The sequence below is a fragment of the Thermobia domestica genome, chromosome 8 (assembly GCF_964235325.1).
Source record: "Thermobia domestica chromosome 8, izTheDome1.hap1.1, whole genome shotgun sequence".
Lineage (NCBI taxonomy): Eukaryota > Metazoa > Arthropoda > Insecta > Zygentoma > Lepismatidae > Thermobia > Thermobia domestica.
The window spans coordinates 14,631,310-14,775,488 of record NC_137461.1 but is presented as its reverse complement, the minus strand read 5'-3'; the positions used below and the strand labels follow the sequence as shown (position 1 = coordinate 14,775,488).

The 144,179-nt window shown below is 36.6% G+C and overlaps 1 protein-coding gene across 1 annotated transcript; it reads left to right on the top strand.

Moving 5' to 3' along the window:
* Window positions 1-50,504: 50,504 nt before the first annotated feature.
* Window positions 50,505-136,447, top strand: Gld (Glucose dehydrogenase). The gene is made up of 2 exons (XM_081768109.1): window positions 50,505-50,652; window positions 129,330-136,447. Exon 2 carries the CDS (start codon window positions 129,395-129,397, stop codon window positions 131,297-131,299), a length of 1,905 nt encoding a protein of 634 aa, XP_081624235.1. The 5' UTR covers window positions 50,505-50,652; window positions 129,330-129,394; the 3' UTR covers window positions 131,300-136,447.
* Window positions 136,448-144,179: the final 7,732 nt, after the last annotated feature.

The window sequence follows — 144,179 nt, the reverse complement described above, 5'->3', positions numbered from 1 at the left end:
AGCATATATTTTTTTTTTTTTTTTTTTTTGATAAATTATACCAAAAGATTGCAATGTAACTGTTGCTATCAAAGCAGTTGCACGATTAGATGTTCCAAATCGGTCTGCCAGCATAACGAGAGGTCTAAGGACATGTCATTGCTGCTTGCTTCTTTTTCTCTAATTTCCTGTTATTTCGCAAAGTAATCATCAACACTAGACTCATCGCTATCAGAAGGTGATGTTTGGAGTTCATTAGAAGTACTTGTTTGTGATATGTAAGAAGATTGTAGGCGGATGGTCTATCGTGATTTCCTTTTGGTGCGTATGATTAGTTTTAAAGTCTCCTCGCAGTCAACTCCCTCTATTCTGCATACTGGTGTTGCTGTCTGATCTTGCCACTCCTTCCACTCCTTCGTAGGTACTTTCTTTCTCGATTCACATGAGCACATGGAAAGTTCATGACATTTACAGGAGCATATATCAAATAACTTCGTGTAATTTTGTCTAAATGTATCCATTTTTTCTGGCAACTAGCAGAAGCTTTCGTTTTCTTCTCAGATTTAACAAACTTCTTGTATATTTTCCGTGCAAGGCAAGTAGAAGCTGAACCATACGTTCTAACGACACAGTAGGGATGGAAGCCTTGTCCTAAACAGATTTCACACACTGAGCAACGTCTCTCGCCACCTTCTTTACAGATGGATCATACCCTTTCTCACACTTTTCAAGCCCTACCAATTGAAAATAATTCTTCATTACATCTGATTTTGTGCGCAACTGTACATCTGGAAGCTCAGCTGAATGTCCAAACACGGGGTAAGTCGTTCTTAATTTTGTTCTTATCTTCCACATGTTTAGAGTTTCAATATTGATATAAAATACAGATTTCACACACACTACATAAAGTTTAATTTACAGTACACAAAAAAACTGGCTATTCACTTACTAACTACGTACAACGAAGTAAATACTGAAACGCAATATTAACACCGCAAAATTACCTTGAAAAGATCGTCTTCCACACTCGAACAAAGTTATCGAATACTAAAGTTGTTTCCTTTTTACACTGCTGCTATCAATTGGACCAGTCCAAATTGAATTCTTACACAGGGAGGAAGGTAAGCTCTATAAAGCAGCACGAATATTTTTAAAGGAAAAATAGTATTAAAAGAAAAGTTATAATGAGCAATGAACACATTTATCGGCATATTCAATGCCAGAAACTTATATGAAAATACAAGTCCAGTATATAATACTTTGTTTTGCTAAAATGGGCTATTCTATGGTTTCAAATCTGCCTAAATCATCTACAAATTATTTCTTCAATTTTATAGACTGCTTAAGTTAAGAAATATAGGTAATACTTTTGTTCATTTACCGTAAAAACACAAAAGAGTGGTGTGTACGGCGGGTTTGCATACCATATAAAAACACAAAATCTTTTTTGCCGATTCGCCACCCGAAGATACTCTATTTCAGCAATGAAATTTTTACAGTATTTTATCAACATCAATTGGCAACTTTTCCGCACTATTGCGTTTTCGATATATAAAAAAGTGATTTTTCGCTCCGCCCTACTCAGCAGGTACCACCTATTGTCACGAAAAAAACCTGCTCGAATTTTAATACACGCCAGTTATTACAAATAATGTAATGAATTATTAAAGAACCACTTTCCATGTTGTGGCTGGAAGATCTGGTTTTACGTAAACACGAAAATGTAAGAGAGAATGCGCTTGGAACTGCAACGTGAGAAATCTTTATTAATCACCATATTGTAGTTCTCTTTTTAAGCTTTCATTTAAAAAATAATAAAAAAAAGTATTGTATCATAGCGTCGTATTATTTCACGAACACTTTATCTCTATTGTTCTTCTATATTTCCTTTTTATCTCGTTGTTTTTTTTTTTTTTTTCTGGGCTCAGTGAAGCGTACTGTTAAAAGCAAGAACCATCTTCAACTAGGTTAACATTTACATTTAATAAATGACCGCCAGCCACTCACTAATCCCCCTCTCCTTTGAGGACTTAACAAGGACTACGTTTTTTCATGTTCAGTGCACATTTATATTTTTTTCTCGACTCTTTTTTTCTGTAGGTATACACAACAAAACAAAACAAAAAAACCATAAGTTGCGTTGATTGCATAATAGGAGGTTTTTTTTTCTTGGAAACAGAATGTAACAGAAAAGCTTCCGGAATTTTTTTATTTATTATTATTTATTTATTTTTAAATCTCCAACAAGACGGTGCAACGGGCATACCTAAACTTTACTGGAAGATTTGCCTGAGTAAAATTACAGCATATCATTAGTATAATTACAATGAACTACACCGAACTTGTTTATTGATAACTAATTTTTTTTCCTTGTGTGTTTTTACCTGATTGCAGCCAAGTTATTAGAAAAGATTGTCAACGTTTTAAACAGGTACAGTCATGTGACAAAAGAATGGATATCCTTCTATCTCTTTTTAAAACGTAACTGTACGTAGAGAATTTTGACAGTGTTAAGTACCTTCATTCTTGGACCCACTGATTAATATGATGCATTATTCTTGTGTTTTCCTCGAAATAAACTGAAATTCTAATACTTTTTATACTTTTAATTTAAAAATTCTGTCCTTTCGTGTTAGGCCACGTTATCACGAAGTGTTTCATCTCCTCATCTGAAGTGAAGCGACGGCCTCCTAGGTGTTACTTCAAGTGCGGGAACAGATGAAAGTTGCTTGGAGCGAGGTCTGGGCTGTCGGAAGGGTGGTCGACGATGTCCTAGCGAAACTGCTTCAACAGCGTGGTGGTCTTTTGGGCTGTAAGAGGAAGCGTCTCGTCGATGACGTTTTCTCTACCACCCGCGAACTTTCGACACTATTCTGTGACATGCTGACAAGACATTACAGTCTCTCCGTAAACCGGTGAATTTCGGTGAATTTCAGCCGCGGTTACATGTTTCGATCACAGAAATCAAATAACTAGCGGATTTCTTCGCCAGACAGTTTTTCAAGCGAGTCGCCACTTGTGTTTACCCATAACTAGTGCTGTAGGTGACGGACTGCTGAAACTCTGAACAGTTGCCAACTCCATGGATTCAAATTACCGCACACTCTTTTCACTATAAGAGACGAAACTCCAGAAATATCGGCGTTGTAACCTAAGTTTCTGATCGTCCCTCGTATAAATTATCAGACATTTTTGAAGAATGGTGTGTGCTTATTTTGAGCCTTCCGAAAAGTGGGACTATGTTATCGAAAATAAGCAGCAAGGAGTGATTTCGTCCTTGTTTTAAGAACATATTTCAATGCAACTTTCGTAAAACAAAATTACCGATTTTTATGGGACATGGTGTGATTTTCCTTAGAGGCTAAAGAACCACTACTCTTGGGTGGGGTTGAAATCGGGCAAGTGTAAAATGGTTTAAAAAATCGGGGGGGAAAATCTTTACAATGCACGGCAACAGTAACATCTAAAAGATTCAAAAATTTCTAGGGGCCGTAGTGGCTCAGTGGTAGAGGGTTCACCTCTGGTACATGGGGTCCTCGATTCGATCCCAGCTGGCGCCCAGTGAGCTTCGTGGTGGACAAACACCGTATGCGTGGGTTTCATCGGAGTTCTCCTGTTTCCTCCCACTTTCTTTATTCCACTATTTCATTCATTTCTCACCATCACCGTTTCCTGTAGCCTAGCCGGCATAACCGTGGGACGTAAAACTTAAAGATTTCATTTTTCATTTCATAAATTTCTAAATAAAAAAAATTATTACATTTCCTGCAATGATGCTGTGTCTTATAGTGTAATTAGTGTTATATTAGCTTGTAGCCAACAGCATTTACTATATTAATTAGTTATATCAAAGCAATTAATATGTCATAATTTGATATGAAAATGAACTAAACGTGTGAGCTGTAATTGGTTGATAAATAAGCTGTGAAAAGGTATGATGAAATGTAATTATAATAGGTTAAACATAATAAAGGAAAAACTGATTTGAAAATTATACTTTATAAGATGAAGACACGTTGCATGTCTTTGATACGAAGTATAAAAGAAATGGAAATTGCTTTTTACGATACAAGAAAAACGTGAGAATGAAGAAAAAATGTGAAATCTCTGTCTGAACAGAGTACAGAACACGCTACCAGAGAAAGAATTTACATCTCGATCGTTGAACCTTCTTCCCCCTCTTGCCGAACATCATTTTTTTTTAATTTAAAAATAAAATTAAAGAAAAAGGAGAATGAATGAAATAAAAATGAATTTCGTGACATCATCACCAAAATATTGTCATTACAAGTTGAAAGAAGAAGAAACTAAATGCAAACAAAAGATTTTTGAAAGAAAATTTAGGTCAAATTGTAGAGAGAATCAAAGACGAAGGTGTGGCCAGGATTTTTTTTTTTTTTTTTGTGAAGAATTCCCCGAATTGGTCTTCCTAATGTTCGAGTTTTTTTTTTTCACTCATGATAATTCATTAAAAAAATTCTACGAGATTATTAGCGTTTTAGCGAAAAATAAGTGTTCCAGTCGATACATTAATCGATAGATCGAAACGAAATGATATTGGTGACTGAATCCGCTTGCGTAGTTTAAAATATATATATATATATATATATATATATATATATATATATATATATATATATATATATATATATATATATCTACAGTGGCGGATCCAGGATATGATCAAGGGAGGGGCTAAACCATAATTTGCCGTTTTATCCAGTGTAAAGCTGAATTGAAGCCATTTTAGCCCCGTAGCCCCCCCCCTTAGATCCGCCCTTATATATATATACTTTTTTTGTAAACTTAAAAATTGATTCAATATTACAATGATGTTATGTATTAAAACGAAAGTTACACTGAACACAGAACTCACTGACCGAGGCTATGTGATAACAAATATATACAAACACAAACACGTAACAGTTTCAACATACTAACTATGTCTTCATCAGAGAAGAGAGGAAGTCTGATGAACTGATGATACCAATCACTGTGGCTCAGTGGTAGAGCACTTACGTCTGGTACGTGGGGCTCCCTAGTTTAATCCCGATTCAAGTAAGTTTGTGTTGAACATCGTGTCCGTGGGTTTTCTCGGGATATTCCCGTCTTCTCCCACTTTCGCATTCCACCAATTCTTCCATTATCATCATTCACTTGTCTAAATCATCGTCTCTCTTCAGCTAAAGGGCATAACGTTGGAGGTTAAACTGAACAAAAAAAAAATTCATTTCATTTCCCTATTGGCGAATCGCTATCATACGGTAGGGAAAAATCGAGTCAGCGTAGGGTATTCAAGTAATGGAATAAAGTCAGTGGTGCAGAGGTTGAGATTTTAACGTGGAAGTATTTATTTTTATATTATGAGTATATTAGGCGTCATTTGTATATCCTCTTACTCGACGGATCGATGGATCCTCTTATCAATTGAAGGAAACTCAACATAACAAATATTGTAAGATTTAAAGTTACGAACATTTCAGATTTTCGAAACTATGTATAAAATAATCTCAAAACTTATGATTTGATGAGTGAATCGCATCTTAAGAAGGTGACCACTCACGTTGTATATTCAAGAAGGCAAAGAGGATGTATAACTTTTCATGCATGCACCGATTAGCCTACTCACCAAAAAAAATCTACTGTTTACAGAAAAACAAAACACAATTTACCGTCCGTATTTTCCAGCCAAGATTCTAGGAATACAATACAGCATAATTGCATTTACGTCAAGTACTATACCAATGTAGATAACAAGCACCTATTGAGTCCGCAATATAAACATTTACTTTCATCTTCAAAATACTATTTAAACATGCAATGCTTAATATTCCTGCGGGAAGATGACGCCACATGCATCTCTTGACAAGCTCATGAAAGCATCATGATATCAACACATTTATAAAGCACCAAAAGTGCTCTGTTATTAAAGCTATTACGACTAAGAAGGAATATATTGTTCTTCATGGGTTCATAAAAATAATAATCAAAAAGGTCAGGTGAAAACGTAAAAGCAAAATGTCTCAGTAAAGTGACCTTCCATGTTGAAGACAACATGGCTGCGCTGCGAATTACGGACTTTAAAAGAAGAAGACGATTCGAGGTTGACCTGTTTCTAAGAACAGAGGACGTAGATTATCTTGCAAACACTTCATGCTTCTCTTTGTATATATTTTTTAAAAGATAAAAGAACTGCACGATCACAACATTTGACATTACAAGAACCACGAGACAATATTTTAAAAGCATTACCTCCAGTTGAACGAGAACGCTTAGTGACTTTTTTCTTCAATCGATTCTTTTATAGTGATACAATCACTGATTCGATCTAAAGGCTAAAACATTTTTATTATTATCAAAAAAAAAAAAAAAGGTTATGTGTACAAATTATAGAATATAAGTGGTACGTATGACCTTCAGAAAACGTTTTGTTTGACGGATCAATAAATAGAAAAAAAGACTGTTCAATGCATGTCCTATTGTAAAAATAAATGATAGTATAATAACCATATGATTAACATGGTTGAAACATTTTCTTCTTTTCTCATGAGGCAAGGCACGAAAATCATGAACAAGGCTGTCGATTGCAGCATTGTAAAACTAAAAGGTTTAAAAAATGAAATGAAATCTTTGTTTTACGTCCCACGATTATGCCAAGGAGACAGTGATGATGAGAATGAAGGAAATTGTGGAATGAAGAAAGTGGGAGGAAACGGGAGAATCTCAAGAAAATCCAGGTACACAGTGCTTGTGAACCACAAAGTTTACTTGGCGCGAGCTGGGATCGCACCAAAGACCCTATGCACCAGAGGTGAACGCTCTACCACTTTTTTATTTTTTAAAAAAAGGAAACTTCATGACCTATTTTCTACTTCCAACACATGTCATGACTACTACTAGACTCAACAGGGACACGAACACAGAAACATCAAGGACAGTTAAAATTCCACCCTTGCTACTGCAGAGGGACTCGAAGTCCCAATGGGTTTTACCTCACCATCGTCAGCCTAACGCCTCAGACTGCTCAGCTACACCCACCGACAAACCACTGAGCTGCAGCGGCCCCTAAAAGGTTTAAAGCATCAACATAACATTCATAAGTTTAGTTCTAGGGTAGAACTTAAGATATTTAGGAGAGTTCATTTGAAAATATGTGTGTATGTATATCATAAAAAGTAAAAAGAAATATTTCATTTTAACGTCCCACAATTATGGTAAGTTTTAGGCTAAGGGAGAAGTATAATTAAGACGGGTGAATGCTGATGGAATAATTGGTGGAATAAGAAAGTGGAAGGAAACGGAAATTCCCGAGAAAACCCATCTTAGTTCCTGCAATCTTGTGTTAGTGTCCCAGAGCTTTGTCCCGTATGGGATACCGTCATAGGTATTCTGCTATTATTGGCAGGTCATTAGCCGCAACTGAGAAACTCAGATGCTCCACGATCTTCCATTAATCACTTCGTCTTCATGTACGATTTTACTGTTATTATATCGTCCATTAATTGTAGTCTCCTTCACCCCTCCCTCTCTTTCCTGCCGCTATATCCTCTAGCGCATCCCTAGTGATATATTTTTTCTTAGTCAATGTCCCAACCTGTTTCTCTTCTCTTTTTTTAGTAAATCTAAAAATATTATTTTCTCCTCACCGTTTCTAATATTTGTTTTCCCTTTTCCGTTCGACCCAGCTAATTCTGTCCGTTCTTCTCCACACCGACATTTCGAAAGCTTCAGGTCTTTTTAAATATTTTTTTTCGTAATGTTCATGTTTCTGTCCCATAATAGTACAATACTTCACACGAAGCATTTTTATGAGTCTTCTTCTCAACTTTTGATTCAAGGTCCCACAAAATACATTTTGCTTCTGATAGTCCAGGTGATACATCGTTCCTAATTTAAGTAGACAGAACTGGCTTTGTAGCCCCTCCCTTTTTTCAAGGGGTTTTCAAATCATGGATTGGACTGTTGGGTTGTGGATATATCGTGGAATCGTGGAATTTGGTGCCTTGTAATGATGAGACGTTTGCTGGTATGGTGAGGATAATATGCTAGTAAACGTCTTCTCTTGGAGCAGTTCTCTCAGTCAGTAGGTATAACTGGGAAGTCAGGTGGGTTTCGGTTTATCGTTGCTTGTCTGAAAGAAAAGGAACTTTCTACATGGCTGAGGGGACGTGCGCTTACCTGAAAGATGATGCAAAGTCACTGGATTCAACGGAGCTAGAGATTAGGTATGTGAAACATACGGAATATAAAGAATACTTGTAAATATGGAAATTTTGTCAAGATATGAAGTATGGAAATTTTAAAAAAATGCTATTTCGATTGGACATGCCATGAAACATTAAGATCCTTTTTCTATTGCCCTACGAGACACGGCTTTAAATATGAAGTTTTATATCTTGCCTCTCCCTAGTGATGAGAGATGGGAGCAATCAAAAACGGCTATGTAAGAAAAGCTGAAAAAGTGTGTTATTGGGGTAGATCTACAAGCATGAGAACATTAATTATCGAAGGAACTAATAGCAGTACTACAGAAGTATGTCGGAAGGTGATCCACAGAGGAACACAACGTGGATGTCGAAAGATGCAAAAATTAGACCCACAAATTGATTCCCTTCACATCAACATGCCTATAGACTATAGTAATAAGGGCCAAACCCCTTGGGACTCCTATCTAGATAGGTCTGAATGGTATTGAAAAGTTTTAATTACGTAAACAAAACAAGCGACAAAAAATGCCGATTCAACGACAGAAATAAGCGCGATTGTCCACAATAATCGGCTGACATGCTCGTAAATTCGAAACACTAGTGTTTTCGTTCTAGTGCTAGAGTGCTTACCTCTGGTACGTGGGGTCTCTGGTTCGATCCCGGACAATTAGGCCTAAGCTTGTTAAGGTCAACACCGTGTCCGTGAGTTTTCTCGCTGTACTCACGTTTCCTCCCACATTCTCATTCCACCATTTTTTCCATCGTCATTCACTTGATTTAATCATATCTTCTTTGATCTAAAGGACGTTGGATGTTAAATTGGAAAATTTCATTTTTTTCCTTATGAATAGAATAATCTCCAAAGTGTAATTGATCATTTAGTAACACCCCTATATAATGAAAAACCTGCATACACTCTTGGTCCCACTCAAACTGTCGATGCATGTCTCGTATTAAGTCAGTACTGAAAAGGGACATTACGAGACGCCATCAAAACGAAATGAAAATGCCGTTAATTTTACAGTAGACCTAATTAAGTGATATCTTCAAATAGATAAAAGATAATCGAAAAGTGGAACAAGAGCTCGCTAGACAATATCATTTTACATGTGATACTGTTATCATGACTCTCTTATCTGCTGTCGATTTCCAGCCATTTAGAAAATCGGAATGTCTGCAAACGGAAAGCTACTAGGTGACTCATGATAACGGTACCTCATGGAAAATAATGTTGTCTAGGGCGCTCTTGTTCCACATTTCGATTATCTTTTTATCTATTTGAAGATAGCACATAATTACTGTAAAATTAGCAGTTTTTTTAAAAAAAAATCGTCGTGATGGGGCCTCTTAAACCTCAACTACAGTTTTTCTTTTTTTGTAAAAAAAAAGAAAAAAAGAAAAAGAAAAATGAGAGAGAAAGAAAGCAAAAGAAAAGAAAGCTATTAATGATCTCCATGCACTTAGTTAAAACCATAATTTTTTGGGCCGCAACTGTGAAAAAAGAACTGTGAGAAGCACTTACGTTTCCATTACTTGGATTTTCCTATTGTATCCGAGTGATAATGACGGAACTAAATTTCTCCGTAATTACAAATCTCATTTAAAATAACAATATCTTCATTAACACAAAATGCTGTAATCTGTGTAATAAATATTGTCTATATTGCTCGATGATATAACAGTTGTGTTTTGTTGATTTAAAAAAAAAAAAAAAAAAAGATTAATGGAGGTGAAACGGAACCAGATGAGAAGGAAAACGCTGTGACCACATGGGAAGTCGTTCCTCCTTTCGCGGTTTGTTTATTTTGTTGTTTTTTTTCAGGTGTTTCAAATGCGTGATTGATTGCCGATGGCTACAGTTTGCAATTCCACGGGTTGTTTGGGCTGTTGTTGCTTCTAATGAAGAAGGAAGTAGCTTCATACAACTTTCTCCAGTCTCCCCCTCCCACTCTCTCTCTATGACCAGATGACAAAACTGGAGTAAAACATTTCAACAAATGCAAAGAAAAGCTGCAAATGCTCAAGAAGAGAGCTTTCCAACGCCGTTGCTTCAGTTTTCGGACGTGTTTCCACTATAAAAGAAGAAAATTAGATTTTTTAAAGCTTAACTTTTAGACGCCCGCCAGGGATTTTAACAAAATCGTAGACTCTCACATTAGGAGCTCTGGTGATCCTCTAATTAGCACAGAGCCATGATTCATACACCGTTAGAAAGTTTATAGACCGCAGATTCCAACGAGGTAATATTCGTACAATTCCCGCCATATTCGTAGAAGAAACCTGGAGGAAGCGTCCTGAAAATAGATGTAATTGACGTCAGAAAACAGGCTCAAAAATTTGGCCAACTTTGCCCCCTCCCTACGCCCCCCATATAAGCAAGAAGTTCAAATACAGGTTAGTACCATGTAGTGGTCTACTTCATTGCTTCACATACCAATTTTTATGAGTGTACCCCCAAGGAGGGGAATGTTTTCCAAAAAAAAAAAAAAAACTGTTGGAAGAAAAATCATGACCTTTACCCTCACCCCGCCGTGGTAACTCCACATACATAAGATGCACACCAGCAGAAAGCTATATTCTTGAAAATCATGGCTGACATTGATACCAAAATCATCTTCTTGCCTTAATTAGGGGCTGTGCTATTGAGTTTTAAAGCCCCCAACGCAGCAGTTGCGTCAATGGAAGTTTAGAGGTTTATATCTGAGTGTTATGTTTGAAAGCCTTTTCTAGCCCAGTTACCCAAACGCAGCTATATGGGGCTAGTGTTGTTAGTTGGGGGAAGTTCTTAACAATGGCAGGAATGCGGGAATTTTTCTTTAAAATGGGCAGAAACCTAACATTTTTAACTTTCTAACATTTTTAACTTTGGCAGTACTCTTATTTTTTCATTTTCTTTCACTCATTCCTTATTTCTTAAGAGTCTTCATCCCGGCGAAATTAAAATACCGCTAATTTTACAGTAATTATGTGATATCTTCAAATAGATAAAAGATAATTGAAATATGGAACAAGAGCGCCCTAGACAAAATTATTTTGCGTGAGGTACCGTTATCACAAGTCACCTAGTGGCTTTCCGTTTTCAGCTGTTTAGAAAACGGCTCGATAAATGCCGATTTTCAAAATGGCTCGAAATCGAAAGCAGATAAGTGAGTCGTGATAACGGTTTCTCATGTAGAATAATATTGTCTAGGGCGCTCTTGTTCCACATTTCGATTATCTTTTATCTATTTGAAGATATCACATAATTACTGTAAAATTAGCGGTATTTTAATTTCGCCGGAATGAAGACTCTTAAGCTCACAAAATACTCAATCATCCATCTCAAGGGACAAGAAGTTAGTATTTACATTAAAGGCCTAATTATCCGCGGAATTGGGTGGCAAGTGCACCGCGGAGAGCGAAAAAGGCCTAGCAAACACGAGATGCAAACATGAAACAAAAATTATTTGGTCTAGGAATTAATTCGTGCGGGTGGACAAGAGATGGCGCAACGAACGGAGCGTCCCACAGTTCCGTGTATCCACACATCACACATGTGTTGCAAACCCCTGTCATCGCGTATCGTTCGTAGTATAGGGCAGTGGATTAAAGCGTCAACAACACCAGTTTGTAGTTAAGTGAACATGGCGCAATTTGTGCCTGATAAAGTGTTTTTGCGGGTGTCCTGCTGCATTACTTTAACATGCAGAAAAGTGCGACTGAAAGTCATCGTATTTTGGTGGAAGTGTATGGTGACCATGCTCTAGCTGAGCGAACGTGTCAGAAGTGGTTTGCACGGTTTAGAAGTGGTGATTTCGGCTTGGCAGACCAAGAGCGAGCTGGACAGCCAAAAAAATTTCAAGACGAAGAATTGATAGCATTGCTCGAGCAGGATTCGTGTCAAACGCAGGAACAACTTGCAGCAGCATTAGGCGTTGATCAAGCAACAGTCTCCAAACACTTGAAAGCCATGGGAATGATTCAAAAGATGTCACATTGGGTTCCACATGAATTGAAAGAGAGAGACGTTGAAAGACGAAAAACCATTTGCGAATTGCTGCTTCAACGACAGAGCAGAAAGGGGTTTCTGCATCGAATTATTACGGGTGATGAGAAGTGGATCCATTACGAGAACCCTAAACGAAAAAAGGCCTGGGTGAAACCAGGTGAACCAGGTCCATCACAACCAAAACGAGATATTCACTGTGCAAAGGTTATGCTGTGCATATGGTGGGATATGAAAGGTGTGGTGTACTATGAGCTGCTGCAACCGGGTGAAACTATGAATGGAGAACGTTATCGACGACAATTAATGCGTTTGAAGCAAGCTCTGGCCAGAACACGACCAGAATGGGAGAACAGACATGATAAACTTATTGTTCAACATGATAACGCTCGCCCACATGTCGCAAAACCGGTCAAAACCTATTTAGAAAATGTCGGATGGGAAGTTTTACCCCACCCGCCGTATTCACCAGACGTTGCTCCTTCGGACTACTACTTGTTCGATTGCATGAACAACGATTTGATTGGACAGCGGTTTACTTCTTCAGAAGATATCGAAACATGGGTCTCTGACTGGATCGCTTCCAAGGATGAGGACTTCTTTCGCCACGGAATCCGTACATTGCCTGACAGATGGGCGAAAGTGGTGGCTAGCGATGGACAATATTTTTCTTAAGGTATTTATGTATTTTGTGTTTGTACTACAGCTTCAATGTGTGCGTACCAACCGCACGAATTAATTCCTAGACCAAATATTTAATCACAAAAACTATGTTTTGTTGTGCAAAAAAGATAAGAAAACATGGAAACCTCGTTTTCATATCTTAGAAGAATCGGCTTCTGCTTGTAAGAGTAGAGGTGCACATTGAAATGTGCACTATTGTTCGAAATGCTTTTTTTTAACCATACAATTTATTTTTATATTTTTGAACATACAGTACTTATTTGCAGGCGGAATGTCGGTCCGCAATCACTAGCGCGACTGCACCAGGGTTTTAAAAAAAAATCTCGGCCCTCGCGGATAATCGGGGCTTTACTCATCAAAATTGGAAAATGCAAAATACAGAAGGAGACCATAAGCTCTTGTTTCAAAATGACCCTGACTCAACCTCAGATATATTCGTTTTGTACCATTTGTTCGCGCGGAATAGGATTGTCATTTCTGTGACAAATAGGGAAATAGTCATCTGCTCTTTTTTTTTTTTTTTTTTTTCATTTTGATACGCGCACAGGTGCCAGTGTGATGTTTCAATGGTCAGAAGAAAAGCTGTTTTCGTTGAGGGGGAAATTTTGCACCTAATTGAGAAATTTCATGGTTTTCGGGAGGGAAATTTGCTGTTACATAACCGACAATTCTGGATGAGTTAACTAACCCAGTGGATCGGTGGTAGGGTACCAAATGCCGTTCTCCTGTTATCAGGGTTGCTAACTTTTCTTAATTAAAAATCGGGACAGGACAATCGGTGCTGGGACCCCCCTTCCCCCCCGGAGATGACTACACGTACGGCGAGTCGATGAAAAGAATGTAAATAATTAGCTCAATAACACGAACCTGAATGAATGCGGCACCTTTTTTTTTTTCCTGCATGGAATATACCTACTATCATCATAATCAACTCAAGACAATTAGGGAATAACTATAAATTAAAGACGAGCTGCTAACTATTTTTTCAGGAGTCAATTTAAAACACAAATTTGTTGAATTGATTCTATACATAAAACTGTGTGTGTAAAATAATAAGCTATTCCTTTGTAAGAATGGCCCAATAAAATATTAATTAATTTTGAAAATCAATAAATCGGGACAATATGCGTCCCGACGAGTGTCCGGTCGGGACAAGTAAGTCAGAAATCGGTACAGTCCCGACAGAATCAGCACGGTTGGCAACCCTGTCTGTTATTCAAAAATGATTATGGCAAACTGGAAATCATGAACTGAAGTAAAGAAATAGCAAGAAAATGAAGATTACAAATAATACCAGGTTAGTTGTAAGTACAGGACGAACTCGACAGTTGTTGAGGACGCAAGCTCTTTTTTTTCCAAATGGAGTCGTTCTTTGATGTTTATTTAATAGAGAAGCAAAACAAAATTTCAGGACTCGACATGAACCGGTTAATGCCTACAAGGGGCGCCCACAGAAAGGTTAAAAGGCATAAGTTGTGCCCATGAGATTATCTGGGGAGATACAATATACATTTCATGGAAGATGGTGTAGTCAAGTGATCAAGTTTCGGTTCAAAAAGATAAATTTGGGAGGAAAATAGTCAGTGTGGGAGGAAGAATTGTAAATTTTTGGGAAAAATTGTAAATTTTGAGGCTTGCGCTCAAGTCTGTCAAAGAAAATGGGATCCATGATGCCGATATTATGAAATACACAGGAGCCTCGCTTTTCTTTCTCCCCTGGGCAAATCTTCGAGTTTAACGTCCCACGATTATGCACTTTTAGGCAAAGGGAGACAATGATTAAAGCAATTGAGTGACGATGGAAAAATTAGTGGAATGAGAAAGTGAGAGGAAACGGGAGTATACCAAGAAAACTCACGGACACGATGTTGTCCACCACAAACTTACTTGGCTGGGGAACGAACCAGGGACCCCACACACCAAAGGTAAGCACTCTACTACTACGCCACCGTGCCTCCTAATATGAAAGAGTTAAAATGTTTAAGAATTTAATTTTCTAAATATTTAATTCATTTCTGCCACGCTTTTCAGTTGCGACTTAAATCAAGCAATATAAATTCTTAACCATTGAACGAACCTTACTTTTTATAAGTATACAGGGTGGTCCAAAAGTAGGTACACAGTCCCGTACTAATCAACTCATTACTTTTTACTATTACCGAGCGAAGTAGCTCAAGTGGTAGAGCGTTGGCTTCGCATTCGGGAGGTCGTGAGTTTGAATCCCGCTGCCGACCATCCTGACTGAGGTTTTCCAGGGTTTCCCTCAGTCCTACCAGGCAAATGCCGGGATGGTACCTACTAAACAGCCCCTGGCCGATACCTTCTTAAATCCTTTCCATTGTTATTGTTGTTGTTGCATATCCAGTGTAAAATGGCCTCTGAGCTGTATCTGGTGATTGTTAAATAAATAAATAAATAATTTTTATTGTTATCTATCAGATAAACTTAGTTTCTGTATTATTTGTTCTTAATGTGTTTTTACTTATATTTTAAGCTCAGAACAGCAGAAGCAAGTAAACCCATAAGCTAGAATGTTATACTTGATCAATGCAGGGGTGTATACCTACTTTTGAGCCACAGCTCTGTCAAGGAAATCTACAAATATTAGCCGAGTTATGAAATTGTGGGGAGGTCTGGACCCAGTGGACCGTTACCCCTTGTGGGTGCACCCTTTGTTTGTGGCATACCAGTAATAATTTATTTCCAAATTGGTCACTGCATAAAGTAACAAAATTCACGCAATTCCACGTTGTTTGATGAAATTCTGCATCTGTAGTTAGGAATTAGATTTTTATTATAAAATTCCTTTCTAAGTTCAAGATAACGCCTACAGCTGCTGAATTGCGTGTTCAATCTCTGGAACAGCCAAGTTAAGTCTCCTCCCTGTCACTTTAGGCTGGAATCACAAAATGAAAGGTCATTAACATTCTTTCTCAGAAGAAACACGGTCTGCTTGGAGACATTACAGCGTACGTACTGTCACTATTCAACTACCAAAACGTAAGGGGAAAGGGGGACAAAATAAATGGACATGCTAAAATGGTGATAACTACTTCGCAGAAATTACAATCGCCATGGAGTAGAAAAGAAATATTAAAAAGTTGTATTTTATTTTACCTTACTTTTCACTAGATGGCTGGAAGAAAGGCAAAAAGGTCTAATGAACAGTTTCTCTTACGCTGATGAATTAAAGTTAGTCATCTATTACAAATAATAACCCTTCTAATAACAAATAATAACGATGCTATCTTCTTCGTTAATAAAACACTGAATCCTCAGTTCCTCTGTTAGTGAAGATATTATATTCGTTCATAATTAGTAAGATAGCGACCATCTAAGGAAACATAAAAATGGTGGGATATCTAGAAAATCATTACGAAAAAGCGATAGTATAATTATTTGCCAAAACTACTAAAAAAAACTATCTTAATGAAATCTTCAGATTATTTCCAACATCCTTCCCGCCCTTTATTAAAGAGTGTCTCATAAACAACGCAACTTCTCATAAACAACACAACGGAAGAAATCAACCACTTCTGGGTTTAACGTTCTAGAGCCTAACCCGGGGCCGGGGGGCCCATTCCCCCAGTTTTTTGAGTCACAAAAGTAATTGAAGCTATTATTTACATATTTTTGAAAGTTTATAGTAAACTCATGATATACCTACCATAGTCTAGGTTCTCGCTGGCCTCTCCCCAAGTGTTTATCTTTTAAATCTACCACTGGTAACAGATAGCGAGAAGTGGTTTTCTGCAGTCAATTAAGCAAGCCAAGAAAAGATTCAATCTCCACTCTAATATATCTACTAAACCGGAAGTGGTAGAAATTTACAATCACTTTCGGTTTCAATATTAGTTGTCAAGCAATAGAACCTGTAGAAACTCTACTCCTTCATATGGTGTACACGTGACTCTCTTGCTTGTTCTGTCTCTGAAATAATGCAAATTGTGGAAGGTCCATAAGGACAGGTATCTAAGCCTATTTCTGCTCCGTGAAGCACAGTTTGAGGAACGCCTCTGTACGTGAATGAAATACTCTTTTTATGAGAAAACTAAACTATGAGTCAGGAGTGTGCATATATACAGTATATATATATATATATCCCCCCTCTCCCTCAACAAAGTTATATGTTGCTGAATCTGGATTTAAATGGCACTGGAAGTATCACTGTTAATCTCAACTACCCCGAAAACTATGGGTTCGATACTAATATTGGTTATTTTCGATCATTTATATATAGATATTATCTCCTCCTTCCCCAAGATGCGGGACTGAATTTGGATTTAAACGGCATCGGAAGTGTCACCGTTCATCTCAACGAACCCCGAAAACTATGAATTCACCACTAATATCGGTAATTGTCCATCATTTTTAAATAACTCCTCCTCCTACCCCTCCCCTAGGTTGCACCGTCAAAATGAAATGATAAAAATATCCCAGTCCCAAACCTCATCTATGTTGAAAGTTTGGTCGAGATCGGTTGGGTGCTTCAAGAGTTTCTAGTCACAAACATAGTCACTTTCATGTTTTACATAGATTAGTTGATTGATTTTTTTTTTTTAAAAAAAAAGGAAAGAAAAAAGAAACTCAAAGTGACATTTAAAGATAATTCGTAGAATAATAAAAATCCTGTTTAGATACCACTACATATAGGTGTGAAAATCTGCCTGAAAATTCACAGTGAAAAAAGTAATCACGTTTTTCTCCCAGTTAAAAAGATATATATCCGTCAAGAATGTGCTGTTTGTTAATGAATTGTAATATAGCACAGAGTAAGCCACCAGCCACTACAGAAATATTAAGAAATCTTTTTCTTGTTGGCGTGGGAATAAAAGTATGAACTATTACCTTCCTTGAGAAGAATTCAGAAAACGATACACTCATTCAATTCTCAAGTTAAAAAATAAAAAGCTGTTTGCAATACCGGATCGTGAATGACATGAGAAGATATGGCGTTGTGGAAGGGAAAATTGACAAAACGAAAGGTTAAGTTTACAATGATAAAGAAACAGTCAGTCATTTCCGCTTTTCTTACGTTCTGTTAGTTAGCAGCGATCGGAATGAGTTGGTAACGAGGAAATAAGATCCGAACAAGTTTCCTCCTTTTTTTTTTTTTCTTTTAAAAAATAAATCTCATTTTCTCAGCAGAACCATAAGCAACACGTGTATGGTTGTTTACTACTACTACTACTACTATTATTATTATTATTATTATTATTATTATTATTATTATTATTATTATTATTATTATTATTATTATTATTATTATTATTATTATTATTATTATTATTCATTCTTTCTCTAATAAATATTCTTTTAGATACTGATATTCAACGAATATAAAAAGTTCGTTACTGAATTCTCTATGTTTGTATGTTTGTCTGTCTGTCTGTCTATTACTTGTGAATTTTTCAGTTTTGAGTCCTCCATTTGATAGAGCATCAAAACCCTATCTGAGAAAGTAATGTAATTTTCGCATTACTCTTACCGTTACCTAGATGTTGGCCCAAAAAATGTCCAATTTCGAGAGATTTAAGGAGCCATATCTCGGGAACTGTAAGTTGGAGAGAGATGATATTGGCGTTGATTAATACCTAAGAGGATGGTGAACATTTTGGTACCAAATAGTACCCGGTGGCTAGTTAATATTGGTACCAAAATGTTTACCAATTCTCTTAGGTATTGATCAACACCAATATTATCTGACTTGCCGTATTGATCAACCACCAATGACTAACCGTTCCCGAGATATTGGCCAAAGCATAGTTCCGATTTCGGGAGATTTAAGGAGCCATATCTCGGGAACCGTAAGTTATAGAGACATCATATTAGTGTTGAACAATACCTAAGAGAATGGTGGACATTTAATACCAAATAGTAATCCGTGGCCACCGGACAACTGGCCACCGTTCCCGAGATATTGGCCAAAAATTTTTCAAATTTCGGGAGATTTAAGGAGCCATATCGCGGGAACCGTAAGAGATGATATTTTGCGAATTTATGCGAGAAACAGAAGAAGGTGCGGATAAAAGGATTTGCTTTTACATGTAGGAAAAATCACAATTATCCTTCCCAGTCCATCTCTCCATTCTTTTTAAGTTCATTCTGACAAAATACTCTTGGAGCATTTGCAACTGGTTTATTTTACTAAGACTACATGTAAAAGTAAGGGTTTGTCCCTTTAACTCTCTTGGATTTTTTTTTTAATGAAACAGAATTAAAATGTTTGAATAAATAATTGTTATGATTATCAGTTAGTTGTTCTAGGAAATGAAAGAAAAGAATAAAGAACGAAATATTGTGTTATCAATGTCATGAATCACTTGAAACTTATCTCAGTCATGAATCTGAGAAAGATCGATTTGGAAATTATATATCTTTGGGTTGACCTTTGATTTCCGGTGATGTTTTCTCTGCGAAGTGAAGAATAAGTCCCCTTCACTTAGTACTTCCGTTATCTTTAACAACAGTTCTTGTTTCCGATTGTTAGAACTAAATTCCCCGCAAACAGTTATGAAGGACTTGAGCTATCCAGCGATTTTTAAATAGACAAATATGTGGTGAGCACATTGCGTATCCCGTTGCGGTGTTGTTTCCTTTTTTTTTTTTTTACTGGAATCTACAACTTCTTTTTCTCAACTATAGTGATCGCAGGAAGTCGTGAAGCTTGACCTAGATCGATCTATTTTAGCACCCAATACAACGCGAGGATGTGTCCCGGTCGTCGACCCCTATCCATGAAATGTTGTGCACTACAGCAATCATTAGTAGCTCTATTGGGAAAGTGTACAAATGAATGTTGAGTTAGGAAGTATTTTTGGGGCGGGAGGGGGTCCGGACCTGCTGGACCCTTCCCGTGATTCCGCCCTTGTTTCGGATTAAAATTAGAGAGAGAGAGAAGAGTGAAGATTGCTTGTTTCTACACTACAGTTGTATCACCAGCCATTATTAACTGACCTTGACTTATTTCTGGTGCAATCCATTCCAAGGTGTTGACAGTCGTAATTGAAGTTTGCACTTTAAATTAAAAAAAAAGTGATAAAAATGCTTATAGCTATCATCTTATCACTTCTTTCTAATATGTGAAATTATCAAAGAGAAAAAGCAAGCATGTCCTAAATTTCATTATTATAATTTTCCGATTTTAAACTCAATGTAGTTATTACCATTTTTTTTTCTTACAAAAAGGAGAGAAAATGACGTTATTTCTAAATCCTCTTGCATCATTTTTTTAAAATTTAAGTTCTTGCAGTGAAAATAAGGATGCTGATGACACGAACTGACCTGCTTAAAGAATTCTTGATTTAAGAATTGTTCATCAGCCGTAACCAAGTTCGTAACGCCATGTTCGTTACGACTGAACAACTATGCCGTAAATGTAAATGTAACTTGGAAATTAATAATTCCTTTCAACACCAAGGATCGTCCTCTTATTTACGAGAGATAAGTGCGTAAAAGAGTGTGTGTGTGTGTGTGTGCCTATATGTCAAGGTTAGAATAAAACAAATAACAATGGATAAAACGTGCTAGTTAACAGAGCGTATGTTGTTACATATAGAGTACAGAGTGTTCGAAAAATAATGAACCCCTTTCAAAAAAAATATTCTCGGGCACTCTAGTGTGATATTAGAATACTTTAGCTATATACCAAAAGCAAGGTATGCAGAGTCCGCCAGAAAAAATGTATACACTCTTTGCCATATTGTATCAGGATACTGGCATTAACAATTGTTCTAACATTTAAGTATGTCGTAGTATGGTTTCTCGCCCAACAGATGTCAGCATTGTCAATTGTTTTCAGTTAAAATTATGTTGTAGTAAGGTGTTTCGCTCAACAGATGTCGGTACTGTCAGTACGATTAGTAAGATAAGAAAATGTTAGAAGTACGCTTGACGTTCGTGCAGCATAAGTATGTTTTGAAGTGTTTTATCAGGTTTAGGAATGCCATCGAAGTGCAGCGTCAGTGAAGAGGAGAGTTTGGTACTCAACTATCAACCCGCCTAACAATCAAATGCACGCACGCTCGAGAATCTTCGGCTGAAGATTACAGAGACATGTGCATCGGTTTCCATTGATGCATTGACTGCTGTACATGCAGCGACCGCTCATCGTTCTGTTAGGTGTTGGGCCTCCAATCGCCAACATTTTTTCAACATCTAATGTAAACATATGCTTACTTAAAGGTTTGTAACACATGTTTGAACAATAATTAAATGTAATTAAGAAATATGATATACCTGTACACGTTATTTCTTAAACAGTGTACTGGCATCAAAGCATATCAAAGTATATCTGTATATCAAAGTTTCTTTTTTAACTACCTTGGACGCCCTTCGTGACACGGTAGATAACTAGTCCACAGTCCATTTCCTCCCATATTCAAATCAACACGTCTCTTGTAAGAATAGGAAAGGAAGGCCTATGTTATCCGCTCTCGCAGCTCCGTCAGATAACGAAGCAATTGTGAAACAAAGATGCGGTCTTTGACAAAGCTCCATAAAATGAAGTCTCATAGTGACATGTTTGGAGACCTCGGAGGCCATCTCAATAACACTTTATCATCAGGACCAGTGCGACCTATTCAACGCTGTGTAAGATATTAATTCAGGTACCTCTCACATCATTATGGAGCTCCACCCTGTTGGAAATGATCAAGTTATGGTATTAACCACATCTGGAGCATGTCAAGATATGAATGTCCCGTTATAGTTACTTCTGCAAAGAAAAATGGCTTATAAAGTTTCGTTCTGCACATGGTAGCAAAAAAGTTCAACTTTGGAGAATCTCTGACATACTCAATGATTCGTCGAGGGTGTTTTGAATCCTAGATTCGAGCATAATGCCTGTTGACTGTGCCGTTGATATGGAAGGTCGCCTCATCACTGAAAACTATCCTGTCCATAAAATCATCATTTTCCAGGAATCCCAATATGTCTACACTGAAGACAGTCCGAAGTTGTCATCTTCAGTAAGTGTCTGTACATGTACAGATTGCAGCTTGTAACGCCTTGAACTTCAAACACTTACAAAGAACATCCCAGACTGGTGATCGAAGCAATGCTATCTCGCGGAGCACATTCCAAACTGACTTTGTGGGGCTGCGTTCGAAAGATTGTCGAACTCTATTTACTGTCTCCTCTCAATGTGAAAGGAAGTTGGTGCTTTTGGCTTTACATAGGACACTTTCTCTATGAGTTGTGTATGCCAACGGTTAACAGAGCTTTTGTCAGGTAGATCGACCGTTGCCGAAAGTTGCATTGAACTGTGATAAGGGATGTCTTTGCCTATTCCACAGCACAAAATGCCTTCTCTTGTGTGGACGCCATCTTAAAAATATTGTGCTATTGGGAATCGTTGGTCTTGCGGGTATCTCAATCAAAATCTGGAGTGTCTAATAGCAATCCTTATCACTGACACCTTTCTCCACACCTTGTGACCTAGGAAAAAATAAAGAAAAAGTACAATCTTTTTCGGACGCCCGGTAAATAAATAAATAAATTCTTTCAGCAAAATAAAAACTTGACAATGAACGACGTACATTTTAGCCCCACAAAACCACCTGTTTATTTTCTCGAAAACGACGCATGATATTATATCCTCATATTCCTCAACTATGCCATTTTGTTCATCACTATGAAGTCTATGAGTTTGTGAACAGTATTTTTTAGTTCAAAAGAAATCAAACTTTGAAAGTTAATAGTAATTCTGAGTTTTAGCTCATTAACCTGTTATATTGTAATGATGAACCTCTCCAGATCAATATTTCATTAATTCGAGACAAGTTTTGAAGACTTCCTCGATTGGTACAACTGTCAACATCAACATTTCATATTTGGTAAGCAATATCCGTATAAACATGCCGTTCTTAAATATTATTTAAGCGTTTCATATCATTTAATGACAGTTCTTCAGAGACGTTACAATGCACACCTTTCTTGCTAACATTTGGAAGAGAAAAATAAGTCTGTGCATTATACACAGGTAGTACTAATTCCGTATCTCTATTAATTATATTTCTGGCTGGCTGAAACACCTGTTCTTCTGGGAAGATAAGGTTTGCAAAATATCTGAAAGTAAAGAAATCAATATAATAAGTAGTGGACGAAGAACAACACCTTTTTTCCTTCTTGATATGTAAACTCGTATAAAAAAAAAAAGTGTAATGCGTGTTGCATAACTAACTGTATGGCCTATGGAACCCGGAGGTTCAATGCCGCGTTCACAAAAGCTCTCCACTGACTTCTATCCTTAGCTAACTGCATCCAGTTTCTATTTTGTATTCAAATCTCTGCAAGATCCATCTTAATATTGTCATTCCATCTGCGCCTAGGTCTCCCTAATGGTCGTTTTCCGATTGTTCTTCCAGTCAAGACTTTGAAAGCGTTTCTGCTTTCTTCCATCCTGGCTACATGACCTGCCCATATAAGCTTCCGAGACGTTATGACCTTAACAATGTTTGATAAACGGTATAAATTATGCAGTTCCTCGTTTTTAAGTTTCCGCTGTTCACCATTCTCGTTGTTCTTGGGTCCGAATATTCGTCTCAGAATCTTATTCACAAATACTTTCAGTCTACGTTCTTCCCTCAAAGTAAGCGACCATTCTCTTGTTTTAGGTCATTCTCGACGGAAAGCTTGTGGACAAGAATTTTTCTATTTGCACTTTACTTTGGAATTCATTTAAACATACCTTAACATATAGGACAACAAAGATGATTATCGTTTTATATATTTTAAGTTTCTAATTCTTCGACAAAATTCGCGGCAACAAAAGATTTAAAGTGAATAAATAACACGAATTCCTTGCTTTTAGTCGACATTTAATTTCTTCGTAAATATGATGTTGGTCTGTTAATATTGATAATAGATATTTAAAAGTATCCAGTTTGTCGAAAGTATTATTAAATACTTAATATTTTAACGCATCCGTAATTAGCAGTGTTACGATCCCGACGAACTTCCATATATTTAGTTTTCTCTGCATTTACTTCTAAACGCATGGTCCCTGCAAACGTTTAATAAGACCTCTGCATTTCTTTCTATTGTTCTCGTATCAAATCCTATCAGATTTATATCATCAGCATATGCCATTACCTGGTGAACACCATTCAACTCTATGCTCTGGTTGCTATCTTTGATTTTCCTTATAGCATTTTCCAGGACAAAGTTCAGTAATAATGGCGACAACGCACCTCCTTGTTTCAGGCTATTGTCGACCTGAAAGCTCCTGGACAAGAATTTTCCTATGCGAACTTTATTTTGTGATTTATTTAAGCATATCTTAATTAATCTAACTAGCTTTTTTGGTATTCCAATGTGTGTGTTGGATATCGGTAAGAAGTTTCTGGAAACAGTCAGAAACGTGTGTAAATTTTGACCTCCTCCTCTCCAAGCCAAAAATCAAAAATACGACTACGTACGCAGTTAGATCGGACGAAGATCTATTGGTATACGAATTTGGTGGCTGAAGGTGACTCCTTATTCTGCAAAAAATTGATAACGAAGAGACACCTACAAACAGCTAGATATTATTATTATTATTATTATTATTATTATTATTATTATTATTATTATTAGTAGTAGTAGTAGTAGTAGTAGTAGTAGTAGTAGTAGTAGTAGTAGTAGTAGTAAAGGTACAAAGAGAATCTTGATCTGTGAGTACGGCTAGTATGCAAGCTGCAAAACAGCTACGAGTTACGAGGTTGCCTAAACAAGTAGGCGAAAATATTTATAAATCTTTATTATAAACGCAAGACTCCTCAGTATCCGTCTCGTTAATTCTTAATAGTTCACAGTCAGGGTAATAGATGTCAGTAGCTGCTCTGGCTCCTACCTGATGACAAGATATGTCACTAGCATGCAAGCAATTTGTAGATTAGACGAGAAGTTGGTTATAGCAACCATGTTATTAATCGACTTCGAAGAAAGGAGGTTCTAACTTTGACGTGTATGTTCGTATGTGTGTATGTATGTATGTACGCGATTATGTCGAAATCTCTTGGTCATATTTCGATGCAGTTTTCAATAAGGTTTTCAATAATCGCAGAAGCTATTTCCAAAGAAGGTTTATAGATATATTTTTTAAAAAAGTAATGATTAATTAATTTTAAAAAATATCAAATAATTGCTGCAACGTCGAATATGAAAAACATATCCTAAAATATACTGCAACCAGAAATTCAACAAAGTGAAGTGGGTTGCCTACAACCAAGGTGGTAAAAACTTTTTTCAACTACTTTTCTTCGAATGGTTGAACAGTGATATTGAATGTTCACATTGGCGATGTCATGACTGTTTATATACCATTTTTGCTCACCTAATAAATGCCCCTATGTGTTACTGTGGCGAATATTTTGACTTCTTTCTTGTACACTTTTCATACATAATTCGTCTAAAGTTGATCTCGCACAAAATTCGAATGTCTCGTATGAGTATCTAAGTGAACCACCCCAACCCTTTTCTCATCCATTCCAGCTCAACCGTCTAAACACGCCGAAACACGTGTTTAATTATTTCACGTTTATAATCTTAAAAATATCGAGATATGAACACTTTATTATGAGAATTGCAGCCACACTCCTCTTCTAGGACAAATATCAGAAAACGCTCAAACAAGTGTCTAATTATGTTAAATAAATCTAAATACCAAATCTAATTTATCTAACCTTAATTCGAGGTCCGAGATGTTTTCACTATATTGCAACTCCGTTTTCCCGATCTTCCATTTTCGTTTCCGAGTAGTATGCAGTGTCCAATTTTCAATTTACCTTAATCATTTTGTCCCAGACGCTGATAAGTCACTTAAGATTTCATCTTTTATATGTACCTAAAGTTAGTGTTTTATCCAGATGTTCAAGGGGAGAAGGAAACGTTCCCCCCCACAAAGTTCTAGAATTCGCTTCTCAAAACATTGAAAATATTAGTGTAGCATATAGATGATGAATGTGGTCTCTTCCGTAGATCTACAGATTCACCCCGAAATCGAGGAGACCGGATTAAGTACTAAAATATTTAAAAAATGCAAAAGCAATACATTGTAAATAAGTATATAGGTAAACTGAATTTTTTAAAGTTAGGCCATGCAGCGCAATTTAAACCAACTTAAATTTTTGAGTGTTGTTAAATATTAGGGTTTGAAATCAGAACAAGAGGCCCCATTTAAAGTACAATTTGTTATGACTGAATGAAAATAACATTTTTGAAATTGAATTGTATAGTGGGTTGCGTGTTACCAGGAGACTTGTACCCACAATGATGAATGACTTTTCTACTCATATATGTCAGATGGCAGAGTTTTATTGAAACTCCTCTCCAAAGCGGAGAAGGGATATCATAGGAAAAGGAAAGGTACTTATAAAATGAAAATCTTTGAGTTTTACGTCCCACGGTTATGCCGGTTAGGCTAAAGGAGACGGTGATGAGGAGAGATGAGTAAAATGGTGGAATGAAGAAAATGGGAGGAAACGGGAGAACCCCGAGAAAACCCACGAGCACGGTGTTTGTCCACACGGCGCGAGCTGGTATCGAACCAGGGACCCCAATCACCAAAGGTGAACGCTCTACCACTGAGCCCCCCAGGTACTTATAAAGCAAGTGTTTTAAGCTCCATGGCGATTACTGAAAATTTGACTCAGAACATATAATTTGATGGAGGGGTGAATTATGATTTTATGCCTCTTGCCCGTGCTTTTTATATTATTCAACCTTTTGATGTAACATGCAGAAGCATTTTTAAAAATGTTTTTTAATAAGTATTTTTGTTGCTGCTATTTTTCTTTTGGGAAGTCCATGCATTTGTTTTTTTATATCACGTCACCAGATGTGTTTATGTTTGATAAAAGCAACGGGCCGAGAAGCTTACGTAGAGGTCGACTGGCTGTTGTTGCTTTTGATGGGAAAGTTTGTTTTCCTATTCACACAACTAACCTTGAGCACATATTATCACTTTCTATTTACTATTTTTTACCTTCCGTGTGCGAAAATGTACACTGAAAATATGATTCCAATTATTTTAATTTTATACTTTAAAAAAAAAAAAAAAAAACCTTATGCATTATTATGTGCCTATTTATTATATGACAGTACTCTATAGAGTAGAGCTCCCACATGTCTCGGTTTAGCCAGTATAGTCTCAGACTTACATCATTTGTCTTCCACAAAACTGTTCAAAATTCAAATTCGTGTTTTTCTCCGAAACGTAAGTTAATATCATAGGTGACTATTGACCGATTCTTGAATTATAAGAATGTTTTAGTAAAAAGCAACTACATGCATGACTACGACTATAACGTGAATTTTCATTACGTTTACTGGTCTGCAAATCTAGGTGCCTAATATAGAGATAGGTTTCCAAGGATTAGGATTAGGAATTTAGATTCCTGGATTTTCGGCATTTATGGCCATGTTAGCCCGTCACTAGGATTAGGATTAGGAATTTAGATTCCTGGGCTTTCGGCATTTATGGCCATGTTAGCCCGTCACTAGGATTAGGATTAGAAATTTAGATTCCTGGGCTGTCGGCATTTATGGCCATGTTAGCCCGTCACTAGGATTAGGATTAGGAATTTAGATTCCTCGGCTGTCGGCATTTATGGCCATGTTAGCCCGTCACTAGGATTAGGATTAGGAATTTAGATTCCTGGGCTTTCGGCATTTATGGCCATGTTAGCCCGTCACTAGGATTAGGATTAGGAATTTAGATTCCTGGGCTGTCGGCATTTATGGCCATGTTAGCCCGTCACTAGGATTAGGATTAGGAATTTAGATTCCTCGGCTGTCGGCATTTATGGCCATGTTAGCCCGTCACTAGGATTAGGATTAGGAATTTAGATTCCTGGGCTGTCGGCATTTATGGCCATGTTAGCCCGTCACGTTATGAGGGATGACGTCCTTCTGTGGTCAGACTGTCCGAGGAAAGGGAAGAAAGGAAGAAGCCTGGGAGCTGTATGCTAGATACCATGCCGGCATTTGCCTGGTGTGAATAAGAAAAACCCAGAGATATCTCACTCAGGATGGCAGGTTTGAAAACAGCTTTTAGTTTTTTGACCACAGAGAATCGAAGCCGGGACCGCTCGTACCAAAGACAACAGCATTAGCGACTACGCTACAAGGGGCCACTATAGTATTTCCAATTAGATAAAAGGCTAGTTGTATCAAAATAGTTAAAGGAAATAACGACTCTTCTGTCCTTTCTTCTTATATTTATCCTTTATTTACCCTCCTTTCCACAACGAAACTTTCCCCTAAAAAATCTTAGCTCTGCTGTATTTTTAAGTAAATAAGTTTAAAGTAAATAAAAGTGGAGTCAAGGTATTAACATTGACAAAGGTTAGTTATTACGTTAAAACAATAATATTTTTTTAAAAAAATAATTTCATTCACGCTTCACGGTCAATGACCTTCTACAAAAAATGAAAAAAAAGTTTAGCGTTTAGAAGAATAAATATAATAGCTATGACTTTCCGTAAACATTTGTTACTTATTTCATTACAACTCTTATTTTTCTTCCTACTAAAACAAACAGAAACGTCTTTGCCATCTACTGATTATATAATAAGCTAATTAATGAAAATTACTGTATTGTAAGTTCCCATAAAAACAATAATTAAAAATCGATTTGAATACATCAACACGCCACTACAAAAAAAGGTGTAGTAGCTACCAATAATAGACTCTCACAATAACAATTGATTAAGAAAGAAAAGTTTGTACAGATATCACGTTTATCAGTAATTAATTGTATGGTTATTAACAATTGATTACAGAATAATTATTTTCCTTTTTGTTGTTGCAAAATATATGATAAGGAAATTCCGTGATGTGAAAATTTTGGTTGAAAAGATGAAAACAGATTTCTATTGTCTTGTATCCATTAACTTTGCTAATATTCACAAAAGGAAACTTTTTTTTTTTTTCGTGATGTGAAAATACATTAAGTGTAAACCATGGGTGAATATTATGTAAATATTTTTTCTAAAGTTACTAAATACTGATGGCAAAACTTTCTGAATACCGTAGTAATTTAACTAATAATCTTACGCACATTTTTTATTAGAAAATTAGTTTTGGTATGCGTATATATTTATTATAGTAAAAACCTGATAAAACATTTGTTCTTTTAAACGTTCTTTGAGATATGTTTTCCGTTTCCGATCTGAAGGAAAAGAAATCTCACGGCATTTCAGAGTTTTGAAGATAAATTGATAATTTTTTTTTCTTAAAGTAGGAGGAAACACATATTTTGTTTTTCGTTTAAATTTTGTCGGAATTGAAAGTGAAATTTATACAAATCTTCTGCAAAAGTTTCGTCATTAAGTAGAGGATATACAGGGTTTGATTCTATGTATGGCACTCAAACAATTCGCTGAAAGAAAAACACGACTATCCATATAGCTAGGGTTAATAGACGTCCTGAATTTATATCATATACCCCTCCCGTCTCCCAGTGGCGGACCTAGCCCGGGGCCGGGAGGGCCTAGGCCCCCCCTAATTTTTGGAGTGACAAATATATATTAAAGCAATTATTTATATATTTTTTGAAAGTTTATAGTGAAGTCATGATGTACTTATCATAGTCTGGGTTCTGGCTGACTTCCCCAATTTTTACCATCTAGATCCGCCATTGTCTCTGTCATTAGGTTCTAATGATTGTTGGTCTAGCAAGGAGTAAGTGCATAACTAAATGTAAATGTTCCTAGACTGCCTGAGTTATTTAGTCTGAAAATCTGGAAGCCTTACTTATATCGCGACATGACCCCGCGTAGCGCAGTCTCTAACGCTCTCATCTTCGGTACAAGTGGTCCCGAGTTCGATCCCCAATGAGGACACTCGGTCGAAAACGCTTTCCAGGCCGGCTATCCTGGGTGAGGATTTCTTGAGTTTTCATCATTCACACCATGCAAATGGTGAAATGGTACTTAACATGAAGGTCCCAAGACGCTTCCGTCCGTTCCCAATTCCCCCCGGATACTTTGATCGCCGAGGGACGTCATCCCCCATACGTCACGGGCTACCATGGCCATAACTGCCGAAAGCCTAGAAGTCTAAGTTCGAATCCTAATCCCATATAACACAACATGTCCACGGGGCGTCTTTGGATGACCCAAAAGGCTCATACGTGTCTCAGGACATTCATACTCTCAGTAGAATCTTTAACGTTAAATTAAAATAACCACGAAATTTATCTTTAATTTAATTTCTTTAAATCCTTTAATTACTTTTTTCTTTAATAACGTGCAGAACTATATAAAACATAAAAGAGACAATTACATCTTTGGATTCCTGGGCTCACACAAGTGTGTTAAGTAATACCTAACATTTTCTCTTCTCATTTGAAATTTCGAACTTACACTCAAGATGGCTTCCATTGTCGTCATGTTCTTTTTAAGGAGCGAGTTACAATACAATGAGCTCCTTCTAGTGCTCGTCATTCATGTCTGTCTGTAATACGATATTGTGATTGGCGGAAATGTTGTAGACTCACTGTTGATTAGCTGTCCAGAATGCACATTTGTGTGAAACAAAATTTGAATATAACTTGAATTCTTTTGTATTGAATATTCAAAACTTTTAAAAAATAGAATCAAACATGTACCAATTCAGACGGCTGCAAATTTAACTAATTCTCGGTTATAGAAGAAGGAATTTAAATGCTAAAAGATATTGAAAAGCATGTCTACAAATGCAATTTTTTCTTCTCTACAGAATTTCAACATTTTATACAGGGTGACACACGGGAGATGGTCGGTTTTTAATGAAATAATACTCAGCCAATTTGAAGATTAATGCATGTTTATTTACACAAAATCAAGGCTCATTATTTGCCATTTTAGTTAACAAACCTCATTACCTGTCATTTCAGTTATTTGTAAAAAATAATGTCGTCAAGGTGATGTCCATCATTTCGAATGCAGGACTCAAGTCTCTTCTCAAAATCCTCCATCACACAGGCTAACATCTCTGCAGGGATGGCAGCAATTTCTTGAATGATTGCATTCTTCAACTCGTCCAAAGTTCGTGGTTTGTAATTAAAGACACAGCTCTTAAGGTACCCTCACAGATAAAAGTCACACACTGATAAGTCGGGAGACCTGGGAGACCAAGGAACATTGCCAAGACGTGAGATAATCTGTCCAGAAAACATTCGTCTAAGAACTGTCATTGAAGTGTTCGCGGTGTGTGACGTTGCCCCATCCTGCTGGAACCAAACACGTTTTAAGGGGATTCGTCTTCTTCTTAGTTCTGGTTTCAAGAACGTTTCAACCATTCAAATGTATCGAGCCGAATTAACAGTAATTGTCGCCCCGTTCTCTTCGAAAAAATAAGGTCCAATAATGCCAACAGAGCCAAGAGCACACCAGACTGTTACTTTTTCAGAGTGTAGAGGACGCTGGTGGGTAAGGTGTGGATGCTCTGGAGCCCAGTAACGTAGGTTTTGCTTATTCATGGTCCCGTTTAAATGGATATAAGCTTCATCGCTCATCAATAAAATTTCGTTTTCATTCGATCCCAAAATCACTTGCATTCTGTAAGCAAAGTCTTCGCGTACAGCAAAATGAGTTGCCTTAAGTTGTTGGACGATGAGCATTTTGTAGGGATGGAATTTTAATTCTTTATGAAAAATTCGTCTAACTGATTCACGATTGATTCGTAGCTCACTAGCATGACGTCTAGCTGACCGTCCTGGGCATGGTGGCCCTTCTGACTACCGCTTCCCTTGCCCTTTCAACATTTTCTGGTGTCATTACACTGCGTCTCGGGCCAGGATGTTTGTTATCCAGTATGTTTCCAGTCGATCTGAAGTTTTTCACCCATCTGAGGATTGCGTTACGGCTCGGAACAGCTCCATGTCGACCGACATTAAATCGCGCACGAAACAATCGCTGCGTAGCTGTAATAGAGTCACCACTTCTCACGGAACTGTCATAGACAAACAATTGACGTTGCAAGTCCCACTGCTCCATAGTGACTGAGTAAATGAAATGGCGTCTTGTGTAGAGCAGAACTATCCCCACCACGACCATCTCCCACCACCGCACTGTTAGTACTACGCAGTTCAAAACCACCCGTCTCCCGTGTGTATATCGTTTCTCCAGGATCCATATGAAATGAAAGCTTTTAGTTTAATGTCCTACATTTATGCCCTTTAGGCTAAGGGAGAAGATGATTAAAGCAAATAAATGATGATGAAAGAATTGGTGGAATGAGAAAGTGGGAAGAAACGGAAGAACCCTGAGAAAACCCACAAACAGTGTTGTCCACCACAAACTTATTTGGCCAGGGATTGAACCAAGGAGTCCACACAACAGAGGCAAGCTCTCTACTATTGAGCCACCGTGCCCCAAATCTATCTGTCTATCTGTCCCCCCCTCTCTCTCTCTCTCTCTCTCTCTATATATATATATATATATATATATATATATATATATATATATATATATATATATATAGGGTGGTAGGTAACTCCACCGACAAACTTTGGGAGGTAATTCCTTATATGAAATGAAAAAAGTTCTAAAAAACATGGGACAAAAAACGTCTCCTTTCAGAGTTATGAACCGCCGAAAATTCGAAAAGTCACATTTCGAAACGCTCTGCCTTAGAAACTTCAGGACCGATCCTCCGTTATCGGCGAAATGAACGCGCCTTTAGTATTTAAAGGATTATCCCTATACCTCAACTTCCTTTTTACAGTTCGTTTCGATAATGGACCACGGTAGGATTTAGATAGAGTGCATACTAGTTTCTTTGTAATTCTTTAAACCGCTTGGGATAGGTCCTATAGTTTCGAAGGCAGGGCGTTTCGAAACATGATTTTTCGAATTTTCAATGGATCATAACTCTGAAAGGAGACGTTTTTCGGCCTATGTTTATTTGAACTTTTTTCTTCCATTTCATATAAGGAATCACCTCCCAAAGTTTGTCGGTGGAGTTACCTACCACCCTATATATATATATATATATATATATATATATATATATATATATATATATACACGGTCCCTTATTTAGGGTAATTTCGGGTTGCGATACGCACACCCGCCTGGTAAGCCTATTAAGTAATGGAGAAAACAAATTATATATCTCCTCCCAGCAACTTCTTCAACCAATAATACCACGTAAACAGAAAAGCAGCGACTTTCAAAACAAATACTGTACATCATCAGACATGTAGCCAGTGATGCCAACCTGTGGTAAAAAAAAAAATGCCATATTGTGGGAATTTTTTGAGAATGATTTTTCGAAATGGGATATAAGCAAGGATATTATAAAATAGAGGATCTGCCTATATGTATCTTCATCCTATTAAATTAATGAAGCCAAAAAACAACCGAGCATCGGCAAGTCTGATTGGCTACTCTCGCTTTTGCCATCGTCTGATTGGCTACTTTCGTTTCCCCCATGATTGTTGCCTCAAAACATTGCGATCTTATTGGGCGGAGTGGGCAGAGTAGGGGTGGCAAAACTGTGACGTATGGCTTCAAGATTTTGTTGTAAGGGCAGATCCTCTATTTTATAAGATCCTTGGATATAAGGAATTTTCTTAAAAATTGTTAGGGATTATGGGATTTTTCATATACCTATTCCATTGACGACAGCAAAATTGTCTATGGGCGAGGAAAAGACAAATGAGTATTCAATAAACTTAAAATTACTGCTAATCATCAAATTATCACGTTACTATTAAATGCATATTTGTGTTAAAGTGATTTATGCAGTGAGTTATGAATTTCTGAAAACAAATACCAAGGAACGTTAAAAAAAAAGAAACAAAGAAATGAAAGAAAGAGCGTAATTAACGGAAGAAAATAAAACAAGTAAAGTTGACTTCCAAATCGTTCCATACAAAACGGTTGAAGAATGAATTTTATTTAGTTTTATTACGTTCATTAGAAGATTATGGCACAAAAACGTGATAGAAATAGTAAACTAACAACAAAATGTATTCTTTTCATCAGCATTTTCAATTTTGTCTTTCAATTAAAGAAAATATTTGTTCATAAGCTGTTTGATAAATGTAGATGATTGGAATTTTTGAATAATATCACTCATATATTGAATAATATGTCTGATATACACTAATTTCACCGTTCATATTTTCTAAGTACAGAAAATTTTGTTATTAGTATAGCGTTGGAAATTCAAGAGGAAAATGGCAGTTTCTGACTCTCGAGATGGAATTTTATAACGTTTCAGTTTGGCATCACTGCATATAGCACGTGGTGTATCATTAGCACTTCGCTGTGCTCGCTGAAGTAACTTAAAAAAAAGAAAAAAAGAACGGAAATTTGTTTTACTTTGAAGCCTAGAATTCAAAATAAATTACATAACATGTACTACCCGCCTTGTCCACGGTATAGAACCATCTTTTATTCTAGTTTCATTATTGGTTTCATAACAAACAACAGACCGAAGAAAGTCAATAGAAGAATTTCAATTGTTGACTTAGCCTAATAATGATTGTTATTAGTTTGTTATCGTTTTCATTCATAACAACAGCTATGATAAATAAAAGAGACAAATGAATGGGGGAAAACATGATGTATGAGGTAAGGTATTGTTCTGCGAAAACCACAAAACGGAAGATGGAAAAGGAAAGAAAAAGCCACGATTTTGGTTTTAATGTCATCTATCTCTGTTAATGTAACAGAGGTATGACATCATTCTGGTTCCACGAAGAAATTAATAAGAAAAAAATACACCAGAGGGAAAAACCACATGCGGATGGCTTGTAATTGTTATGCCTGGAGCGCCACTTACGGCATTTGAAAATAAAAAATAAGCAACAATAAAAAAAGAACAGATTGATGTGTCATCTGAGAAGCAAAGTAATAATGAAAGAAACTGGTTTGACCATAATGCCTTCTGAGGCACGCCCTGTGTGAGATTATCTGTTGCGGAATTGACAATAAACAACAAAACGTACTTTGAGATGCAACGATGAAATATAATATAGCATACGAAAGTGGGTTTGTTCATTCACGACTTGAGATCCAGGAAAGTTTTGCTCAGGAAATAACAATGCTTCTCTCTGTTACTCATTTGCATCATCACGTATTTAGGAATTACCCACATTGTCTCTGATGAATGGTTCGATTATATGCTTTAAGAAGTACTTTATGTTTCTGTCTGAATGTGAGTGATGCTTTATTATACGAATGAGTCTTTATTTCTCTCTTTCTCTGATATATCAAAAATATAGCTTCGGATATTGAGCACATAAGAGCCATCACATGTTTATTTTAATTCATATTTATCAATATAAATAAAAATGGAAGTGACTATATTTCTGACTTAATAACTCTTGAACCACTCTCGATCAAATTGTCAACATAGATAAGGTTTGGGCCTACGATGGTATTTATAATTTCACTTTGACGGTGCAACTTAGGGTTCGGGAGCGGAGATACATGTAAAAATAATCGAAAATTACCATATTAGTGCTGAATCCATAGTATTTGGTGTCACTGAGATGAATAGTGACACTTCCGATGTCGTTTAAATCCAAATGAAGCCCCGCAACTTGAGGGGGAAGATATATATATATATATATATATATATATATATATATATATATATATATATATATATATATATATATTCAGTGGCGCATTCAACGGGGACTATAGGGGCTACAGTCCCCCTTGACGCTCAGGTATACATTGGATAAAATGAGCTTCAGTCCTGCTTTACACTGCATAAAACGGCAAAATATGGTTTAGTCCCTCCCTTGATCATATCCTGGATCCGCCCCTATATACATATATATATATATATATATAATGATCAAGAATGGCCGATATTAGTGTCGAATCCATAGTTTTCGGTGTCGCTAATATGAACAGTGACACTTCCGATGCCGTTTAAATCCAAATTCAGATCGCAATAGTAATATTTAATTTTTATTATTTTCTGATTTTTCATTATATTTTCTTTATTTGTATTCATTTAAATTATTGTTTTAACCCAGCAAAGCGAGTAATTGACGTTGGTTAGTTAACAAAGTAAAATTTTTACAATTCTACGTAATATACATTTGTATATCTGCTTCTGTCCATCTCCTTCACGATAACTTGCATAAAATTTATCCCATTTTAATGAAGCTTGGTTTCTGCTTTCCTGAGCAGGTGTCCTCAACTTTTCTACTAGCGTACCACTACAAGTAGTACGTACCACAGCTTGGAAAATTGTGTTCTAGAGTTCAAAAATAAAGGCGCTGTTTCGGATTAAATCCGTCAAGACTAAGAGAAATTCTTTTCAGTGTAACGTCCTACTTTTATGCCCTTTAGGCTAAAGGGGGACGGATAATTAAGACAAGTTAACGATGATGGAATAATTGGTGGAACGAGAATGCGGGAGGAAACGATTAAGTTGAGTTGATTTTAAGTTTAACGTCCCGCTCAGCAGCGAGGCTATATGAGACGTCGACCTACTGATTAACGTGGAATCCGAACCACATGAGCTCCCGCCGGGAATCGGGAGGAAACGGAAGTATCCAAAGAAGAAACCCCACGGCCACGATGTTGTCCACTACAAACTTATGTGACCGGGGATCGAGCCAGGAACCAAATGCACCGAAAGTAAGAGCTCTATCACTATACCAAAGTGCCCACCTCAAGAAAGAAATGAAATGAGCTTCATGTTGCAAGTTTGTTATTATACATACTGTGATAACAGGAAATTTTCCAGTATAAGTTCGGTAAACATTATTTGATTTTGACGCAAATATGGCGCGTATTTTCTTTAAGGCCTTCCGATTATGTCTATCGATAGTCTTTGAAATTGGTTTAAGGATAGATGGAATAAAGCAGGTAAATTCGTCCAATCCAACCAACTTAGAAGTTTCAAAGTTTTGGCGTAACTAGGATATTTTGCTAGAGGGCATGCCCAGTCGCTCACCCAGAAAATTTGTTCGGAACGATTCAATACTACAAGCAAGGGCGCCGATTTCTTTGTAAATTTGGGGGCACCCATTCAGATACAGAATGTATATATATGAGAATTTTAAGACAAATTCAATTCAAATTATGCAAAATATTGTATATTCATAAATACAAAACGAGAGACCACATGAGCTTTTGGGGGGCCAGGCCCTCTCAGCCCCCTCAGGATCGGCACCCTTGGCTACAAGCTACTACGTCTATGTAATATTGAACGGGTATCATTCTGCACCTGAAAAGACGATAAGTAGCTGTAAAATACAGGGTGTTCAATATACAACGCAACCTGGAGTTTGGGATAGTAAAACTTCTGAATTTGAAGTGATACATAAATAATGGTTATACCAGAATGAAGCCTTGTTCATGCATATATTTTTAAACTAGGAAGCAACGATTGAAGTACACTAGGAACAACACAGTGTTGTCAGATGTAACCGAAGGTATATATATATATATATATATATATATATATATATATATATATATATATATATATATATATATATATATATATATATATATATATATATATACATATATATATATATATATATATATATATATATATATATATATATATATTTGCAAAACATGTAAATTGACTCATAACTCATATGTATGGATGTTCTATCGTTAATTCTCAGTTTGTTTAGTTGGAGAAGCTTGGAAACTACGAAGCAGAAAAAAATAATTTTTCATTTCCACCGATAACTAATCAGATGAGGCCTCTCTAAGGGAGAACTAGAGAAATCGTAATTTTCATAAATTAACACTCTGAATTGGCAACCCTGCTAATGTTTCAGTGCATTAAAAGGTGTGTTAAGGATCTGTCTACATTATGCAATTCCTGAAAACAATGAAAAACAAACTTTTAAATTATCGTGATAAAATTTTTACTTACGTGCACCCGGCAACACTGGTATTCATTTCTATAGGGCTATTTAACGCAAAAGGTATAAAAAAACAATTCTCGAACTATTCAAGACCTGTAAACGAACATTCGCAGATCCATTGAGAACATTAACACTTCCAATCTTCGTAAAGTTGCTGCCAACCTGGTGAAACGTGTGAACCAGTGTTTGAATCAAAACAGGGGACACTCCCAGCCAGTGGTGCCCACCCCCCTTATATCCATGACGCACCCCCCCCCCCAATTGTCTATCCGAAGGTGTTCTTCCATGAAAAAAATCTTCTTTTCGATTAATTTTTAAACACCCTCAAATATATTTATATAGATTTTACCCCCCCCCCAATATTTCAATGACGCAGTTTGTGTCATAGCCTCCCTCTGTGAGCATCCTTGCTCCCAGCAACCGCTGTAGATCTGGTAACTCATTTCTGATAGGAGCAGTGTTCCCGGGTGCATGTAAGTAAACGTTTTGTCATGATAATTTCAAAATTTGTTTTTCATTGTTTCCAGGAATTGCATAATGTAGACAGATCCTTAACACATCTTTTGATGCACTGAAAAATCAGCAGGGTTGCCAATTCAGAGTGGTAATTTATGAAAACTATGATTTCCCTAGTTCCCTCTTACAGAGGACTCATCCGATTAGTTATAGGTGGAAATGAAACATTATTGTCTGCTTCGTAGTTTCCAAGCTACTCCAACTGAACAAACTGAAAATTAACGACAGAACATTCATACGTATGAGTTATGAGTCAATTTACATGTTTTGCAAAACAAAAAAATGATTTACAGCTTCGGTTACATCTGGCAATACTGTGCGGTTCCTAGTGTACTTCAATCGTTGCTTCCTAGTTTTAAAGACAAGGCTTCATTTTGGTATAACCATTATTCGTGTATCACTTCAGGTTCAAAAGTTCTACTATCCCAAACTCGGGTTGCATTGTATATTGGACACTCTGTACTTTCACCTATATCCTAACTAAATATAAAACTACATGAACTGGCATAAAATATAGGGGCACTTCCGGTTGACATGGAAAGTTGAAATTTGGGGTGATTGTAGCTTTCCGGGACTAACCTACAGAAAAAAACTACAAAAGTGAATATTTTTAATTTTTAGGGTGTCTAAAGGAGGATGAGGAAATTCTTCAGTTATTTAAATGGGCCTTTCTCTGGACATATAATCTTATGTTTTAGGTACATGGAATTGGAATAAAAAACTTGAAATTTGGTATGCTTATACGTTTGTTATACGATTATTTAACAAATTCAATAAAAAAATAATAATTCTGTTGATTGTTTTTGCATGTATATTTCTTAAATAATAAAGCGGCAGAACAATAAAAAAAAAAATTAATTTGAACTGTGTACAATAGAAAATCATGTATACCCATATTGTGGAGTGTGTACTCTCTAATAAAAAAGTTTTAACAAATAAAAAAAAATAAACTTTAGAGTGGTTTTATGTTGCAGTGAAAAATCTTCCCAATATTATTTGTATGGGACATCTTTTACACCCCAAAATGTTTAGGTAATTCTGGGAGAATTAGAATGGTCAAGTTTGATGTGATTATAGCCTTCCCAGACTAACCCACAGGAGAATTGCCAAAAGAGAATATTTTTAGTTTCTAAGAGGTCTAAAGATGAGATGAAGAAATTCCCGTGTTATTTAAATTGGGGTTTTCTTGAGATACAAAGTCATATTTTTTAGATTGTTGAAATAGGGGGGGGGGGACTTGAAATTTGGTAGAATTGTAGGTTTAAGTGGTGAGAGGCCGTAGACCGAGTAAACGCTGGGGTCAGGGAACGAAGTCCCAAGCTGGGCTAAATTCAGGAAATGTCAAGAGACAATGCACCAAATTCACTCTTAATTCAAAGACTGATACGTAAGACATACGAGGCCATATGTCGAATAAACGCGAGGTCTGGGGCGGAGCTAGTGAAAGGCTAATTTTTAGAATAAAGCTGATACAAGTAGATTGTTTTTATAAGAGAAAGAGTACAGATGAAGTGTAAAATCAAAATTTCATGCTACATCAATCATTTACCTGTTAAACAAGTAGAGTTTTGTTGAGAAACTGTACAAATGTATGCTGAGTTAGGAAGTTTTTTTTTTTTGGGGGGGGGGGTCCGGATCTTATGGACCTCCTTATGGATGCGCCCTTGTGTCAGATAATTTTTTGTACAGACCTTTGGTTCCGGAGATATGGACTATGAAAACTGAGGTTTGGACTTTCTCAAATATTTCAATGTCAAGAGCAATTCACTCAATGCTATAGGTGATAACCGAATAATCTATGATAACATCTTTTCGTAATAAATATTTGCTACAATCTGTGAGCTCAACATATAGCGCGTAATCGCATCACAAAGAAACATTTTTTCTTATTCCATGTATCATATGGGTTCTCATATATATGCTTCGGAAGTTCAGGGTTTGCGTGACTTCTAAATTGCTCTCTTCAACATTTCAATCTCTTGTTGAGTACTGACGAGTAGTTTAAGTTAGATCCTGGAGAGACTTGTAATACCACCAATTGTTACCTGCTTTATTGTTGAAACGTTTATCTCTAAAAACACTCATGACATTTTAGTACAGACAGCCTGAAATTTACTGAAAGCTGTTTCCGATGATTTTGGCCTACATCAGCCAAATAATACGTCCTTTTTACCTTTCGCTTTCTTTCATTTATTGCATTACAACATCTTGTGTTTCATGTGAGATATCTTCGAAAATACTTTCTGTTGTGCATGCAGAGACATTTACGAAATACGAAGCCTTTTCGTGGCGAAAGGAAGTGTCACGATATATCTTTCGGTACAAATAAAATTCTTTTACTGTTTGCTAATGGGGATAAAACCACAAAAACAGATTTACCTAAAATCTATGCACTATATAGCAATTAATTGAATACATTATTACTTTCTTTGATGGAAACGTGTATTATTGTTCGCGCTACTTATACGTGATTTATTGCTCGGAAATATTTCATGGTAGGCTCTATACAAGCCCTTTAGGCTAAGGGAGACGATGATTTACGCAAGTAAACGATAATGGAAGAATTAATGGGATGAGAATGTAGGAGCAAATAGAAGTACCCTGAGAAAACCCACGGAAACGATGTTGTCCACCACAAATTTACTTGGACGTGGATCGAACCAAGGACCTCACGCGTTAGAGGTAGGTAATAGAGATGTAGTGGATGAGTGTGTCGTGGGTGAACTGGGTCCAGATTCGTGAATGAGTCGTGGGTCAACAGGACCTGCCCCATTATGACCCACTGACCCACTCTGCTCAGTGCACTCTGCTCACATCATCTTCTGAACACTGGTAAATTTGTCTAAGTTTTACTTTCAAGGCTTCCATTTTTCTTCTTTTTTTATTTCTTTCTCTTTACCTACCAGAGATGAGTAAATCTATGTGAAAAAAGAATTTTAGGCACTTTTAGATATTCATATTTGTAATTGTAATAATAGCAATAGGACTTAGTACTGGGTTTTTCGAGATACAGTCAAATTTTACACTGCTTTTTCTTCTTTACGTATCCTACTTTATCGTGATTTAAGACTTTTAAATTTCATCCTGTTTTCCAGTGAAAAGTATCTTGAATTCAACAAGGAAGTAATTATATATGATAATTAAATGAAATTCATCGTAGTATCGCCCATGGCAATCACTTCACTATTTTATATCCTAAAGTTCAGCTCCACCACTATTGTAATAGATCGGTGCTTGAGCGATTGACGGTAGAAATTCAAACTCCGATTGGTGATAATTTCAAAGCTTTGTTTTATTACAACTGTGAACTCTTTAGTCAGCGGAAAGGAGGGCGAGGATCATGAGTCAGAGTTGTTGACAATGGGTTCTAGTGGGTGATGGATCAGAGAGGGTCAGGTTGGGTGGTGGCTCAGAGTGGGTCGCAGTGGGTCGTGGGTCAAGCTTTCAATGTCCTACGTCATCTATCCCTGAGCCACCAGCCCCCAATTAAATATGTTTTCATGGAAATAAATACATGGATTATTTTTGGCCAGGGCCCGGTAAACGTTATTTTAATACCAGTGTTGCTAAGGATAATGTATCGTCTGCTATGAGTCATTAAGTAAGTCTGTAAACTCTTTTTAATCCTGCATCCTGCAAGCGTATATTTATCAGGCTCCTAAGAGTAATAGAATTTCTAACGTGTGTGCTTTCTGGGTGTGCAGTCGCAGGTTCGATGTCCATTGTGGTAACTGTCTCGCACCTAAGTCGTGATTCATATCCCATAATTAACAAGTAACTGTGTCGCGTGTACAAAACGTCATGAAGTTTGGTTTATACAGCGTGATATTTTCTCAACTAATTCTGAAACCGAGAGTGGTAATAGATTTCCGTTTTAACTCTATAGTGATCAACATTAAAACCATAAGTGGTTGATTTCTGTCACTTTCAGTTTGAATAAAGGATTAATAGAGAAGGCGGTATCTTCTCTAAAATGCTAAGTCAATTCCAAAAAATTGCTTCTCGCTATATTTTAAGATTTTTACTACGTGCATCAATATTGACACCGGATGATTTACTGGATTTTTATCACTTCCGGTTTCAGGATTGAAATGAAAAGTACTCTTGGGTCGTTTCCATTATTTAAAAAAACGCTTCTCGCTATCTATTTCCGTTTTTTTATCTATAGTGATGAATGTTAAAACTGAAAAGGGTTTATTTCTACCACTTGCGTTTTTTTTTTTTTAATCATCTCCATGAACGAGATAGATTTTTAACTTTTGACCCTCTATACTGTACGTCCTGGACAAAATTGATGATGATCCATCAAGTAGTTCTTCAGATTCTTTTGTGTCCTGGAAGGATGAGACACGGATAGAACATATATGTGTAAATGAGTTTTTTTAAACCACGCTTCTTAATATAAAAAAAGAAAAGTCCTACCTCGTATATTTGTTCGTGTCAGTCTAGTCTTCAATTTCGTCTGAGATCCCTTCCACAAACAGCCGAAATCATAGCAGCTCTATTAATTAACTCCAATATTTAAGAGTATTCATCCCGGCGAAATTAAAATACCGCTAATTTTACACTAATTATGTGATATCTTCAAATAGATAAAAGATAATCGAAATGTGGAACAAGAGCGCCCTAGACAATTTTATTTTACATGAGAAACCGTTATCACGACTCACTTATCTGCTTTCGATTTCAAGCCATTTTGATTTTCGGCATTTATTTTCGCGTTTCTAAACGGCTGAAAACGGAAAGCTACTAGATGACTTGTGGTAACGGTACCTCATACAAAATAATATTGTCTAGGGCGCTCTTGTTCCATATTTCAATTATCTTTTACCTATTTGAAGATATCACATAATTACTGTAAAATTAGCGGTATTTTAATTTCGCCGGGATGAAGACTCTTAAGGGTTCGTTTATCCTCGTGTTTGCGGTAGCGACTGTTCAACCGTTGCGTTTTTCTAACTACATTGAATCAAATGAATCTCCACCGCGGTCTGAGCCGCTGTGGATAAAAGGTCCCATAGGTAAGCATGCCATATTTCTTTCATGAGAATACGGGACACCCCCAGTCTCCTCTGCCCCCAAACTTTTCAACACAATTGAATGAAGTGTAGCTCTGGTTATGAACAATAGTATAATAGACGGAAGTTCCCTAAGCTGCAGCTATTTTTCTCTGATTGTTCCCTACAGTTAATTGTATGGAGTGAAGATATTTACAATCCAACTACAAAAGAATAGTCTTAAAAACTCAGGATGGCGTCCTATAAGAATGCTTTACGGAAAAACAATACGCAAATAATCTCGTTTTATTTAAATCAGTGATTCAATCTACGGTTCAATATTCTTTGCACGTTTAGTAATATTTATTTAGATGGCTGTGTTAGACAAAATTACGTTTAACAGTTTAATCTGACGAAAATTTAGCTGGTTTTTCTCCTTCCGTCGTGTTTAATTGCCAGGACCTGATTTACATATTTCTAAGTCCTAGATCAAAGCACAATTCTGTGTCCCTAGCCCCTCAAAAAAAGATTATTTATAATCCTTGTTAACTTATCTAATGTGTTTCTGGAGAAAAAGTCAGCTCATATTCCTTTTGCTACACCGGGCATCTTATGTTGGCATGTTTCTTTGATGTTGGAGAGTGTCTGAGTTTCCACCAGGTGCAATGGAAAAAGTAGCATTGCAAATTTTGCAGTCAACTTCGTAGTTTAACTTCGTTGCTTTCAGAAACGGGTACTTCTTCAAATTGGAACGTGCACTTCAGTTGAGGCATTCTTGCTGATACAAAATTGGATCACTTCACTTGTAATGTACCGGTAATTATCAACGACGACTCAGCTCGTGCACTTTATCAAGGATTGCAGGCCCGTTTGACTGCTAACGGACAACTGCAATACTGAGCTACGAGTCTATTGGCTTGCTTCCTATCAAATAGAGTTGTGTAATGGCTTGCTCGAAGCTGTTACTCATTACAGCTTATTGTTCATTCACTAATTAAAGGGTTTCCAGCCAATGTCAGTTTTTTATTATTATTAATCACTTTTCGAATAAGCTGATATTGATAGCAGAAATGGAACGGGATTAAAATATGGGACATTTGCTTGTCCCGACAGAATTTATGGGGACGCGAGACACTCGAGCCCAAAATCGGGACTGTCCCGTTTTATACAGGACGTATGGCAGCCTTACCCATAGGATACAACGTAAATACAAACCGCCCAACCGCTAGCGGTGGGATTTTCAGACTGCTGTGCTCGGAGATCCACTCCAGTGTGGATAAAAGAACTCGTTTAACGTAATGTAATTAGAAAACACGTCGATTGAGCAACCACGATTATAAAAGCAGTCTAGGCGTCTGTTTTATGATGCTACATTATCCGTTAATCATGATGCTAGATCTTCGAATGTTTCAATATAATTCAGTGTTTATTCGTTTTCTCACTTGGAAAATAATACGAAAAGTTTGAGCGCAGACAATGCAAGTAAATTTAAGAAACTCGCGTTCAGCGGCATGGCTCATGGTATTCTACAAGACTTAACACAGAACGTTGATGAACTAGATCGACGAATTGTATGAGGGGATTACTCACATCAAAATACATGTAAGAATAACACCTTTCATATGAGCTTATGGAGAAAATGCATATTTCGGAACTAGTGCCGTCCAAAAACGTTTAAAAAAATACAGCTCACGTTAATTTGAACATGAGAATTCGTGATGATCACGGCTCACAACACGTTCCGACTTCCCAATAACGCTTCCTTGTTCCTTGCTGTCAGGTCTTACTTTTGCTTAATTTGGACCCACCTTTGAACAAAGTACGTCTGGAAATTCCTTATGGCTTATGAGGAATTCCTTGCATACCCATTACGCATTGCTTAAATATGTATTTTTGGACACGTGATGTGACTTCCTTTACGCTGTCATGAACCACCATCTCCACGGTTTCTCGTGTTGATGCTTGAGCGGTTTAATTCATTAACATTGTACACTAATGTCCAAAATGATTGTCGCATATCTATAACTGTTTTCTTGTAAGAATATAATTTGATAATGATTTTGCAAGGTACTTTTAATACTGATACTGTGTGTATAATCGGGAAATGTATATTTGTGTTAAATTTCATAGGAAAAGAATTATAAATACGAAAATTAGAATGAGTAAAACAAAATGTTGCTAAATGGACAAGAAAGTTTTATTTTCGTTTTATTGTTTTTATTTATTGCTCTTTTGACATGAAATTTGTCACATACATGTCTTTGCCGATTATGCACATACTAACATTATAAGAAATACCGGGCTAATTCGTTATCAAATTATATTACTACAACAAACATATTTATAGACATGCGATAATAATTTTGGACATAAGTGTACATAGATTTTAATTTATATGATTCTAATAGCCGTTGCAGTTATATTTCAGTGTAGAGATTTGACAAACATGTATACACACACCAAATTGTCTAGAATTACTTTAGCAATCTGGAAGTTCCATGAGAGTATGACGAAGTTTCATGTCTCTTGGTTATAGCGGGTTACGATTCGGTCAGGGACAGACCAAGCCCAATCTTGTTCGGGTCAACGAGGATGGCTGCTTCTGAGTCGCAGGTTACGAAGTACATAACTCGTTCCATCACGGCTATACATACAAGCAAATTTTAGTAAGGAACTAATGAACGAGAAAACTAATCTAAACGTAATTAAAAAGAACATAAAATTATTTTATTGACGAAGAGGGAAACAGGATGAGTTAAAATTTTCCTTGATAGAAAGAAAAAGCAATTGTAAATATATTTAAATACTTAAGTAGCTCGATATCCTCGGAGAAAAGAAATGAGAAATACAGAATTACGATAACACAGGTACCCAGGCACTTTATAGAAATAAAGGACGAGAAGTTTTTGAAGAACGTACTGATTAGTGCTGTCGAATTTTTGCGGGTTTTGCGACATTTGCGGTTTTCGTTTTTTGAGGAAACCAGTTTTCTGAAAACCGAAACCGCAAATGCGGTTTTCAAAACCGACATTTTGGTTTTATAAAATTTCACTTTTTTCAAAAACCGATTTCGACAGCACTAGTATTTATAGCTGAATGGAATAGATTGATTAAGATTTGTGACTGAAATCAGAAACATGGAGAGCTTGGAAACCAGAAAGAAGAAAATGGTTGGCATTCGACATGTGGTGCTGGACACAAATAAGAAGTAACAGAAATGTATTTTTGACTCAAAACTCATCTACTTTTATGTACTGAAGTATATAGGGAGCAACCTGATTTGGAACACGAAGAACAGATGACTTGGAAAGTACCAAGAAAATAGGACCAAATCAACAAACGCAAAAAAAAAAAAAAAAAAAAAAAAAACTTTCAGGTTACCCGCCAAGCGTTTCTTGAAGACAGAACACTTTTAGTTCGCATCTTGTGGTTCAGTGGTGTATTTCATGAACAGTGTAGGTCGGACATCACAAAGACACACGTTGACATGTTCTGCTGTTGTCTTCTTTATTGAGTAAACGAAGTTTTTCCCTACAAGTAATGTCGTGCACGAGACGAATCAAGGCGAGATATAAGGTGTTATCATCCTGTCTTAATTCTCGAAAAAGCTTCTCTCGTCTTGTATATTTATGTACTTATTTTTGGAAGCAGTTGTGGTAGAATTTTGGAACTTAGTGATAAGAAATTCAAATGTTACAAGTTATACGAATAATTGTTGAATAATTCGCTTTAATTTTAAAAAAAAAGAAAATACAAATCTCTCATGTTCCTCCATCAATTAAGGTTCACATCCAAATGAACATAAAATTCGTTCATAGCACAGAACTAGTCGTAACTCGTAACTAATTTTAACAAGGAAAATTTTGGAGTTTATATTATGGAGTTCATAAGTTTCCCTACACAGAGAAAAATCCGTTCTCCGGACAGCGGTATATTGTACAAATATACGGTATCCTCTTGCTTACTATAGAAATTAGTACGGAGCATACGTTACCCGTATGCTACATAGGCACTACCCTTAGATGTTACATCATGCCGTTGCAGGATGTCTGACATCTAACAGTTTCCCGTATATCACGTACATATACTTATGCTAACTTCGTCGGCTATATATTATATACGTCCATTTGTTTGTGAGGTCCTGGCCGCCTACATTGTTTCATACAGAAAGTACGTATAGATGGAACACTTATACAGAAAGTATTATAAAACATGCGTTTTCAGTTATACGTCTGCTGTACATTAAGTCCAAAACTACAGGAATTACGCATATAACCTATCTTTTTAAGTATGCCACCTACAATTTTTTTCTCAGCATAAGATTAAAAGAATTAGTTTTTAATATACACTAGCAGCGTTCACCCCGCTTCGCTGCGGTCACCCCGGAACGCAATAAACTTTGTTACTTAGATAATTTTTACTTTTTCGCTTTCAAGTGATATGATAAAAACCATAGAAGATTGCAGTAAATCTTAACATTATATCGCCTGTCATTTATGTTAACTCGCCCCGCTTCGCTGCGGTCATCCCGGTGCTGGCATATTGTAAAAGTGTCTGTAAAAATAAGCAAATCAATTAAAAAATTTTAAACAGAAGATTCAAGCTATTTTCCGCTGTATATCGCCTGTCATTTATTTTAACCCGCCGAGTGACACGGTCATGCGGGTTGCATATAAATACGTTTATTTTTACCTATGATGAACTAATAACAAAGGATTTGTACGTTATGGACACTTGAATGGTCAATTATCTCAAGACACTGGTAATTAAAAATTAAAGTGATATGATAAAAACCATCTAGGGTCCAAATCCTAATAACCCCCCAAAAATGAAAGAAATTGGTTCAGCCGTATTAGCGTGATGAGCGGACAAAGAATTGTACGTTCTCTTTTATATATATAGATTTGTAAGCTATATATACATATCTAGGTGCATCCTTTTTCACTTTTCCACATAATCTCGATTGAGATTCAGGCATTTGTCTCACCGTTGCATCAGTTAGTGCAAACCCTTTGCAAAAAAAAAAAAAAAAAAAAAAAAAAAAAAAATCAGGGCTGTGGCTAGTTAGTACTCTCCTCACATTTTGCTTCACTTCTTTATCACCAGGTGGCAGGAGAGCAGGTCGCTTATGTTGAACCTGAACTCTTCTTCAGGGAAACGCAATTCGACATAAGCAACCTGTTCTCTTCTTGACGATAACACCTATCACCACACACCATGGAAACAAGACACAATATTGAAGAATTAGGATGAAAACGGCTGCTCACTCCCCATACAGCCCCAATTTAACGCCGAGTTGCTTCCATCTTTTTTCCAGTGTTAAAGTCTGCATTGCAAGGCGAAGGTTTCAAAACAGTTGAAGTGAAGCGGAATGCGAGCAGAGTGCTGAATACCCAGAGCCCTGATTTTTTGCAAAGGGTTTGGACAAATTGGTACAACGGTGAGACAAATGCCTGAATATGAATGGAGATTATGTGGAAAGGTAAGAAACGACCCACTTACGCATATATGTATAGTTTATAAATATATCTTAAGAAATACATATTTTGCAGCTTCGAGAAACTTAAACGTATATTGAATGATCCACGTAAAAGCAGAGATACTAAGTAAATGTCTGATAACAAAGGTATAAGCTGATTTTCTGGCGAAACTCGTGACATTTATCGACTTGCCTCGAATTTAAAACTATTCTTCTTTTGTCGACTTTAGTTGTTTTCGAGACGAGAACTGAGAAGAGACGAGACATTTCTCGTCTCGTGAGAAACACCATCTACAACCAACTTTTGAAAAAAAAGTGTACAACGATGGTCATCTGAATAGTTTTTTTTGGGGGGGGGGAGAGCCCTCTCATGGCTAAGCGGTTGGCATACACGCCTTTGGCTTGGGTGACCCAGGTTCGAATCCGATGGGAGTTCATGTCCTTTGGATCTCACGTTAAGCTCTAGATGCACGTCTCATATAGCCTCGCTATTGCAAGGAACGCTAAATATCAAATCAAAACAAAACAAATAAAAACCAAACCAAATTTAATCAAACCAAACCAAACCAAACGAAATAAAACCAAGTCAAACCAAACCAAAACAAATAAAAAGCAAACCAAATCAAATCAAATCAAATCAAACCAAACCAAACCAAGCCAAACCAAATCAATCCAAACCAAAACAAATAAAAACCTAACCAAATCAAATCAAACCAAACCAAACCAAATCAAATCAAACCAAACCAAAACAAATGAAAACCAAACCAAATCAAATCAAACCAAACCAAGCCAAATCAAATCAAACCAAACGAAATCAAACCAAACGAAATCAAACCAAATCAAACCAAACCAAAACAAATAAAAACCAAACCAAATCAAATCAAACCAAACCAAGCCAAACCAAATCAACTCAAACCAAATCAAACCAAACGAAAACGAATAAAAACCAAACCAAATCAAATCAAACCAAACCAAACCAAGCCAAATCAAATCAAACCAAACGAAATCAAACCAAAACAAATAAAAACCAAACCAAATCAAATCAAACTAAACCAAACCAAGCCAAGCCAAACCAAACCAAATCAAAACAAATAAAAACCAAACCAAATCAAATCAAACTAAACCAAATCAAACCAAACCAAATCAAATCAAACCAAATCTAATAAAACCAAACCAAATTATTTTGGAGGGTATTGTACGAAAATTCAGTATATATCTGTCCCCCTAAGTTTCTGAGATTGATTTAATAGTACTTTATCGTAAGTGACTTTTGATCAATAAAAAAGTAGTCAGTAGCTATACAACCCAGAGCCCACGGTATATACTGAGTGATGTATGGTCAGCACATTAGCTGTCATCACTACTTGTGGCTTCCTGCATCAGAATCCTCTACTTGTTGATTTAAATAGTTCTGTCGTTGTCTTGCGATGCTGAGCATCACACAAATAAAAATTACTCTCACCGGGAATGGAACCTGCGACCGTGCGTTGTTCATTCATCTACATGAGCATTAGTAAAATGTTATATCACATGTGTGTATATGTGGAAAATAAAAGTAAGAGTGTGTAAAAAAGCAAAAGTGGGGGAGGGAGTGTAGGGGAAGGGAAGGTACCACGCCCATTGCGAACAGCTGACTGTGAGAAGGTCGGTTCAGGAGAATAATAGCAAGAACTGAAATGTGTGTTAGCAGTGAAGGAAAGATGCCTGCGAGGTAGAGCGGAGAACTCGAGGTTCACCGACACACGATTTTTACACACACACACACACACTTTCAACCATAATACGTAATAGAAGAACATTACACGCGGTGCAGCCAGTCATTCGGTTCGGTGGTTGACGGGTGCACACAAAAAAAACTCAGTGGTGCAAAAAACATCAGTTGTGTCTTTACAGAGAGATGGAGCATATCATCTGTGCAATCAGTGTGAATCATCTGTGAATACATAAAATTAAAAACTGAAACAAAGAAGCAGGTAATATTTTTTTTATTGTGAATATTATTTTTTTAAATGTAATAATATGCAACTGAGTTAAATGGAAGTATAGTTGACTCGCAGATAAAAGAAATTCGCTCAAAATAACCTAATATTTGATTAAGCCTTTTTATTTTATTTTATTTTATTTATTTATTTTTTATAATTTGGTTTGACTTAAACATACTTGTCTATACATACCAACTAGATTAGTAAAGGAACTGTTCGATTTATTTCGTGGAACAAAAATATTTGGCGGAAGACCTCCTAGCGGGTATTTTGTACGATTTTTCTGTACTTTAAACAAGTCAACGATACAATATTTGAAAGTATTCAATTTTCAAATATGGGAGCCACTGTGGCTTAGTGGTAGAGCTTTCACCTCTGGTGCATGGGGGTCCCTGATTCGATCCCAGCTTGGCGCCAAGTGTACTTTGTAGTCAACAAACACTGTGTACGTGAGTTTCCTCGGGTTCTCCCGTTTCCTCCCACTCTCTTCATTCCACCATTTCATTCATTTCTCATCATCACCGCCTCCTCTAGCCTACCCGGCATACGGTAACCGTGGGACATGAAACGCGAAGATTTAATTTCATTAAATTATATTTTCAATTTTGAAACATGTTGGGAGAAGAATCAATGCAGGTAAAAGTTAGGAAGACCTAATTACTGGAGAACTGAATACCAGTGATTATTTCAGAGAATAAAATTAGGAAAATTTCCTCCCGGAGCCAACCGCGCCGACTTTCCAAAATTTATGTGGGTGCATATCAATGTTGGGACACATCAGCCTACATATATGTTTTCAGGGAAGTCTCGATATTTGATTGATTAAATTTTAGTTAGAATCTTTTATAAACACTGTCACAAAGGAATGTGCTCTCATAAAGTAAAATATACCAGTATTATAAGGATAAGTTGGGGCTGCCCTAGCTCAGTCGGTAGACGGCTAAGTTAAACGAAAGAAAAGCGTGTTCAAACCTGGGTCGTGGGTGTCGGAGCCCTGGAGCACCTACATAGTCGGCGCGCATCTCCGGAGCTGAAATCTCAGTTTATATTTTAGATGAAGGGAGCTAAATGTTTAGATGTTGTAAGTGCTAATTGAAAATACCAAACCTAATCTAAGCTAATATTAACAGAAATTAGTGAAATTTTATTTTTTTTTTTTTTCGATTCAATAAAACGGAGGTTGGTCCCGATCAACTAAACATTGGCCGAAGTTTCCCCTGATCCAGTTCTGCAATAGTGCTCAACAAGGGTCATCAATGTTTTCGCAGGGGGCGCGGTGGCTCAGTGGTAGAGCGTTTAACTCCGGTGCTTGGGGTGCCTGGTTCGATCCCAGCTCTCGCCGTGTTGACTTTGTGGTGGAAAAACACCGTGCTCGTGGGTTTTCTCGGGGTTTTCCAGTTTCCTCCCACTTTCATCATTTCATTCATTTCACACAATCACCGTCTCCTTTAGTTTAACCGGCATAATTGTGGGACGTTAAACTGAAAGATTTCATTTCATTTTACTAGTTCATAGAATGTTATAGTGTTACACTATTATAATTCATATTATTAATAATTAAAAAAATAATTAAGTGTGTCCCTACATCGTAGGTATTCAGTAAAATCTGTCGTCAGTTTAAAAGATTGAGAACCACTATATTAGAACAAGGTCGAGGGAACGCTTGAGTAGCCCCATTAGTATAGGATTCCATTCTCCTCTAATACAGGAACTAGTCTTTCTGCCAGTTATTCTCCAATATTCATGTGGTTCACTGTTCATAATAATAATAAGACCTGCTAAAGACAGCAAAGGGAATCATGTGATTCCGTGTATGGGACATCCACAGAGGCATTTTGTAATTTAAAGTTAAATACCCCTTTATTATAGATAACCAACGTTTCTTGGCTACTGTGCAGGTTGCATAGAAGGTAGGGAATATTATAGATTTTAAACGGGATAAGGATAGCCACCGTTAACCATGAAGATATTAACGGATTCACTATATTAACAAACTCGGCCGAGATGCTTGCAGTAAGGAAAGCTTCATATCCTTCCATTATAGGCAACCAACGTGTCTTTGGTATTGTGCAGGTTGCATAGAAGCCAGAGAGTGTTATAGATTTTAATGGGGATATGAATAGCTATCACCAAAGTCACCGTTAACAGTGAACATTTTAACATATTGACTCCACTAACACACTCCACTCAGATAATCACTGTGGTTGTGTATTACAAGAAGACAGAATTCCAAAATGTACTTTCGTTCAAGAGTTATAAGACGAACTTATTAAGAGTACAGTATTAAAAGAATGACTGCGTGATCCTAGTAGCAATAATAATTGATTACACATTTGCATCGAGATTACTTTAAGATTTTGAGTTCGTTGTACTAACTCTATATTCTTATTTTTTTTTTTACCCGACTTGTACGAGGGCACTGTGGCTCAGTGGTAGAGCGCTTATCTCTGGTGCGTGGGGTACCTCGTTCCATCCCCGGTCAAGTATGTTGTAGGTGGACAATATCGTGTCCGTGGGATTTCGGAGTACTTCCGTTTCCCACCAATTTCTCATGCCACTAATTGTTCCATCATCATTCACTTGCCTTAATCATCCGCCTCCCTTAGCCTAAAGTGTATAATAGTGGAACGTTAAATTTAAACATGTACCCAACTCGTTTCCTCAAGCTTATCAATGCCCTGTAGTAAATAATCTCTCTTGTTGAGTGAACTAAGGTGTAGACTAGTGTTGGCTACGAATACGAAAAGAGACGTAACAAAAATTTTCGTTAGGAAATGCAAGATCATAGAGTTGTTCCAATAGAAGAAATACTGTATATACTGTTTGAGAAGAGAAAGTACTTTCACTACATCTCTCCGAGACGAGACAGCTCTAAAATTCTAGTCTCGTGAATAACAAATCTGAAAATCATCTGTTGCTGAGCTAGACGTACTTTCGGAATTCAAATCTCGCTTTCACAACATGAAATACATGATTATTTCCAAACATCAAGTTATTTCCGTATAAATCTTTTGAATATTTTTGTTTATTTTTCTTTCTGCTTAATTTCACAGCGTGTAATGTTTAGGTTTAAAGTGGATGGACCCTCCGCTCTTTTTTTTTTTTTTTTTTTTTTTTATTGGTTCGTGTAGAGTTTAATGTCCTTTTTCAGTACTGAGGCCAAATGAGATAATGTTTAAATCATAACGTATAAGAAATTGTGCATCGTTAGTGCTTTTCCTTTGCAACCGTGGAGTATTATGTTCGAAATTGGAAGCCAACATGTTGACCTGATGTTTTTTAAACTCTTCCGCCAGCTTCATCAAGCGAATTCGGGGATGTATTTCTTTTGATTACAGACCCTGACAGTGTTCATTTGTCTTTTGACCCTCTCTTGATAATATTATTGATTTATTGGTGATTTTCTACAGCAGTGTAAACTGGTCTCGAAGACTGTTTCTGGAAGTTTATTAAACAAATAAATAACATGTATTTAAACGGGATCTGAACCCAGAAATCCAGTAATAAAGACGAGAATCTTGTATTTGGTCACAAGTGAGCCACTTGATGCTTTATTTAAAATATCAGTCCTGTTCGCTAATCAAGTGGCCTATCTCACTGGCTTGAATGCGTTAGGTCACGAATTTCATTCCTGGTGGGAGAATATCAAATGTACTACACTGACTCACATTCTACATTCAACTATTTAAATAGAGATCTCATCCGATACAGTATCCTTATCACAAATGAATACAAATCAGTCCATTTACGAAAAGATTGAAATTAACTATTATTTTATTGGCTTGAAAAACACAAGAATAAGCACTTTTTGTAGTGTTCGATTATAATTATATTCATTACCGGATTGGGGGCGCGGTGGCTCAGTGGTAGAGCGTTCACATCCGGTGCTTGGGGGTCCTGGTTCGATCCCAGCTCGCGCCGTGTGGACTTTGTGGTGGATAAACACCGTGTGTGTGGGTTTTCTCGGGGTTCTCCCGTTTCCTCCCACTTTCTTCATTCCACCATTTCATTCATTACTCATCATCACCGTCTCCTTTAGCCTAATCGTGGGACGTAAAACTGAAAGATTTCATTTTATTTTCATTACCGGATTAACAAATTCTAGTGTCCTAGGCTGTTTTCGGAATAGCTTGTCTGTCTAGAGGTAATCTAATGTAATCTCAATTATAATTTTCCTTACTAAATTTGAAAGTGCTGTTGTCTATTCTGTTTTAATTCGTGAGGGAAATTTTACTCGTACATTTGGTAAAGCTTCTTGATCCAGCTATATTTTGATCTCAGAAAAGGAAAAAGCCTAATGAATCCGTAATGCAGAAACGCCCATATCAGCAATTTCTAGTCCAATAAATTAGTTTATTTTGTAATATAATACTTAAGGCAGGGGAGAAGGGAGTTCCATCCAATCTAGTAAGCGTAAACGCTAATCCAGATCTGATTATACCTAGATAGCAACAAATTAAAGTAAACAAGTCCTTCTTGGCGTTAACAGGAATGGATGGTTACTATCATTTGATTTTTTTTCGTTAAGGTGTATCAATACATTACTGGCTCTAATCACTTTTAACTCTAGCTCTCCTGACCAGGGTTCAGTGCCTTTTAATTGAAACAGTTCCACAATTGTCTTACAATGATGAGTCAACAATGAAAAAAATCTGTTACCTCGCCCGCAGTGGTGTCCACCCCCCTTATGTCCATGACGCACCCCCCCACACACAATTGTCTATCCATAGGTGTTCTTCCATGAAAAAAAAAATCTTTTCGATTAATTTTTACACCCCCTCAAACATATTTATATAGATTTTACCCCCCCCAAATATTTCAATGACGCAGTTTGCGTTATAGCCCCCCCCCCCTTGCGGGCACCCCTGCCTCGCCGGTAATCCAATTCTGACACTATTCACATTAATAGTATTATGCTAAAATACCAGCCATAAAACAGCACACGAAAAATGTAACTGTCAATTTTATTTTCACTGTCGTCTATTTATTATATTTTTTAAGCAATTAATGCTACTTTACCTGATAAAAAATTAAATTCTTAGATATTATATAAAATTGGCAGCGTCCATAATTGTACTTAATTAAGCTGTAAATTGTTCACATGTTATTCTAAAATATTACCTTCATCAGAAGAAAATTTAGTTCTGAGATATACATTATTTAGCTCTTATTCTTCGTAAAATAGGGGTCAAATTATTTTTTTGCTATAACTCAATAAACCACATTACATCAAAATATGGAAGGCATGGTGGCTCAGTGATGGAGCCCTTACCTTTTGGTATGTGGGGTCCACGATTCGATTCCTAGGCAAGTAAGCTTGTGGAGGACAACATCGTGTCCGTGGATCTTCTCGGGGTACACCCACTTTATCATTCCATCATCACCATATTGCCTAAATCATTGACTCCCTTAGCCCAAAGGACATAGTTGTGGAATATTCAACTGAAATATTTAATTTCATTTCATTATGAAAGATTAAGTGGAGGAAGGATGTGAGATGAAACAGAAGAACTCGGAGAGAACTCATAAATACGACGCTGTCCATCATAAATTCACATACTCCGGAATCGAAACAGAGAACCCTCGCACCAGAAGTAAACGATCTACCACTGAGCTACCATTCCCATGGTCGTTCGAGTTTGTATGTCTTTATGCCCAATTCGAACTCAAGAGGATCGGAACGCGGGATTGCGGAAACTTCGTAACGAGGGACTACATAATTTACATCGTTTACCAAACATAGTTAGGGTAATCAATTCTAGGAGGCTCAGGTGGGCAGGCCATGTAGCCAGGATGGAAGAAAATAGGAACACTTTCAAAGTTTTTAACTGGAAGTTCAATCGGAAAACGACCATTAGGAAGACCTAGGCGCAGATGGTAGGACAATATTAAGATGGATCTCGCAGAGATTGGAATACAAAGTAGAAACTGGATCCAGTTGGCTAAGGATAGAAGTCAATGAAGAGAGTTTGCGAACGCGGCATTGCATCATAGGCCATACTGTTAGTATCTTTATGCCCATATGGAACATCAAAGTTCTAAAAGACAGGGCATAATATTGAAGAAGGCTTCGAACCACAGGTTTTAATTCGATGCATTTCGCTGACGCATTAACCATCACGCAAATTCACTCAGGCAGTTCCCCAGTACTATCTCTTCTCCAGGACTATGCTACTGTTACATTCCCATATGTTACATAGCCATGTAAGATTTAGAGGCCCTTCAAAACTCAATTTCCATCCTGTGCATAATAGAATCTGTGAAGCTCTCATTTATGCCCCTGTTTACCCAGATGATAACCAAACCATTGATATTGCAAGTGGCGTTGGAAGAAACAAGAGAACGTACTCGAAGTCCTTGAGGGTTATTATTTAATATTAGGCTTCGGGGCAGACAATTACGTTATATGAACGGATGCTCTTCCTGAATTGTATCCACTTCTTTTAACTCTTTTGTTCCGGCTTTCAGTAGCCACAAGACACAGCCTCCTTCTGTGGCTTTTTATTACCTTCTCTGTTCGATTTCCCTTCCAGCCGTTTCTCAACTCTTCTTTCCCAACGTTTAAGACAATTCTCATTGTTCACGGCTTTTACTCAAGCAGGTAAATCGTTATGAGTAAGTGAACTTCTATCATTCAGCTCAGCCGGCATTGATATTTGTATATATGTATATGTTTCACGAGAACTTCCGTAAAATATTTCCGATCTTAATGGAATTTACCCGACGCACAGTGGTCGGAATGACGAGAAAACGCGGCGAAACTATTTGCGGGAGTATTAAAAGCGTGGCTTTGTCAATGTGGTATTTTTTTGAAGGTACATTACGCTATTTTTGATTGTTCTGCTGTAATGTGAAAAATAATTTACCGTTTATGGTCAGTGATGCGGGTTGCCTATATAGGTGGCGAAAAAGTCCACATTTTCAAAATCAGGTTTTCAAGCATCATCTTGGGTCGTTATGAAAACAAAAATAATTTAGAACTTGTGGTAATGTTATTCTTAATAAAGTTGCAGATATCTCACTATGTGGCATATTGTTATGATTTGGCGCATAGTGGGTCTGAGCGATAAAATTATGGGGTCAGACGATGACAAAAAATGTTTAGCAAGTCTGGATTTGTATCATTCCTAGATTTTTTTCCAGCACCATTTTTCGCGATACCAGTGGAAATCTGTTTCGAGACTTCTGAGCTTCCTGACTTAACATCTCTATTGGAAGAGAAGCTACAGACATAGTAAATCCTCCAGCGAAGATTTGTCTAGGTGACAAGACGACATGACACAACGGAACTAGCAGTCAGTTTCTGTGAGCATTGAGCGCGCTTCCAGACTCATTGAAGCTCACTTCGTTTGCCAGGCAGCAGGTACTAGCAATTAATTCTAACAAGAATCATTAATTGAGAGACCACATAAAATATTAAAAAGTAAAATGAAACTTTGGACTGCTAGAAAAATTTTAAAAATCTACAAATATATAGTAAAGAATTGATTTTGAATATAGTGTTGTAAAAATGCCCCCAGAGCGCATATGAAGTACCTCAAAGGCCTGCTATTGGCCTTAAAGGATTGCTATTGTTCCAATCAGCAATACCAATATTTAATATCTCGTAACTATCAACATACTTAAAAGTAACAGTTTCATCATACTACCACATACGAAAAGCATATTTACAAAGACGGCCAATTATCCACTTTCGACAGGTGTTTTTTCCATGAACGAGAGACGACAGGATGAAAAACAGATCCGTTCTATATAGAGTGGACATTCCTCTACTAAACGACTATAGACGTTCGTACCAGTGATAGAGTTCATTTTCGGGTTTTTGTCCAGCTTTTTTTTTTTTTTTTTTTCTATTTCGACCACTGTGCGACGCCTCCGTCGAACTTAGAAACTATTTCTATTGTTACAGGTTTGAAATCCGTCAAGAACTTGGATATAATGCAAGGAATTTGGTTATCAGTCCAATGTTGTCAGCCACAGGCGTGCGCAGACTCTTGGATTAGGGGGGGGGAGTCAATAGCGGTACTTCTGAAGATATGCAACACCTAGTAATCATTACTTTCTTTATAATTATGTAAGAGCAAAACCCCTCTGTTTTTAGATTGGAGAGAAGGAACAGAAAAGCTTCTCCCCAACTCCCTTTTAGAGTCGGCGCCTACAGATAGTATGTTAGGTGTGTGTGTGTGTGTGATAATATACTGCTCGGAGGAAACAAACGGAAGAAAGACTAAAATATAACTAAATCGGGAAATTTTGGTCGAGTATTGCAAAGTTCAAAGTGTTATTTTGTATAGCGATGATTACAGACGTCTTTCAGGGTCCGTTTTTGTGAAATATAATTCATATTAGCTGAGAAAATTATTTTAAAAAATCGAAAAAATCGCAATGCCAAAACATTAGGTTTACAGCGCCCCCACTTGTCCCCACGTGCGCACGCCTATGTTGTCAGTATACACATAAATACAATGTAATAACTAAACAAGTAGGGGGCCATGAAGGCTCAGTGGTGAAGCGCTTACCTCTGTAACGGGCACGATGTGGCCCACAGTAGTGGACAATTGTGTCCGTGAGTTTTGTCGGGGTACTCCCGTTTCCTCCCACATGCTCATTCCACCGTTTCTTCCATTGTCATTCACTTGCTTTAATCATCGTCTCCCTTAGCCAAACGGTCATAATCGTAGGACGTTAAGCTAAAAGAAAGAATAACTAATTAATTTAACTTTGTGTGTAGCAAAGCACTCAAAAATACCAATTGGTGATTGGTTAGTTTGATATTGCCACCTCCCTTTACATTCTATTCAATAGCTTTCTCCTAACGAGACTGCACTGAAGCGAAAGTGACGTCATGCTGTATACATTTGGTGATCCTTGTTTAATTACGAATATTACAGAAATAAAATGCGGCAAAGGAGAAAAAATGTGTAAAAAGATGATGATATTCAGAGAAGGGGCAAAAAATGTGTTTGTATTTAAAATAAAGTGTTAGAAGGTGCAAACAAAATACAGTTTAGAATATGCATGTGATGTTTTCTTTCCAAGATAAGCTAATTTGGGTATTTTAATTGCCAAATAAAATTAAGTTGCAGCATCTAAAATTCCTAGTTCTAAATATATTTTTTGCGAAGTTGTTAAATGGCTATTAGTTTATGCACGTTACATACTGGATATCAAAATTACTTTAATCTTTTGTTCTGCAGCTCAGGAGCTCTATTAGTTACTAGATCTCTCGACTAACAAGGAAGTCGTTATATCGGCATCATAGATACAGTAACTACAAATTACGTGTCAGAGAAAGACATTCTCCTAGTGCAGTAACCACAAGCAATGTAATTGCTTTGAAGCATATTACCTGGACTGAAGTGACATTTAGCGGGGCTATCGGGGTCAAGCTTACCCCCTCCCTGAAATAAATTTTTCGCATTTCATATACAACAATAATCCTTCTTACCATTTCTAAGAATTTCATTGACTTTCCATTTTCTTATGTTCTTTCTTCAGAAATAACAATGTATTTCTCAAATTCCATTCCATGTAGGAACTGCGTTCTTTTTTTTTTTTTTTCGTATTCTACTCTTCTGTTTCTTCTTCTTAGTTGGTACTTTCTTTCGTTTCTCCTATCATACTACGACCATTGTTAGTTATGATGCAAGTCGTCAGTCGTCAGTAACACCAAAACTAAAAGGAACTAAAAAGCGAAACTGGCGCTCCACACCAAGTTGCACGGATATCAACATAACGGGACTTTAGTTATTATTAGCAAAGGAATATTTACGTCGTTTAGTTATAAAGAATGACAAATGTTTGAATTAAAGAAACTCAAGAGAAGGGAATAAGTATTCCGGGAAATTAGGTAGGCCAAGAAAATGCTTGCTTTTTCTTTTATGAATAGAGTTGAGTTGATTTTGTGTTTAACGTCCCGTTCAGCAGCGAGGCTATATGAGACGTGGACCTACTGATTAACGTGGAATCCGAACCACATGAGCTCTCGCCGGGAATCGAACCCGGGCCACCCACGCCAAAGGCGCGTACGCTAACCGCTTAGCCACGGAGGAGCCCCTTTTATGAATAGAATAAAAGGTTATATTTACTGCTAAATTTTTGTGTGTATCATATCACATAAAATTCACCGGTCTGCAATTCTTGCCATTAAAACTGCAATCAGTATATTTCAGCTTCAACTTGTCTCAACATTTTCTTTCAGGTAAAAACTTACACAGATAAAACTGTATATTTTCACATTCTAAAAATTGAAATCAGTTAAGTTGAAATGCGATTACAAATATTCAACATGTATTTACAGAAGCGTCTTTCAGATTTGCCTGGGGGGGGGGGTAAGATCTTCCACCGGCATGCGAGTTTCACGTTTCTTCCTAGTACATTAATAGACAATCGATTAAAATACAGGCCTATTTAATTCTCAAGCTCAGGTGGGTATTGCTCCCCCATCCCTGCTTCCCCAATGACGCCCTTGTGTGTTTGGGTATTAAAAGAGGAAAAGGAAAAAAAATATAAGTGCTTATTCACTTAACGTGCATAGCCCTCCCTCCGAAACAAAATCCTAAATACGCCACTGCCTGGACAGTACCTTTGTCTTATTGTCAGAACGGAAATGTTAACAGTTTCATTCAATGTTAGACGACAATGTTAAAAACCTACAAACTTTACATAACTGTCATCAAAGCATTTAATTCCTCTCATAAAGTTAGAAAATATTGCGAAATTTCTTAAACGTCATTTAAAAACCTATTTAGTTGACTATTGACAGTAATTTTACTTTCAATTTCTTTCCTTTTTTAAAAAAGAAAATGGAAAAAGGACACTGTTTGTAATGTGTATACTTATTTTTACCTTCTTGAATTAAGTCATACCCATATGAATACATACATACATACAAGACATATGAGACTACGCCCTGTCTTGGCATATGATTACCAACCACGTATGCAATGGTAGATTGTATGCTTGAGTAAAACACACTCTGTGGTTGGGAAAATGTATGTTCGTACGTAAATATGTGTTTGTTGTTCCAGTTCGTTGTTTCTCTCGCGTGTTTGAGAGGTGTAATTTCTTAGACAACTGTGACATCATACATCAGAGATTTTGTTTCAGTGATTTTCATCATAAACTACTGTATTTTTAACCCGTTTCCTTTCAACTATTCTTGCTTATTTAAATAATTGCAATGCCCTTCACCTTTCTTTTTTTTTTTCATATTAGCATACAATACTTTTATGGTCATTTAAATTCTATTGTTTATGTTTACTTTCCAAGGCTAAATTCATGTCGAATTTTATTTTTGCTTACGATCCTAAATTATTAAAAGGAAAAATAATATACAAGGTCTGTGTCCGGAAAGTAATGTCACCAGGTCTACTAGTATATAAAAAAACATTTATTTACATAATAATAAGAATAATAATATCAGTATATTAAAATTCTTCAAAATATTGTCCTCCTGCATCGATTTATCTTTGCCAACGGGATTTCCAATCTGCAAAGGCATCTTGGAAGGCTTGTTCAGGAAGTGCGTTTAAAGCCATGTCACAAGCTGCTTTCACGTCGTCAACCTTTTTGTAACGATGTTCGTTCAGGGCGATTTAAAACGGGGAAACAAAAAATAAGTCTGAGGGATGCAAATCGGGACTGTAGGGTGGCTAGGACAGCGTTCTCACGTTAGATTTGGCTAGGTAGCTTCATCTCGACTTGTACAAGAGATGAAAAAGAGGTTTATGAAATTGCCTGTCCTTTACCTCCAGAGAGTTTGGAGAAAACTGAACAAACACTAGCTCGGTAGTTGACTTACACTATCATCGATCAGTTGCTTCACAATAAAAGGTATATTACTTTCCGAACAGGCCTTGTATGAAATAGTAAAATGAATTTCCAGCGCCTTATCTGCGCTGAATACCCTTAAGGTTGGTTTAAAGGGACAAGTTTTGCCGATAGATGACGCTACAGTCTTCACATCTCTCCCATGTATTTTTCGCCTTTCACGAAAATTCACGATTTCTCTTACAAATTTCAACCTACAGACTTCAAATTTTTAGAAAAGGTACTTCATAATCTATCGAAGGCAATAATCCGTGCCGATTTTTTATTTAAAATTTTCTTCATTGTTGAAATGCCTTGATCATTGAAATGGATATTCAAACCTTTAACAATAGAACTGTTTCAACAATGAAGAAAATTCTAAATAAGAAATCGACACGGATTGTTCCCTTTACTAGGTTATGAAGTTTCTTCTCTAAACATTTGAAGTCTCTAGGTTAAATTTTGTAAGAGGAATTGTAAATTTTCGTGAAAGGTAAAAAAAAAAAAAAAAAAAATGCATAGGGGAGATTCGAAGACTGTAGTGACATCTATCGACAAAACTTGTCCCTTTACACTAACCTTAATGAAGGTTCTCTCCACTGGCAGAGACAGGGCCACACAGACTGGCGTGCAAGAAGTAACGGTGCTGAAGAATGGAATTGAAGTTGGGGTGAATTTATATTGATATGACTTCCATGATTAACAGCTAATTCGTTATTGTCATTGCACACAGGGTTGTTAATGGTGCCGGAACCTAAACAAAGGTTTTAATTCGGTGTGCTTCAGTAAGAGAACCAAAATGCATTTCAATATAATTGTTCAGAAAACCTAAAACCACAATGTGGGTCGTTCAGAAAGCAAGAGAATCAAGTTTAATTGCCTGTAAGAAAACGAAACAAAATTTGTACGGCATAATTAAGTACATGGGAAAGTAATACTTTTGATGACATTACAGTAGTTATTTACAATGTGTGGACTTGAAACTTTTAAGCTCCGATATGAGTTTCAAACAGAGATCTTAAAAGTGAATATTATATACAAAATGACCAAAAAGTGAACTGAATTCCCTTGTGCACTGGAAGCACCGTGTTTCGACAAGACAACCGAAATACTTTTTGACATCATGATTTGGAAACGTCATTAGCTCAAGATCACAAACTACAAATGCTGGTGAAGAAGTGTGAAATGATAACTCGAGGGAATCACTTAACAGCAGTTTTGTTACAGAACTTAAGTAATTTTGCTTCCGGTTTAAGTTCCAGAACAGAATCAGTTTTGGTATTCTTAGAAAATCAGTATTCTTAGAAAATCAGTTTTGGTTCCGACCCCGGAACAAATTTCCTTGGATATTTGGTTTTCGGTATAGAGTACGAAACCATTTTGATCAGATAATTTCATTTGATCCGACACCGAGAATCGATCTTTCATCTCTCTCACTCGAGTAAAAAGGTTTTGGTACAGGAATCAAAACTCAGTAGAACTAATATCAAATAAGTCTAGGATTCTACACTAAAAAAAAAGTCTAGGAATTACGGTGAATTCCTGGATAATATGATTTATGGTGGAATCACCATACCAAGATTGGAGTGCGCTTTCCTCATACACTAGTGTCAAACGAAACATGGGTGAAACATTTCTATATACGATGGTGACCTACATGCGGCTTCTTCAGACAGTAGTGTCAAACGAAATAGGATGAAACACTTGTATTTATGATGATGATCCACGTGAGGCTTCCTGAGACAGTAGTGTGAAAGCAAATGTGGGTGAAACACCTGTATTTACGGTGGTGACCCTCGAGCGCCTTCCTCAGACAGTAATGTCAAACGAAATATGGGTGAAACACTTGCATTTACGATAGTGATCCAAGTGAGGCTTCCTGAGACAGTAGTGTCAAACAAAATGTGGGTGAAACACCTGTATTTACGGTGGTGACCCTCGAGCGCCTTCCTCAGACAGTAATGTCAAACGAAATATGGGTGAAACACTTGCATTTACGATAGTGATCCGAGTGAGGCTTCCTAAGACAGTAGTGTCAAACAAAATGTGGGTGAAATCCCTGTGTTTACTATGGTGACCCACGTGCGTCTTCCTCCACAATAGTGTCAAACGAAATGTGGGTGAAACACTTGTATTTACGACGGTGATCCACGTGCGGCTTCCTCAGACAGTATCAAATGAAATATGGGTGAAACATCTTTGTTTAGGATGATGACCCACGTCTAAAGGTAAATTATTGTTTTCGCCTGCTGACGTGCATTACTATCTTAAATACGGATGTTTCATCTGTACTTACGTTGGATATTACCGTTCAAGGACACCGCAGCCCAGTCTTGGCATAGTGGTACCACTAGAAAGCATATTGTTCAAGAGTTCGTCGTGCAGATTTTTTTTCTGTGTATTGGACAAATGTTTTGACCGCTCAAATAGTTGTTGAACATGTTATTATATATCTGAATAGCCAAATAAATTACCTACGTGGACTGGGTTCGATTACTGGTGAGGACGTGCCTCAAATACAAAGTGGCTTGGAATTCAACTTTAACCAATAGATTTACTGTCATGCGATATTGAATAGAGATTAAATTCCCATCTAAATATCTATTGACACATGCTTTGTTTGTTTAGAGAGATTTATAATTAATTTTGAAATTCAACCAGTTTCTCATGTTTGGTCTAAAATGTATGGTATAGCCGATCGGACGGATTGGCTTTGTAACGCCACAATTATTGAACTATAATTCATTTTTTTTTGCCGTTTGCTATGTTTCGATAAGCGGGATGTTATCAGTTTAAAGAAAATACTAGGAGTTGAAAGGTGTCTGGCTTGAGAACGGGCAGGTGGTGGCCGCAGCTCTGGGTCGATGGTGGTTATGTGTTATACAGGAGACACCGTACTACGTGAAGAGCAGTAGAACAGGTGTGCAGTATAAAAGCAAATGTGGTAGTATAAAATGGACGACCTCTTCTAATTTTCATAGGGAGTAAATTGCTAGCGCTAGGTTACGTGTCTGTGATCGTGATGACAGTGACAAGTATGTTGGGAGTGTCATGAGGGATAGTATCCTACAAACCTCACGGCAAAACCACATCCGCAAAGAGGAACAACCGTCGGAAGAAAACCATCAGCGACAGGTCCCGCCGAGCATTAATCATGTCGGTCTTGGCGTCCCCCACAGAGGACATAAAATATAACGACATTATTATTGCTTTACAACTTAAAAATCAGATTGGCAACATTGAAAACTTTTTGCAGGGGATAATCATAAATAGATCATCCCTTGTAAACAGTTTCTAATGTTGTCAGTCGGATTTTAAAGTTGTAAAGCAATAATAATGTTGTCATATTTCATGTCCCCTGTGGGGACACCAGGACCGACATGGTTAAAGTGCATTGTCACCTAGAACCGTTGTAGCAACAATATATAATAAACTTACCTTGTAATCTTTAAATTCGAACTCCAAATCGGCGCCAATGTCTTCACCAATTTTTTAAACATCCTTATTAACACTATTCTGAAAAAGAACAATATTTCCACTCCCTCGTAGAAGAAGTTGAATTTAAAGAATAGATGCAGAGTTGCCATTTGCCAATTCCCATATCGTTATTGATTTATTTTTAGCAGAAATGACTGTTAAAAAACCCCAGTATGTATGTTTCTTATAATTATTTCATGTACAATTTATTTGCACATTTAAAAAATGCAAAAAAGTGCACATTCAAAATTATCGTGTATTCACCTATTATTTATCCACAAGGACATTATTGTATAGAGGATTAAGGGTTAAATTATCATATATCACGATAAACTATCATATGGTTGTAGGATTGTCAACCGTCCGGTATTTTTTACCGAAAAGGTCTGTTTTTGACCTTTTCCTATGTCCGGTACGATCTGAAAACCGGATTTAAATGTCCGGTAATATTTCCTCTTACTACTCATATTTTGTATTCTATTCAGATTATTTTGGAGTGACGAAAGGAATCGTTTGTCGATTAACATGATTAAAGCAGAGCATATGATTCACTTTGGTATCGATCTGTCGTGCAAGGAATTAGCTGAAGAGGTGAAAGTAAGAAAATTTACTGAAATTGTCAAAAGCTCTTTAAAGGTCAAAGAAAGTACATTTTCAAGAGCGTAGCTAGTACTGCTTCATTCTCAGCTACATCTTTCAATTAAATAACGCATATAGATTCAGTAAAAGCATTGAAAGTATTGTGAGACATTCCCAGCCCCAGCGAAGCTGGTAAGACTTATATTATTCTTCAAGTATATTGTGTGCATGCCATAATTATATTGTCAATTATATTTGCTTTTCTGTTTTGAATACAATGTATTATTGATGATAGACTACAAACATTGCATGTGTCGACTCGATCAAAACTGCAATAAATAAGTTTAAACCCTGTTCGGCGCAAGCTCTAAACTGCGATAAACAAAGCCACGTGAAACTAAATCTCGCTGATTTGCTGTTGGTCTACCGACGCTTGTACTCCTCCGCAAAATAGTTCATGTGATTTGATTATTAATTTTACTACGAAGTAAAAGTAATACTGCTACATTATTACAAATGACAAAAATATAATACGAATTATGAAATAATACTGCAATCGAGTATGGTTAATGAAACAATAGAAATAAATACTAAGCATGCGCAATAATTATGGCGCCAATTCAACTGTGGGGGCGTGTTCTGCTTCTAAGTCTGAAAGATGGCTGACATGAATCCCAGTTCCGCAAGTGTTGTGGTGAAACACCAACAAAGGAAACCTTTACTCACTAAGCAACAATTGCTTCCCAGAGAAATTCTAATATATATTTTTTTTTTAATCTTTTGATTTTTTTTTCTGCTGCTGCTGTAATATCTGGACAGCACGAGACAGTATTGTCAAAATGCACGTGTATAATTTGCTCCTCCCCGTGGGGAGTGGGAGCGATACACCACTAGCCAATCGTATTTGTGGCAAGCGGAAGGATACAAATATTTTGTTTATCGGAGTTTAGAGCTTACGCTGAACAGAGAATAGTAAATATTTCAAACATAATTAAAGTTAGTAAATTCGTACCCCGAATCGCTCAATTTTATGCGAAGTAACCACATTCCGATTTTTTTTTTTTTTTTTTTTTTTTGACAAGCGATGATGGCACAATCTTAAGAGTATATGTACTGCAGGACGATCTCCGGCTAGGATCACCTCTACCATATGTGCAACACGTGCCTTTGCACATGGCGGCAAAATATGTCGGAAGTATATTATTTAAAATAAAGATTTCTTGTTGGAAACAGAATTAATGATTAAGGTAGTTAAATTTACTAAGCTGACCTTCTATTTGAATACTACATTCATAAATCATAATTAGCTCGTATTAGTTTAACTTCACATGGACAGTGGTAAAGCAAATGGTCCCAGCATAACTTGTTTGATTCTTGTCAAATACAAGAACTTAATTCTCGAACAGTAGCAAACATCTGTTCCATTTAATTAGTTATCATAGTTTTGATATGAAATTTAGTCTTGTCTTTGTTAGCAACAAGTGCCTTATCATTGAAGGTAGAAATAAGTTTAAAAAAAAATAACATCTCTAGAAGGAAAATTAAGAAAGAAAAATAAAAGAGCTAGGAGCACTGGGATTGCAAACTAATACATTGAGATTGAAGCTCGATATTGAATTCTATATTGAATTTCCTCTGGAGGCGTGTTTGCTTTATCTTTCAATAACGTAATAGATTATTATTTAAAGAAAGAAAAAACAGACAGAACGAGATTGTATTTGTAGTGTTTAGGCCTTTCTGAGTGAGGGTGCTCTTTCCCTCCCCATTGTTGTTCATGATGGGGTAATAAATCGGGGATTTTAAGTTTTTTTTTCTTTCTGGAGAAAGAGGGGGCAAATGATGCCATTATACAGGGTTGCAAATTGCCTAGGGCCGGCCCTGTGTCCGGTCTTTCCATTTTCAAAAGTTTACAACCTTATATGGTTGGCAAGCCTGGACCAAAGCGTTCTACACTTTATATAAAATGTAATATTTGGATTTTTATATATATAAAAATAATAAGAAGGAAGGAAAAGAGGGAGATTTATGGCTTCCGAATAACAACAAGAGAATTTTTAGTTATTGTAGCGAACTTTCTTTCCTTGTTAGCAATGAAAAATAACATATGTAATAATATAACCGCACCACTTATATGCATACAATGCGGTACACAGAAGTACGAAAGCAGAAACACTGTAATTCCCGCCAAACATAACAATGTAACAAGCCTTGTTTCTTTCCCAATGCAATTCAAAGTTGTTCATTTTTCTTTTTAACGCGAGACAATATAATCTACTACAAACGTACACTTTACTCGCTCTGAAATATATATATGTATACGTATTTTAACACATAAAATTACATATAGGAAATAACATGTAATGTCCGTCTCGCTTTAGATTATATGTTCTTTTTTTTTTCTTTAACTTGGCGGAAATGGATACTGCTTATGTCGTCACTTTAAGCAGCCACGTTAAGAGAAAAAAGAGCCGAGTTTTCTGTCATTTACAGTTTCTGGAACGCTCTGCATCTTCGACAGTGGAACGAGCTTTCGGAAAATGGGTTCACATTTGGAATCAGTTCCACCAATTTGCCGGCAGTGATGCCAACTGAGACATTATAAAATCCTATGTCGAGAAAATCCCATTATTATTATTATTATTATTATTATTATTATTATTATTATTATTATTATTATTATTATTATTATTATTATTATTATTAAGTATTGTGCCTTTTGGCAGGTCCTGGGACTAAATGAGGTTTTATTTTCTATTCTTCTTCTTAATTTTCAGTTTGGACCTGGAAATGTTTCTTCCATGTTTCTCGGTCTTCAGCTCCCTCTTTTAACTCTCAATATTTTGTTCTATTTTTCAAATCATCGATCACTTGTGTTCTTCTTCTTCCTATTCCTCGCTTTCCTTCCATCTTTCCTTCTATAGAGGTATAGAGAAGACAATTTCTTCGCAAGATGTGTCCAACACAATTGGCATTTCTACGGAAAATGGTGGCTAGAAGCGTCCTCTTCTCTCCTATCCGTTTTTAAAGATATCCGTTTGTTACCGGTACTCTTTCTGTCCATCTTATCTTTTCCATCTTCCTCCAACACCACATTTCGAAGCTCTCTAAATATTCCTTCTCTAACTTTCGTAATGTCAAAGTGTCGAATTATACAGTTCAATACTTCATATATAGCACTTGACCAATTTCTTCCTTAGTCCAATATTAAGGCTGCTAGTTAAGAGTGACATTTTCTAGTTGAATGCTTCTTTGGCTATGACAATTCTCGATCTGACCTCTCTGGTGCAGTACGTGTCCTTAATCAAAATTTAGTTATTTATTGTATATTGAACACAATAGGTGTATACCCATTGACAGTGTTCAGTATTATGCATAAATGATTACATTGCATAATATTTGTTCTACATGCTAAAGTATGTATCAAAGAGTTCTTTATACGTACATCAAATATATCTATTGTAGGGCATTTTATTTGGACATTATTATATATTGTCCATATTCTCTTAATAGGCGATATACTTAACTCGCCTATTACGAGAATACCCTATAAAATACTTCCCAGATATTTGAAATGATCGACCTCTTCAAGTCCTGTTTGTTCTACTTTGGTCAGCAAGGGCGCATTACCATGGGATATTCTTATGAATTTCGATTTTCCATGTTATAGCCCTACTAATTACAAAATTAGAATATCAATTAAAACGTATGAAAAATGAAACTTTTGTATATCACACATTTTCTTTAATATATAAGTTAAATACCCGTTAAATCCGATCTTCTACGTTTGTAAAGTAGTTGATGAATAACTATTTTTCTTAGTTGAAAGAGACAGTTGAAAATGTTTCTCGAAAACAGACTAGGTCCTACATTTTGTCTTTAGGATTTGGTACTTACGTAATTGCTTTGTGTCATCATGATCTAATGAACACAAGGGTACCAGAAGAACTTTATTCTCCACTCGTTTTGGTAGAACGTTTTCAAAGTTATTTGTTTCTCATTTTGAATAATTTTTTATTTTCTTTTTCAGTTAATTATATTCTTTGTATTTGAAAAGTAGCACAGCACGCACAGTTTACATTTCTGGAAGCTTCTTTTTTGAGAATTACAGGTTACTTCTGCACTTGCATGCATTTTTCTGGTAACAAAATTTGTCAATCAATAATGATTTCAAGATTATTAAGAAGTCATTGGTTTAATTTCCACACATAGAGAATTTTGTTGTTGATGAAACATCTCATATTTGCTGTCACGTGTGAGGAAAATTCCGTCTATCCCTTTACGAGAAATTAATGTGAAAAAAATTCCACAAAATGGTATTTTCCTCATGGATTCGCATCACTGTTTGCCGGATCATTTTTAATACCATGACATCGATAGAATCTAGTGTAAGGAAGTACCTCTCTCTCTCCTGATAATAAAATCAGATATTGAAAAAGAAACAGCCTTCAGATTCAAAATCGACATCATGAATTTAACAAGCTGTTTTCAATGCTATTACATAGACGAGAATCTCTTTTTGAGGAATTTCAAATTACCTCGAGAATGAAATACGGCATAAATAGATAATCTTCAGATTTGAACCTGTACTCTTGATTGAGCACGCTGTTTTCAGTCTCATAATACATCATCATGAAAGGTATTCTGGCAGTATTGGCAGGTCATTTCCCGCAACTGAGAAGCTTCCATGCTTCGCAATCTTCGTCTTTTCATACGATTTTTCTGTTTTGATATCGTCCATTAATTGTAGTCTCCTTCACCTCCTCCCTCTCTTTCCCACCACCATACCCTTCAGCACATCCCTCACGATACAGTTCGTTCTCAGCCAATGTCCCAACCAGTTTCTCTTCCTCTTCTTAATAATGTCTAAAGTTGTTCTTTTCTCCCCCTTACTATTTCTAATACTCTCTCATTCAATTTCCGCTCGACCCAGCTAATTTTCTCCATTCTTCTCCACAACCACATTTCGAACTCTTTCAGTCGCTTTTCATCATTTGTGCATAATGTTCATGTTCCTGATCCACACAATACTTCACAAGAAGAATTTTTATGAGTCTTTTTCTCAACTTTTTATTCAAGGTCCCACAAAATATCATTTTCTTCCTAGTATTTGTGCACGAGACGAGATGAGAAAACCTTATTTCTAGTTTGTCTCGTAAATTTTTTAAAATGAAATTTTCGTCTCGTCTCAATTCTCGGAAACCTTTCCTCGACTCGTTTTGTAAATGTATACACAAAATTTGGCTTTTAATTGTCTCATTAATTTCATCTACATGCTGGAACCTGTCTATTGCACCTATGCCCTCGGAAAATATACGAACTATACTTCGGTCTCACACCCACCACCCTTTGGCCGATGAAACCCATGCTTTGCGTAGGGAAAAGAAGTGAATGACCTCAGCTGTGTTGCCAATTTGTCATTCAGCCGTTTGGTCTTCACGAGTGAAGATCGTAGGCTACTTAGAAAAGTTAAGAAGACAGAGCACAGCGAAGTCTGTGAAGTAATTCATTGTGGCAACGCTTCCGCATCGAACAATTGAAAGGTCTCGGCAGCAGCAACTTGTTCCTCCTCTTTCGACGGAGGTACGAGAAATCACACATCGACAGCAGCACCAGAAGGAGCACAGTTGAAATAGAAAAGCTCTAGCAGAATCCATTCGTGTCATGAGAGGTACACTCATGTCCAAAATTATTGTCGCATATCTATAACTGTCTTCTTGTAAGAATATAATTTGATAATGATTTTGCAGAGTAATTTTAATACTGATACTATGTTTATAATCGGAAAATGTATATTTGTGATAAATTTCATAAGAAAAGAATTATAAATATGAAAATTAGAATGACTAAAACAAAATTGCTAAATGGACAAGAAAGTTTTATTTCCGTTTTATTGTTATTATTTACTATTCTTTTCACATGAAATTTGCCACATACATGTCTTTGTCGATTATACACATACGAACATTATAAGAAATACCGGAAGAATTCGTTATCAAACTATATTCCTACAAAGATATATTTATAGACATGCGACAATAATTTTGGACATGAGTGTACATATAACAACATTTAAACCATTGTGTATCTTTAAACATTGAAAGTGCTCTTCACTGTGTTCGTACAATAACTTCATCAATTAATACTTTCATACTATGAATCATGTAACACTAACAGTGTTTCAGATCTTGGGTAAATTAGGGTTGCGTAATGTAACACTAACAGTGTTTCAGATCTTGGGTAAATTAGGGTTGCGTAATGTAACACTAACAGTGTTTCAGATCTTGGGTAAATTAGGGTTGCGTAATGTAACACTAACAGTGTTTCAGATCTTGGGTAAATTAGGATTGCGTAATGTAACACTAACAGTGTTTCAGATCTTGGGTAAATTAGGGTTGCGTAAACGAGATGAGAATTGTAATTGTTTTTCATCTCGGCTCAAATTTTAAGATGTACTTTTCCTTTCGTGTGCAACACTAATTTTATGGAATTTTAATTTACCTGGAAAATGAAAAGACCTATTAATAATAATTTCCAGATTTCAAATCAGTACCCTCGATTACCCTGCCAATTCCTATGTCATGACGTAGTCAGGAAATTGCTTCAAGAAATTTCAAATTTCCTTGAAAATGAAATCAAAGGATAATATTGAGATTCGAAATCAGTACCCTTGATTTAACCGGGAGTTTTTATGACCGGGACCGGGAGACAAGATAAATTGAAAAAAAAATATTTCTTGCAGTGGCGGATCTAGAAAGTAAAAACTGGGGGGAAGAACCCAGACTATGATAGGTATATCATGAATTTACTATAAACTTTTAAAAATATATAAATAATAGCTTAAATTATTTTTGTTACTCAAAAAAACTAGGGGTCTAGTCCCCCGGTCACGTCTACATCCGTCACTGATTTCTTGCAATGAATACAGTAATTGTACAGAGCAGAAACATAAATTCCAAGTTAAAACAATTATTCTGTTTATTTTAGTGATATTTGTCGTGTTTGAATATTCACACTATTATGGACGAAAATTCTAAAGAAATTTCTTTTTTATTATTATTCCAGAACTAATCACACACATTGTAAAGTATTTTTTAAAAGAAATAAATTTGGATAATCTTTCTATACAGAAGATTCAAATTGAACTGCATTCATTTACAGGACAAATCAAAATGATGAACCCGATTTCAGAAATTTATTCTGTGAAACCTAGTAAGCATATGTTATTGTGAGAGATGGGGCTTCGAAAGGTTAACTTTTCCATTTTTAGTTTCTACGCAGTGTTTCCACTTCCTGCCGTTGAATCAGCAGCGAGTAGTTAAGGAAAATGGCGTTGACTAGAGAACAGAGATCTTTCTGTGTCCTTGATTTATCATATATAAAAAAAAAGTCTGCGATTAGTGTGCAACCGTATGTCTATAACAAATATCGAAGAGGACCACCTACGGGGAACGCCATTCGTGAGTGGTATGAACATTTTCAGAGATTCGGGGCTGCATCTGTAAATGAAAATCGACTGGGTCGATATTGAACCCACCATGTTATAAAAACATTTTGCAGGAAATAGACTATCGGCTAGATACGTTCCCTGTTACGCAAGATGCTTACATAAAATTCTTGTGATATGTTAGAAGCAAGGGCGTCGATTTCTCTGTAAATTTCGGGGAGGCCCATTCAGATGCAGAAGGCATATATATATATATGAAGATTTTAAGAAAATTGCATTCAAATTATGAAAAATATTGTATATTCATAAAAACAATGGGGGGCCCACATGAGCTTTGGGGGACCCAGCCCCCGGCCTCCCCAGGATCGGCGCCCTTGGTTAGAAGCAAGTTTTAACAGTTTTAACTTTCTTAGCAAATGTTTTCCAATAACATATGTTTACTAGATTTCACAGAATACATTTCTGAAATTGGGTCCATCATTTTGACTTACTCTGTATATATATATATATACACACATTGAAACGAAAGTATATATAAAATAAGTTCAAGTTTTAAGCTTCTATTATGTTAAAATTTTGTACTTCGGAGTGAAGGGCGGTAAAATATTAAATCCATCCCTGCTCATGACGTAGACAGGAATTTCGACTTTTATTCTCCACACGATTGCGTTTTATTGGTATGCAGTTGGATAAATCGTGTAATGCCAAAGATATCTAATGGATTCTTACATGAAAATTGTAAATCACATTTGTGAAATAAATCTGAAAATTAATATAATAGGTCCAAGGAATAAAGTGAAATTGAATTATCTCATTCTTCCAAGAACAAATATGTGAAAATTTTCAAGAAATCGGGTTTTTTCAAAACACATAATTGAATTACTGAATACATTAATTACTTTTCAAAATTTTACAATTGAGAATTTTCGTATTGGTTCAGGACAATAATGAGAAAATCCATTCAATATGTCCTTTCACTTTTATGTTAGTTCAGAGAGGAGAAAAAAAGATAACCATCTTTTTCAGCATAATTACTTTAAATAACGTAATTGCCAAAAACTGCTACCTTATAATTGTACTTCAGATCTTTCAAAATAAACTGGTCATAATTACACTTTTTGTATGTGAAATCCAATTTCCTTCTTAATCACTTATTTCCGAGAAACATACATGCATGCTACATTCGTATATATGAAGCAAGTCTTCACGGACTATTAAACACACATTCACATATGAAGAGAACAAACGTATGTCTATTCATTTCCCTCTCACTTCTTCCTACGGCAATCGGTAGTTAGGGCTTCGTGCGGATATTGATGTAAAAATTCGATTATCGAGAACAAAATGCTGTCTATCACTTTTTTTCTGAATCTGGTTATAGCTAATAGGTATACAATATTTGTTTGTGTGTTTATTTGTTTATTTATTGGTAGTGAGATCTGGTAAAGGTTTCGTACAGCATAACTTATTTACAAGTAGTAACTATGATCGTCATTATTAGGAATATGTATGAATATTAGAACAAGAGAAACAATAACAGACACGATCTACTGCTTAAAAGACATTTTATATATACCGGGTGTATCAAAAGTCTAGGGTCGTAGGCCAACTCCGTTCAGTGTTGCCAGATTGGGCTACAAGTAGCAGATAGGACGATTTTTTTAAGTGCTCCTTGCTAACCAAAATTTCAAGTTGGGTTACACGCTTCTTTTTAAGTTACTTTCAATTATCTGCAAGTTACAACTCATTACTTTTTTATTTTCACATATAAAATCACAGATTATTAGTTTTATATAATATAACAAAAAGTATTATATTCACAACGAACATTTTTTTATACCCAAATCTAACATGTTCGATACTAGTACTTTTTAGTTACCAGACCTGACAACATTAGACTTCTGTTGGATTTCTGCTGGTGCAATATCATTCATCGATGCTTCAGTTAATTCCTAGACGGAATAGTTGTATACGGAGCTCTGTAAATGTGAACATCTCAAATGTAATCGTCTTACTGTATTATCGATATTAGCGTAATGAATGAATGGAGTTAACAATAAAAAAATAATAATCGAAAATTCATGGCTCACAGATAAATAATTTAGCAAACGAATTAAGGAAGTGAGGTATAACAGTGAAAAAGCATACTGTAAACGTTGTAAAATATATTTCACAGTAAACTAAAGTGACTTAAGTAAACATGTCTTCTTGAAAATCAGGAAGGTCACAAATTTTATATTATCACCGTCTGCCCAATTCATTGCACATTCTAGTTCTGCTGTTCCTGACGAAGTATTAGTTTGCCCTAGAAACGCACTACTGAGAACATTGCGAAACTGCAATGCCGCCTGTCCATTGCCAACTCAAACATCCTACGTGTTTCCAACTCCACATGTCTGCATCCAATCGGTAAATATTATATACATCTAATTAATAAAAGCATATGACTGCAAAATAATTCATTTTTATTTTTATGTTTGAGCTACAAATAGTTTAAATCCGCTGCTTTTGGAGCACAACCTTCGTACTTTTTAATCTACATATTTGGCAACACTGACTCATTATGAGAAAAATAGAGGAGAAACTTGTTGGAAATAGGCTATTTTCAATCTAAATTGGTGAATTTTTTCCAATCAGATCACCCGTTTTTGCATCACACTCGACAAGCGCTCTGTTAAATCAAAAAGCAACGTTTTCTAGTTTAGCACACCGTTCGAACGGAACGTTACAGGCATCTAAAAATGCCACGAGGTGAACATGCACATTGTTGTGTAAGGGAACCTCGAACCCTTTTCCCAAAACAAAGCTGTATGTATGATGAGGGTCAAAGGGAGCCTGTTAAATCTCGCAACGTCAGTTTTTTTTTTTTTTCATTTAATATAGAGCTCCCTTACCTGTGTATGGAACCCAAACGTCTCGTGCGATTGGGGAAAATATCCATTACCTTGATTGAAACCTACCTATTTCCAATAACCTTCTTCTCTTTCCAGGTTTTCGTACTTTCACTCATACGATATACGATATACACCAGTAGCGCACAGGTAAAAGTTTCTGTCTTTCATTAGTTTGAGTAACGATCTGAAGCTGGCCTGGAAGTTCGTGAATAACTCTTATACAATGTCTAGCAAGTATTCTGCTGAGTTTGCTAGAGGTGTGGCCCATGGAAGGAATAGGGTAGTAGAGAGACAATCCTTACTGTTGGGTGTTTTTATCAATTTACGTAGGGAAGCAACGGCCCTTTTCATGGCCATGTTGATATCTGTAAAACTGTAGCCATTCTCTTGCAGCATCGAACAAAGATCACTGAATTCCTGTTGCAAACTTTCCTGGTCACATACGGAGAGTGTTTTGTGGGCCAAGGTGTTTAGCACTGTAAGACGTTGTGACTTGTGATGACAGCTTCTAATAATCAGATAAAGATTTGTACATATCTGCTTCCTATACACGCTGTATCCTAATGTCCCGTCAGGTTCACGGCGAACAAGAATATCAAGAAACAGAGACATCCATTCCCCTCCAATTCCATGGTGAATTTGATTTGAGGGTGAGAACTGTAGACAAATTCCAGAAAATCCTGTAGCGTTTCATGTCCATGTGGTGAGACATCAAAAGTATAATCAACGCATCTACAGAAACAGGACAGCTTAAGAATCGCCACATCAAGAGCTTCATCTTCAAACCACTAGATGTAGAAATTGGCAATGGGAGGAAAGAGAGGAGACCCCATGGCTACTTCATCTGTTTATTCATATTAACATCCATCATACAAAAAGTACGTGGAGGTCAGTGTGTGTTAAAACAAGTCACTTAGTTTCAAGCTGAAGTGATTTCGTATCATATCAGTGCATCATATCCTTGACAGAAACTCGAGAAACTACGTCGAAACTGATGAGGAGGTTGTTTGGATTCACTTTCAGGTTTTTCAGGATTTTAACAAAATCAGAGGAGCTTTTAATGTGATGTTCACAGTTTCTATCCAACGAATTTAAAGTTGACGTGAGGTATTTTGAGTGGCGATATATTAGTTTCCCTATAGAACTGACAATAGACCTCAGAGCTACACTATTCTTGTGAACTTTTGATAAACCATAAATTCGAAGTAGTTGGTTTCCGTATGGGGACAGGCTCTTGCGCAGATCTTCAGGAAATCCATATTTCTTCAGAAACAGATTGGTTTTCCCCTCAACGTTTGACGTCTGATCTTTGGTTAGTTTCTTGCATGCAGAGTCCTCTAGTAGGTCAGCTATTTTCTCTTTATAAGCTTATGAAGACACTACAACGGTGCAATTACCCTTGTCAACTGGCAGTATTGTTATGTCTGGGTTATCACGAAGCGACTCAAGAGAAGCACGTTGTATGTTGGATTTTGGTAGAATGGTCCTAAAAAGGACCAGTTTGGCTTCCCCTCCTATCTCATCACACGCTGGTAGGTGGCTGCCGGCTCGTTCAATTACGGCTATGATCTCCACGGTGCAGATGTACTTTGGTGTAAGTGCGAAGTTCAGTCTTTTTCTGAAGCACGGAGGTTCTGGCGTCGTCAAACTGTTTATCTGTTAGGTTAACGATGTCCTTGTGATTAGAAATGGTAAATGGGCTAGAACTCGCTTTGGGCAATCAGGCAATCGGGAAGTAGGAGATTGGTGGAAGAACAGTAAGAAGAAAGAATTTTTTTTTTTTTTTTTACAGAAAACTGAAATATGCAAACTCTGTACTCCTTTGAGCTCTACGCAGGAAGTGGAGAGACTGCTGTGGGTCACCGTTAGTGTGTGAGGTCTTGGGCTCGATCTCAGCTCAAGCGGTCCTTGTGTTAGACAAACAATCCCGTTTCTTTCTACTTTCCTCATTACACCATGTTCGTTTATTACTGATATCTCCGTCTCCCTTAGCCTCAGTACATAACGAGGGACGTTAAAAAATTAGAAGTGGAACGAATTTTGTACACTGAGAAAAAATGTAGGTGGCGTACTTAAAAAGATAGGTTACATGCTAATTCCTGTGGTTTTTGGACTTAACGTACACCAGACGTATAACTGAAAACGCGTGTTTTATAATATTTTCTGTATAAGTGTTCCATCTGTAAGTACTGTCTGTATGAAACAATGTAGGTGGTCAGGATCTCACACTCAAATGGACGTATATAACATATAGCCGACGAGGGTAACATAAGTATATGCATGTGATATACGGAAAACTGTTAGATGTCAGACATCCTGCAACGGCATGATGTAACATCTAAGGGCAGTGCCTATGTAGCATACGAATACGGTATGCTCCGTTCTGATTTCTATAGTAAGCAAGAGGATACCGTGTATTTGTACAATATACCGCTGTCCGGAGAACTGATTTTTTCTCTGTGTAGTCCATAATTAAAGAAGTATTAAAATGCAAATGAACTATTTCGTTTCTTGCAGTTACGAATGTCCTACAGAAATTGTTTCAAGAATAATTGGAAACATTGACCTTAGTTTGAATCTGTTTCATAACCAACATTATGTTTCTGAAAAATATATATATATATATATTTCGTTTTCCTTCCAGAAAAGAAATTGAATCATGTCTCAGTCCGCCTACATAATGGACGACTCAACTTCAATATTTTTTCTTGTGTTTCCATCCTTCCAATTTCATGTTAAGTTTTGTTTCGATAAAGTAGAAAGCTATTATGCCAATATTAAGCTCGTTAACCATACCTTTAAGCGAATTTTCTTCCTTTTAATATTGTTATTATTATTTTTTTGTTTATAAAAGTAATAAAATATTGTTGAATGGAAGAATCAAGGTTTGTAGAAAGTAATCGTGCCAGGGTCATTGCCGTCACGAAATCCTGATAAAAATGATTTTAATCGAGTTCCCTTCCAGCATAACACACTCACTCGCACCGAACTGGTTTCACATAATCTATGAAGACAAATTCAACATTGTAGATAATGTTTTGGTTAGTTTTGCTTATGGGCATTTTACAAAATCTGTTATAAAGTTATTTGTTGAAATTGCGAATGAAATTTCATGTAGATATGAGCCGCGATGGCCTTGTGTTAGAGCGTTCACCTCTGGTATATGAATCGTCGATTCGATCCCAGCTCGCGTCAAGTGAGCTTTGTGGTGGACAAACACCATGTGCGTGGGTTTTCTCGTTGTTCTACCGTTTCCTTCCACTTTCTTCATTCCACTATTTCATTCGTTTCTCATCATCACCATCTTCGTTAGCCTAGCTGACATAATCGTGGGACGTAAAAAATAAAAATTTCGTTTAATTTTTTATTTAGGATTTGAGTATTTTTTCGGTTGACGGGCAGTGGCGTAGCAGCCAAACCAGTAACTCTACCCACAACTGGGAGTTTTAAACAGAAATTAGTGTTGTCCTCGAGACGAGAAATTTCATAATGTCATCTTCAAAACGAGACCGAAAGTACATTTTTTTTTTAATTCGAGACGAGATGACAAACATGATAAATTCTCGTCTCTGAGACGAGAATGGAGATCACACGAGAAATTTCATGAATCTCGGGGTCAATACTACTTCTCCAAAGTATTCTAGACCTCAAACACTGATTTAAAGTTACACGACTCAGTTTAGAAAAAATAAAGTAATATAAATTGAATGAGTGATTGTACGAACACAATGAAAAGCATTTTTCACTGTATAAAGATCCGGAAGTGATTATATAATAAAGGGTGTCCCAAAAGTCACGCAAGATTTGAATTTTGCACCATTTGTGCGGTAAGGTGTTTGTCAGCGAAAAAAAAAGCAAGCGTGACAGCTGACAGTTAAGGGTTATTGAAAACGGAGCGCTAAATGAAAAAATAACGCATTTACACTGTTAAGCAATATTTTTAAAATAATAAAAATTTGGCAGCTATAGTTTGCAATTTTCGTATGAAATGTGGTCGGAATAGTGATTTTTCATCAACTCTGAAGAGATTAATTTAAAAACGTTAGGGAGACTGAAATTCATTGATTTCATTTGAGATCTTAAACATTTTGGTTGTGCTTCAAGTAGTTCGTGAGAGTGTTGCTGAGTTCAAGAACGTCAATTCCGCAAGAACCGGACATTTTGAGAAGCTCTTTACAGCATATTCAGGCAATAACAGTTAATGGTGCTCATTACCGTGATATGATAAACCAGCTTTTGTGCCTAAATTTTAAGATATGGATCTGAACGACATGTTGTAACGATATTTTCGTATTTTCATTACATTACCCAGTTCGATATACAATGCATATGATATTACGTTAAATGAAGTCACACAATATTATCAAACACTTGTAGTTTTATATCTATATATTCCGCAAGAAATATCAATTGCAATACACTGAAATAATACAAATCGATTTTATGCAATGTCAACTTTTTAATAACTATATTTTCAGTCACCTAATCAACAAGAACAGGTTATCATAGCAACCCCAAAACAGTAAATCTGTTGTTACAATAAAAGCTGATAGTTAAAAATCATACAACAACCACCAAGGATAATATAAATAGAGGATCTGCCCATATGTATCTTCATCGTATTAAATCGATGAAGCCAAAAAACAACAGAGCATCGGCACTTCTGATTGGCTACTCTCGTTTTTGTCATTGTCTGATTGGCTACTTTCGTTTCCGCCATGATTGTTGGCTCAAAACATTGCGATCCTATTGGCCGGAGTGGGCAGAGTAGGGGTGGCGAAATTGTGACGTATGGCTTCAAGATTTTGTTGTAAGGGTAGATCCTCTATTTTATAACATCCTTGACAACAACATATTGTTCTATATATATATATATTCCTCTTCATCGTAATCACAGCCTGTGCCCTTTTAAATAGCACCTTTTGCCCAAAATAGTTAAAAGAGGAATGGAAGTAACTTACAAATATACAATATCGTTGTAATGTGGTTACAACAAGACGGTGCTATATGCCATACAGCCCGAGAAACAATTCAATTACTGCAGGAGTAAGTTCCTGGTCGTGTAATTTTTTCGTTTTTGTAATCAGAATTGGCCGCCCAGATCATGCGACTTAATGCCGTTGAATTTTTCTCTTTGCTTTTTTTTTTTAAAGTCTATGATTTATGCCAACAAACTCACGACCACCGACGCCTTGAAAGATGAAATTAAGCGCTGTATCAAGGAAATTCAGCCACGTTTACGGAAACGGATCCCTGAAAACTTCAACAAAAGAGTATGTATGTGCCAGCAAAGCCGTGGAGGCGATTTACCCGATATGCTATTCCGTACATAATATTCTATACAATATACTTTATGAATCAATACAAAATTTAGAATTTTTAATTATAAAAATGTGTTTTCAATCAAAATTACTTCTTATGTGAATTTGGGGACATCCTTTATATTCCTATAATAAATACGGTTCAAATTATTCTATCACATGTTACTTCACACGATGATTCTTGAACGAAAGAGAATTTTTGAAATTTGTTTTCTTGCAACAGATAGCTGGAACGATTATCTTGGCTAATAGAGTCAATTCTTGAATATTTTTACAGGTGGTGGTATTGACTTCAACGGTAGCTATCCATTGCCTATTCATTCATAAAATGTTTTTCATAACACAAGTATGCAACCCCCTAAACATCGAAGATTTGCAGGTTGCATAAACATCTGTGCGAAAATATTTCGGCATTCTTAATCCTTATTATAGATGCAAACCCAAAAACCAAATTAAACCACTTAGCGTAACAGTCCTTTCTGGGCCTGATCCGATCCAACGCCATCTGTTAGCGACCGGCTGTACTATGTGCAGCCAAGCTACTAACACGTGGTCAACGCACTGTGTCGCCCTATCTCTAGCAAGCGTATCAGGATCTCTAACAGGAGCTTTCTAGACTTACTAGTAGTGGCTATCACGTCTTTCCTTCACCCAAGTCCCCAGTTTGCTTGAGTTGAGTTAAATTTAGAGTTTAACGTCTCTTTCCGCAGCAAGGCAATATAGGAAGGAACCTACTGATTAACGTGGAATCCGAACCATATATAGAAAAATCCGTTCTCCGGACAGCGGTATATTGTAGAAATATACGGCATCCGCTTGCTTACTAAAGAAATCAGTACGGAGCATACGTTATCCGTATGCTACATAGGCACTGTCCTTAGATGTTACATCATGCCGTTGCAGGATGTCTGACATCTAACAGTTTTTCGTATATCACTTACATATACTTATGCTACCTTCGTCAGCTATATGTTATATACGTCCATTTGTATGTGAGATCCTGACCGCCTACATTGTTTTATACGGAAAGTACGTATAGATGGAACACTTATACAGAAAGTATTATAAAACACGCGTTTTCAGTTATACGTCTGCTGTACGTTAAGTCCAAAAACTATAGGAATTACGCATGTAACCTATCATTTTAAGTACGCCACCTACAATTTTTTTCTCAGTGCATATGAGCTCCCACCGGGAATTGAAACCCGGGTCTCCTACGTCTTCCCAGTTTGCCTCATGATACTGGGTAGATCCCGAAAATTAAGAAGCACCGACCGGGAATCAAACTGAGAATCACTCGGACGTGAATCCAACGCTGTAACCACTTGACTACAAGGTTCTATTTAACGCAAACCTTTTAATTCATAAATGCACGTGTCACCTGATCCTCCATATAGCTCTACTGTCTTTAGTATAGTAGAGTTTACTGTATTATTTAGTTAAATTCAGTATTTAAAGCCATTTGCCATCACCTGTTATAGTTTTTCTTTAACTTAATTTGAGGGTTTAAACATTGTTTTCCGTAATACTTTATCTTTTTTTTTTTTTTAATTTTATTTTTAGTTCAAGCACAACACAACAGGCTCTAGGCCCAATTATGCGTTGTCTTTGACAACGAAATACATATTAATACAGACAGTGAAATATACAAATAATTAAAAGAAATACACATTACAAAATTGACAATTTAAAAATACACAATCATATTGTCTTTAGCATATATGCTCTTTATATGCTGTTTCCAAAACATGCCTGTTTAATTGTTCTTTTGTACACACTTTCCGACATGCTAAATATATCAATATTGAAGTCTTTTTCGACCTCGTTGTGGAAAGTGCTTATCCTCCATATAGGAGATTTCCAAAGGATATTTGTTCTTGCCTTTCTTTGATAAAACGTAGATGTGTTTCCTATTCTCGTTCTGGTTGATGGGACTTGGAAACAAAGCAACGAACGCAGCTCAATAGAGTCAATCTTATCATGTATTAATTTATATAAAAATATTAGATCATTATATCTTCTTCTTTCGTATAAAGTGGGTAGTTGATAATTTTCCTGTAACTCTCTGTAAGATTCATATTTCGGGTAAAGCCCAGTTTTCCTGTACGTTAGAAATCTTAGGAATTTTTCTGTATTCCCTCAATCATATTACAGTATTTTTGCATACTTGGTGACCAGACAACAGTAGCATATTCTAATTTTGACCGAACGTAAGTGAAGTACAATTTCATTAAAGTTAAATCATTACCAAACTCTTTACGTAGCCTTATGATGAAACCAAGGTTTTATCTTGAAATAAAAGGTAACGACCATCATACTTTCTTGCTCAGGTTTCTTAAGTAAAGTCATGTTGCATATATATATATATATATATATATATATATATATATATATATATATATATTGCGAAATGTGAATATGAATAACATTCTAATCTGTGTTTTCAGAAAAAATCGAAGGAAACTCTCCTCCTGTCCACGGGTAGTCTTTGCTTGTTTTTAAAATGAAACTTAATTAAATCTTTCCGTTTAACATCCGACGATTATTTCTTTTAGGCTAAGGGAGACGGATGATTAAGGCAACTGAATGATGATGGAAGAATTGGTGGAATAAGGGTGTAGGAGGAAGCGGGAGTGCCCCAAGAAAACTCAGAAAGACGATATTGTCTACTACAAACTTACTTGGTCAAGGTTCGAACCAGGGACCTCACACACCAGAGGTAATCGTTCTATCACTGAGCCACCGTGCTCCCGTTTTTTTTTTTTTTTTTTTTTTTTAATGAAAAATGATTTATTCTATATTGAAGAGTTGTCACTGAAAATTTTATTTATGAAACATGAGCAAAATTGCCTTAGTTCCTTTCCACAAGAACTACTTACACTGAAGAGCAAATTACCCTTCCAGACTTCTCCTAGAGAAACATAATATTTATACCAGATTATAAAGTCGGTAACGGAGTAATGACTTATGAAATATAAACGAAATCGTTAGACAAATTTCCGAGAAGATAAAGAGTTAAGTAACTAATTCTATCGCCTTTGGAATCCGGAAGCTCAATATCGCGTTCACAAAAGTTCTTCATTGGCTTCTGCACTTGCCCAATTGAATCCAGTTTCTACTTTGAATTTCTATTTCTGCGAGACCCATCTTAATATTGTCCTCCTATCTGCACCTAGGTCTTTCTAATGGTCGTTTTTCAATTCAACTTGCAGTTGAAACTTTGAAAGCATTCCTACTTTCTTCCATTCTGGTTACATGACCTGCCCACCTGAGCCTCCTAGATTTCATGATCGTAAGAATGTTTGGTAAACGATGTAAATTGTGCAATTCCTTGTTATGAAGTGTCCCTCTTCGGTCCGAAATATTCCTCTCAGGATCTTGTTCTCAAATATTTTCCGTATACGTTGTTTCCTAACAGGCGTAATTATCGTTTTATACATTTTAAGCTTCAAATTTTTCGACAAAATTCGTGACGACAAAAGATTTTGAACTCAATAATAACACGAATTCCCTGTTTTTTTTTTTTTTTTTTTTTTTTTACATTTAATTTCTTCGTGAATATGGTTTTCGGTTTGTTAATATTGAACCTAGATATTTAAAAGTATCCAGTTTGTCGAAAGTGTTATTTGATATTTTAACGCATCCATAATTTGTAATATTACGATTCCGACGAACTTCCGTGTATTTAGTTTTCTTTGCATTTGTGCTTTTAAATCCATCTCCCTGCAAACGTTTAATAAGACTTCTGCATTTCTTTCTATTGTTCTTCTATCATCCAATATTATATTTACATCAGCATACGTCATAACCTGATGAATACTATTCAACGCTAGGCTCTGGTTGGACCGCGATGCCTCAGTGGTAGAACATTCACCTCTAGTTCTCTGGTTCGATCCGAGCTCGCGCCAAGTGAACTTTGTGGTGGACAAACACCATGTTTGTGAGTTTTCTACTTTCTTCATTCTACAATTTCATTCATTTCTCATCATCACTGTCTCTTTTAGTCTAGCGGGCATAGTGGGACGTAAAACCCAAATATTTCATTTCATTTTTCCTCGGCCCTGGTTGTTGTCTCTGATTTTCTTTATAGCGTACTCCAGAACAAAGATGAATAATAATGAATCAGAAAATCACGAATTCTGATTCTTATTTGGGAGGACCCGAGAAAATTACAACCTGTTTGGATAAACTAGGGTTTTAAATTCAGTCTCGATACAGTAAACAGTAACGGTCTCTAGGCAACTGTAAATACATTGAAATGATCCTTTCTTTGGCATGTCATCATCATCATCATCATCATCATCATCATCATCATACGTATTCTGCCATTATTGACAGGTTACTTGCTGCAGCTGAGAAACTTCCATGCTGCATGATCTTCCACTAATCTCTTCGCCTTCAGATATGAATTTTCTGTTTTGACATCGGCATGAAGCTGCCATGAAATGTATGAATCTGTTTAAATTTACAATCATTTTTCTTTCTTTCTTTCTTTCTTCAAAATCACCATATTTCTTTTTATTCTTCTTATCGTCGCTCTAAACTTTCGAGTCGAAAGTAATAAAGATATTATTTGACCAGAAGGATTCATGTTTCTTTGATCTGATTTCATTGGGGAGGGCAGTGTGGCTCAGTAGTACAGCGCTTACCTCTGGTTCGATCCCCGCCCAAGTAAGCTGGTGGTGGACAACATCTTGTCCGTGGGTTTTGTCGGGTACTTTCATTTCCTTCCACATTCTCATTCCATAAACTCTTGCATCATCATTCACTTGTCTTAATCATCCGTCTCCTTTAGTCTAAAGGCTATAATCGTGGCATTTTAAACTGAAAGATTTCATTTCAATTTCCACCTATAGCAGGCAAGGCTCTCAGTGAAAGATGAGTCCATATTTTTTCTATTAAAAAAAAAAAAAAAAAAACCAAGATGAAAAAGATGAATAAACATTGATATTGTATTACGCAATATCATGTGCGGACATACACAATGTAATTTTTGCACTAATAAACAAATGTTAAAACTTTCTGTCCTGGATTTAAAATACTATATTTTGCGTTCTTTGCTTGTAAAGCATATGCTTCCATTTAATATTTAAGCGTACACATTAAATTTTAATAATTCGGGACAAGCATTGCGTATATATGTAGTTTAATTACTGAGCTTCGGTTACTATATAGGAAATAATAACAGGGTATATCTATATGTGAAAGCATAGTCATAAACCAGTAATATCATTAAGACCATGCACCTGCGACAGAATTTAATGATACGTCGTTAACGGTTAAGAAAAAAATAAATACAAAAAAGTAAATCATATTACATTAGCTTTCCACACAACCTGATAAAATTATTTATTAAAGTCCAATAATAACATAATCAATCGTCTTACGCTGCGCTAAGATGCAGTTGAAACTTCTTGTAGTAAGAGCAGAGCAGGTTTGATACAATTTCTCTGTTACATAACATTTTAACCAATCTACCGTGCAGTAGATATACGTATATATATATCAGGAGACCTGACATCAAAGGTTAACTCCCAACCAAAGTGGGCTCTTATTTCCGCTTCAGATATAATAACGGTTTCTGAAGCAAAGCATTTGAGAATGTCAAGGTTTCTATTCAGAGCACGTGCACTCCAAGCCTCCGCCTTTTGATACAGTCTACACTTCATCCAATAGGCCTCCCTCCATCTTATTAAAAAGTTGTGTTTGGATATTTGTGTTTTCTTTAACGTTTGTTAGTTGCGTAAACAATTTCTTTGTGATTGTCATCATGTAACAATTCAGCAAAGGGCGTGTGCGTACTACATGGAAAAATACTTTAAATCTCACTTCTGTAACATTGCTACATACATCTTTTCTATATAGCTCTTACAATATAGAACTTCTGTATGTTCTTTTATGAATAAAATCAGTTCTTTTTGTTAGCATATGCGGAAACAGTATAGATAATTCATTATTTAGCTACGGTTTGCCAGTGACGGATCTAGCCCGGGGCCGGGGGCTTAGGCCCCTCCAGATTTTTGAATGACAAAAATAATTTAATCTATTATTTATATGTTTTTGAAAGTTTATTATAAACTCATGATATACATATCAGTCTGGATTCTGGCTGCCTCTTCCCCAGTTTTTAGCGTCTACACACAGAGCCCGAAGTATGTTGATATGGCATAAAAATATAGGTCAAACCTGTCCGTAATAGGGTACACACACATGTCGTAATGATACTAAACACTGCCAACAACGTGAATAATACTGCCATTAAACACACTGCAAGAAGACGCTAGAAATATTAACTTTAGTGGAAATAATGCTAGTTTAGTCACTAGACAACATTTAAAAGGTGCTAAATTTCTATTCTAACAATGATAAATAAACCAATTGTTTTTGATTTAAAAATATCCTTAAAAATTTCTAGATCAAGCGACAAAGTGCTACATTGGTAACACTGATAACAAGAGACAAACTAGAACCGCCTCACGTTTCCGTACAAGTATATCATCTCAAACAATGATATAATTGCCCCAATGATCAAAACATAACATACTAATCCGTCAAAACTAATGAAAACAAGGCAGTAGATCATTTTGGACATATTCGTAATGTCAAAAAATCGACATATTTTCTTATGTCCACCATTAGAAGGCAATTCATTTGTACACATTAAAGTACGTCCAAATTTGAAGACATGCATTTTTGTGTCGTTTTGAGTCATTTCGGGCTCTGTGTGTAAATCCTCCACTACGGTTTGCACTGAAAGAGCTTTGCACGCCTTCAAATTGTCCAAATAAAATCTAGACACTAATAGTGTAGAACAGTGGTTCTCAACTTTTCTTGACTGACGGCACACTTTACAAGATATCTCGACTAACGGTTATTATTATTATTATTATTATTATTATTATTATTATTATTATTATTATTATTATTATTATTATTATTATTATTATGTGTTATAATTGTAAAATCAATTAGATTTTATCATGACATAGTACTGGAGCTCGTTTGTGGCTAAGTAGTTAGCGTACGCGCCTTTGGCGAGGGAGACCCGGGTTCGATTCTTGGAGAGAGCTCCTGTGGTTTGGATTGCACGTTAATCAATATCCACGTCTCATATAGCCTCGCTGGCGCTGCTGAACGGGACGTTAAACTCAACTCTATATAGCACTGAGCAGTATTGCTAGCGCTGAGGTATTGACTGGTACAGTCAGTCCCAATTTTAAGTAATTATTATTAATTTTTTCAAGATTTTTAAATTCTAAAATTTCGCGACACATCTTATGAGACTGCGTGACACACCAGTGCGTCGCGACATATCAGTTGAGAACCACTGGTGTAAATCTAAAAAGCTATAACATTAATTTTTAGGAGATCGAATGAAAAGCAATATGTTAAAAATGCCATTAATTCTTCCCAGGCCCGTATCTACGGGGGTTCTAGCGTGGCTGCCCCCTCTAAATTTTTGCTGCTCCCCCCTAAAAGTTTCACGGTAGGCTTGCAAATAAACTATAATACGGTGATGAACTATAATATGGTAGGATCTCCCCCCCCCAATCATTTTTGGGCTGGCTACCGGCCTGATTCTTCCTCTATTACATACACAAAAGAAATACTGTTTTTAAAACATATATTTCTGAAAAACATCATAATCGTCATTTAGTTGAGCAATATACCGTAGAAACAAAAACACAATAGTATTGCAAAGACTGCAAATGATAGAGTTGCAATTCTTTAATCTGGAAACAAAATCTCTAAATAACGCTAACGTAGCGGAGATGTTGTAAGAATTTTCTTTCTTTCACTAGTTAGCTCATCCGATTCATGAACTGCACAACACCGGAAAATCATTAATATCCGGATTTCTCTAAAAAGGATTGACACTCACTCATATACATCCTTCCTCTCCATCTGCCATTTCTTGAATGTGTATATATATATATACTTTATAGGTATATAGTTAATATCAACGGAAGTCTTACGAATATCACGGCCATAACTTAACTTACAATCATTTACCTACCATCTCTTTCCTACTAATTAAGAAGCAGCATAAATCGCTATATTGTTCTGTTTTTAATCAGTGTTTACACTACCCACCAGTATTCCGAAAAGTTTCGGTTTTAGGTCTCGGGGGTTTTAGGTTTCGGTTTCGGGGGAGGCGGTTGTGGCTATAGACTTGGGATGTAATGCATGACATGACATCTTTGAGTTTTATATCCCACGATTATGCCGATTAGGCTAAAGGAGGCGGTGATGATGTGTAATGAATGAAATGGTGGAATGAAGAAAGTGGAAGGAAATGGGAGAACCCCGAGGAAACCCACGAACACGGTGTTTGTCCACCACAAAGTTCACTTGGCGGGAGCTGGAATCGAACCCGGTACCCCAAGCACCAGAGGTGAATGCTGTACCACTGAGCCATTGCGGCCCTCAGGGGATGTAATGCAGTTTCCGAGCATAACGGTTTTCGAAATTTTAAAATGAAATATTTCAGCTTAACGTGACAAACTTACTTGGCCACGGCCACGCAACTTTGTCGTGAACAACATCGTGTCGGTTGGTTTTCTCAGGTAACTCCCACTTTCTCATTCCACCAATTCATCATCACCGTCATCATTCATTTGCTGTACTCATCGTCACTCTTAGCTTACAAAGGCATTATCGGGGGACGTTAAAGTGAAATTCTTCATTTCAAAGATTTTCGAAATTTTTAAAGGCTAGAATCATAAAATGTGTTATTGAACTTTTCGTTTAAAATAATTTGAGCGTTTCAACGTTTGTTGATACTGTGCAACACAAGGGAAGAATATTGGTAGGAGATACCATTATTCTTTTAAGATGTTTGTATCTCTCAATGCCTTAAGATTAGACACATAAAATCTGGTATTTAAACTTTAAATTTAAATTAATTAAACATCTCTTTCAGCCTTATTTTTTAAAAGGTACAGTAGAATTCCTAAGACTCTGCTCTTGATGACCCAGCAGTCCGGATAACTCGGGCAAACCCTGGCAGGCAAGGGCGCTCATGTTGTGGTTTCCAAGGGGGGGGGGCAAGTATAAGCGACGTTTCAAAAATAGTTTCAAATTTTGCTGTAACTAATGTAAAAATTCTATTGGATTTTCGATATTCTGATATTTGAATTTCCTCTGGGAGGACGAGCGCCCAACCTTGTCCTCCTGATGGGCGCCCTTGCTGCCAGGGCGAAGAAACCCCGCATAAACACGTTCAAGGACATTGCAAGGTATCATTCTGAGATCTGTCTTTCAGGTAAATCACTGTACAATGTGAATTCATTAATTTTCATTTCCATGTATAGTAAAGGCTCTATGCCTTCATAAAGTACGTACTTCTTTGTTTAAAGGTAATTGGGCAGTTTATTCGCTGTTGTATTCTTAAGCAACTAATACACACAAGTATAACATAACCTGTTATATACAGGTCCTGTCATATTTTTTTAGCTATATTATATCACTAAAATCACTCAAAACTGTATACATGACATCTATCTTTACGTGCTTTATTGTGGCACACAATTATTGAAATAAAATACACCTTTATGATTATGCATACATACTTTATATGATGGTGCTTGGATTATTATATCGTTTATTTATAAAACGTTGTTATGACAACCTGAAGACAAAAACTCATCAAATTATTATATCCAAGGATCTTATAAAATAGAGGATCTGCCCTTACAACAAAATCCTAAAGCCATACGTCACAGTTTCGCCACCCCTACTCTGCCCACTCCGCCCAATAGAATCGCAATGTTTTGAGCCAACAATCATGACGGAAACGAAAGTAGCCAATCAGACGATGGCAGAAACGAGAGTAGCCAATCAGACGTGCCGATGCTTGGTTATTTTTTTTTTTTTTTGGCTTCATCGATTTAATAGGATGAAGATACATATGGGCAGATCCTCTATTTATAACATCATTGATTATATCAGAATCAATTTTGATTCGATTCTTTTTCGTATTTTCTTCTTCTTCTTCAAACTGGTTAGTGCATATTTTAAAATCATACATTGCCCGGAAATATAAGAAAAGATATTTAAAATAACATTGAAAATACAAGATAATGTTGCACACTGGGGCTGAGAGGTAAACTATGCCAAGTCACTTTTTGGCTGAAATTGAGTTATCATATTTTTTTTCTTACTTACATTAGTACGAGGGACACTAGGAATGTTTTGAGATGTAGACAACTGGAATGCAAGAAGTGAACAGATTTTTCTGTCAATAAACAATCAACGCAATTCAACAAAATATTGTCTTAAAAACACTTTTACGCTTCTTCTGTGATACTACTTTACTTCTCAGCTCCAGATATTTTCTTAGGATACACTCATACTTATTCCTTTTTTTACTCCATCCCGATTACCCGGCATTTTCACAAACTCGGCCACCTTTCGGTCAACATTAACTCGAATTTTCGGGACTCTACAATAATATATATTTGACTTAGAAATGAAGATAGAGGTACAAGTTAAAGAGAATTGCGGGTGTAATAATCATAATAAGTTCACCACATATCGGAATCCTTTAAGTTTCAAGACATGACATTCGGTATTTAAAGTTTTCATTTAAAATAATCCAACATGGCTTTAACAGTTAATTAAATATGAGACTATATGAGACGTGCAATTAAAACGTTTAAGGTAGAATCTGATCCGTGATTTGCACTTGATGCGAGCATATATCTTATGAAGTATGATATACTGAAGTAAAGCTAATATACAGGGTGTTCCAAAAATTTGTCAATATTTTGGGAATAGATTACTGACATCAAAATAAGAAAAAAAAATGTTCATATGGACCTATGGTCGAAAGTGCATACTTTCGTAGTTATGGGGTTCCGAAATCGTGAAACAAGTGAACTTTGAAAGTTCATAGGTCCACTACTATAGGACCGATCGTATTCGGGTTAAGACATCACTAAGGAACTAGTATGTGAACTATCCAAATATCCGTCTTTCAGAACTTCCAGTACTTGCACAATCATATTTAGAGAGGCTGTTTAGGAGTACTTGGTCACTCTCCACCTACCTCTCTAAAAATGGTGTGCAAGTACTGAAGCATTCTTAAACATGGATATTTCGATAGCTCACATACCAGTTCCTCAATGATGTGTTAAACAAGGGCGCCGATTTCTCGGTAAATTTGGGGGGGGGGGTCCCATTCAGATGCAGAAGAAATATAGAATATATATATATATATGAGAATTTTTAGACAAATTGCATTAAAACTATGCCAAATATTGTATATTCATAAATACAATAGGGGGCCCGATATGAACTTTGCGGGAGGGCGGGCCCCCCAGGATCGGCGCCCTTTGTCATAACCTGACTACGATAGGTTCCATAGTAGTGGAGATATGAGCTTTTAAAGTTCACTTGTTTTACGTTTTCGGCACCCTATAACTCCTAAACTATCCACTTTTGAGCACAGGTTCACATTATTATTTTTTTCTTATTTTGATGTGAGCAATCTGTTCCCAGAGCAGGGGCGGATCCAGCACCGACTTCTGGGGGGGGGGCGGTGGGTTGTCATACTGCTACTTTTAAGGGCTCCAAACTTTGGGATGATTTTTATTTATATATATAAAATATGAAAGTCTACTCCTCTGGGGGGACGATCGCCCCGATCGCCCCCCCTGGATCCGCCCCTGTGCCAGAGGAATGTGTTTTCTTATTGTGACATATTTTTGTAATACCCTGTAGTATGATTCTTGTAGAATAATGTATTGATAAGAGATACGAAGAACAAATAAAATCTACTTACCTTCTGCGTAAAGAGTACTGTATTTGGCAACAATATATGAACCTTTCATGATTTTGCAACAATGGCACTGAACACATTCTCTTTTAACACATATTATTGTATGACAATCATTTGTCACGCTTCAGCGCCTTCCATTGTCTCCGTTCAACACGAGAATAAGCATAGCAGACATAATAGACGAACTTGAAAGTTGTATCGTTACTTCAGATTTTTTAAAAGAACACAATATATTTTTTTTCGTTAGTTCTGCCAGTTAATGCTATGACTTAATACAAAGGCAGGATTTATACCATTAGCATAATTGACCTTAATGGAGAAGGAACAGAACAATTAAAATGTTATAATCAAGATATATGGATTATCACAGCTTGTCATTTATTATTAATAAAAAGTAATAATGACACTCGGAAACCTTTCCTGTCTTGTTGGCGGTTTTGTTGTAAAATGTTACATATTGTGTAACAATGTTACAGTAACGGGATGTTAGTTTGCGTTCATATGTGTGAAATTTCGGAGACAAAGTGTTACAGTTTCCGACATGTTAGGAAACTGCACATTACCAATGCGATAAAAACATTTAGCCAAGATTTTTCTTTAAAAAAAAATCGTAGAGGCAGAGAAGGTAGATAATACGGTTACAATGTCGTATTGTATATTTAAGGCGGTACACTTAAGATGTACTGAGGGCAAGAGCGCCCATCCGGGGGGGAGCAAGGTGGGGCGCTCGCCCCCTCCTAGAGGAAATTGTACTTTGGAATATCGAAAACCCAAAAGAATTTTTACATTAGTTACAGCAAAATTTGAAACTATATTTGAAACGTCTCTTATATTTGCGGTCCCCTTGGAAACCACAACATGGGCGCCCTTGATTGAGGGATGGAGTGGGTCAGTGAGTCAAGATTTGAATGGGTCGCTGATCAACAGTACGTGACCCACCACTCACCGTGACCCACTCTTACCCATCGTGCCCCACCGACCTCCTGTGCTTAGTGCATTGTAGACAGCATCTTCTAAACACTGGCAAATTTGTCAGAGTTCACATTCCAAGGACTCCATTTTTCTTCGTTTTTCATTTGTTTCTATTTATTTACTTGAGATTAGTACGATCTAAGTGAAAACAGAACTTAAGATACTTGTAGATATTGATATTTGTAATTGTAATAATAGCTTTCAAGGCATAGCCTGTGCGTTTTACGCTTTTTACCTTTACGTTGATCTACTTTACTTACCTTGGTTTGAGACTTTCAAATTTCATTTTATTTTCAACTGAAAATTATCTGTAATTCAACAAAGAAATAATTATATATGATAATTAAATTGAAATTAATCGTAATATGATCCATGACAAATCCTTTACCATTTTACATCGTAAAGATGCACTGGTAATCGTAACAGAGCGGTGTTTGAGCGATTGACCGTACAAATTCAAACTCCGATTAGTGATAATTTCACAGCCTTGTTTTATTACAAGTATAAATTCTTTGGTCAGTGGATCGGAGGGCGTAGATCATGGGTGAGAGTTGATGATGATGCGCTTTTGTGGGTGTTGGGTCAGACTGAGTCATGGTGGGTCGTGGGTCAGAATGGATCATGGTGGATCGTGGGTCAGAGTGGATCATGGTGGATCTTGGGTCATAGGTCACGGTGGGTGGTGGGTCAATGGATCAAGTTTTTATTGACCCACGCCATCTCCGGATCGAACACCTTACTATACGATCTGCCGTTCCTACTGGCAAATAGGTGTTCAAATTTGAAATTTTGTAGAAATAATTTCATTATAGGAATGTTGCGGTTGCGAGATAGGACCTTTAAAGAAAGGGAAGCGGATAATGAGAATTTTTTAACTGTTCTCCAGATATCTAAAACCATTAGGTATAGGACCATGATTTTTTGCGTATAAATATTACTTATCTTCTTTAGTTGACGGTAAGATGGAGCTTCACCAATAGTCTCATTTCAAAGTTTCCTCGGGGATGAGAGAATTTTCTGCACGGACATAAGAGTTCCACATTTTTTTAAGTATTCAATTTATTAAAGTATATGTATTTGTCAAACTCAAGGAGATAATTGCCTCCTATCCTCCCCAAAGACGTCACTGACTCTTACGTAAGGTAGGCAAATGTGAACATTTAATCGAACATGTTCGCATTTTGAGAATAAAAATTTCCGTCCGCATACATTTTTCAAAATTTCCTGATTTGTCCGTATTTTTGTAAGCTTAAATATCTTGTTAATTCTATTTCAGACATTTCACATGTAAAGATACGTTTTTATGTATTGGTATTAAAACAAGGAATTGTAAAAAAAAATATATATATACTAAAAAATATGAATAGGTAAAGTCAACATGTCTGTGTTATTTGGATTTGAGTTGAATTTAATATTCCTTTTAGCAACGAGGCTATATGAAACGTGTACCTACAGCTTAACGTGCGGTCCAAACTACATGCGCTTCCGCCGGGAATCGAACCCGGGTCTCCTGTGCCTTCTACATGACTGCAAGTATTCTTGTTTAATTATTTTTCATACATTTTTTTAAGATAAAACTTAATAAAATTTAATCCTTCTTGTGTCGAAAGTTATGTTTAAATATGGAGTTAGCCAGACGGAAGTGGATCGAACCAGGAACCCTCGCCCAGAGGCGGATCCAGGGGGGGGGGACATCGGAGCGATCGCCCCCCAGAAGAGGAATCTTTATTCTTTTATATATATAAATAAAATCCATCCCAGAGTTTGGAGCCCTTAAAAGTAGCATTATGACAACCCACCGCCCCTCCGCAGAAGTCGGTCTTGGATCCGCCCCTGCCCTCGCCAGAGGTGATCAAGTATGGCCCCAGAAGGTAATTCCATAATTTCATGTGTACAGTAGAAATTAATGCTTAAATGATATTTAATCTAGGAATATGACTTTAAATGTGCGTTCAAAATGTAATAAAACCCAATTTTGTCCAATAAAACCCACTGGGTCGTTTTCTTTAACTGGGTTTTTCACAAACCTGCCTCCAAGAAGTGAAATGAAAGTAAGAGTTTATGTAACTACACTCAAATCGAACTTGCATCAATAACTATTTGGAAAACAGAAAGAAATACACGTAAAGTTTGACAATAAAGCTCCAGAATGGATGTTGCTACTCTGTAACTGCTGATGACAGAAATTCTTTTATCGTGTGAAATTAATGACAGTTTTCTTTTGCAGTACATGTGAACATTTGGTAAAGTCAGCATCTGTTCGCTTCTAAACATCAATAATCGAAAACAACGCGATTCCTATTGTCAAGGATTCTGACATGGAACAAAGGGCGAACATTAAGTTTTGCTGTAAGTTTGGTAAATCAACAACAAAGACTTACGAAATAATCAGATCTGTTTACCGCGAGAATGCCCTAGATCCCTTTCAGAATATGCCGAATCCTTTGGAAGTTGATGTGCAGGACATTCTCTCTCTCATACAGACGATCATGTGACAGTCTGACAGCAACAGTTCGAGAACATTATCCACTAACTGCTCATTGACGACATCGAGATGGGTTGTCAGAAACGTCTTCATGCCCATCTCGAAATCGGACGTACCATTGAAACACACGACCACTACATTGGACATTTTGGCGATAAACTGTTACGATCATGTTGCTGTTGCTGATTCCCCTAATTTACAGTAAAATTCAATGTTAGCCCTTCGTTCAAGAATCCTCGACAAAGCGCCTTCGAGTGGCTAAGCGGTTAGCGTACGCGCCTTTGGCGTGGAAGACCCGGGTTCGATTCCCGGCGGGAGCTCATGTGGTTCGGATTCCACGTTAATCAGTAGGTCCACGTCTCATATAGCCTTGCTGCTGAATGGGACGTTAAACTCAAAATCAACTCAACTCAACGCGCTCTTTATCAAATGTTCACTTGTCCTCCAAAAGAAGACGACTATATCATTAATCTCACACGATATACAATTTTCTGTCATTGGCAGTTAGGATAAGCTTGCCAGACGCCCCAGTTTGATCGGGACTTTTCCGGTTTCGAACAGTCGTCCCGGGATTCCGACCGGTTTCGTGTTTAGTTCCGGTCAGATGGAGAAATTTACTTTCTAGTCTTAAAGTTATTTAACAACTTCTATCGCTTTTTCTATTGTGGTCTACTGACATGTTAGATCTAGGATCTGGCAACTTTAACTAGTTGGATGTTAAACAAGTTATTTGTTAAATTTTGTCTTGGTATTTTTTTATTCTGTGTATATTTCAACAAAAACAAGTCTTGAGAGAAATTGAACTTCTTGAGAAATATAAAAAAAAGACCTACTAAACAGCAAATTTTGTTACTAAAATAGCTCAGACTTAGTTCTACATTATTATTATTATTATTATTATTATTATTATTATTATTATTATTATTATTATTATTGTACTACAAATTAAAATATTGTCTTTGTGCACACTAATATTCATATAGTGTAAGGTTGTTTGAATTCTGAATGGTGTGTAAGAATAAATCTTAAATTATAATTTTGAAAAACTATAAAATTTCATTGTGTTAAGTTCAGAATTTCTCAGAATTTTTTGATAAAAAATTGGCATTACCAATGTCCCGGTTTGGAGCTTCAGAAACCTGGTAAGTCTAACTTAGAAGCGCCAACAACTGACCTGAAACTTAATTGTGAAACCTTTCATCTTTCAAATGTTTTCCATTAACTTTAGCCCTCCAGTACGAAGAACATATATTCCAGTTTTATTGCATAAATGATCGTATAAACAATAGATTGTGCATTTTATAAAACGAGGTATAACTTTGTCTTAAATTCTTTCGTTTTTCATAAAGCCTCTATGAAAATATAGTTGATTTCCCTTTATTTTCTAAAGGAAAAAACTAAGAATAATGATAGATAATCACCTAGTTTTCCTGTATGTATCGATGTTTTTATTGCTTGCAATAATAGAGCATAAAGGGAACTGACAGCTGTAAGATTGAAATATCTAATTCTCCCTTTCTCTTTGATAGTTTTCTTTAGATCTTTTTTAAATGTATTCTGTTACTTTATTTATGCCAAAAAGAAGAAAAAGTTTTTTTTTTTCTAAAAAAAAAAATAATTTAAGACGAACGAGTGGTTACAAAAAATGCTGCAGTCACACATCAAAGTCCACAATCACCAGCTACCGTTGTCTAACCTGATTCAGTTACGAAATATTGCCTCGCGAATGCATTCCCACTCTTTTGCCTTCTTTCTTATGTTTTGTTTCTAGTTTTTTTTAATTATTCCTTTTCGTTTTTCTTTCACATCCCCAAGGACAGGCGTCAAGATGCAAATGCATACTTCCTTATAACACAGAAGAGGAGTGAAAGTGATTCGTGAATACATATATAACATACTTCAACTTCCACACAACTTAACAGACAGTTTGGTCCGGCTTTTAATTAACTGGGTGTGTTTTTTTGTTGCATGCTAAGAGGTACAACAACTTCCACAGATCTCTGTACATGGTCAGCTGAAGTATTCTAGGATATTATCAAAAAATTTCACTTCTGAAAATGACACTTTTTAATAATTTACCTGTCACGTTAGCCCCGTAGGTTAATGCAAAAGAGTCTTAAAAAGAAATGAGTTCTGAAGACCAGTTTTGGGGTTTTATTCATCTAAAAAATTGTAAAAATGGCATACATAATGACGTGAGGTTTGTCCATAAAGAGAAGGGGACAACACCGACAAATGACGAAGAGTCGTGAAAAGATTTTTTTGTTAACGTTTTCTTCGTTCAATAGTGTTTTTCCAAGTTTGTAGTTTCCAACACCAACAAAATTCTTAACTTTTCTAGACATTAAATTAAATAAAATTAAACCAGCTGACAAGGGAACATCTTATATTGATAGTAGCATTGCCCAATCAAGCAATGCGCAATCGATAGAGAAGTGAAGAAAAGTGAGAAATTCAAAGTTTTATGGGCCGACACCCAGATACAGAGGAAAGAAGGATCTAGAATCATGTGAAGATAGCAATGCAAAAGATACATTGACACAGAAAGAACTTCAAAATGATTAAAGTAATTAAAATGGTATTTACACAACAGTATAGTAAGCAAACATTGTACCCACAGACATGATCAATAATATAATATGTAATGCAGTGTTGCCAATGGAGCACAAAATAAAGTTTCATTAAATGGAACGGAACACAAATTATAACATCTAGCAAATCTAATTATGAGTAGAACCATACATGTGAATTCTTGATATACAGTGTTGCAAAAGTTTGAGGATAGGCCTATATGTATCTTGGATGTAGAAGAGTACATAAAGTACACTCATACCAGGCACATGCCAGGATGATAAGTAACATACACTCTCAGACCGCTGTGATCGCCAAGAGACGTCACCTGGCATATGTAACGGGATTAAGTCCGTAGATGGCCAAGGGCGCTGATTTGTCTATAACTTTGGGGTGGCCGATTCAGATGTGTGTTTGGTTGCAGACAAGGGTCTAAGAAGGCATATACAGTAGAACGTCGATTATCCGAAGTAATTGGGGGACATGGGTGTTCGGAAAACTGGTTTGTTCGGATAATCGAACTGTACATGTTTATTTGCCAAAAAGAAGTACTGTACAGTAAATTTATTCATAAAAACAGGCATCTCTTTAAGTATTACAAAGTAACGTACAAAGGCAACTTTAGTAGAAATATATAATATGTGGTACAGTTTATTAAACAAAAATATGTACATATTACATACGCATTTTGCTGGCGGCTTGGCCGGTCAGCAGCGCCTTATGAAGGCCCCATTAGAAGCAATATTCCGCCAGCGGTGGCTCAGTGCGGCGACTACTGTGGGAAACTTGGTTTGGGAGTGAGGGGGATGATGGACGGTAGGGTGGGAGAGTAACAGGTGCGAGCGAGTACACAGTTCGGTTGACAGACGTTCGGATAATCGACGCTCTACTGTAGTTGGAGCAACCAGAACAGTGCCGGATTTAAGTTTGATGGGGCCCTAGGCTATCGAAAGAGGCCCTTTATATGTCAAGCTCTAGGGGCCTTTTATACGTCAAGCTTTCTTTTTCAGCGACAACATGTCGTCATTGTTTAGGTTTGAATAGATGATATATGCTGATTTATGGACCTAATGAATATCCAAATGGAAACAAGGGCTCATTACAAGCAGCGCTGGGAAACGGGGGCTCCATTATAAGCGGAGATGGATAACAGGGGCCTCATTACAAGTGGGGCTGAAAAATAGAGCCGTTACTTGCTTCATAAAAGCCTAGTAAATAACAATACAAAACACCATTGTTGTACAGTGTATGTGCGTTTCATTTTATTTGCTTTTTCTTGTTATTTGGAAATTACATTACAATAGGTTCTTCTTTAATTTTTCTGGGGCCCCCAAACGAGTAGGGCCCTAAGCTATAGCTTGTTTAGCTGATACATAAATCCGGCACTGAACCAGAAGTATGATTGAATGTAAGAATGTTGCTCCAGCAATACTTATAGCTGGGAGGACAATACTATATGGTAAAAATATAGCTGGATCAACGGAATATATTACTGTCGCAGTCATTTTTATGATGGTAACAACTGTCAATTACGGTACTTGTAATTATAAAACTCCCACATAATTGGAAATACCAAGACCATCACAAGATTTTACAGTTACAACTACCATAATTCACATACTTGTTACCAGGCCGGTAGCCAGCCCAAAAATGTAGGGGGGCGGCTGAAGTTAGGGGGGCCCGATCCAAAAATATTATAGTTCATCACCATATTATAGTTCACTTGCAAGCCTACCGTGAAAATTTTAGGGGAGCCCGCAAAAATTTAGGGGGGGCAGCCCCCCTAGATCCCCCTGGATACGGGCCTGCTTGTTACCATCATAAAAAAAGACTGCGACAGCAATACATTTTGTTGATTCAGAAGGTGCAATGCGTATTTGCCCTTTTGCTCGGCGGGCCAATCTGCTCTGTTCGCTCCTACAGTATAATCGAACCCATGATTAGATATAGTTAATACATTTGTCTATTCAAATGTATTGGTCATTTTGTGCCTTAACAAAACAGTATTACTGTATTTGTCTGTCATAAATTTTCTTTCTAGAAACATGAAGGAACAACAGAGAACACTCTGATAAACACCATTTGACTACTGGTGGAATTACATATTCTTATCTGGAATTGAACAGCTGACCCATTCCACATTTACATTTCAAGCATTTCGTGTTCAGCTCTTCTATTAACTATAACTAAAAAAATCCACAAAAGCTTTTTTGTTACATAACTAAGTTTGATACAATAATATATTTGAAAAAAAAGAAGAAGAAGAAGCAAAACAGGAGCTCGCATCTACTGTAAGCTGTTCGAACACGAACACTCCAGACGTAAGACCATGCATTTAATAATAATAAATTGAAGTTTGTGAACAGATGTTCTGATAATTTGTATGGCAGCGCAGAGTAAGATTAGATTAAGTAATTAGTTCAGTCGAAGGTTGGTCATTATCAGATCAATGACTGCACGCGTGATGTAAATGGAAAATAAAATAAAATCCAAACAAAGCTTCTATTGAAATGGTAATGTTACGTCACCTCTTTTTATATGGGAAAAGAAAGTTTTCTATTGATTTGATCATGGCTTTCTCAATTAATATATTGCGTCTTCTTCTTCTCCTTCTCCTCCTTCTCATTATTATTATTATTATTATTATTATTATTATTACTATTATTATTATTATTATTATTATTATTATTATTATTATTATTATTATTATTATTATTATTATTATTAGTTATTTGTGGATTAAAATCTCTCTGGATTCTGTTGAAGCTACCTGACGTTAGACAGTGTTATCCCCACAACATATAAATGAAATCAATAATTTAACGTCGCACGATTACGTGTATCCTTTAGGCCAAATTAAGTGAAATCTTTAAGTTTTACGTCCCACGATTATGCCGGCTAGGCTAAAGGAGAAGGTGACGATGAGAAATTAATGAAATGATGGAATGAAGAAAGTGGGAGGAAACGGGAGAACTCCGAGAAAATCCATGCACACGGTTTCTGTTCACCACGAAGCTCACTTGGCGCGAGCTGGGGTCGAACCAAGGATCCCATTTACTACAAGTGAACGCTCTACCACTGAGCCACCGCGGCCCCCTTTAGGCAAAGAGAGACGGATGATTAATGACAAGAAATAACTATGAAAGAATAGGTGGAATGAAAAAGTGGAAGGAAACGGAAAACCCCAAGATATACGATGTTGGTGTCGCACTTGAAACAGAGGCGTCATTTGGGGCTCCAGGGAGGCAATTTCCCCCCACTAAGTTTCACATTTGTATACATTTTAATTCAGAAAGTAATAATATAGCAATGAAAAACCTGAAAATCTACTGGCATTTAGGTTTCCCCCAAGGAAAATATGAAATGACTCTGCTGAGAACATTGCCATCTGATTTAACATTGCTCAACACTGATTCCGTGCCGAACCGGTAACATCGGGTCCGTGTTAACCATAACTAGAGACACGATTTTTTGGTGACACGCGAAAACGCGAAATGTATCAGTTTTGTATGAAAATGTTGTGTACCTAAAATATATTTTTTTTTTCACTATTTGTTAGGCTATATAACGCTCGCGAGTAAACGCGAAATTTTGTCAAATTAGCGATATTTGCAGTAAGTCTTCACATTCCACGAAATTTATGCAAAAGTGGCAATTTTTCAACGCTTTTACGATTTATTCATTACCATTATTTGGCAATCACTAGCAACGTGACGAAAATTTGTATTTTTGAAAACATAGACCACTATGAATTTTTGAAATTTTACATGCAGTTACAAAATGAGCTCCAAACGGTATTTACTGGTGAAGTGGATAGTGTGGTAAGTGTGTTGCGAGGTATGTTAGATGTGCATTCAAAAATCGCATGTTAAGACCTTAACGTACATATCAGTTTCGAATGTTGATGTGGAGAGGACTCTCTCTCTCTCTCTCTTCTTACAATGACATACTTACCGACAAAAGAACAAATTTAACACTAGAAAACGTTGAAACAAAGCTTAGGGGTCTACGTGTTATTTGCATAACTAAACTGTGAACACTAAAGTTATTATTTTTCTATTAATGTTCTCTCTGGGTGGTTTTTTTCTTTCTTTGCTTAAATGATACTTTTATTCAATGAGGATGCTGTGTTATTTTTCTAAAAACTCAAATATTGTTTAATATAGTCATGCATGAGTTCATATCTGGAAATGATGAGTGGAAACGATGAGTTCATGTCTGGATGAGTGAAAATTAAGGTGAAATAAAAGGTAACTAACTGTAATTGCCAAGGAAAATAGTAATTTTTATTCAATGATTTTATCCCGCTTTACGTATATTTTTTATAATGAAATTACGAATTTTTATTTACCACACAATCTTCTCTAACCATAACACTGGATTCTTGGTGGCGGAATGACACGCTAAACTGGTAGTCATGATGGCACCAGAAGTCTGTGATAAAATTGTGTTATGTTAAGACCATCATATTTTGCTGTGTATAACCATACGTCAATGAAACTTACAAAACTATAGGCTGGGAAAAGTAGAATTTTTTAAGGAAACTTTTCGTACAAATATCTGATCGTCAAGTGCCAACAAGGGAACCTAAATATTATTAAAGAAATTACACTTTCCAGGAAAGTGTCTGGACATTTCCCCGTATTTCTCCCGCATTTATGAATCGTGACGTAAGTGTGTGATATAATTGGAAAGCCTGTTTCATTCCGAAGACAGTTATACGAACCAAGAACCTCGATAAGTATAATACGGGGAAGCAGATGTTTCTCAAGTGATTATTTTTCTTTTCCTTCTTTTTAACACTACGAAATGCTGCAATATACAACGTATGATCACAAATGCGGTGAATAATTTTATTAGAAACAAAGTAATGAGCTTATATGGAATTTTATTAGAAACAAAGTAATGAGCTTATATGGAATTTTATTAGAAACAAAGTAATGAGCTTATATGGAATTTTATTAGAAACAAAGTAATGAGCTTATATGGAATTTTATTAGAAACAAAGTAATGAGCTTATATGGAATTTTAATAGAAACAAAGTAATGAGCTTATATGGAATTTTATTAGAAACAAAGTAATGAGCTTATATGGAATTTGATTTAATCTCCTTCAAAGTGCTGTCCTTGGCTAGCAATGCACTTATCCCAACATTGTATCCATGACTGGAAGCATTTCTGGAAAACTTCTTTTGGAAGGGCGTTCAGCTGCTGTGTTGTGACTCTCTCAACGTCAGGAATGGTATCAAAACATTTTCCTTTAAGCACGGCTTTAATTTTGTGGGAATTTCATTCCATTTACATATTTTCATTCATTTGCCTGAAAATAAAGTTCATAGCCCCTGATGTTTTTTTTAAATTTATTTTAATGTAAGATTTTTCAAACACAAGCTCAATTCAAGTTTGAAATTAGGATCTTACTCCAAACCATTTTACGTTAACGAAACATTCATCGCTTAAATTGGCGTTTTATTCTAGTTTTTATTACATGTCATTCATCAGACCTTCGATGGCGTATTAATTTTCACATAAATCATATGAATTCAAGGATGATCGTAACAACAAGCGACTCTTGTCATCTGTCCGGAAATGTCATGAAAGAGAACAATAGGACGAACAATTATGTCCTTTGGAAACTCGCATGCTTGTTCAAGCCTTGAAATCACGAGAACAGATTGTCATCCTCAGATACAAGATACTTGTATTATTAGAAACGTTCAAGGTGATGAAACGGAAGTACTAAAAACCAAACTGAAACAACTCTAGTTATTAATTAATAACTCTTTCTAAAAGATCTTTATCTTCCCTTAGAATGACTTGCGTATGAAGATGCGAAAAGTAAAAGAGGAAAATAATCTTTGCCAAGAACATGTGAACACATCAATGTCTTTGATAAATGCAGATCATGAACAGTAATTGTTCCTCCAAATAAATTACATTATACACATAATGTAAGCAGGCTTTCTCCCAAAATTTTGTTTACGGGGGTGGGGGGGAGGTGCAAAATTAAAATCTGAGGCGCTGCACTCAGATACTAATTTATAAAGGATATACCCTGCAAAAAACTAACATGAAGTCGAAATGTAATTTATCTTAGCTAAGGGCAGAAGGTTGGAATATACAAGAAAGAAGCACTGAATTACGTACGAATTGTTTAAAAAGAAATAAAAATAATCTTCCCATACCTTTCTCTCTCATACATGTAATTAAATCAAACATGATTCTTTTATAAGTGATTGAGAAATCAAAGTATTAAAATCATCTACGTATGTTTCCCAGAACAGTATTTTAAATTATTACCTACGTTTCAAACTTTAGAAATAAAAATAAAGTTAAAATAAAGAATATGGCTCTGCATTAAACGTAAACAGCTCGTATGTAGAGAAATTACGTATAATAATAATAATAATAATAATAATAATAATAATAATAATAATAATAATAATAATAATAATAATAATAATAATAATAATAATAACTGCGTAACACTGCTCGAATCCATTTTCTTTTTAATAGCTTCATTACTCTGGACAAACACCGAACATTTTGTCCCTCCACCACCTCCAGTAAATGAAGCAAGATCTAAATATAATACAACAAAATTTCCAAATTTGCGTCTTTGACACGCAAGACTCAAATTCGATTCCCGGATAGAGCTTGTATGATCAAAGATGGAGAGGGTCGATGGGTCAAGATTTGTGAGTGCGTCGCGGAACCACAGGAAGTGATTTACTGTGACCCACAAAAACAGCGTGACCCGCTCTGAACCACTGATCCACTCTGCTCACTGTATTGTAGACAACATCTTCTGAACACAGGTAAATTTGACTATGTTTTACTTTCAAGGCCTCCATTTTGCTTTCTTTCCCATTTTATTCTATTTATTTATCTGAGATGAGTATATCTAAGTGAAAAAAAGAACTTCAGGCACTTTTGGATATTGATATTTGTAATTCTAATAATAACAATAGCGCTTACTGCTTGGCTTTTGAGACTCAGTCTAAATTTACACTTTCTTCTTTCATGTTGCCCCACTTTACCTTGATTTGAGACTTTCAAATTTTATCCTATTTTCCACTGAAAAGTATCTGTAATTCAATAAGGAAATAATTATATATAATAATTAAATTGAAATTCATCGTAAAATGGCCCATGACAGGCACTTAACCATTTTATATCATAATGGTCAGATCCATCAGTATTGTAACAGAGCGGTGCTTGAACGATTGACCGTAGAAATTCAAACTCCGATAGTGGTAATTTCACAGTGGTGTTTTATTACAACTGTAAAGTCTTTAGTCAGTGGAGAGGAGGGCGAGGATCATGGGTTAAACTTGATGATAGGTTTTGGTGGGTGTTGGGTCAGAGTGGGTCAGAGTGGGTCAGAGTGGGTTACCATGGGTCACCGCAAGTCCAGTAGATCCAGTGGGTCGTGGATCACGGTAGGTGGTGATTCAATGCGTCATAGATCAAGCTTTCATTGCCCCTCGCCATCTCAGCGTGGTTGCCGGTAGTTCTCATGTTAAGTTATAAGTTCATGTTTCAATTAGCCTCAATGCTGAGAAGAGACGCAAAGTTCATTTTAAAAAACTGAAAGTAGACGCAGTTAGATTATGTGAAGTATAACTGAATTGTTTATTGTACGTGCCTTGGGAGCTTTTGTTGGTTGATTTGACCCTTAGCGTTCCTTTTAGCAGCAAAGCTATATGAAACGGGAACTAAGCTTAGTGTAGGACCCGAACCACCTAGCTATATGGCCTCGAGAGAGCTCGTGCTTGGAAGCGCGTGATCCATCGGTTGACTCCCAGTAAATACACAAAATTGTCGACATTGAAAACCAGAATTGAAGTAATCGGTAAACTATTTGCAGTAAGAAGTATGAATACTGGTCAGAAAGCCAATAATAATAATAATAGTTCTATGAACCAATGAGCTGACCACACATTACCCTGTTCAACGTGCTCTATCTAGTCGATCTTAATCCTCCGTGAGCTCTAGCACTAAGGCATCTATTGCAAGGGATCTTCTTTCAGATCAGATCTAATCAACCTACCTACTTCTTGGCATTAACAGGACATTTGCTTTAACTTGTAGTCACCAGAACGGATTCCATTTAGGTTCCGTGGTCCGCGTAGTCGCTAACGATCTCGTCTTCGGTGCGAGCGGTCCCGGGTTCGATTCCCCGTGGGGGCACTCGGTCGAAAAAGTGTAAAACGCCAGTCACCCTGAATGAAGTTTTCCTGGGTTTTCCTCAATCACACCAGGCAAATGCCGGGGTGGTACCTAACTTATATGTCTTAGGCCACTTCCTTCCCCCATCCTTTCTTCCTTCCATTTTCCCGGATAGTGTGCTCGCCGAGGGATATCATCCCTAAACGTGTCGGACTAAATAGCCTTAGATGCCGAAAACCCAGAAATCTAAACTCCTAAAATCCTGATCCATTTAGGTTCCTCGGAAAGCCGAAATTATTGAAAGAACTAAATATTCTAACTACTCTCAGAATTCTCAATTATGTTATTGGTTCTAATTGCCATTCATCTATCAGGCAGATTTGATTATCTTACAGTCCTGAACTGTCAAATCATTCGATTCAATTTATAATAATAATACTACAAAATGCATTATTTATCATTCTGATAAAAATAAATAAATGTAATAAAGTCCTTTAAAGTAAAAACATGCTATTATTAAATTAATAATTTAATATATTTAAATACATCCTAAAACATTCGTGAGCAGGAATTGACAATTGCAAAAGGAAAATCAATATTTAGATTTGGCGGCGAATGTGGTTGGGAGGAAGATTGTTTTGGTTTGCCACCAGGTTAGTTGGAATGAAGTGCCCGAAACATATGCAAATCAGCAGAGCAATAAAGTACAACTTTGCCGGAAGAAACTTGTTCTGGTAACACTGAATTTTGTCTGCAGTGTTACTGATTACACAGAGCCTTCCTAGCAAACATCGTAACAACGTATAATTCTTAGGTTGTTGTGGAATGAAAATGTGTTTTTAATGAAGGAGACGGTTCAAATTAAAGATAAAAAAGAAAAAGAAAGAAAAAAGAACTTGCACTCAAAGTGTCAGACAGGTCTAGTTAAGTCGTGAGCAGAAATTTTATTTCGTTCAACGCCCAGTTAACGCGGTTTCATGATTTCAGAAAGAAATAACATACAGTTAACTTTCACTTAAATAACATTCTTTGTTAATACTTGTTCCGAGTCTTTTCGTGGCAATAAACTATTACTTTAGAGCGAAACATGCTTATAATAAATTTATCTGCTGTGTAGTTTTTAATGAAAGTGAGATTTTTTTTGATAATATGAACGTTTAAATTCGCCTAGTTGCTTACCAGTGTGTTTGAGTGGCCTCGCGTACCGTAGTCGTTAATGCACTTGCCTTCGGTGCGAGCGGTCCCGGGTTCCATTCCCGGTGGGGGTACTCGGTCGAAAAAGTGTAAAACGCTTTTTCAGGCCAGCCACCCTGAATGAGGTTTTCCTGGGTTATCCTCATTCATACCAGGCAAATGCTGGGGTGGTACCTAACTTATAGATCCCACAACGTTTCCTTCCTTCCCTTTCCCTGGATAGTGTGCTCGCCGAGAGATGTCATTCCTCAAACGTGACGGACTAAATGCCCTTTGATGCCGAAAGCCCAGAAATCTAATTCCTAAATCCTTAAAAAAAAAAAAAAAAAAAAAAAAAAAAAAAAAAAAAACTGTCTGACGCATGGTTCTAGTTCACTTACCCAAACTTCAGCAAGAGGGCGCGATGGATCTGCCTGTGACAGTAGCCGAGTGGCTTTGGGTATTCGCTTTCGGAGAGCGAGGCGCAATATACTGAATACTCAAGAGCGTCCATCAAGAAGGGGCAAGGTGGGGCGCTTACCCCCCCCAGGAGGAAATTGTACATCAGAATATCGAAAATCTAATAGAATTTTTACGTTAGTTACAGCAAAATTTGAAACTATTTTTGAAACGTCGCTTAAACTTGCCCCCCCCCCTTCTTGGAAACCACAACATGGGTGTCCTTGTATATAATTACTTCGAAAATGAAATGAAACGAAATCTTTTCAGTTTAGCGTCTCACGATTGTGTCCTTTAGGCTAAAGGAGACGATCATTATGGTAAATGAATAGTGATGAAATAATTGATGGAATCAGAATGTGGGAGGAAACGACGTACTTTGAGGAAACCCACGAACAAGATGTTGTCCACCACGAATTACTTGGCCGGGGATCAAGTCAGGGATCCCACATACCAGAGGTAAGCACTCTACCACTGAACCACTATAATCTACTTTATAAAAAATGAAAATGCACAATTGTATATCACTCACTTTCTTCCGTATATGAGTCAGCCAATCGTACATTTCGATTTTTCTGCTTTATCCAATAGTTCATGAACAAGTATTTTCCTTAATTGAAAGACAAAATTGAAAATGCTGACGAAAGCAAGTTTTTTTCTTTTTACCAGCATTTAGTAATTACATCATGCTTTTGTGACAACATCTTGGTTTAGATTAGAGTTAGGTTAGGTTAGATTCGATTGTTGAGAATTCCTTTGTTTACTTCCCACCGTTAGAGAAATTTGTTTGCTGATGACGAAGTATTAAAAAAAATCCCATATATGTTATCAATAACGACGAAAATTCCCTTTATCCCTTTCCGGTAAGTTAATTACTGTTAAAAAGTTCCACAAATTGTGATTTTTCTCGCAAGTTGTCATCATTGGATGCCAGGGAGGCAGTAGGAATACGTTAAGTACAGTGTTATAGACCGCGTCACCCGAATTGGCGTGTGACATCAGCCAATAAGCTCGCAGTGCGCTGTTACGAAACCTGCAGTGACAAATCAAATAATTCACAATTGATTTTGTTCGTATTTGTGGGCAGTTATGAACGATTAGATTTGTCACTGAAGGTTTCGTAACAGCACACTGCGAACTTATTGGCTGACGCCATACGCCAATTTGAGTGACGCGGATAGTGGAGTATTTCGGTAGTGACGTAGCGTGACGTGGCGCACTCTATCAATATTCAAACATCTTTATTAATAGTAAAAATAATGCATGTATGTCTTTGTATTTGGTCTAGGAATTAATTCGTGCGGGTGGACAAGAGATGGCGCAATGAACGGAGCGTCCCACAGTTCCGTGTATCCACACATGTGTTGCAAACCCCTGTCATCGCGTATCGTTCGTAGTATAGGGCAGTGGATTAAAGCGTCAACAACACCAGTTTGTAGTTAAGTGAACATGGCGCAATTTGTGCCTGATAAAGTGTTTTTGCGGGGTGTCCTGCTGCATTACTTTAACATGCAGAAAAGTGCGACTGAAAGTCATCGTATTTTGGTGGAAGTGTATGGTGACCATGCTCTAGCTGAGCGAACGTGTCAGAAGTGGTTTGCACGGTTTAGAAGTGGTGATTTCGGCTTGGCAGACCAAGAGCGAGCTGTACAGCCAAAAAAATTTCAAGACGAAGAATTGACAGCATTGCTCGAGCAGGATTCGTGTCAAACGCAGGAACAACTTGCAGCAGCATTAGACGTTGATCAAACAACAGTCTCCAAACGCTTGAAAGCCATGGGAATGATTCAAAAGATGTCACATTGGGTTCCACATGAATTGAAAGACAGAGACGTTGAAAGACGAAAAACCATTTGCGAATTGCTGCTTCAACGACAGAGCAGAAAGGGGCTTCTGCATCGAATTATTACGGGTGATGAGAAGTGGATCCATTACGAGAACCCTAAACGAAAAAAGGCCTGGGTGAAACCAGGTGAACCAGGTCCATCACAACCAAAACGAGATATTCACTGTGCAAAGGTTATGCTGTGCATATGGTGGGATATGAAAGGTGTGGTGTACTATGAGCTGCTGCAACCGGGTGAAACTATGAATGGAGAACGTTATCGACGACAATTAATGCGTTTGAAGCAAGCTCTGGCCAGAACACGACCAGAATGGGAGAACAGACATGATAAACTTATTGTTCAACATGATAACGCTCGCCCACATGTCGCGAAACCGGTCAAAACCTATTTAGAAAATGTCGGATGGGAAGTTTTACCCCACCCGCCGTATTCACCAGACGTTGCTCCTTCGGACTACTACTTGTTCGATTGCATGAACAACGATTTGATTGGACAGCGGTTTACTTCTTCAGAAGATATCGAAACATGGGTCTCTGACTGGATCGCTTCCAAGGATGAGGACTTCTTTCGCCACGGAATCCGTACATTGCCTGACAGATGGGCGAAAGTGGTGGCTAGCGATGGACAATATTTTTCTTAAGGTATTTATGTCTTTTGTGTTTGTACTACAGCTTCAATGTGTGCGTACCAACCGCACGAATTAATTCCTGGACCAAACCTGGTGTTTGTCATCAGTTTTAAGCATAGAAAAAGTGGTCTGGACATGCTATTATTATTATTATTATTATTATTATTATTATTATTATTATTATTATTATTATTATTTTTTTATTATTATTATTATTATTATTATTATTATTATTATTATTATTATTATTATTATTATTATTATTATTATTATTATTATTATACACACATAGATCTTCAGCAGATTTTACCGAGTAGGAAACTGCCTTTTTTTAAAATCCATTTTCGGTTCGAGGGTATCAGGGAGGGGACAAATTTTTGCAGTTTTTTTTTTTAAGGAATTAAGGAAAAACAGTTGACATTAAGAAAAGATAAAATCAGGGCAAAATTTTTGCACATAAATTTACAAAGCGAAGCAAAAATCTTTCTTTCAGCTTAACGACATATGATTATACCCTTTAAACTAAGAAAGACGATGATTAATGCAAGTGAATGATGATGGAAGCATTTGTGGAATGGTAATGTAGAAGGAAATGGGGGTTATCCAAGAAGATGCACTGACACGATGTTGTCCACCACAAATTTACTTGGCCGGGAATCAAGCCAAGGATCTCACACCCCAGAGGTTAGCGCTCTACCACTGAACCATCGCCCTCCCTCCCACGAAGCGAAGAGAGACGAGACAAGACAAGACATAAAAGAATTCTTGGATAATCTGACCAGACGAGAGTTCTCTATAATTTATGAGACGAGAAAAAGTTATTTCTCAATTAGTGGGCATGAGTTCCTTCGTGGCTAAGCGGTAAGCATGCGCGCATTTGGCGCGGAAGACCTGGGTTCGATTCCCGGTGGGAGCTCATGTGGTTCGGATTCCACGTTAATCAGTAGGTCCACGTCTCATATAGCCTCGCTGCAGAACGGGATGTAAGACTCAAAAATCAATCAATCAATCAATTAGTGGGCAACATTAGAGGGTTTACAGACAACGAAATTGGAAAGTGGTTCCTAAGTATTGTACTTATTTTCTCCCTGTCCACTGCGCAATAAATTGGCAAACATTTCCTTCGATCAAATTAAATATAAATCAATGGTTTTGAAAACTTCTTTATCTTTAAGAAAAATTTCTAAAAAAATATTTAACTTTTACGTCCCACGCTTATGCCGGCTAGGCTGAAGGACATGATGGTGATGAGAATGAATGAAATGATGGAATGAAGAAAGTGGAAGAACCCCGAGAAAATCCACGCACACGATGTTTGTCGACACCAAAGCTCACTTGGCGAGAGTTGGGATCGAATCAAGGACCCCATGTACCAGAGATGAGCACTCTTAACACTTAAAAAAAAATCTCCCCAACCGAGGTATTGTTCGCTATGGGCATCTCACGTACTTTGTACGTATTCCAAACACGACAGGGACACGAACACAGAAATGTCGAGAGCAGTTAAGTTTCTGACCATGTTCTTTAAACGGTCAGAACAATGGGTTTCATCTCTCAATCGTGAGCCTAACGACTCAGACCGCTCGGCTACCACTAAGCCACCACGTTCCCAAACTTCTATATCAAAGAGACAGCGGAACCATCTACGGAAATCAAATAAAACCAGTTGAGAATGCTCCAAGAGCATTGTCAAAACGTACTTAAAAAGAATGGAGAGATAGAGCGGGAAGGATAACTGTGATTGTTCCTACATGTAAAAGTAAATTTTTTTACCCACACCTTCTTGCAAAAATTCGCAAAATATCATCTCTGTATGACTTAGTGTTTCCGAGATATGGCACCTTAAATCTCCCGAAATCGGAACTATTTTTTGGCCAATAACTCGGGAACGGTGAGTCATAGAGATGATATTGCTGTTGATCAATAGAGGATGGTAAACATTTTGCTAGCTAGGGATGCGCACGAGACAAGATTTGTGCCTGTCTCGTCTCGAAAATATGCTGTAAAAGTGATGTCTCGACTCGAAAAATGTATATTTTTCTATTGGAAAAGCCGTGTCTTGACTCGAATTTTGTCAGGAAAATCCTGTCTCAACTCGTCTCGTGTGCACCCCTATTGCTAGCAATATCAACTGGTGGCCACTGGCCAAACCAGTGGCCAGTTGGACAGTGACCACCAGTTACTATTTGATACCAAACTATTCATCATCCTCTTAGTTATTGATCGACACAAATATTTTCTCTTTATAACTTATAGTTCTCGAGATATGTCTCCATAGAACTCCGGAAATCGGACATTTTTGGCCAATATCTGGGGAACGATAAGAGTGACGCGAAAAATTCCGTAACTTCTTGGAAATAGTTTTTGATGCTCGATCGAATAGAGGGCTCAACATTGAAAAAATCGAATAGAGGGCTCAACATTGAAAAAATCGAATAGAGGGCAAATAATAGACAGACAGACACACACACACACACACACAAACACAGAGAGAGAGAGAGAGAGAGAGAGAGGGGGAGAGAGAGAGAGAGAGAGAGAATTCAGTAACGAAGTTTTTAAGTTCGTTGGGAATGTTTTTTTTCAAATTAGAAACTAAAACACAAATTGATCGTTTTTATCACGGCTTTCGTGTTTTAACCACTTAACCACAATGGTAAGAAAAAATAACTAAAATCAATTATTTGTGTTTGGCTTCTTATTTTTTAAAAAGAAAAAATCCTATATATTGTAGAATATCTGTTACTGGTACTACATGAAACTTTCAAATATGCAGCACCTCTCAGTTCAAGTAACGCATATAATTAACCCATAGAGCGAGGCGTGTATATACTGTATTTTGACAGCCTGAATCCAGAAATTATTAATATAAGATAAAAAGCTAATGTAACCGAAAGAAAGAGAGAGAAAGGAAAGTGGGTTAACGAGCAAAATTAAATCCCGAGGCGCGTTTTTAATGGCGAATTCAACCCAAAAAGTTATTTCAGCCTTAAATGTTGCAATTTATCACATAAAACTATGCTCTTTCTTGTATAGAGTATATTTATCATATGTAAAGGCAACAAAGAATCGAAAACGAATTATGTAATGTAACATTTAATAAAGAAACAAGTTAAAAAGAAACGTTAGAACAAATTTCTTTTAATAATCCATTTAATTTATTATTAAATTGTGTATTTTCATTATAGATGGTAAAGTGCAAAACTAGACAGGCTCGCTAGGCAACCAGCCAAATGCCCAATGCACCCTTTTCTTTTATGGCGACTGCCAAGAGTTACTGATTGTCAGGGGTGCCCATCCCCCCCATAGCTGATGGCGCACTCCCCCCCAAAACTAATAATCTCTTCCCTCCTCAAAACTCAAGTCCTCTAAAAAACAATTGCCCAGTGTAGCAGTAGTTTTTATAGTACTATTAATTGTTATTTTTGTTGTTTTTATTTCCTGTAGTAGTATTATAGAATGCTTGTAGTAGTAGTAGGGACAGTAGTAATTATAAAAATGGCATTACTTTTATTAGTAATCTTGGTAGTGTACAATACTAAATATGTTCTATAAGGATATTGAAGGGAAGTGTTGGGTAAGTTACTTGTAAAAATGTAACGCGTTATAAGTTACTTTACTTTCTCTTAAAATGTAACGCGTTAGTAACGGGTTACTTGCCTCAAAAAAGTAACTGTTACTTTACTTCGAAAGTAACGCGTTACTAACGCGTTACTTATAGGTCCGAAACTTTGAATATGTGGAAAAAATCTTATTACTTCAGTTTTCCGTACTGCTATTACTACCGCTATTATTATTATTATTATTATTATTATTATTATTATTATTATTATTATTATTATTATTATTATTATTATTATTATTATTATTATTATTATTGCACGTTCTGAATCGATTTATGTAAATGCAAGGACAAATTTTTACTTGACAACTCTATGAACATTTTAATGTAATGTAACATTGACTAAAATGCCATACTGCGTTACTCGTAGGGATGGGCACGAGTGAATTCGAGCAAGTTTTCTTTGAAACTCGATTCGACTAGAAATAGACATCCTTGAGCTCGACCCGAGAACTCGGCTTGAAAAATTTCCTCCAGCTCGACTCGAATTCGGGTCGAGTTTCGAGTCGAGTCGAGTTAAATCTGGTGTATAGTTTCGAGTACTCTCTTCAAGTATCTTACATAGACAATATAATTATTATCAATGGTACTACTATTACTACAACTTCTTTTTCTTCTTTTTCTTCTTCTATTATTATTATTATTATTATTATTATTATTATTATTATTATTATAACAACACTGTGTATAAACATGAAAGATAGGTGGTTTATATATGAATACTAAAAAGTAGTTGATTGCCAACCTCGGTAGTCGTGAAGTCTAGGAGTAAAGGATATTGTTCACGACCTTCTGAATTTGGGTTGAAAGTCTAGGTTGAGTATTCGGGCTCGAGCCAAACACTGTTAAAAGTTATATCGCACTGGTCAAATATCTTCAAAACTGCTCGGTCCGGGTTTAAAATTGGCAACGACTCGAGCAGATCGGCTCACAGCTCATTCACTATTGACTCAAACGAGAAGTGAGCTGAGCCAACAACTCACCCAACCGAGTCGGCTAGAGCCCTTCGCTCAGTTGAGTCGAACCGAGCAGATGGCTTATCCCAACCAAGCCAGCTCGAGCCGATGGTTCACTCCAAGCGAGCCGGCTCGAGCCATCGGCTTAGTTAAGCCAAGCCGAGCTAAGCTTGTTATAAAAAAATCTCTTGTAGTCTCGCTATCGAGACGAGACGAGATGCAAGCAGTGTCCCCTCTCGTGAGCAACACTAAAAGTATTCCATATTACTGCTTAGCTTACATTTCTCATGGCTTTCGCTTTCCAGTGTAATCAGCCCATGATTTCAAAACGAGTTAAAACGAGCGAGCCACTTATCAAACTCGACTCGACTCGAAACTCGACGCCAAAAGCAGCGAATCGGTTCGGAACTCGACTTGAGAATATTACTTTTGACTCGACTCGAAACTCGACTTGGATTCGAGTCGAGTTTTAGCTTGACTCGTGCCCATCCCTATGCGTTACAAAAAATGGTTGCTTATTATTATTCTGCTAAACTAATTATATAATAATAACAATGTTGCTATTAAAATTAAAAATACAGAATATTGAGAAACATTGCACTACAACTGACGAAATGAGAACACATGAACTGAGGGTGAATCAAAATTGCCAATAACTCTAAAATCGTTACGTGTTTTTTAAAGCTAGTTGTTCCAAACTCTATAATCAACGGGACTTTAGGATATGCAAACTGATCTAAAAGAACGCTAATATTACATACCATCAACATTACATCAATAAAGTAGGCCTGCTCATCAGAACACCGTATATTCATATTAAACCCTTACTGAATGTCGTTCATTATGGCACCCTAATTGTTGATAAATATTTCCCGCCGGGGCACCACTTTACTTTTAAATTCTGTTCAGCAGTGGCGTACTTACTATTTTGTTTCGGTGGGGCTATGCCTGAAAATGTGAAAATTCTGCAAGATATTTTATATACTTTACTATAGTAAGATTTCGGGGGGGGCTTAAGCTCGGAAGCCCCACCCCTAAATACGCCACTGCTGTTCATCATCATCTTCAGCTTTTAAGAAAAAATATTCTTTCAAATGTTCGAACGATAAAATATTTTCTTTCTCCATCTTTATAAAAACAACACCATTCAAAGTAAAAGAGACTACCACTACCATTGCACTCGTAGTTCACTCACTGAATGTATTGATTTGGAGCTGGCAAAATCTAAGACAAAATCTTCCAGTTGCTTGAAATCAGTACACGTGATTTCCCTGAGGCTGTCCTCATCTTCCAAAAGCAATAAGTAGCACTGTAATTTGTTATGTAAATAAACAAATCAAATTGTATCTGTGAATGTATTTGCAAGCCTACCAACGTAAAGTTCGTAAGGCGAAACGGGAAAATGCACATCGAGATTTCCCGTTCCGTCTTGCATTAAGATGAAAAGTGATAACAGGTTTCACATGCTAATTTCATTGCTAGAGGTCATAAGGCGAAACGGGAAAAGGCGAACAGTGCAGGAATTGTCGGTCACTGACATCGTTCATGCTCCATTGTTCCATTCTGAGAAATTCACTTACAGGAAAGAAACATTTGTTTCCGAAAGAAAATATACATATATTGTAGTTACTCATCCAAAATGTAACGCGAAAAACTAACGCAAACTAGGTATGTTGCTTAAAAATTTGTACCGTTACAGTTACTTTGGAAAAAATGTAACGCGTTACTAGGAAGCGTTACTTAAAAAGTAACGCGTTACAAGTAACGCGTTACTTGCGTTACGTTACTTCCCAAGACTGTTGAAGGGTATAAAAACTTCTACACACTGTGTATGGCACAGGATTCTTTTTTTACAATTATTATTATTTTTTTCTTTACAAAATATTGATATAATTCCCTTGTACATGAAAAGTAAGACGCAAGTTACAAGTTATTGAGTTTGATACCAAAAGAAAATGTTATCCTCGAAATTAACCTACAAAAAGAAGTGATATCCAACAAAAAACATTCCTGTAAAAGAGCCAAGTACGAGTGGCCTTAAAAAGAATTGAAATCACAAAAATAGGCGCCAAGTTCTGGTGGACAACAGTTACAAACACTCACTGGCTCACTTCAAATTTAGATTTGAAACTTTGCTGTTGTCTGTATGGTTACCATTAGCTCACAATTATGTCAAACTACTTTATAATTTTCAACAGACAACATAGGCAAGTTTCAAATCTAAATTCGAAAGTGATTCCTTGAGTGTTTGTAACTGTTGTTCACCAGAACTTGGCGCCATCCTTTCATATAGCAACTTGCGCGGTACCTCATTCATAGAGTTTCTAAGCAGGGGGTAGGGGGATTCATTCTCGAGATTTAAAAAAAAATCGCATCGTGTTCCAATGTTATTCTGACGACAGCAAAATTACTTATTCGACATTAGAGTAAAATTCTTCCCCAATTTTTTTATTCCTCCTAATTTTTTTCTCGATGGCACAACTTGCGCCATTCATCCCTCCTGTGGGCGGTCCTTCTCTCTTAAAACGAACCAACCTTTCCTTTCATACGGCTACTTGCGCGGTACTTCATTCATCGAGTATCGAAGCAGGGGGTACGGGGGTTCACCCCGGAAAATTTTTGAAAATTAGCTTCTCAAAATCGTGTTTTAATGCTATTCCGACAGTAAAATTGCTAGTTCGAAAGTAGAGTAAAATAACCCCCAAATTTTTTCTCAATGGCGCAGCTTGCGCCATACATCCCCCCTGTGGGCGGCCCTGCTGATTGTCCCTTTTTGCTAATGTAATATTTTTTTCACAGTAATTATGTTTATAAATTTCAAAATCATTTAAGTTTTTGCTTGAAGTACTTTTATTTCAAAATTATGACTTATAGTCAAAATCGTATGTGGTTACGGATATAATGTGAGATTCGTATATATATATATATATATATATATATATATATATATATATATATATATATATATATATATATATATATATATACAGGGTGTTTCAAAAGTACCTAATTTATAAGCACAATTTTAAAATTCGAACGGATGTACAGTATTTATATTGAACATGATGTTGCAAATATACAATAGGGCTAGGGACAAAACTTTTGGATGATGGTTTGCGAAAGGCCAGCATTTTGAATGCAGTCATCTTGAATTTAATTTTTTTTTTATTTCGAACGATAAGTGGGTCATGTGATACATGACCTTAGGCTAGAATTTGCTTAGCATGTCAAATCTGAAATCGGATTTAATGTATCTTTATTTGGTGAGAAGTTATGGACAACGAGAATTGATGTTTACCTGTTATCGTACACAATGTGTTCCACACGTGCTCCGCTCTGGGCAACGCACGTGTGCAGACGCCTTTCTCAATTGCTATGAACACGGAGTCTGGGGAAATTTGCTCACAGCAGACATGATACGTTGCTCGAGATGACGAAGATCGTGAATTTTCACACCATACACCATAGCCTTAGTGTTCTCAAAGGTAGAAGTCCATTGAAGTGAGGTCTGGTGATCGGACAAGCCATTCAACTGGCCTACGTCGACCAATCTATTTCCCAAGAAATTGCTCATCCAAATACTAACGCATCCGGATGCCAAAGTGGGGATGCCGTCAAATCATCTGGATGGTACAGGCAATTCAAAGCTCATACAGAAACTCAGTAATTGTCTTGGATGGCTTGAGGGATTTCAAGCAACTTCTTCTGTGCTGGTTTCGATGGCTTGGTGCACCATTTTAACAAGTGCTTAGACAACGATGGCTACTCCGTTAAGAAGCAATGCGTATCAGCTTTACTACTGTGAATATAAACCAGTGGCCATGGTCCTTTCTCAAATGGTGACTTACACGTACCATTGGGTCCGGGAGGAGATACAGACCATCTTAACGTTTTCATGGTACCTCAACACGTTAAAGAGAGGAAGTCCCATATTGCTTGGACGAGGCTACCAAGAAGTTCTCTCCCAAATGACCAGGTCTTGAGAGATAGACAGTCTACATTAGTCACTGCCTCTGGTAATGTACAGTGTACCTCTATCGTAATTAGAGGAAGTCCTGTATTGTCTGGACGATCCTACTGCGAGGAGAATGTTAGTTTACTTCCTGCAGAAGGACTGAGCGGCAACTGGGAAAAAATGGTAATTACAAGTATCTAGGTAACAGTTTTTGATCCCAATAAAAGGGAGGGAGCCCTGTGGGAAAAAGAGGCTGGCATCAAATTCAAATTGTGACGTAACACGTACTATTAGATCCAGTGTGAAATACGAAAGTATCTCGATGTGTACGCGGTACCTCTATGCGGAAAGGCGGTTGCAGTTGATGGGATAGAGGTAGGCATCCCCGGGAACTATCAAGCCCCCTCAGGTATGCCTAGGGCTCCCGGAGTTTGGTTGGACTCTGCCGGGTTGTGCTCATACTGTGGGACTTGGTAGCCTGTATGGACTAATCCCAGGTCTCTGGGTAACAGTGACCGTGTGCAGGAAATGAGCACCCCTTACAATACTCGAATACCATGTCTGAAAAAGCATGGAAGGGCTTCACTCGCTGGCAAGACCACTTCCACCCAGTAGGCAATTGGTAGACAGGACTTCAGTCTTGCTGTGCAGTGGGCGTATCCTACTCCCTTACAGAATAAGGGTTACATTACATCAGTGAACAAACACAGGGGACAGTCCTTGATAGTGCACTTCGTGACGAGGACAATGGTCCACATCGGGAAACTACGGGTCGTGTGCATTTTAAGCGGAACTAGTCCATCAACTAAGCCGAACGGCTGCAGAAATCCTAACCAGCGTGAAATGTGGCGAGTATACCACTAGATACTAATCTGCTGAAAAATGTTTGTCCGTGAGTTGTAACCTTATTTTCTGAAGTACTCTCGTACATATTACGAAATGAAAATAAAATGAAATCTCTAGTCTTACGTCACACAGTTGTGATCTTTAGACGATTAACGAAAGTAAATGCTTATTAAATAATTGGTGGAATGATAATATAGGAGGAAACGAGAGAACGGACACAATGTTGCCCATCACAAACTAATTTATCCGGAAATCGAACTAGGGAACTCTCGCACCAGAAATGAGCACTCCACCACTAAGCTACCGTCTCCCCTCGTAGATCACGCTTTCAAATATTTATTTATTTTTAAAGAAGTGTTTAAGGAAGAAGTTCTTGTGCAAAAAACAAGATAAACAGTCTCTGAGTACATTTCCCTTCAGTAAACAATTCGTAACGTTTGAGTACTGCTTACTCGACCTTATCAGAGCAAACTTGACAAACGTGACTCACTTTGTTAACTTCGAGAGCGAAAGAAGAAACAGCGCTTCACTTAACATCCACAGCTCATTAAGAATGAGTTCATGCAGAATCAGTAAAACTGAATGAAAGCTGTTGTTCTATATGAGTGGCCAACAGACCTCACCAAATGGCTGAAATTCTTTCCCTGGGCCACAAATCGTAGAAACAATTTAAAGAATACAGATAATAGAAAGAAGTAAAAACTTAAGAATCAAGATCATGACATCATCTGCAAATTTTTACTATTGTATCTGATATTTATTCGTTGTTTCCCTCCGTATATTTTAAAAGAAACACGTTACTATCGTATGTCCAGTGTTCTACTACTGTCCCATTTATGGATTGCTTTGTAAAGATGGACAAGAACCTACCGGAAAATGAAGGCTTTGGACGGATCTCAAAAGGGCAACTAATCCGAGCCATCGGATTTGGGAGGATACGTGTGACCTCTCGCAGCCTCATTGAAGTGGGTAGAAGGATTATGTGAACACTGCCGTCCCTACTGACGGAGGTGAGGCTTCGGCTATCTTCTGAAACGGATAATTAGGTCGTGTTCTTGGGTCCAGGAGATAAGACTACGTGACACCCCACCACATATGTAAGAGCAGTAGTGGTGTTCCCACGGGGCTAGTCAATGCCCTACCGGGAGAATGATGTGGTACAGTCCTCAATGAGCGTTTAATTCCCTGCTCTTGTGTCCGGAATGGAAGAAATGCATCCTGACGCACCCTCGTACCTCAAGAGTGAGATAGATAGTAGGACAATCCTTCATCACAAATTTCTGCAAATTAATTGGGTGGAGGATTCACGATCCTACCAGTGTAACCACCGCTTCCAAATGGCCATTGCCTTTAAAACGAGACAGTCTATATCAGTCATTGGGTCTGATAATGTACGGTGTACCTCTTCTGTAAATACAGGAAATCTCATATTGCTCGGACGACCCTACCAAGGGAGGGTGTTGCGGTATCCTTCCAAAATGGGTCCTACACGTATCATTGAGTTCGGAAGGTAGCTTAGTTACAATGTGTACGGGGTATCTGAACACGTAAAAGGTAGGTAGTACCGTATTGCTTGGACAATCCTACCAGGAAATGACAATATGGTGAACTCGCAAATGACTATGTCTGCACGCAGATGGTCTACATCAGCTATTGGCTCTTGTAGTGTATAGTGTAACTCCACCGTAATTAGAGGAAGTCCCATATTGCTCGGACGATCTACCGGGAGGAATGTCAGTTCACTGAGAAAGACTGAATGGCGATTTGGGAAAGGTGCTAGTTCCAGGTATCTGAGTAAAGCTTTTCGATTCCGGTGGATGGGAGGAATATCTTTAGGAAAAGAGGCTTTAACACATACCATTGGATCCGGGAAGAGATACTGGAGTATCTGGACGTGTTCATGTTACCTGGATACTAAGGGCATTAGCCCTTTAAAGATAGAGGTAGGCATTGCCGGGAATGATCAAGTCCTCTCGAGTTCTCCTAGGGCTCCTGGATTGGGTTGAACTCTACCAATCAGTAGTTAGGCCATGGAATGCTTGCCATAACGCTCGAGCACCATGCCGGCAGAACATGGAAGAACGTGACTCGCTAGCAGGACCAACTGGACCACTAGGATGAACTGGTAGGTACTAAGGATTTCGGTCTGGCTACACAGGACTATCGCACTCCCTGGAAGAAGGGGATTACATTGCAAAAGCGAACCAAAATCTTGAATATGGACGATTAAGGTCTAACACATGTAAGATTGAGGAATCACTGACTAACTAGTAAGTGATTGACGATAACAATCTATTAAAGTAGGCTGCAGCACGTCATTAGATAAGTGGTGCTAAATCACTTCGTCCCTGATATGTCTTATTTGTAGCCAATGTTTTTAGTTAAACGGAAATTTTAAGTTTAGATAATCGGCTTAACGTGTAGTCCGAGCCACATGATCTCCAACTGGAAATTTTAATATACTTTTTCTTTTCTGCTTAATGTTACAATTGTTTTTAATGAAATTTCCCCAGTTTGCAGTCAAAATTATTCTGTGTTAGCATGTGAAACAAATATATGTTTGTTATACGTAAATTCAGGTGGCATGGCGGTTCAGTGGTAGACCGTTTACCTCTAATGCATGGGGTGCCTGATTCAAAGCTCTGCCAAGTAAGTTTGTGATGGACAATATTGTTTCCTGTGTTTCCTATCCTTTCCTCCCACATTCTCATTTCACTTGCCTTAATCCTTCGGTCTCCCTTAGTCTAAAGAGCATAATCGTGGGACGTTAACTGGAAGATTTCACTTCTCAATATCATGTATTTTCTGCTTTTCCTTCCTTAAAAAATATAATATATTTCTTTTTCTCTTTGTAAAATCTAGCAACCCTAGCCAGAATCTGTAAATTGGTGCATCGTCATCAAGTCTAGAAGACTCGAGTGGGTAGGTCATGTAGATAAAATGGAAATAAGTAGGAACGCTTTCAAAGTTTCAACAAAGATGTTTCCAGGTGACTTGACAGTCTTTATGGTATATCGACGGATGAGAGGTGAAATTTTGTAAGTCACTTGGTCAAAAAATAAATAAATAAATAAAATAAAATAAAAGGAAAAAGCCCAAAAACCAAATCTAAATAAGCCAATCTGTTAACAGAAAATCCGTCAGAGCTTGCTCAGATGCTCAGATTCAGCCATCAGAGCTTGATTCTGAAAGATGGCTGATTTCAACAGATGACTCAGAAAGTTCTGGTGATAATAGACACAGCTGCTTTGCTTATCAGTAAAATGGTGTTAGTCAGACTAGAAAATATACCTTACACCATTTTAACTTTCACCTGTCCATATATCCAAGTAAAATTGTCCAGAAACTTTGGGTAGCCCTTTACCACTCATTTCCTTCAGTGAGATTTTCTTCAGCGGCAAAGTGAGCAATACCATTCAGTATTATTTACCGATACCAGTCATTTTTGTATAAATTTTTTACAGCAGAAAGGTTGAACATCCATTTAAGAACACAGTTATATCTAACAATGCTTCTTATTTTTAAAATATAAATTATACTTTTCATACTATGATAAGAAAAAAACTGACTTTTTTTTTTTTTTTTTTTTTTTTTTGCTTATGGATTTAAGTAGGGCCTAGTCTTGTTTAAATATATTCTAAGGACTAATCCTTGATATAAATTCTATACACTCGGATTAAGTATACTTATATGTTGTCCTCAAATGAAGGGCAAGTGAGATAAATATGTACATAACATGATACAGGCTTTGTTTGAGTTAATTTTACCTGAAGATGGAAGTGTAGGTTTGTACAGAAAATGGGTCACAGCAAGTTGACTGGTTCAACACTGCTGTTTTAATGAATACTCTACCATGTTGTAGGGAGAATGAAAGAAAGGTTCTGTTTATTGTCTAACCATTGCTCGCATTTAGTTCACTTAGATACAGACAAATATGTACAAGATATAATAATCACAATCTATACATTTTATTAAGTAACATTTGGACACAATTTTGTTTAAATATTGAGAATTTCAATTGAAATATATCCAGACCCATAGAATGTATTTTATTTATTACCTGTATCACATATTCATTATAATGGAGAGTTTTTACCTAAATTCGTTTTGTTATCAGACATTTGTCTGAATTTCAGATTTTAACGACAATAAAATGGTAATCTACTTAAGAAAGTCATATTATCTTCATTATCAGTAAGTTTCTTCAAGTACAACACACATTGAATGAACCTTCTATCTTCCAACGACAAAAGCTGAAATATCCTGGGAAGTATATTGTAATATACATAACGAGTTGGTATATTATCGTTATAACTAATAAATTTTAACATTTTCTTTCGTACCTTTTCTATTTCTTACTTTGGTTTTTTTGGTAGAATGGTTCCCAAATTATAGAAGCATCTTCCAATGTTGTTCTAACAAAAGACTCATATAATGTTAATATTGTTTTTAATTTTTAAAATGACAACATGATCGTTTAATAAATAAAAGCATTTTAAACGTCTTACTTACTGTATTTTGATATTTATATGATATGTAAACTTGAGATTTGCATTAAACCATACTCCCAGAGCCAGGCCGGTAGCCAGCCCAAAAGTGTAGAGGGGGACCGGCTGAAGTTAGGGGGGCCCAATCAAATCATATTACAATTGATCACCATATTATAGTTCATTTTCAAGTTTACCGTGAAAATTTTAGGGGGGGGCAGCAAAAATTTAGGGGGGCGACCCCCTAGATTCCCCTGGATACGGGCCTGCCCAGAACTCTTGACAATTTCTTTCTGTTCTAGTACCTGATTTCCTATAATATATTTAAATATAACAGGTTTCTTGATTATCGGAAACGTTACAACGTTTCATTTTGAAATATTAAGTTCAAATGTATTTCTTTCACTCAACTTCACAAGATCTCTGTGTAATTTTTCACAATCACCTTTTGTAGAAATTTCTTTGTATAATTTAGTATCATCAGCAAACAGCAGACATGAAGTATATTCAAACTCTTCAGGTAAATATTTTTTCATAATTAAGAAGAGTAAAGGACCTAAATTGGATCCTTGGGGTACTCCAGACTATACAATATATTATTTAAATTTACAAGTGATATTATGTTACATATTGGATTCTGTTGCTTAAATATGGCTTAAATAGAAGGATTAACTCATTTGAAATACCAAATCCTTTAATCTTTTTAAGAAGTATCTAATGATTAATCAAACCAAAGGCTAGTTTAAAATACGTATACACTACATCAATTTGAGATCTTATGTTAAAAGCTTCACCAATTACTTGACTTATATTCAATAAATTTGTTACTGGTCATCTGTTAAGTCTAAAACCATAGTGTGAATCAGAAAGATATCATGAAATGTGGTTAAATAGGTGTTTACAAATTACTGATTCGAATATTTTAGCTGGAGAAGAAAGTCATCGGCCTATGGTCTTGTATTAATTGAAGGGTTGGATCCAAGAACCATTTAAGTCTACTTTTATATTTTTTTTCCAGAACTGCCTGTTTCTTGTTCTAACTTCACGATGAACATTATATGTAGGTACCTCCTTCGCATTATAATACTGTAAATATTAATCGGATCCACATGATTCTTGCACACAATGTAGAGTAATTTTTTCTATTGCAACATGTGAAAATCTCAAATTCGCTAATTAAGAAAATGAACCTATCTGGTTATTGCATACAACCCTTGAATTTTACAGGATTAATTATGGGAATTGGACCAGGGTTGCCACACTCCAGACTCGTCATGATGCCAAACACGGGTATTAATTATGCTAGATTTTTTGTAAATTATGCCAGATTTTCAAATTATCCTTCCTAAGTAATTTTAAAGACCCGCCCCTACTTATCTTCATTATTTTAATGAAGTGTTTCAACTGTATTCATGTACAAAGCTAATATGACGCTGTCAGGAATGATAATGAAATAAATTGGTAAATGGTAATTTATAGGGGAGGAAGGTCGAATTTATATTTTATGAATGGATAACATTTTAAGAAACATATACACAACATGCCGCTTCCGTCACAGCTCTGAGGCATTTCTTTTAGTGTATTACTAGCTGTCCCCTGATGCTCATATCCCTCCCCTCTCAAGTTGTAAATTGAAAGGGACAGAAACATCCCAGATAACCACACATTCAGGTTTCAATTGACAGTAATAAAACTATGGGTAAGTAAATATGTTTTGTAGAGTCACGTTTTGCTATTTTTGAACATTTCTCTGAATTCAACAACAAATTACAACTACGGAAATATTGACTGGTTTCATTGCTCCAACTATCGCTTCAACTAAGAAGAATAATTCCAGACTGTCCTTGGACCATCTAAATGTTCGTTCTTTTTCTGTTCACCAGAAGGAAGAATGAAATTATGATAGATTTGGCCAAGATGCTAAAGTCAAGATGCTAGATGCTAAATGCATGTGAATTATGCTAGATCTAGCACCAAGATGCTAGATATAGCTTCACTGAATTGGACGTATTTAAACTGTTGTAGGAAAATAACACTGAGTAATAAGCAAATTAAATATATAGGTCAATGGCTTAACAAGAAACTCTGTACAGCCTTTAAAAATATAAGATGATATACCATCATTACTAATTGACCTTTTACCTTTCATTTTGCCAATACCTTCGATTATTTTTGTTTCAGTGATTCTATCCAGTGACATTATATGTACAATCGAAGAGATATCATTCAGAAAAATATCAGATAATTTAATTGTTAAATTGAAAATTTTAATTTCTCTCTCTCTCTTGTTTAAGTCGTTGAAGTGCTTAGATGACTTGTAATTTCTTCAATTAGCACATGTGTTAGCTTTCAGAGGCGACTTTAGAGCATCATTGGATAATAGTGTAGCTGTATCCCGGTTGCAGATTCCATAGTGAATAAAGAATATTCTTTTTTGCTTTCAGTTTGTCCTAGGTGGTTGCATGGTCGTCTTTTCTGCAGTGTAATTTTGATATTGTACATTTTACTACAGTTCAGTTGGTTTAACGTATTTTGCATTAACTTCCAAGGAAAAACCATTCCATTATTATCACAATACCATGCATTATTTATAGTAACATAATTAATAAACAGACAAAATGACTGAAAAACTATGTGTTATTAAAACTTTCTATACAGGTGTAATATAGTATTAACCCTGCAACCCTCGCGCGGGGTAAATATGACCCCAGAGAGATATTTTTTGTTTGGCTCTCCTAGACAGTTGGCAATTCTGACCCGGCCACCCTACTAGCTGTCTGTTGTATTGTCTACTTCAAGGCCAACAATTAGTTAGTTGTTTACTGCAATATTTTTCGTAAGCAAAAAATACGTTTAATATAAAGTGGGGCCACTGTGACCTCACGCGAGGGTTGTTGATACCTAACACCGCGCGAGTGGTGCAGGGTTAACCAGTATTGTTACAAGTGCATGTATGTACATTTGTGAACTACTGCGTTTTTAATAGGTAGTTATTATTTCTTGACCTTAATTTCTGGATTTCCACCTTTAATTATACCAGATAGGACTGCATCTATATTGATATATAACATCTATCTAATTTTAAAAAAATGCTTAGAAATTATAGAAAAATCCATAAAGAGCTTCAATTCTATATAATAGATATAATTAATGCAATTAGTCTAATTTAAAAATTTATTTTGTTCTTGCAGGAAGCTCAATCAAAAGAGGTGACATCAGAAGAAATTCATTCGGTGATTGACTCTACTGAAGGACAATGGTGTGCAATTGCCCTGTTACAACCTCTGGTCCGTCACTGGCGGCGGTCTGCGGAGGAACCAATTTTATGGTGTTTATGGGACTTCTGGAAATATTTCTCAAATCACAGTGCGATATAGAGGATCCTTGCAGGCGTCCGATAGACTCACCGCAAGTGCATAAAGAATATGACTTCATCGTTGTCGGTGGTGGAACTGCGGGCTCCATAGTGGCCAGCAGGTTAAGTGAGATACCCGAGTGGAATGTTCTGTTGTTAGAGGCGGGAGGGGATGAACCAACAGGGACGCAAGTGCCGTCAATGTTTCTCAATTTCTTCGGAAGTGATATAGATTGGAACTATTTCACTGAACCGGAGGAAATGGCGTGTTTAGGTAAAGAGAACCAGAAGTGCGGTTGGCCAAGAGGGAAAGTTCTTGGGGGCACTAGCGTGTTCAATGGCATGATGTACATACGAGGGAGTCGAAAGGATTTTGACGACTGGGCTAAACTCGGCAACATTGGCTGGAGTTACAACGATGTCTTCCAGTACTTTCTCAAATCTGAGGATAATAGGCAGCCAGAGTTGATAGATCCTGGATATCATTCTTCAGGAGGTTACCTCACTGTAGAACAATTCCCATACCGGCCACCACTGTCTGATGCCATTTTAGAAGGAGGAAGGGAACTAGGTTATGAAATCAGGGACTTAAATGGGGAGAGACACACGGGATTTGCAAATGCTCAGACGACCAGTCGTAACGGAACGAGAATGAGTGCTGCAAAAGCATTTATAAGACCCGTCCGAGATAGACCAAATCTTCACATTCAGTTGTATGCTCACGTGACACGTGTTCTTGTGGATCCGGTTACTAAAAGGGCCTATGGAGTGGAGTACGTGAAGGAGGGAGAGAAGAATGTTGTGTACGCCACGAAAGAAGTTATAGTATCTGGAGGAGCTGTAAATTCTCCTCAAATATTACTTCTTTCAGGAATCGGCCCACGTGAAGATCTAGAGTTCCTTAATATACCAGTTGTTCAGGATCTTAAAGTAGGGCACAATTTACAAAATCATGTGTCCTACACTTTAACATTCACTATCCGTGAACCTGAAACAAGATCCTTAAACTGGGCTACTGCTGTCGAGTATTTGCTATTCCGGGATGGACTTATGGCCAGTACTGGGATATCTCAAACAACAGCAATCATCAATACAAAATATGCCAATCCTGTAGAAGACCATCCAGATATTCAATTGTATTTTGGTGGGTATCTTGCTGATTGTTCCAGAACTGGAGCTGTGGGCGAATTGCCTGACCCCGCAGTGAACTCTTCTAGGCACATTTACATGTTTCCTACAGTCCTTCGTCCAAAAAGTCGCGGTATTCTTAAACTAAGATCAGCGGATCCGTTTGACTCTCCAAAAATTCATCCCAATTACCTAACAGATTTCAGAGACATGGAAACCTTAATCGAGGGGATAAAATTTGCCATCCAATTGTCTCAAACAAGAGCACTTCAAAAATATGGCTTTACTTTAGACACTACTCCTGCCAAAGGGTGCGAAAATATCCCATTTGGTTCAGATTCCTATTGGGAATGTGCCATAAGACATGATACAGTTCCGGAAAATCATCAGGCTGGAAGTGTTAAAATGGGTCCTCAGAATGACCCAACAGCAGTTGTAGATCCTGATTTAAGGGTTTACGGTATCCATGGTCTACGTGTGATTGACGCTTCGATCATGCCCCAAGTGACTAGTGGTAACACTGGCGCTCCAACGATGATGATTGCTGAAAAGGGTTCAGATATAATAAAAAGGGATTGGCTTGCAAACGGTGGCATTCAGTCAGTGGATTTCCTAAGGCCGCAAGTTAATTATATACCGTTATACACGTCGCCATTTTATAACTACTACAAGAAGTAATTGTGAAAAGTGTTCTTCTCAAAGAAAATGATTGAAAAAAGACAGTTTTTTTGGATGTGTATTTATAAAATGCCTAAGTTAATTATTCATTTAAGTGATTGTCGTTATGTTCTGTTCGATAACATCTTACAATATAGGTTGCATTTGCTGTACAGGTAAATGTACGGATCACTTTGAAAATGGTCCTTACTTCAATTGAAAGTGGTAACTTTTGCTATAAATAGTTTATGCTACGAAAATCATAAAACGACTTGACCATAAAAGATTTGTACCAATTCGAGAATTGATGAACTCATTTTGTAAATAGAAAATTCGCTGCACATGCACCCCACAATTCTTAGCTTTTATATTTCAAAGAAAGCATGTTTCTTTACTATTTTTAAGGATTTTGCAGAAATCAAACTATTTAATTCAACACATTTCAAAAATAGCCAATAAACGTAAAAATATCGTTTGTGTTATTTTCTAGTAACGACAATATTCTACTCAGTGGATTAGTCAAATGTCTTTAAGATTGTCTTTGTTCTGTTCCATTTTGTCTTTTGAGTCAATGATATGATGTATTCTCTTACAATAGAAAATACATCTACAATACAAACTTTCTACGAAGCAGTATTTTTTTACATAAAATAATTAAGGAGATTAAAAATTAGTTTTAATATTTAATTTTCGCAACATTTTGGAAAATGTATTTTAAAAAAAATGGGGCCGAATTGATGAGTATTCCTAAAATCATGTGGTAATTGTTGTGCTATGGGAAGACCCCATTGCCCAATGCAACTCAACTCTCTCGCACCTACCGGCGGAAGCTCATGTGGTTCGGATTTCACGTTAATCAGTCAGGTCCCGTCTCATATAGCCTCGCTGCTAAAAGGGACGTTAAACTCAAATTCAACTCCACTCAACTCTCTAGCAGCTAAAATTTTAGCATTATTACCTAAAGAGTTTAGCAAAAGTCTCAAGAGTTCGATTTCCGCTGGGCGTATATCAGTTTGGCTTTCATACGCGTAGTAACGTATAAGCTCGTGTCCCAGTGTTGGAAAGAGACTTTAAGCTCCAAGAAATCTCAAAATAACATCAAAAGACATGTGCAGCGTGATGTGATGTTCATCAATTCTCAAAAGTTAATAGAAATTTGTATATTGACAGTTATTTTTATAGCTCTATATGTAAAACTACTTAAGATGTTATTTCTTTGCGTGCCATGGCTGAATACAGAATATGGTGTTTCAACGTATAAGTAATGAACTTGTACAGACAAATTTCATAGTAAACGTATATAATTATTTGTAAATGTAAATTTGTATATCTATTACGTACGAGAATTTTGTTCAAACCCATATCTATGTGTATGATAATTAAGCATATTGGCTAAACCTTATAATATTCTGCATTAAAAGAACAACACTTACAATAACTTACGGGTTTACCGAAAGATTTTAATTAATTCTAAGTGTTTTGATAGGTCGTGGATACTAAGATTATCAAGCTTCCGATTCTTTATGTAGCACAATGTTCCCAGAGGCTCTCCTGAAAATTTTTCAGTTATCTTCTTGCGGGAAACCCTTCAATTATGACAATATTGAAAGAGAAGCTAATATATGCTTAAAAACCACAAACCTTGACAAAAGATTTAATTATATGTGCTTATTCTTCCAAAACACCAGTGAAAACTTGTTTTAAGTATTATCAATTTTCTATCTTGTATTACAGTAATTTATAAACAATTGTCTGTGACAGTGATATAGGGTAATCCAAAAATCCTATTAGATTCTCTATTTATTTATGTATTTTGCATTAAAGTAACGTTATGGATCAGAAGCACAGAGAATGTGATATAAGATGAACTAGTAAGTTAATCCAGAGAGTCTGTGTGTTTCCGTAACAAATATTTATGTGCCTCCAGGTGTGTTCTGAAATTCAACACAGCATTCGCGAGTGGTCATGAAAAATACATGCCGAACAACTTCCACCAGCTAGTTGCATAGTAACGCGTACTGTTCGATGTAACTCCACAATGAATTATCACACGGCAATAGATCAGGACTTCTGAGAGGCTAGTCGAAAAGTACTGATAACTGGAAAACTATGTCCAGTCCATCTGTTAGGAAACGCTTCGTTCAGATATTCTCGTACGATAACCAAACAATGGGCTGAAACTGGGAACCAAACAATGGGCTCCACTTGCTTAAAAACCGAATTCGATCGAGAAGCCTTTCGGCTCTCAGTTGACGGACAAATCAGTTCGGAAACATGGGATAGTTTTCACTACTGTAGTACAGACTATCTCTTCCTGTACATAGATGTAACTGGACTTTTGAATCATCCTGTACATGCAAGGAATAGTAGGAAAAATAATATTTTATCATTCACTTCATTATCTCATAAAATTTCACTAACATTACATACATAGTATTTCGTATATAGCAGTCTTCATCAACAGTACTTGATACTATGATCACACGGTAAGCAAACAAAAAAAAGTCATAAATTGTAATTTTTGTAAAAGAAAAGCAATGTCTTTTTTTAATTTATGACTAAAACTTGTCTTAATGAAGACATTCCCAGAAACAAGGCTTTACAAACGAACTTCATGTTTTATTCCTGACTATTCAACAAATGTTTAAAAATAAATCTGAATACATCATCTTGGTTTGGTATAGAAAACGAACATTCAAAGTCTGCAAACGTTACTAGAAACGGATATTCTAATGGTTAAATTCATTGTGAAGTTATTACCAAAATAAAAATGCAAATCTCATACAATTTCCTCGGATTATTGAACATGACATAGATTCACACAGAATGTTTGTACGTACACCTTCGCTACTTAACCGAATACAAAAGGAAAACTGGTGGTCACATGGGCATGAAAATTCATGTAAACATTGTTAAGGACATGGGAGATGTTGTTATACGCTATTCCAGTGAAATGCATTTCAATAGTGTATTTGTGGTCCTGGGTTCGATTCCCGGTGTAAGAACATTTAAAAGCATTTGACGTATTATGAGGTTCTGATTCCACGCTGAACTGTAGATTAATGTCCCATATAGCCTGGGTGCTGAAAAGCAACGGTAACAAATAACTTTCTTTAAAACATTTGTTGCCATATTGTTAATTGTCACACTACAAAGACTTCATTTATCAAACTTACATCATGCTACAAAATGTGCTCGAAATAGGGCTACACTCCAAAGCAGTTTCGAAGAGCGTAAGAATTACTGCACTGTTGCACTAAACTAGTGGTTCTCAACCGACGTCTCGTGACACACTGATGTGTCATACAGTCTTCTAAGGTGTGTCACGAAATTTTAGAATTTAAAAATCATGAAGAATTTAATAATAATTACTTAATATCGGGACAGAGTGTACCAGTCAACACCTCCAGCGGTAGTCAGAATGTTCTGTCCTACATAGAGTCAATATAAAAACTAATAGTTTCCCTATTATAATATATGTTTTTATTATCTATTTGTTACCATGTCCTGGGCGTTCAGTCCAAAAGGTTGAGAACCACTGCACTAAACACCTCCATGGGCAGGCTCGGCACCATTCTTAGATCAGCATGTTAACGTATATTTCCTAGCGTCGGAGACCAAAGTTCGATTTCCGACGGAAGTTCATGTGGTTCGGATCCCAGATTAAGCTTTAGGTCCACGTCTCATATAGCTACGCTGCTGAAAGGGAACGTTGAACTCAAAATCAAATCAAACCTAATGTACGTTTCCTTTATTAACCCTGTCATTCTCACAAGAAACCTTGTGCAACATTTGTAACGCAAAGTCTGCACATTCCTCCTATAAAATCAAATTTTGTGCGCCAATTAGAGTCTGTTGAGGGAGCAAAATTTAAACTATAAGCACTATGTAGTATGTATTTTACTAAGATGATATTCTAAACAGTGTATTTCGCTTTAAAAGACAACTGACATTAATTGCGCGTAACTATATGCTACATTAATTCATAAACGTATTACAAAATTACATTTACTTTAATGCAAATTAAACTATTCGCTGAGCAAAACAATACGTTTGTTGTAAAAAATTAATGACGTGTTATAGTTTCGCCAACTATCCTCTTTGGCTTCATCAGACACTATAAATACACAGGTAGTGGCTGATTTAATATAAGAGAGAGTGAAAAAATCCCTAATTCCTGATTGGCTACCACAGTCAATTCCCTTCAATCACAACCAATCACAATTTGTAAGGTTATTTTGTAAATTAGATATGTATGTATATGATGTCAACAGGGGCGGGGAAGGGAATTAGTGAATTTTGTTCTGTTTTACGTTCTGGTTTTGTAATTGAAGAGGATTGGCTGAAATAGCCTGTTGTAGCCAATCAGCATTCCGGAATTGTTTCGCTGTCTCTTACGTATATAATCTGTCATTACCTGTATATTTATAGTGCTTGATGAAGCCAAGTAGATAGGTGGCGAAATTGTTACACGTTATTAATTTTTTACAACAAACGTATTGTTTTCCTCAGCGAGTAGAATTTGGATTTAAGTCTACTAAAGCAAAGCTTGCAGATACAATGGAATATATTACTTTAATGGTGTTTACTTTGCTAAGGCCAGAGAAAGAAGTACAAATGAAGGTTTGTTTTAATTTACGGGTGTAACTACACAAAAGGGGATTTCGTAGTGGAAACCAGGAATCAACTGAGTGTATTCCGAAATGCGCTAATAAACTAGAATTATTTTTGACATTTTAGCTTATTAGAATACAGCATAATGGAACCTGAATTGAAATTTTAATGGTTTGTTTTTGTGTATTTGGGATACTACTCAAAATACTGAAAAGTACTTCTTCTAGAATATGTAAAAGAAAAGGATCCTCGGCTGAAATATTGTATCCTTAATGAAAATTTACTAAATGGACTCCTATTATAATTTTAAAAGAGAAAAGTTGACATTATAAGATTTGTACAAAATGCAATATTAATCACAAAAAGCACAATATTCTTAAATTAAGTAAATTGTAATTACAATATATTGCAATGTAAGTTATTTTGTTTCACTTTGTAAAGAAAAATATGTAAAGTGTGATGTTAGTAGCAGGATAGAATGTAAACATTCTTTTTGTTGTTATTGTAAAAGTAAAAACAAAGACGATTTTTGAACAAAATCCTATTTTCAATATAAAAAAATGAGTTTTATTGTTTCATTTTTACTTACCCAAAAGACTAAAATATAAAAGAAATGAATTAGTGATGGTACTTTTCTACAGTTTTTGTGACCTTACTATAATGATCTACAAGCTAAAATGATGTGCCGCATGACCACGTTCCCATTTAAAAATCTTGACGTGAATTCAAGATGGCGGCTTTCAATATGGCCGCCATCTTGGTCACCATCACAATCCGACTTCCCTCTTGACCTACTATGTTACTACATGGTTGTTGTTCACTATTTTCCACGAACACGGATTTTACAAGGAGTGGTAAAGGACTTATGGTCCACCCTGTATAATTATGAGTGTTCGGAAAGTAAGGTTACATAGTCTGCAGTGAAACATGTGTATATTATTTCATACAACCAATACAGCCATACAGATAATACAAACATTCGATATAGTTTCCATATCGCTCGAGGCACTTGTCGCATCATGGAATGAGTTTGAAGATTCCCTCCTGGCAAAACTCCGATCTTTGAGTTCTCAGACACGTTGTCACGAAGTGTTTCACCTCCTCGTATGAAGCGATACGATGGCCTCGTAAGTGCTCCTTGAAGTGCGGGAACACGTGAAAAGTCGCTTGGAACGAGATTTTGAAAATTTGTGCCATCTATGAAATTTCTACGAAATCCAATTCGAGGGAAATTAGATCTAGTGAGTACATGCTTCGTAAGTGTACGATTACTATTACTGTTGCTACCAAGATTAGGTTCTGTTACGCGGTTACTATTACTGTTACTAATAAGGTTAGGTTCGGTTATCTTACCGGTAAAATTAGGTTCAATTCTCATTCGTTTTATTGGTGGCGAGATGTCGTGTCTCGTAACAGATCTGTACCGTAAAACGGGGCTACTTTGACATAGAGCGGGGCTACTTTGACATGAGTGATTCTTCTGTTCTGTGAGCGCCGTTGCATCTTGGCGCATCTGCTCCAGCCTCTAGACGTGAGTGTGTATAGAAAACTAAAGAAGTAGAGAGCCGTACTGAGTTCATGGCCGAAAGAGACTCGACAAAGCGGATCGATTCCCAAGGAAAAATTCCCTGATCCACTGTCCCGACTCATGGATTCCCTGGCTCCCACCATAGACAAGAACCGGAAGGCAGGATTCCGCGCGACAGATCCGGTTCCCCTAAACGTTGAAGCTCCCCTCTCAAAGTTACCCAAAGAGCCCAACAGCACACAGGTCGAGAAAGATATAGATGCAAGTCTCCTGCAGTTTCTTCTGGAGCGGGGCCAAGCACCAGAGCGAGGACGAATGGAGGGAAGTGAGTTAAAGATCTTGGTTTCCCCTGGAAAACAGTTGCTCCTATGGGAAGAAGAACTGGAAACTGGGACCAGATATGAGGATGGAAGAGGGAGACATCGGAGAGACCTTGGTGACGGAAGAGGTGGTCGTAAAGGACCCCTTGATAGAAGAACTGGAAACCGGATAACCGTGACAGCTCCAAAAGAAACCCTGCCAGGGAAAGAAGGCAAAGGAAATAAAAGGGTATGACGAAAACACCTGTGCCATCTGTATCAGTGACTCTCGAAACTATACTGGCGGAAAAGAGTGGATTCAGTGTGTCAGATGCGAAAAATGGGTGTGTTGGTTTTACAATATTGGATCCAAAAATCCACAGTATGCTACTTACGATTGTAATGCTGACGATTAAGGTTTTCATTCCGTTGTTACATGTAAAAGCGTGTTAAAAGTAAAGCTTTAAGAAAAACTTGTATAATGGTGTATAATGATGTAAAACAATCAAGATTTCCTGGTTTAAAAGCATTCAGTGTACATTACACATGACCAAAACAGTGTTTTACACTGGATTTACATTAATTTCATGTTAAAGTAACCCCATATGTCGAGTGACCTTGACCTCATGCAGCAAATACATAAGGTGTCAAAGTAGCCCCACCCTGGGAGTTACTTTGACAGGTAATTCTTTAATTTTTCCCGCCAAAACTTACTTGCAGAAACTTAAGTTCAATATTGGATGTGATAACCTAGATACCCATTGTTATGATGAGAATAGTATCATTGACTGGTTGCAGCCAGTGTCCCCTGTACACATCTAAAATACCGGTAGTACAAAACCTGTCAAAGTATAACCCAGTTCTACGGTATCTATTCTTTTCACAATATTCACGGTAATTTGTCCTACCACGGTTTCTGTTTCTTCTGTAATTAGGTTCGGTTACATTACCGGTACACATAAATTTAACTACTTTTCACATTGTGATCACACTTTAATCTCACAGACACTTCGAACTTGGTTTCGATTAAGGTTAGTTTGGTTCAGGTTAGTACTGTATAGCACTATTGATGGATTTTCAAAATTTTGCAATGTCATACTTAGATGATTGAAGTTAACGCACTGCATCGCGTTCTGTAAAAGCATCATCGGATTGTTTACTAATATCATTTTGGTCTTTTCATTGAATGAACATTTCAACAGTTCCAATCCAATCGAATAATCACTACAAGCACACGTTTTCTTTCGGAATTTCACGAATACTGGAATCAACTTTCTTCCTGCTACATGAATCAATGTCGTGCACATATCATCAAACGGTTCTATTACCACTACTTCATCTCTGGGATTAATATCATGTTGAATATATCGTGAATACAAGCAGTCAATAGCATTCACTAGGTGAAGATGACCATAACTTTTCCGACATTGATACATACTAAAATCTTCATTACACGCAGCATCAATAAGACAATCACAAACATTCAAATGAAAAGAAAAGTTAGGGTAATCTGATCCAACCAATACTGCAGTATGGTTTTGCGAAAACTCAGTAAATTTCATTAATGCAAACTCAAAATCTGCATTTTCTGTTGTTTCTGTGGAACGTTCAAGTTCATTTGGAGCACATATGTTAATCTGTGACGACATTTTTTTAATCTGTGATGACATGCTACATGAACCAATATCTTGCCTCAGATGTGCAAACGGCTGATCGATTTATTCCATTTGTTGATTCATTCGGTCATCAATATATTGTTTTAATTGTCCTATTTGTTGGTTCATTTGTTCCGTCTTTCGATCGATTTTACTGTTAAGTTGTTTCGATTGTTCCAATTGTTCTTTAATGATATCGGCCAGGTCAGAAAAGCTCATTTCCCTGTTGCCATCTGTTTCAGATGTATTTCCCATACCAGTGAGACTCATTTTAATATTCTGGTAGAGCGTTCACCTCCGGTGCTTGGGGTCCCTGGTTCGATCCCAGCTAGCGTCGTGTGGACTTTGTGATGGACAAACACCGTACTCGTGAGTTTTCTCGGGGTTCTCCCGTTTCCTCCCACTTTCTTCAGTCCCCATTTCACTCATCTCTCATCATCACCGTCTCCTTTAGCCTAACCGGCATTACCGTGGGACGTAAAACCTAAAGATTTCATTTCATTTTTTTTTTTTTTCATTTTAATATTCCTCGGAATTTTTGTGCTACTTCTCAACACGGTAAACTCCGTTTTGTTATCTCTTTAGTGAAATCACCTCGCAGCCTTATAGTCAATCTGTACTATTAAAATTTATTATTTAGGAGAATGCCTACTTTACTTCGACGAATCCCCTAAAGGTTCCTGGCGGCAAACCACCAAAAATTATATAACGTAACTCGTTATATACAGGTCTTCAGTCTAATTATATCCAGATTATGTTACTAAAATCACTTATATTAGTTTATATTACGTTTAGATTTCCTGGCTTTTATTGTGGCACACACTTATTAAATTAAATACACGTCTCATGATTATACGTACATCTCCTTTTATGATGGTTCCTGAATTATAACGATTATTTACAAAACGTTGTTATGACAACGTAAAGACAAAACTCATCAAAAATCATCTAAATTTGATTCTCTCCTTTTCATATTTTCGTATTTTCTTCTTCTTCTTCAAACTATTTATTGCATATTTTAAAATCATACATTGCCCGATATTTAAAATTACACTGAAAATACAAGATGTCGTTGCAAAGTGAAGGGGATTCCTCAACACAAACCATACCTCACGAGGCTGCCATGAGCCAGCCAAGGAGGTTTCCTAGGATCATAACCTGGACTCGCTACAAAACACCCCGCTGGCTGCCGTGAGCGAAGGTGTTCGCGTATGAAACGTTACTTCCTTTACCCTTAGTCATAAGGGAAATTCTGATATATTAACATTGTAAAACACAAAGACTATTTTGTATTTTATAAGTAAATAGGTGAAGGGCTAGATTCCTGGTCCATTATTGTATCTACGTGCACAAAATATTACAATAATAAAAATTTTATAATGAAAGATGCAGAGTGAAAGTTCCATGTATGATCACTTTACCTAAGAAAATATTACTCGTGGACGCGATCGGACGATCAAACAGATTTTGATCACTAACAAAGATTAAAGATATTTAAGGTTACAAGAACTTCAATTAAAACTTTATGCAGGTATGTCTCTAAAGCTTTTTTGGTGAGTTTTTTAAAAGTAAGAATTGAATTGAGCTGACCAGTAAACTTATGCCGAAAACTAGAACAAAAAAGCAAATTTGGGAAGAAAAGAACGAAGATATGAGGGACGCAGGAAGTTAAGCATAAATTGCACTTGATTTGGGTATTTCAATTACGTAATCAAAATAAACTAATTCCTTCATATACGACCAATAAAATAAAAGAAACTAATGGCTTTGAGACATCGTAAATTCCTAACACATAAGGCTGAATTGGAAATTATCAGATGCAACGAGAAAACGAACCAATAGACGCATATCTTCTTTTTAAATTATGGGTAATAAGACAACTTATGCATGAAGCAACGTAACAAAAAATACATTTTTTTTATCATTACGGTTATTATGTAATTTTCTTTTAAAAATGTTTTTGAAACATTTCATACTATTCATGGACTACAAAAACATTCAATAAAAGCGGCTCAAGATTTATCAAGAATGAGGGACTATACAAAAGCTTTCTTAAGCAATCCATTCATTTTACAGCCTACCTTCGAAAATTATACCATCACATACACACGAACCTAACATCTCAGTAATGTTCAATTCGTCAATACAATACGCACACATAACAAGTAATTTGTAGGGGCAACATCATCAGATCTGACCTGATGTACAAAATCCTCAAGTAACTTCAAATTTACAACAACCTCAACCTACAGCGCCTCCTTTACAATGTCCCACAACCTCAATCAACTTTAGGCTTACCACAACAATCGTCAGTACAGTCACTACATCCCTCTACTAGTGTCCCTCCCAATACTGCCCTCTCTGCCCTCTCACTCACAACAATCTGCCCTCTCACTCACAACAATCTAACAATCCTACTGACATCACTAAGTTAGCTAATCAAATTGACGAATTATCACTATTATTAGCTCAAAATGGGATGCAAACTTCTCAATATAGGAATAATTAAACAACTGGATGAAATCAATACAATGAAAGGAGGAAGGGACATAATGGTAAAACAAACGGCAATACTCATAGAAGAAAAAATATCATCAATAACAACAAAAATTTCAAGAAAGAAAACAAAGTATCAACGGCAATACTCATAGAAGAAAAAATATTACCAATAACAACAAAAATTTCAAGAGAGAAAACAAAGTATCAACGGCAATACTCATAGAAGAAAAAAATATCACCAATAACAACAAAAATTTCAAGAGAGAAAACAAAGTATCAACGGCAATACTCATAGAAGAAAAAATATCACCAATAACAACAAAAAATTCAAGAAAGAAAACAAAGTATCAACGGCAATACTCATAGAAAAAAAAATATTACCAATAACAACAAAAATTTCAAGAAAGAAAACAAAGTATCAACGGCAATACTCATAGAAGAAAAAATATCACCAATAACAACAAAAATTTCAAGAAAGAAAACAAAGTATCAACGGCAATACTCATAGAAGAAAAAATATTACCGATAACAACAAAAATTTCAAGAAAGAAAACAAAGTATCAACGGCAATACTCATAGAAGAAAAATATTAAAAATAACAACAAAAATTACAAGAAAGAAGACAAAGTATCAGTACGTGCGACTTACTTTAAAACGAGATACGTTACAAGCAAATGTAGAGAGACTAAAACCAGGGAAACATATAGACGCACCCTGGAAAGACCCATTTCCGTAGGCAGCTACGGAACAGAGTAATGAATCATTGTCTACCACCAGCCAGTGCTCATCTTAAGTCCATGAGTCACCCTCTCCTCAAAGGATATCAAATGAACTTCGGGAAAATACAACTTGAAACACAGAAGAAAATAAATTATTAATTAACATTAAGATAGATTCTCGGTGATACCAGTGATAATCGACACAGAATCATCTTTGCCATTATAGGCAGAAAAAAGACTAACTAAAGTAATACCATTCGAAACCTCACAATAAAAGGTATTTCAGACAAATTTATTAAATTAAAGCAAATTGATTTTATCAAATTTAGAATTGGCAAAAACTGTTTCTTCATACTACTTTCATGTTTTTGGGACATGGAAATTAGAATCGCATCTTTAATCTAGGTTTATTACGACGATTAGATGACAAAATCGATCGTAAAGCAACTTGGTTTGTTTGTATCGTAATCCAAGAAATTCTGTTTTTTCTAAAGACGAAGGAACATATGCGGGAATGTCTCAAACAGTAATTACCTATACAGCATTTAGTGTCAAGGTAATTTCCCACCTTTGAACATTAATAACTTCTAAACAGTAAAAGATAGAAAAGAAAAACAAATTACACCACTAAATTCCTAAGCTCAAGCTAGTGTTATTTGATGTGTCATACACCCCCTTCCCATTAAAAAAAATGACTTGAATCCAAAATGGCGGCCATGAATGACATACACTCCAAAAGTTGCGGCCCCTCATCAAACCTCTGTTCCCATCATCACTTTTTACTTTTCCCGTCAATTTTCAAACTTATGCAGGTGTCCAAGGACTTTTGACTCACCCTGTATATCCCAATAAGCAAAAGCTAATGTTTTCACCACTAAATTACTGGATCACGCTTCCTGCACGTTTTCATTCTTTTTCTTCCTATGCTCATCCAGAAATAATCCAGTATATTTCCTCGTAACCCCTTTGCAAACGTCGCAAGACCGCTCTCTCTTAGAAGTTTATGACGAAAAATCCTAGCGACAATCTTGCATTGTTAAAATCAAAAAAAGATATAGATACAGCATACACTTAAAAAGATGTTAAGAAGGTATCATTTTAAATTGATGAAGAGGAAACAAATAAAAAGCAAGTAACAAATTCAATACAGAAATGAACAACAAATCGACGAAAGGCTCAAACAAACTGCTCAATCTTTTAACATTAATATTTTTGATATACAGTAGGTACAACTTTACCAGATGCTCAGAATACTGAAGTGCACAACCTACTGTATAAGGATAGGGATATTTTGCATACCTAGGCTCTATTCTCAAGATATGGGTTATTTTCTTGGTTATATGCACAGTAGAACTGATAAGGCGGCAGATTTGAGAAATTAAATAATTTCATGTCATTTAATTTGCAGTCATACAACCAAGCACTGGACAAAACTAGACGCACCCTTGATCAAGTCTTAACTAACATAGAAAACCTCATATTTCAGCATGAAAACTTCCAATTGGTTCTAGAGGATATGCATCATCCTGCTTTGATTGCCACATCTGAATGAAGAGTTATAAACCGAAACTTAAATCTGATGTTCGG

Bases quoted from the DNA above. Each gene is read 5' to 3' on its own strand.
- Gld (XM_081768109.1), top strand. From the start codon at position 129,395: ATGGTGTGCAATTGCCCTGTTACAACCTCTGGTCCGTCACTGGCGGCG.